Raw genomic sequence first — 144,179 nt, forward strand, 5'->3', positions numbered from 1 at the left:
CCCCCACCAACCCCGGAAGAACCCAGATAAGAAAAACAATGCTATATTTGAGGAAATATGCCATGTGTATTTGGGATATAAATAAAAGTGAACATACATTTTGAGCAGATTATACTGGAGAAAGTAAGGCAAGATCTTGGAGGTCTTATAACCACTTCAGAATGTTTGGATTTTATCTTAAGGAGGAGAGGAAACCACATGAAGTTTTTATAAGAGACATCAGTCTGATCAGAATTGTTTGAAGATGATAGCTCATAATATAATATGGGTAATATAATTGAGAATACTCAAATCAGAAGAAGGAAATCCATTTTGGAAGTAATCCTGGACTCAATTTGTGACAATAAGCTTGAGAGGAATTAAGTAAACATTGGGGAGTTTTTCTTAAAAACAAAGATGATAGGATTTGATAACTAGTAAGGAGAATAGAGTAAGAAAGATACATGAGACTGAGACTAAGTCTCCAACTCACTAGAGAGCATGGATGGGAGCAAAGAATAAAGAACTACAATATTATAATTCCGTGTGTGTGTATGTGCTTATCTATATTTTTCTTTGTTTCTATACTTTTATATAGATTCATACTTATAAAATTTTACTAAGAGGTTTTGTTTTGTTTTTTTAGATAAACATTAATGAAATAGTGAAGCTTAACACCAATTGAAATAAGGTCACTTGGGCCTGCCTGGGTGGCTCAGTCGGTTAACATCTGCCTTCATCTCAAGTCATAATTCTAGAATCTGGAGATTGAGCCCCAAAATGGGCCCCTGGCTCAGCAGAAAGTCTGCTTCTCCTTCTGCTTCTCACCCTACTCACTCTCATTCTCTTTTAAATAAAACCTCTAAAAAAAAATTTAAAAAGAGGGGACCCTGGGTGGCTCAGTCAGTTAAGCATCTGCCTTTGGCTCAAGTCATGTTCCAGGGTTATGGGATGGAATCCCACATCAGACTCCCTATTCAGCAGAGAGTCTGCTTCTCCTTCTGCCTACTGCTCCCCCTGCTTGTATACTCTCTTGCTCTTTCTCTCTCTGACAAATAAATAAAATATTTTTTAAAATGTCATTTAAGGTGGACAATTCTGACTGAGGGAAAAAATAGCAATTTAATCCTAGAAGTGACTCATTTATATTGGCCTCTTACAGACCAAATGTATCCTATAATTTCTAAAATCTACTTCACTTTCTTTTTTTATTGTTGAACCATATTCTAAAATGTATTATCAATTAGTCACTGAAACCTAAATTTTTTGTAAAATCTTTTTTTTTAAGATTTTATTTATTCATTTGAGAGAGAGACAAAGAGAAAGAGCATGAGAGGGGAGATGATCAGAGGGAGAAGCAGACTCCCCGTGGAGCTGGAGCCTAATGTGGGATCGATCCTTGGACTCCAGGATTGTGACCTGAGCTGAAGGCAGTGGCTTAACCAACTGAGCCACCCAGGTGCCCCTAAATACTTTCTATGTACACTCATCTTTAGTTATACAGGGATTTTTCAGGTAGAACTATGGAAGTTAGAGTAATAAAGACTAGCAATCATTTAGCTAACTGGGTAACTGCTGATCCAATATAAGTGATTCCTATGCCCAAGACTGAAATCTATGGTAATTCAACTTAATGAATAAGCTATCTGCAGTAGACTAGGTTACTGAATAATGATAAATATTCACTGTTACAATCATTCCTTAGGAATTTGTCATTTCATTTGTCCGGTTGAAATTCAATATTTTAAATTATATTTTAAGTAAATAATAGGGGCATCTGGGTGGCTCAGTGGGTTAAGCCTCTGCCTTCGGCTCAGGTCATGATCTCATGGTCCTGGGATCAAGCCCCACATTGGGCTCTCTGCTCAGCGGGGAGCCTGCTTCCCCCTCTCCCTCTACCTGCCTCTCTGTCTACTTGTGATCTCTGTCAAATAAATAAATAAAATCTTTAAAAAAAACGATAAACTAGTTTTTTTTAATTATTTTTATTTTTTATTATTTTTTTTTAGGTAGGGGAGAGGAGGAGGAAGAGGGAGAGAGAGAGAGAGAATCTTAACTAGGCTCCATGCCCAGTGTAAAGCCCAATGAGGTTTATGGGCTAAACCTCATAACTCTGAGTTCGTGACCTGAACAGAAATCAAGAGTCGGATGCTTAACCAACTGAGTCACCCAGGCACCCCTAGGGTTAAGTTTTTATAACAAATTAATCAAATAGCTAATGTCTTTAAGAGATAAAACTTTACAAATAGTACACTTACAAACAAAACAATGATAATACTAATGAACTTAATTTAAAAATGAACTAAGATTATGTCCTTTTTAAAAGATTAGATATAAATTGCTAATAAAGATCGCAGAATATAAAGCTCAGCAGCAAAAATATGCTGTACATTAAAAGAACAAACCCATTTTTCTTCAGTCAAAAAACATTTTTAAAAGGTAGAGCCCATTTAATGTACTTCTGTAGTTTTCAGGATATTTTCCCATTCTGCTGTTTTTAGTATATATTCTCTGAAAGCAATTTGGCAATGCACATCAATAGGCTTACATCCCTTTGAGACTCTAGACCTTCTAAGTAAATAATCAAAGTGTTGCACTTTTTATGTAAAAGGGTACTCAGAATTATTTCTACAGTAAGAAAGATAAAAACAACCTAATATCTATTAATTTTTGAGTGGTTAACTTACTGGCATATACATATGATGTAATAGACTATCATTAATACTTTCAAAACAAATTTGATAGTGTAAGAGAATCTGATTAAAAACACATTTTAGCCATGTCACTTTGATTTGTGTAATACTAAAGTAAATATGATTTTCTAAAATTATGTGAATTATAGAAGTAGCTAACCTGAAGTCCTGTTGCATATAAATAAATTCTGCTTAGAATGATTGCCTAAAAATAATCATCTGCCCAGATGCCCAGTCTCTACATAGTATAGGCTGACAACCTATAAGAAGAGTCCACTTTTAAGGCACTTTCTGATTTCTATGCATAGAACTTATCCATGATAATGTTCCTGAACAAGTCTGACATATTTCTGAATCAAGTTCTATGAACTTACATTGTTATAAAAACAAAACTGTACCTTCCTTACAATGATACTCAAAGCTCTGGTATAGTTTTACTAATTGAGATTTCTCTTAATTACCCTTAAATTACAATGACCACTTTCCTTTCCAAGTTCCCCCAACTCTTTTATATGCAAAATGAACTTCCCAATAAAGAATGGAAAAAGTGACAGACTTTATATTTGCCCAAACACTCATTTCATTCTACAAATGTTTATAGATTACTTTCTGTGATCTACTTACTATGATCTACTTTCTATGATAAAGAGTATTTGCCTTTCCTATAGAAAGACAAAAAAGTACAGACATTTAATAATTATGAAATTATAAATTGCCATTAATACATCATTATAATCATGATGATTTCAGTTATATATCAATAGCAATTCACAATAAACTGATGTATTAGTATTTCTAAGCCTCTGTTCTATGACTGCACAAATTTACTCTTCACCTCATCCTTTGATCTAAGAAAGAAAGAAAATTGTGTTAGTGGGTTTGTGTGTGTGTGTGTGTTTTAAAAAGATTCTTTTTTTTTTTTAAAGATTTTATTTATTTATTTGACAGAGAGAAGTCACAAGTAGGCAGAGAGAAAGGAGGAAGCAGGCTCCCTGCTGAGCAGAGAGCCCGATGAGGGGCTTGATCCCAGGACCCTGGGATCATGACCGGAGCTGAAGGCAGAGGCTTAACCCACTGAGCCACCCAGGCACCCCTAAAAACATTCTTAATAGGACAAATTTATTTCAACTTTCCAGATTCTATATAGCCAAATCCTGGTAACTGTTTAAGGATGGTCCAGCACAAATAGTACATGCCCCATGACACTCTTCCTGACTTTTCACCTGGAAAAATGTCTCTTTCTCAAAACCTTAACAGCACTAAATTTGGCATTTTTTTCTGAGATATATGGACATTTTTTTTAAATGATACAGTTGAATGCAACTATTCTTCCTAAAAGAGTAAGATTTTGAAATATTGGTCCATAATATTTGAGTGTGCAATCCTTCACTGATTTTTATATATAATGTAATCAGTAAATGTTGAATTAACAGATACATGGAATTAAAGTGAGTGTGGTGTATGTGACAGCAATATAGGTAGGCAAGAATTTTGTACTGATCCTGAAACTTGTTTCTAACAAGTCTCTAATGCAACATAACCCGTAATACAGCAGAAGTATTGAAATAAGACTTTCCTCCAACTCTGCTATTTATATCTCTAGCCCTGTGTTCATAGGTTTTCAGTTTATTTATTCTTTTTTTTTTTTTAATGTAGTGATCCAGTTTCCCATCCTGGAGACATGAGACTTGCTAGCAGCCTGAACTCTGGAACATCTAGTCTGGAGACTAAAGCATTACTAGGGCCTTAGGGGAAGCACATTCAGAGCACAATAGATGAAAAGTCCCAAGTTTTTTCTAACCTATGGTCATCGTAGTATAATTCAGCACTGATATAGGGAAGGTCAAGAAGATCACATTGAAACAAATCTTTAGGATGTGTAAGATTGAATAAGGTGAATAAAAGTAAAAATATGTTCCAAGCAGAGTCAATGTTCCATGCAAAAACATACAAATGAGAAAGACCGGTGTTTATAAGAAACACTATAATTCAGTATTACTAGAATGTAAAGTGCAGAGCAGGTAGTGATGGAAGCGGAATTTGGAAATTAAGAGATGAACCAAGTCATGAAAGGCTGTCTATAGGACATAAAGAAATTTAGGCTTTCCTCTGTTAATGACATGGAGGCACTGAGGGTTTGGTAACATGATCTAGCACTCTGACTATATGATGATACCATTATGAGATTAACTGAGAGACTAGAGCAATATATAAGACATCTATGTGAATGTGGAAGTTACCCTCACTGATTCACGTAGTGCAATAGATATTCTGCTCACATATCTGAACAATAAATAAGGAAAGGTATTATAAAGTCAGAGGATATCGGCAACCAAGATGGGGGAGAGGAGGGTTTTAAAAGATGCTAAATCTTAAGAAATAAGGTTATTTGTTGGTTGCTTGTGGGTTTGTTTTAAAGAATGTGGTTTTGTAATGGTCTGACAGCATTCATGAAGAATAATACCTTCAACAAATAATCAGCCATACTCTTGACAGATGAAATTTTTCTGGTCAAAAATAAGGAAATCCTGAAACAGAACAGTTTGAAGATTTGGGGAAGGGAAAATGGAATCTGTACTTATGTAGAAATTAAAATAATTAGCATTTATATTTTATTTGGTTGTGGGGAGTAAGACAGAGGGAGAAGTTGAAAATATGTCCTTAGTTTTGGGCCTAGTTTTGGATGCCTAGTTTCACCATAATGAGACCGCAATGTAGAGGGGATAACTGATCTGGTTTTGGAAACTGGCCTCATCTCCTATTAACTGCATTCCCTAAAATACATTACTTAGCCTTTTTGAAACAATATTCTTGATAGCAGAATAAATAAAATATTATTTACTTAATATGGTTGTGTATCAATATTAGTGTATCCATAAAGTACCAACCACACATTCTAGTGGACAGAATCAGATACTATAAAAATGAGCTCTTACACATTTGGTACCCTTATTTTCCCCAGCCCATATATAGAGAGATACTGTGTGGATAAGAGTTTGGTCTTTGAGTTAGACAAATGACCTCAAACCCTGGCTCTACCAAGCACTATTTGATGAGTTACTTGAATTTTCTAAGCTTCAGTATCCTAATCTGTAACATGGGGATAGAAATGCCAACATTTCAATATTGTCCTAGGGTTAAATGGGATAAAATACTAAAATTTCACTGCCAACCACATGGCATACTGTACATACACTGAAGAAAAAAATAATTATTCTTAGTGCTCTGAGAGAACATTTTAAGAGTACCCATAATATATCTAAAGCTTCTTTCTTTGACACTTGCATTATTTGTTGTGCTTAACTACTGAGCAGACATATTTAGTTACTGAGGATAGTAAATTTCAAATATGAATGACTAGGACCATGTATATCACCACTCATGATACATAAAGCAATGGAAATGTCATTTTATTAGATGATGATGATGATGATGATGATTTGGTTTAAACCCTAGAACCAAGAGCAATTAGTCTCAAACCAGGCTCCTGCCTTTGTCTGGAACACGATGTAGCAATCTGAATCATGTACATAGTCCATGTGACCACTGGTTCACATGCCATTTGGACTATAAAAAATATTCTGTTTGCTTCAAGTTATGACTAATGCTTTTAAGTTTTTGGAAAGCCTGATTAGCTAAAACAAGCCTGGCTGAAATGGAATACGGCAGGACTGCACAAATTCTGTCAGGATATATTTTTTTAGAGAATGTAGGAAAAACCTGCCAAGTGTGGTCCATCTGTTCACATATGAATTCTTCAATATTAATAGGCTGGGCAATTGGGAGATTTATTTAATTAATCTTCATGGCTAGTGCATCAGGTAACAACAATTATCTTTACTCTTACCCCAGCAGTGCTATTTAAAATGAGCTCAATTTCTGTTAAGAATATGATTTTAACTGATACAATACTGGCACGTAAACAATATTATAATGTTACCACTCACAGTGAAGCAAGTAAATCAAGAAAAGAGAAAATCAGAACTAGTCTGAGAGAACTGACTAGACCAACAAATATTTCTGACAACCTTGGTCCTGAGGCCATTGAAAGCAGATAGTTATGGGTTCTAACCATCTTTATTATTTCCTATCTATATCATATGGATAAAATATTATTAAATAAGGATAAAAACTACGAAAGGCCATTGAATATGGATATAAAATGTGCCTGGCACATAGTTTATAGTCAATAAATATTTTTTAAATTGTTAAATAAAATGATGTATGTTATATATGCCTTCTAACATAGTGCTTCATATATGGAATCAGTACTATATGAATGTAGGGTTTTTTTAAGGTAGAAAATAGATAAATACATAGATAAAGGGGGGAAAGACAATGAAAACATAAGATCCCTCTTTGTTGAAAGCATCCCTACTACTTACTGCCATTAAAAATTCTACCAATAGAAAGTTTCATTTGAGTTTTGAAATAATTTTGGCATCTGTATATACTTCAAGGGAAGGATAAGTTAGTATTTTATTGGATGCCTATATGTATGAGGCTTACTAAATTGGACATATTGTGTGACTTTTTTACTTAAATTTAAAAACTTTTTATGAGGTAGTTATTATTACACTGTTTTACAGGTTTTAAAACAACTGAAACTAAGGATTGCTATTGTGCCTAGAGTCTTACAGATGTGCTGTAAGTATTGAGAGAAACTAGAGTAGAAATGAGAACTGACCACAAATGTGCATGTGCCTTCTTAGCCCATCATGCTATCCCATGGAGAAAACAAAATCATTTGAAATGATAAGCCTTCGTTTACTTCAATGGATATTTTGGTAGCATTAACCAAAGATAAAGAGAGGGAGAGAGACTATGGTACCATTAACCAAAGAGAAGATTAAAAATAAGATATATAAGAAGATAAAAATAAGACATAAACATAAAAATAAGAGACTTCTAGAAAAATGGGCTATAGAAAGAAAATAAAATCAACCTGGCAAACACTTCACAATTTTCCTTTGAACTAAATAGTCACCATTTTTTCCTAGTCTTAATTGGAGCTTTTCAAAGTTCGAGCACTGTTTGGGTTTATATTTTGACACTACTACTTAGATATAATGGTTAATATTATCTGTCTGCTTGGCCAGACCACAGTACCTAGATGTTGCTGAAAAGGTAATTTTTAAATAAAATTGCTTTATTTTTAAAATTATTTTAGAAAGTACACATATTTGCGGAGGGGGCAGTGAAAGGAACAGAGGGAAAGAGAAGATCTTAAGTAGGCTCCATGTCCAGTGCAGAGCCAGAAGTGGGGGATCCATCTCAGGACCCTGAAATCATGACCTGAGCTGAAATCAAGTTGTTTGCTTTACCAGCTGAACCCCTAGGTTCCCCTTAAATGAAAATGTTTTAATTGGTAGACCTTGGGTAAAGCAAATTGCCCTCCATAATGTGGGTGAGCTTTATGCGGTCAGTTAAGGCTTTAGGAGAAAAAGACTGAAGTCCCCCAAGGAAGAGTGAATTCTGCTTCTGGATTGCCATTTGACTCAAGCTGCAATATCAAGCTCTTTCCTGGGTCTCCAGCATTTCAGGCTGCTTGGAGATTTTGGACTTGGCCGTCCCCATAACTGTATGAGTCAATTCCTTTAAATCTCTCTCTCTCTCTCTCTCTCTCTCTCTATATATATATATATATGATCTCTCTCTCTCTCTCTATATATATGTGTGTGTGTGTGTGTGTGTGTGTGTGTGTGTATACACACACATATATATATGTATACACACACACAACATACATATATACATATTTGCAATGTAATATGCATGCACATCCTACTGGCTTTGCTTTTGTGGCGAGTTCTGAAAAATACACTAGCTGTATGACCTTGGTCAAGTTATCAAATCACTCTTTGCCTAAATTCACTCATCTACTAAGTAGAAAAATCATATAGACTTCATTGGTATTAACGGTGTATATTTTTAGCTCATCCAGAATAGAGGAAGGCTTACAGTTAAGTGCTATATGTATGTTTGGTATTAGTTCAAAACACTTTAGAACATGCTTCCTAGGGGCGCCTGGGTGGCTCTCTGGATTAAGCCGCTGCCTTCGGCTCAGGTCATGATCTCAGGGTCCTGGGATCAAGCCCCGCATTCGGCTCTCTGCTCAGCAGGGAGCCTGCTTCCTCCTCTCTCTGCCTGCCTCTCTGACTGCTTGTGATCTCTCTGTCAAATAAATAAATAAAATCTTAAAAAAAAAAAAAAGAACATGCTTCCTATTCCAAACTGTCTGCTCAGCAATTTCCTCCAGAGAAATCCTATCACAGTAAAAGCCATTTTTTTTTCCTGAAAATATGAATCTTAAAATCTGAGGTCCTAGATGTTAAATACAAACTTATAAATCACATACATTTTTATACTTACCCCAGTCCCTTAAGCATTTTCTTTTTTTTAAAGATTTTATTTATTTATTTGACAGAGAGAAATCACAAGTAGGCAGAGAGGCAGGCAGAGAGAGAGGAGGAAGCAGGCTCCCTGCTGAGCAGAAAGCCCGATGTGGGGCTCGAACCCAGGACCTGGGATCATGACCTGAGCCGAAGGCATTGGCTTAACCCACTAAGCCACCCAGGCGCCCCTTAAGCATTTTCTTATTTGTTCTCCTGCCTGACATCTTCTAACATATAATTATGGATTCTCAACCCAAAATTAGGCTACCTAATAATTAAAAATCTGAATTTTTTTTTTTTTAACTTTTCCTTAGGTGTATTCAGGGCCCTTAGTAAAAATAATTTGCTTATTAAAATTAGATGCACATAGTGATTTTCTTACCAGACAAATAAGTATGACACAGTTTGAAGAACTTTAAAATGACTGGTGGTTTATTAGAGTGCTTAGCAAAAAGCATATATGTTTCCTGAACTAGTTTTCTAACTAAAACTTTCAAAAAACCAAATAAGGATCAGAAAGTGAAAAAAGAATAATCTCGGTTTTCATATGGCCCGAAAAGAGTTATATTATCTACTTCTTTTAAAATAAGAAAATTGATTGTATCCTTGATAATTAGTCCTTTATTTGCTGTTTTTCAGATCATTCCCTTTTTAAATCGTCTATCTTTGCCTGGTAACTTGTTGAACCTTTCCCCTGGAAATTTAGAGAAAGAAAAAATAGTTTTTAGTTATATTTTTCATCCTTCTGAACTTACACCTAAGTTATATGAATATGAGATTTTATGTGTGTATATATCTAATTACATATAAATCTAGGTTTGTACATGTTTTTAAAATAAAAATTGTATTTCAGATGTACAACATGGTTTGATATACATAGTGAAAAGACTACCATAGTCAAGCTAATTAATGTGTCTTCTTACATAATTACCCTTTTTAAAAAATTGTAGTTGAAATATATTATATTAGCTTTTCAAATACAATATCGTGAATCAACAACTCTATACATAAAGCTATTGCTCACTATGATGAGTGTAGTTACCTTCTGTCTCCATACAACATCAGTAAAATATTATTGACTATTTTCCACATGCTATAATTTTCATCCCAGTGACTTATTTATTTTATAACTGGAATTTTGTACTTCTTAATCATTTCACATATTTCACCCATTTGTGTATATGTGTGTGAGATAAGAACAACTAAAATCTACTCTCCTATTTCCAGTGTTTGATACAATATTAACTATAGCCAACATGTTATCCATTTTATTTCTAGACCTACTAATCCCACACAACTGCAACTTTGTACTCTTTGAACAACATTTTCCCACTTCCCCACATACCCAGTACCAGTATCATTCTACTGTCTGTTGCTTTGAGTTCAGCTTTTTTAGAGTCTACATATCACTGAGATCATGCAGTATTTGTCTCTCTGTGCCTGGTTTACTCTTAACAAAATGCCCTCCAGATTCATGTCTCAGATGACAGGATTCTATTTTTTTAAGCCTGAATAATGTTCTAGTTTATATATTTATTACTTTTTTGTCCTTTCATCCATTGATGGACCCTTAGTTGCCCAAGGTTTCCTTTTTCTCCATATACTAACCACTTATTATCATTATTATTATTACCTTTTAATAATAGTCATTCTAATAGATGTGAGGTGGTCTTTCATTGTGGTTTTGACTTACACTTCTATGCTGATTAGTGAGTTTCAGCATCTTCTTCTGTACCTGTTAACCATTTGCATGTCTTCTTTTGAGAAATATCCAGGTCCTTTCCTCAGTGTTTTAATTGGGTTTTGCTTGTCTTCTTACTATTTGTTCTCTTGAGTTCTTTGTGTTCCTTATATATTTTGGAAATTAACCCCTCAGATATATGGTTTGCAAATATATTCTACCACTCTTTAAGTTGTCATTTCACTCTGTTGATTGTTTTCTTTGCTGTGCAGAAGCTTTTTAGTTTGATGTAGTCCACATGTCTATTTTTGCTTTTGTTGCCTATCCTTTTTGGTTCATACCCATGAATCCATTGTCAAGACCAATATCATAAAGCTTTTCCCCTAAGTTTTACTATAGTAGGTTTACAGTTTTAGGTCTTACATTTAAGTCTTTAATTTGTTTTAAGTTGATTTTGGTGGGAATGAGTCACAGGTCCAATTTTATTCTTCTGCATGTGAATAATCAGTTTTTCCAACACTTACTGAAGTGATTGCCATTTCTCCATCATGTATTTTTGCCACATTTGTCAAAAATCAATTGACTATAAATGTGTGTATCTATTTCTGGATTCTCTATTCTATCCCACTGATCTGTATGTCTGTTTCTATGCCAATACCGTGATGTTTTCATTGCTATTGATTTGTAGTTTGTTTTGAAATTCAGTTTGTATGATGCCTCCAGCTTTGTACTTTTTGCTCAAGATTCTTTTGGCTTTTGATTTTTTTTGTGTTCTCATATGAATTTAATGTAATTTGTTCTAGTTCTGTGAAAAATGCCATTGGGATTTTGATAGGGATTGTATTAATCTGTTGATCTCTTTGGGTAGTATAGATCTTAACAATACTAATTTTTCTAATCCATGAACATGGGATATCTATGTGGATTCTTCAATATCTTTCATAAATGTCTCATAGTTTTCCATGTACAGGTCTTTCACATATTTGGTTATATTTATTCCTAGGTATTTCATTGTTTTTGATGGCATTATTAAATTATTTTCATAATTCCTTTTTTGGAGAATTCATTTTTAGTGTATAGAAATACAATTATTGTATGTTGATTTTATATCCTTGCAACGTTACTGAATTTATTAGTTCTAAAGGGTTTTTTTAGTGGAGTCTTTAGGGTTTTCTATTTAAAACAAGACAGAGGATCATAGAGGAAGGGAGGGAAAAATGAAACAAGGTGAAACCAGAGAGTGAGATGAACCATAAGAGATTCTTAATCTTACAAAATAAACTGAGGGTTGTTAGAGGGGAGGGGGTATGGAAGGGACGGGGTTGCTGGGGGATAGAGAGGGTATGTGCTATGGTGAGAAAAAAATTAATTAATTAATTTTAAAAAAGACTATGTCTTATCCAAAAGGAAGTAATTTTACACTTCCCTTTCTGTGATTTGGATGCACTTTATTTTCTTTCTTAATAGCTCTGGCTTATATTTCCAGCACTATATTCAACAGAAGTGGCCTGAATGAGCATTCTTGTATTTTTCTTGATCTAAAGGGACAGGATTCAGCTTTTCAACATTGAGTATCATGTTAGTTATGGATTTGTCTTACATGGCCTTTATTATGTTGAAGTCATCAATCTATACCTCTCTCATTGAGAGTTTTTATTATGAAAGAGTGTTGAATTTTGTTAAATTCTTTTTTTGCATCTATTGCAATGATCATATGATAATATACTTTCAATTAGTGAGATGTATCACAATTATGGTTTGCATAAATTTATCCATCCTTGCATCCTAGGGATAAATCACACTTGGTGATGGTGTATGATCTTTTTAATATACTATTGAATTTGGTTTGCTAAAATCTTATTGAGGATATTTAAATTCATATTCATCGAGCTTATTGGTGTGGAATTTTCTTTTCTGGCAGTGTACTTGTCCAGCTTTGGTATGAGAATAATCCTGGCCTTGTAAAATGAGTTTGAAAGTGTTTGTACTTCAACATTTTGGAAGAGTTTGAGTAAGATTGGCATTAACTCTTATTTAAATATTTGGTTGAATTCACCAATGAAACTATGAGGTTTGGGTATTTTATTATTGTTTTTGTTGGAAGGTTTTCCAATACTGCTCAGTCTTCTTACTTGATCCATACCTACCTCCTGGGGGTACATGGGTAGCTCAGTCAGTTAAGCATCTGCCTTCAGCTCAGGTCATGATCCCCAAGGTCCTGGAATTGAGCTATGCATGGGTGGGGGTGGGGATCCACACTTAGTGGGGAGTCTGTTTCTCTCTTTCATTTTGCTCTCCCCCTGACTTGTGTGCACTTTTTCTCTCACTCCCTCACTTTCTCTCAGATAAATAAAATATTAAAAAAAAAATAAACTTCCTACCTCCTCATGATTCCACCTTAGTACTTTATAGGCTTCTAGGAATTTATCCATTTGTTATAAATTATCCTATTTGTTGATGTGTAAATGTTCATGGTAATTGCTCATGATCATTTGCATATCTGTAGTACCTGTTGTAATGTCTCTTCTGTCATTTATAATTTATTTACAACTTTTTTCCTTAGTTTAGCTAAAAGTTTGTCAATTTTATTTTTGTTTTCAAAAATGAACTATCACTTTTACTGATCTTTCCTATTCTTTTTCTTGTCTCTATTTGTCTCTGCAATGATATTTATTATTACTTCCTTCTAATAATTTTAGTTTAGTGTGTTCTTTTTGTTATTGGGGTGTAAAGCTAGATTGTTTATTTGAGATCTTTCTCCCCCCCCCTTCATGTAGGCACTTCTTGCTATAAATTTCCCTTTGGAACTATTTTTGTTGCATCCCATAATATTTGGTCTGTTGTTCTTATATTAAATTTTTCTCCACATATTTTTTGATTTCCCTATTGATTTCATTTTTGACACCTTTGTTCAGAATTATGTTAAGTTCCATATATTTATGAACTTGTAAATTTCCCTCTGTTACTGATGTATACTTTCATACCACTGTGGCTAGAAAAGATAAATGATAGGCTTTCAGTCCTCTAAAATTTGTTAAGAGCTGTTTTTTTTGTTTTTTGGTTTTTTTCTTAACATTTACCCTATCTTGGAGAATATTCCATGTGTAGTGGAAAAGAATGTGCATCCTGTTCTACTGGATGCACCATTATGTATTCCGTTAGATCCACTTCATCCATAATGTAGTTCATGCTTGCTGTTTCATCTTCCGTATTTTGTCTGTATGATCTATTCATCATGAAAGTGAGGTATCAGAGTCCCCTACTATTATTGTGGTCTTTTTCTCTCCTCCATTCTGTAATATTTGCTTTATATATTTAGGTGCTCCAATTTAGGGTGTATCTCTATATAAGGTTGTTTATCTTCTTGATGAATTGACCCCTGTAGAATTACGTTGTGACTTTCCTTGTCTCTTGTGACCGTTTTTGACTTAAAGTTTGTCTGATACAAGTATACCCCTACTCTTTTTTGTTTACCCTTAATTTTCAATATCTTTTTCCATCCCTTCATTTACAGCACATGTGTTTCCTCAAAGCAGAAATGAGTCTCTTGTAGGCAACATATTATTGGAGCTTAATTTTTATTTTATCCATTCAGCCACTCTCTATATTTTGTTAATTGTTCTGTTTTGTACTTCCTTCCTTCCTTCCTTTCTCTATCCCTCCTTTCCTCCCTCCTCTCCTACCCTTCTCTTGCAATTTTGTTTGTTTGGTTTTGGTTTTTTCATATAGCATGCTTCCCTTTTTCATTATCTTTTGTAATGCACTGATAGTGCATTTACTATCAGTTTTTAGTTGTTTTTACCAGTTTTTTTTAATAGTCCTACAGAAAACATCTTATAAAATGATTATAAGCTGAGAAAAACTTAAGTTTGACCATATAGAAAAATTAATACTTCAACTTATCCTCCCAGTACAATTTATTATTTATTTTACAGTTTACATGTTTTATGTATTATGTATCCATTAAAAATTATTATAGTTATATTTTGATACTTTTTATCTTTTACTTTTACATCAAAGTTAAAGTGATTTGTCCACTACACTATAGTATTAGAGTATTCCAAATTTGACTATATTCTTACCTTTAGCGTGAGTTTTATATTTTCATATGTTATTACATTTTTGGTTAGTATCTTTTCATTTCAGTTTAAAGAACTCCTTTTAATATTTCTTGTAAGGTCTAGTGGTGATGAACTCATACAGCTTTTGTTTGCCTGGAATCATCTATCTCTTTAACTTCTCATGTTGTTCATGTGTTGTTTTACTGATTTTGTTGTAACTCACTGAACTCTTTTAAGGTAATTATTTTGAATTTTTTGTCACCAGTTCGTAGACATCTATTTATTTATTTATTTATTTTCTGTTTTTTGTGTGTGTGTGTTTTTTTTTTTTGCTTTTTAGAAAGAAGGGGCAAAGAGACAGGGAGAATCTTAATTAGGCTCCACACCCAGCTCAGCGCCTACCCTGGGGCTTAATCTCAATCCTGAGATCATGACCTGAACCAAAATCAAGAGTTGGACACTTAACTGACTGAGCCACCCAGGCACCCCTAGATCTGTATTTCTTTAGGGTCCGTTACTGGTGCTTCATTTTGTTACATTGATAGTGTCTTTCTTTGATTATTTGTTATACCTGTGGCCTTGCATTGGTGTCTGCACATTGAAGAAGTAGGCACCTCTAAATCTTTACTGACTGGCTTTGGCAGGGAAAGCCCTTCACCAGTCAGCCCATCAGAGATTCTGGAAAGACCATCTGGTGGGGTCTACAGGTAGGCTTATCTGGTATTTGCATCCATGGGAGTGGGTCTGGAGTCTTTGTCCACTGGGGCAAGTCTGATGCTTCCATATAAAGGGCTGGCTTGTCACTTGATTCTGTGGTGACAGACCTAATACATGAGTCCATAGGTGGGCTTGGATCTTGAGTCTGTGGGTGCCATCCTGCCACCAGGGACTACTGGTGTGAGCCCTTTACATGGGTTTGTGAGGTCAGGCCTAATGACTAGATCCAAAATGGTGGGCCTAGGCCTCGTGTTCATAGGGGCCAATCTGAATCCTATGTGTCCTGGTGCTGGAGAAGCTCTTGAGTGCGAGTCCATGGGGGCTGGCTTGCCACTGGCCTGGGTCTGGTCCAGGGTTTTGGGCTGGGTCCTCATCCTATGGGGGCTGGCCTAGGCATGAGGTTTACATCAAGCAGACTTGATGCTGGGGTCCATGTCAAAATCAAGTGCTCATTTCCTTCTCCAATGAGAATGTGTCTCTCTCGGCACTGGGCTGCCTAGACTTGAGGGAGGAGTGATATGAGTAATATAAGTTTGTCTTTCCCACCTTTTTCAATGCATTGGTTTTTTGTTGTTGTTGTTGTTGTTTTCTTATTTCTGTTCTCCACTGAGATGTTACAATCTCTCCCCTGGCATTTTTAACTCCTGTTAAGGTATTTTTGAATGTGGATTGTTGTTCAAGTTGATGTTTCTGTGAGGGGACAAGCATTATAAACTCCTATTCTACACCTCACTGTCCTTGCTTCTCTGATATGAGTCTTCAATAGAACTAACATACCATGCCATAGATAAATAGAAATTTCTTAAAGACGTGTCAGGTCTCTAAGCATGAGCAAACTCTATATGTTCTTCCTAATTTAGTGTGATGCCAAAATCAATTTATGTGTAAATAATATAGAAAAGTGAAAGTATAGGTTTCTAAAGATGAAGAAAACATTCAAGTCTCTTAGCATTGGTTAGTAGCTATATAATCCAGGTGTCTAACTATCATCCAGACATCTATATGTCCTACATACAGTCTTAAAATTAATATGTTCACAAGGTAAATTATCATCTTTTCCCCAGACTCACATTGTATTTTATTAATTTACCATACCCCAAATCTCAAACCATAAACTCCTATTTCTCTTTTCTCAAACCTAATAACTTTCAAATCATGTTAATTTTAATTTTCAAAAACTAAAATATTTTCCCAAACTTGCCATCCTTTTACATCTTTATTGCCATTATCTTAATAGATGAAAGTAAATAGTTACAAAAAATGTCTGGTACAGTGGAAAGTGAAAACTTGCCATCAAATATCATGTAGATATCATTAATCTATCTTATATTCTTTATTATTAAGAAAAATTTTCCCCAGATATCTACTTCTATTATTAAAATTTTGAACAAGATGACAGAGAGGCAATAATAAATAACCTCATTAATCCTGCTCAATTCTGGATGAATTGAGAGATGTACAAACTCAGAAGATGGAAATCAATTTGTGACTTCATTAATAATTAATGGTAGATAGGAGGAACGGGTTTAGATGTGTGCTAACAATGAACTTAATACTGAATCTCAGAATTAGACAGACTAGTATATTAGAAATCTATTTGTCAAACTTCTTATTGCAGTCAGCCCAATAACTTACAGCAAAAAGTAACAAAACTGTATGTTTGTTTCCTGCAAGAAGCTGTTTTTGAAGAGAAAGAAGGAAGAGAAAGTAAGTTGAGTTACTCTGTTTCTCTCCCAAGATGTTTAGGATATCTTATTCCACTTCCCTGGGGCATAGTTAGGGGTAGCACATAGAAGCTAGTATTACTTACAGGAATAGGGGAAGGAAGTGTTCCACTAATATCATGACTGAAGATGACTCAATTCTTAGTACAGGCTACCTAAGTTGGCCACACTGTGTAGTTAAGGGCAAAATCTTCCATACTGCTACGTTTATCTAAGACTTCTAACCCCATCTACAATTATGGTTAAACCACATAGAGGTTCACACAAGTTCATCCTCACTTCTGACACCAATTGCAAGTCTGAGCGTTTCTCAAAATCAACCTCAGGTTTGATAATTTGATAGGAAACCTTATAGAACTTACTGAAGATCTTATACTCATGGTTATAATGTGTATAGGAAAAGGATGTAGAAATGCACCAAATGAAAAAATACAGAGGACAAAGTCTAGGAGCATACCAGATGCAAGACTTCTGTTGTCCTCCAGATAAGTTACTCTATTAGCATCAATATGTGATAGTACACACAGAGCATTACCAACTCTGGAAACATACAGGTTTAGGTGAGCAGAGTTTTCGAGGCTTTATTATGTAGTCATCATTGATTACCCTTATTTTAACTTTAAAATATGCTTGTTTTTTAAATTGAACCCAGTCTCTAGGTTGACTAATAGTGCATGACCCAAAACTCTTATTCTAAATCATGTGGTTGGGCTTTCTGTTGTAGCTGGTGCAACCTGAGTCTTCTCTTTAGAATAAACTATCAGGTGTGGTCCAATGGGCCTGCCATGAAAAAACTGGAGAGGGAAAAAAAAAAAAAAGATACTACTATCACTCAGGAAATTCTAAGGATTTAGAAGTTACTCCTAAAAGCTGGGAACAGAAGCCAGATTTTCTTTGGACAAGGCCAAATTCCTTATTATATACATAAGGCCTACTACCACTTCTAAACTGCTCTATTGGTATTCTGATTTCCCAACCATCCAACCTTTCTCACTTTTAAGATCATTAACTACACTGTTTATAGAGTTATCCTTCTTGATCAGAGGAAGAGGAAAAAGGAAGGAAGGTGGAAGTAAATTAGAGTTGCTCATGTCATTCATTCTTTGTTTTAAAAACCTTCTGTCCCTGCTTTCCATTTCCTTCTTGGTATATAAAATCCTCTAAAATCCATCTAATTTACTATCCTATTTTCTGACATTCTTGCTCTGCATTTCCAGAGAATGACCTATTATTATTCACTGATAGTCACTCTTCCCTAGATAGTCGACTTTTTGTGACTCAGTCTGTTGGTATATGGTGTTGCTTATCCCTAGAATGTCCTTCATCTTTGTCTTTCTTTGTTCATTAAATTTTCAGTTTCTAACATATTAACAGCATATGATAAGGGTACATATTAGTAAAGGTGTTCTAATTGTTTTAACAAAGAGCCCCCAAAATATCATTGACTAAGCATAATACAAAAAATGTATTCACACCATTGATTATTTGGGAGGCTGCATTCCACATGGTAATTCAGGGATCCAGGCTCTTTTTATCTCAATACTGTGATTCTGAGAAAGCCCTCAGCCCTACACTAGATCTTCTATATTCAACCATGTGTTAAAAAAATAAAGATCATTTGAGAGATTTTTAGGAGCCCTTCCTGAGATGCTATATATCATTTTTGCTTCCATTGGTGAAAAGTAGTTACATATTGTCACCTAGAAACAAAGGCCCAGAAAATGCAGCTTGACTAAGGTTCAACAGAGAAACTACAGAAAAACTGGTAAACACTTAGAGAACTTGTGCCACAACAGGTTAAATAGTATGACTTTAGTGTGTCCTTCAAAATATTGTCTCAAGTAGGGTGTTTACAAAGGGTAGGGGTGGCTATTACATTCACTTCATAAAATGTGTCTCAGACAGAAACACTTACTTTGTTCTTGGTGATGGCACAGTTTTTGTCCCTATAGTGCTATAGGCTATATTGAATTGAAATTTATTTGCATATATACTTCGTTTGGGGAACTCTGACTTCTTAGAAGAAGCTGTGTTTCATTTATCTTTTTATCTCCAGCAATTAACTATCATATCTGACATATTGTAGGTGTATGATAAATACTTGTGGATAAGTGATGTATGAAATAATGTTATTCAAATATATCTCAGGTAATTATAGAAAATTCATCTGTCTCCCATTAGAATCACTAAGCATGGGGCGCCTGGGTGGCTCAGTGGGTTAAGGCCTCTGCCTTCGGCTCAGGTCATGATCCCAGGGTCCAGGGATCTAGCCCCACATCGGGCTCTCTGCTCAGCAGGGAGCCTGCTTCCTCCTCTCTTTCTGCCTGCTTCTCTGCCTGCTTGTGATCTCTGTCTGTCAAATAAATAAATAAAATCTTTAAAAAAAAAAAAAAAGAATCACTAAGCATGATGTGAAACAAGTTTTGTGACTTTGAATTTCAGAAACAGAGAAGGCCTCCATTGTCAAAGTAGGAAAAAGGAAGAAAAGGAGATGGTGATGCAGCATTATGGGAAGTAAATAGATTTTCAAAACATTATTTTTTTGCTTCTCGAATAATGCATATGAGTACTGCATGTCAGGGATTGAGCTTGAGTGATAGAAGGAAGAAAGGTCACCTTTGATTACAGAAAGCTTAACTATGAGCACTCTAATAAAGGCAGGTGAGAATCTATGTTTTAAGAACCAGCCAACAGGGGTGCCTGGGTGGCTCAGTGGGTTAAGCCGCTGCCTTTGGCTCAGGTCATGATCCCAGGTCCTGGGTTCGAGCCCCACATCGGGCTTTCTGCTCAGCAGGGAGCCTGCTTCCTCCTCTCTCTCTGCCTGCCTCTCTGCTTACTTGTGATTTCTCTCTGTCAAATAAATAAATAAAATCTTAAAAAAAAAAAAAAAAAAAAAAAAGAACCAGCCAACAATGATCCTAAAAGTAGTGTTTGACCAGAGATGTTTTAAAATTGGGAGCCATGGGTTAGGAATATACCCTTTTATCCAGGTGTCACTACTAACAAACATTCAAAATATTGATATATGGCAGAGTGTCTGGGTGGCTCAGTTGCTTAAGCATCTGCCTTGTGCACAGGTGTGATCCCAGGGTCCATGTCAGGCTCCTTGCTCAGTGGGGAGCCTGCTTCTCTCCCTCCACACTGGCTGCTCATGTTTTCTTTCGCTCACTCTCATTCTATCTCAAACAAACAAACAAACAAATAAATAAATAAATAAATAAATAAATTTTAAAAAATCTTTAAAAAAAATTGAGGGTGCCTGGGTGGCTCAGGTGGTTAAGCCACTGACTTTGGCTCAGTTCATGATTCGAGTCCTGGGATCGAGTCCCATATCGGGCCTCCCCTAGCTCTGCAAGAAGCCTGCTTCTCTCTCTCTCTCTGCCTGCCACTTCCCCTGCTTATGCTCTCTCTCTCTGTCAAGTAAATAAAATCTTTTAAAAAAATTGATATTTGGCTATATACTGTTACTGGGTATAATCTAAAAATCTACTCTGCCACATTTTTATTATAGCATGTAATTATTAATGTAAATATATATTCATGTAAAGAATGTACCAATAAAGTACCTCAATTAAAAAAAATCGACATCTGGGTGGCTCAGTGGATTAAGCCACTGCCTTCTGCTCAGGTCATGATCTCAGGGTCCTGGGATCAAGTCCCACATCAGGCTTTCTGCTCAGCAGGGAATTGGCTTCCCCCTCTCTCTCTCTCTGCCCGCTTCTTTGCCTATTTGTGATCTCTCTCTGTCAAATAAATAAATAAAATCTTTAAAAAAAATCCTAGGTACGTAAGATTGGGGCAATTCACTGAACAAAAAAGAAAGGAAAAGAAAAGAAAAAAAGAAAGAAATTAACCAAAATAGTTACCTGGACTGGACTTCTAGATAAGTATATCATCATTCCTGCTACATTGTTAGAATGGGGATTATGTGAGTAATTTTAGATGGATTTTACCATAACATTCTAAGTGAAAATAATCTTGTATTCGTTCCCTGGGGTTTGCTATAACAAAGAACCACAAGTTGCGTGGCTTAAAAAAATAAAAATGCATTCCCTCACAATTCTGGAGGCTAGAAAACTGAAATGAAATAAAAATGTCTATATGCCCACGATCCCTCTGAAGCCTTTAGGAAAGGATCGTTTCTTGCCTCATTAGCTTTCAGTTGTGCCCATCAATTCTTGGTGTTCCTTACCTTGTAGATGTATCCATCCAATCTCTAACTCTCTCGCCACATAGCATTCTACCTGTGTGTCTGTGTTCTGTTTTTCCTTTTATAGGATACCAGTCATATGGGATTAAGGCCTATCCTTATTATGTCCTCTTAACTTGATTAAATCTGTCAAGACTGTTTGCAAATAAGATTGTATTGAGAGGTACTTGGTGTTAAGATTTCAACATCTTTTTTTGGAGACATACTTTGTAACTATTTTTTTTTTAAGATTTTATTTATTTATTTGACAGAGATCACAAGTAGGCAGAGAGGCAGACAGATAGAGAGAGAGGTGGAAGCAGGCTCCCCACAGAGCAGAGAGCCCGATGTGGGGCTCGATCCCAGGACACTGGGACCATGACCTGAGCCGAAGGCAGAGGCTTTAACCCACTGAGCCACCCAGGTGCCCCCTTCGTAACTATTTTAAAGGAGAAACCACATCCAGACAGGTCATTTATCTTTCTCTTGTTTGTTTTTTATGCATTCCAGTTCTAGCTTTTATTGTTTATTATGCTTTATGTGTATAAAATAAAGACATTTTACATTTGAAAAGGGATTTGGTGTCATTTCATTCCTTCATCTTCTTGAAGGGCACTCACATTCCATGCTTGAAGATGCTACTAGTTCTATTTCTTCTCCTTGTACTCAGTGAGAGTAGCTGGTCTTCACACATTAAATTCCCAAGCACTGTTACCGTTCCAAAAATTACCAGTGATTTCCATAGCCTAATTGGTTATCACTTATAGGAGTTATTCTCTTAGGGTCAATTTTAGCAGTCATTGGCAGGTTGTTGAGATTTTTCTTCCATTACTAGAATAGTGGGCATATTTAGTGTATAAATCCACTGCATATACAGTTAAAGAAACTGAACTATAGCTCATAAACCTAGCTATCCCAAAATAGAGTGAATGTAACACAATCAAAGTCATCTCCCAAATACATTAGCATTAAAATAAAACATCAAAGTGGCCTTTTCTCTGCAAACCTCCTCTTTCAAAGACAATTTAAATGTGAATTTTGCCTTTTTTTTTTTTCCTGCTAAAATGTTGGAGAAGACATTCAAAGCTTTCTCTTGACTCTTTCTTTTGTTTCCTGCACTAAAATGAATCAAATAGTTCAATAAAAATCTTAACACCAAAAAGAGAAAAGAAGAAAGCTGTATATTGCCAGGAAATTAAACAATACTATACCTGGAAGGGATCACACTGGGATAGCTAATTAAACATTTGAAATCTTGGATGTATGAATTTATAATATTTGCTTCAAGCTTGGTCGCCTTTCTTGTTCTTTTTAATGTAATTCACCAGCATTAAGGTCATGTAAAGTTAATATATTAAACACACACACACACCATGGTTCCACAAGATAATAATATAGGCTATATTGAATTTGGAGAACAAGTGTTGAAGAGGTGTAGATTTTAAACTCCTGCAGACAAAAGGTTTTTTTTGTATATATATATATATATATATATATATATATATATATATATTTAATACACAGACTCTGGGAAAATGTAATTTATATGTAAGATATGTTTCCTGATGACAATTTATTCAACCAAATTTTTTAGCACTTACTATATGCAAAACTTCATGATAAGTGCTATCAGGGACAGAAGTATGGCATTAGAGAGGAAAAAATTATAATGTTTGAAAATGTGATGGAAACATCAAAGGTAAATGAAATTAGCTATGTAAATTGTGAAACATTAGTCCTCAGTACTCTTTAGCTTCAATGAAAGTATGAAAATTCTACCATCTCTCAAGATAGAAAACAAATTTTGTCCAAATAATTAGTCCCACTTAGCCTATTAACTCTTCTCCTGCCAATATACATAATATTTTTATCATACTGTGCTGTTAGGAGGAATTTAAAGACCAATTACATAATTTCTGCTCTTCAGCTCCCAAGCAAACCTGGAGTTTGTAGGAAATTTTAGTATCAAGGTTTTGTTTCGTTTGTTCTTACTTTAAGTTCATTTTTATACAATTCAACCAAGCAGTTCCCACACTCTGAAACACTAGAGTTAAATCTAAATCTGGATTAGTATTCCCATCTGGGATTTGTGGTAAGCAGTTCATTCGTGAAAAGAAAGATTGAATGGTATAGATGCCAATTAAAAATATTTTTTGGATATATCAAACTAAAATTCTTTAAATATTCCAAAGTTCCACTGAACTATATTTGCTTCTATAGCCCTTCCTCTTAATTGCCTATCCTAAATAATTAAGCAACTATCTTACTAAACCAGAACTTAAGTGTCTGATTACATTAGGAAACAATTTCTTTAGAAAATTACATTCTATTGGATATAACATTAAAGTATTTAATATAGGTTTGAAACATCTTTAAAACTCATTGTCAGCTGGGTTTACTATGTGTTTTAATATGTGTTTGGCTCCATATATTACTCCTTTCCCTTTATAAACTATCATAATCCCAATATACTATCAAGAATCATGGAAACAATGGATGGCAAAAGATGAACAAAAATAGAACATTCTCATGCTCACTTCTCAGTTCCTCCATCTACTGAATTATTTATTATTTTTGTTAATGTTTATAAGGAAGCAGACCCTGTCTTAAATGGCAGTATACAGAACTAACAAGAGAACAGAGGTTCCTGCCTTCAAATAACTTGCCTTCTGGGAAGAAGAAAGAGGTAATGAAAAAGAAAATATATAAACACAATACTTTCAGAAATTGAAAAGTGTTATGAACCTAATAACTCATAGAAATGCAAGAGAATGAGTAGTAACTATATGGAAGATCTCTCTTAGGAGATCTACTAAAAAGAAGAGGATTTGGCTATGCAAAGGATATTGAGACCTTAGCCAGAGGAACATTAAGTATCAAAGACCAAAGGCAGGAACAAGCTGTTCAAGGAACAGTAAAAAGGCCAGTAAGGTGGGGAGCCTGGGTGGCTCAGTGGGTTGAAGCCTCTGCCTTCGGCTCAGGTCATGGTCTCAGGGTCCTGGGATTGAGCCCCGCGTTGGGCTCTCTGCCTGCTTCTCTGCTTACTTGTAATCTCTGTCTATCAAATAAATAAATAAAATCTTAAAAAAAAAAAAAGGCCAGTAAGGAAAGCAGAAGAGCCTTGTGAGCTGTGGTTTAAAAAAAAGGGGGGGGGGTGGTATTTCAAATAAAATGCATTAGAAGCTACTGGAAGATTTTAAGGTAAATAAGTGATCTGAAAGGTATTTTAAAATTTATTCTCACCACTTTATGGTAAATGAATTAAAGGAAATGCATTCCTTAGGGTAGAGACTAATGTCTGTAATTGAGAGTCACCAAATTCAATAGAGCATGTAAGATGAAAATTTATTTCTCAGGTAGAGAGGGAAGTAGGTGTTGCCATTCTCCATTATCTACCATATCTCCTTTATCTCCATTGACACTATTCATATACATCAGGTCTATATTCCAGCCAATAAAAGATAAAAAGAAAGAAAATGGAGGGTAAGTGACAATGAAGAAATCACCTTAATATCCTCAGCATTCTCCATGATCTGCTACAGATTTATCCAGCCATAGAATTCAGTCCTTGTATTCAGTGCTCACCCACCCAGCTAAGAAATACCTCTCTACTTTTTTGTGTATCTCACCCTTTAATGAATGAACACTTTATATGCTGCTAATTTTGTGGGCTATGGGAGTCAAATCAATTCACTTCAATTCTTACTCCATATTTACCACCTGTGTGACATTAAGTAAATAACTTACACTTGCTGTTCATTTTCCCCACCTGTAAATATGACACAATTGACACTTATCTTTAAAAACTATTATGATGAAAGTTATTACAGATAGGTGCAATTTATAATTAGACATTCTATAAATATAATTGTGCTAGGCATGCAGTACATGTACCGTAAGTCTTGAGATACATCTTTGAGAGGTTTTGGAATTTATGCCTTAACAGAACAAAAACCCTAAAATGGAATATCAGTCATTCCTCTTTAATAATCCCTTGATCTCTTACAGAACTCAGGATCTAGCCACCCCTGTTTGGTAACTTGTTCTATCGCCTTTCTTATCTGCCTCTCCAGAGAAAGAGGTGCCAAAGAAAGGAAAAATGTCCTTCCATTTTGTTACACAAAAATGATGTAAAATTGAAAAGGTTTATATGCTCCTGGGGTTGCCAGTGAGATCTTTTTTGATGCTGTCACTGCTTGTTTATAGCATTTATCTTAGATATGTTTCTAACAGTCTGATATGTCTCATTGTTATATCGATCTGTGTTCTTTCACCTTGGAGTTAGAACTGTTTTAATAGGGTGACTGTGATAGCTGACTCATGCCTCCTGAATTATCTTCTGCAAGGAGGGAACTGTAGTTGGTAGGGAGTAACAAAGATCAAGAAAAATGTTACTATCCCATTCCCAGAGAGGAATGGAAGAGTTCTGTTTCTGTGGGTACCCAAACAAATTTTGCAGAATTCAGTATATTTAATGAGACTTGCTTGTCTTAGAAAGTTGAAAAAAAATGATAAAGCAGGATCAGCAATGGTCTGTAAGAAAATATTCAGGATCATGGAACATGAGGAAAGAGGAGTACAAAGAAGAACTGAATGCTTGACGAGGAAAGAAAACAGTAAGTAAAGCTGCATGAGGAAGCATCTTCAGACAGCATCTCCTGGACAATAAGCCAGGTTGGAGGCAGAGGGAGAAGAGAACTGAAATTCACAAAAATACAACTGAAATGTATGGATGGGGGTGGAGTTAGACATCCAAAAATGAATGTTAAAATATATTTTTGTTTGGAGATAAGGAGAATTGCTCAGGAATAATGTGATAAATACACATATGCATGAAGCTTACACCTGTTTTGTGAGAATCCTTGAAGAAAGCTCTCCCAAAGGCAGTAAGATAGAAGGAAGGCAGGCTTATTATTATGTTTGTTCTAAATGCCAATTTTATTATAGCTACTTAGAAAAAAAGGCTTGAATTTGCCCAAATTGAATTAATGGCTCGCTCTCTTGTTCGTCATTCTTGTGGAAGAAAAGAACTGGAGATTACATTAGGTAGAAAAGCATGATCTCAGGATATACTTCCCAGGAGAGCTGTGTACAAAATCAATTAGAAAAAGGGATTTGAACAGGAAGACAGGTTTTAATTACATGATTACAAGTGGCTATAAGTTATTCTTTGCAGAATGAGTAATTTAGCGTATACATTCAAATGGTAATATCCCAAATAAAATGAATCTTAGAAAAAAAATGTATAATATGTGAATGCCTTCTGGTGGGAATGTTTAAGGCAGAACAAAAAAACCTAAAAACCATAAAAAACTGATAGATTTGACAACATGCAAGTTAGAATGTCTGTATGACAATTGTACCCAAACAAAATAGAAAGACAAACAATAGATTGAGAAAAGTAGTTATGATAGTTATAGTAAATGCTCATTTAATATTTCTTTAATATTTGATAAGGTTCTATATTTGATTTAAAAGATAAACCTAGGAGAAAACAATATCAAAGATTATAAGTAGTCTATTCATAAAGAGGAAATAGGAATGGTCAATAATCAAATGAAAAGAAGCTTTAATTATGTGATAAGAAAGTATAATCAAAAAACAAGGGAATAGTCATCTACCTTTTAAATTTAAAATAAAACACATCCGAACCATTTATCATGGCACTAGGTCACTTTGGGAGCATGAGTTGGTACAACCTTGCTATAACCTTATAAAATTGTAAGGCTTATAATTTATATTCTTAAAAGTATTTTTAGAATCTTTCTTATAAACAACCCTCCTTTATAAAGATCCTTAAACAAGAAATTAAAAAAAAATAGGTGAGAATTATAAAACCCTGAATATCAGTATGGTACAAAGAATATCGTATTGGTTTTGGTATAAAAAGAAAATTCAAAAATATAGAAATTAAAAATAGCAAAGAGAGCAAAGATCGATATCATTATTACTGAAATCCAAGTATAGCTGCCTGTAGCTTGAAAGGTCAGTATTCAAGAGATGAGGTTTTATGTTTTTGTGTGTAGGTTTTTTGAGATGAGTTTTGATTGGAAAGGAATATGAGTATTATTTAAGAGGCTGGCTACCTGGGAAGAAGGTGGACTCCAAAAGTGAACTCTGAGGTTTCTGCCTGGCCCAAAGATTTTTAAAGGGGCTTAGGGCATTTAATCATTTAAAGGAGGGGCATCTGGGTGGCTCAGTGTGTGAACCATGGGACACTACAACTCAATGCAGGTCTTGATCTCAAGGTCATGAGTTCAAGCCATGTGTTGACTCCATGCTGGGCATGGAGCCTACCTAAAAAAATAAAATAAAAATCAGTTAAAGGAGTACAGTGGTTTGTGACAAGTCTCCTTGGTGCCAGCTACAGATGTCATCATGGTGCCTGGAGGTTGTGCAATGGGGTCTGGTTCCTTGGTGCTCAGGGTGAAGCAGGAGAGCCTGGTGACATAGAAGTGATCTTTCTAGGAAAGAATACATGATCTATAATTATACAAAGAAGGGTTTAATGAATCTCACTGGTGAAGCTTAGACTACTATTATTACTACTGCTTAGACTACTTAGACTACTACTACTTGGCTAGAGGAGCCAAGGTAGCTTCACCTTGACCAGCAAAGACACATGGTAACATTGTGCTCAGCTGGAGAATATTATCTAAGATATTAACAACAACAACAACAAAAATTATCTAGGAGTAAGTCAAGGAAGAAAATGAGAAGCAGCAAGCTGGAAATGGAAATTCAAGGATTTCTAGGTCAAGATACTAGATTTCAGAATTGAGCTCAACTCTTGATTTTCCTTTTTCTTATCTGAAAAATGGAGATAAAATACTAAAATCACAGGGCTGTTATGAGAATGAAAAACAGATAACTTTAAATCACTCACTATAGCTCTTGGTACAGCATAAGTGCTCAATTTAGGGAAAGAAGAATAATTACAGCTCTGAAGATTCCCTTACTCCCGGCTTTGGTAGGGCTGATCTCCATATTGAGATCACAGATTGGCACAGTATCAGGAGAGAAAGCCTGACCCATTGTTCATGCCAAACATGCAGATGAGAAGAGCTATTTTGAGTTTAGTTGCTTTGAAATATTGTTGTTATTTTTCAGATACTTCCTGAGCACATAAATATTCATGAGTGCAAATCAAATATTGTAGTTTCCCAAATTAAAAGATGCAGCACCCCTTAAGAGGAAAATATGTTTTTTAAAATACTTTTTAAAGTTTTAGTACCTTTGGTGTAAAATATAAAGCTTCAAAAGTATATTGAAACTTAGGAAGATTTTTTTTTTTAACAGTGAACAAAGAAACTAAGACTGTTTCTAAATATCCCTATTTCCTACAAAGAAATAAAAAGTGTTTTTGTCATCACTTTGGGAAGGATTTTTCACAAAAAAACCTCTCCCTCCCCCAACATAACCACTGCCAAAAAAAGCCTGGAGTTGAAATTTTATGCAAAGAGTTCATGAAACAAAATCACGAAAGATTCATACAAATAGGTTTCCTTTACATAAGAAGGGAGGGAGGCCTTGGCAACTTCCATGAGTTTTTTTTCATGCTTTTTCTATAGAAGCTAATGGATACATAGTGTTGAGTAATGGCTAGCTGCATGGCAAATGTAGAAAAATTCTTTATCCATTTTGGCTGTTTATTGTCACTTTTTTTTAATTCTGACTAATCACCTATAATAACCTTTTCATTGCAGATTTAGAATGTATTTTATAGTAGAGTTTCATTTTCAACTGAAATGCAATATTTTATTAGGTATATAAAGGTTTTGAGAGAGAAATTCCGACTTCTAAGAACAAATCCTAAGGCAGTAGTTAACTATATATGCATTAAATGACAAGGCTATTCATCGTAGCCTTTTTTAATAAGTGAAAATAAGGAATCAACGTAATTGTCCTATAATAGAAAATATGCTTAATAAATCACTGGACACCTACTCAACCTTCATGCTACTGAGTCACTAAGAAAAAATGTTGCAAATTAGTATTTATTAACTTAAGATATTTGCAATGCCTTGCTAAGTGAAAAAGACTCCTTAGTGTATGAAATGATTCATAAATGTCTTAAGTACATTTATATACAGGCCCAAACAAAAATATATTCGATAATGATCTTAATGAAGATAAATAGAAATATTTTTCATGGTAATTTTCTTAGGGAATATTTTAAAAATATGTTGCTAATGTACTTATTTTCATTGTTTCTAAAATCAATAAATACTGCTTTTTAGTCACAAACAGTAGGATTTTAAAAGTAATGGTAGCTAAGATTTATTGATTATTGTGTGCCAGGACCTATTCTAAGTTTATACTGTGCATTTTTTATTAATACTTTCAACAACCTTATCACATTAATACTACCATTTTTTAAAATTGATGTCTGAGAAAATTTGGACATAGAGCATGGGCATAGCAGAGGTAAGCAGGTAGCCTGATTTCAGATATAATTCTGAAACTTAGTTTAATTAAATATATAATGTATACCTCATTAATGGTCAGGTAACATGGTTGTCTGTGTGTGTGAGACAGGGCCTCTTGTTTAGATACTCCAAGCCATGTTTAGATGTTCCCTGCTGATCTCAGGGTTCCAATGATATACACAGAAAATCTCTGTCATAGCACCCAACATTCTTTATGCTGTTGGTTTATTTATATACTTTTTGCCTCTAGACTTGGTGAGTTACTTGAGTGCAAGATTGTATTCGGTATCCCCAGCATCCAGGAGAATGCTTGTCAAATCTAAGATCCTCAATAAATGTGTTGAATGTATGCATATAATTCAAACATATTCTTAACATGTATAAAATTACATTCTGCTTAACAGGATTCATGAATCTGTGTAGGTGGAATGTTTCAAAATAATTAGTTGCAAGCCCTTCGAATGAGAGAAGAAAGCATGTCTTTATTTCTCTGTATTCTCTTTCCTACTGAAAACAATTGCAAAGTAAAATCAGCAGGCACACACAGATCATTAATTTTAAGAAAGGGAGTCTTTCAAGATGAAGCATAAAAATTTTCTTGTCTGAGAGGTAAACTCAGGAGGCAGAACAAAAGAACTATATCTCTTCTATTCCTACCATAGAGGAATGACTACATTCAAAATCTTAAATTTTATTAAAAAGTGGGAAATATTATAAAATAAAGGGGAAGTACAGATGAAGTGAGAATGGATCACACTAATTTGAGGAAGCCTCATATTGCAAAGTCATTTGTGGGTTTCAGTCAGGTGATATTTCAATCATGATGAAATTTTACTTTTGTTTTCATTGTTGTCCAGGTTCGTTGCATAGGTAAAGAAAGATACTAAGTAAAAATAGAAGATTTATCATGAATTTATAGTAATAACACCCCACTTCCCAGCCCTGTCTGACTTTTGCCAACAAATCCCAGTTGAAGAGTAGTAGGCACAGAAAAGCAAATATTTTAGTTCATCAAAGGTAAGAAGAAAAATAAGTGTTCAAGTTCAGAATGTTGTTGAAATTAAACTAGTGTTAATAGAGATGAAGAATCATAATTATTAGATTTCAGATGATCAAACTTTTACTTGAAAAATTAGGGAAATTTCACACTGATGGTGATGTTTTTAATTCCTATTTGAGTGAATGCATGGATTTAATCAAGTTCTTTATAACAGACAAATTTGAAAATAGGCATCTGCAATACAGGCATACCTCATTTTTTTGTACTTCCCTTTATCATGTTTCTCTGAGACCATGTTTTCTACAAATTGAAGGTTTGTGGCAACCCTACATTAAGTAAGTCTGCTTGTACCATTTTTCCAGCAGCATTTGCTCACTTTGTCACATTTTGGTAATTCTCACAGTATTTCAAATATTTCATTACTTTGTCATGGTGATCTGTTATTGTGATCTTTAATGTTTCTAATGTAATCATTATGGGGCACCGTGAACTGCAACCATATAGGATGGTGAACATAGTAAATGCTCTGTGTGTTCTGTTCCACCAACCCACCTTTACCCTTTCTCTATCCCTCTCTTCCATCCTCTGAGTCACAACGACATTGAAAATAAGCCAGTTAATACTACAATGACCTCTAACTGTTCAAGTGAAAGGAAGAGTCACACATTTCTCACTTTAAGTTAAAAGCTAGAAATGATCTAGCTTAGTGAGGAAGGCATGTCAAAAACCAAGATAGGCCAAAAGCTAGGCCTCTTGTGCCAAACAGTTAGACAAGTTGTGAATGCAAAGGAAAAGTTACTGAAGGAAATTGAAAGTACTACTCCAGTACATGAATGATGATAAAGTGAAACTGCCTTATTGCTGATATGAAGAAAGTTTTAGTGGTCTGGATAGATCACACCAGCTCTAATAGTCCCTTAAGCTAAAGCACTCTAATCAAATCTATGAAGTCTGGGAGAGGTGAGGAAGTTGCGGAAGAAAACTTGGAAGCTAGCAGAGGTTGGCTCATGAAGTTGGTATAATTTTTTTTTTTAAGTGGTTTCCATAACCAAAAGTGCAAGGTGAAGCAGCAAGTGCTGCTGGAGAAGCTGCCACAAGTTTTTCAAAAGATCTAGCTAAGATCACTAAGGAACACAGTTTCACTAAATAATAGCTTTTCAGTGTAGACAAACAGCTTTCTTTTTTTTTTAAAGATTTTATTTATTTATTTGACAGAGGGAGAGATAAATAGAGAGTCAGGCAAAGAGAGAGGGGGAAGCAGGCTCCCCGCTGAGCACGGAGCCCGATGAGGGGCTCAATCTCAGGACCCTGGGATCATGACCTAAGCCGAAGGCAGAGGCTTACCCCACTGAGCCACCCAGCCACCCCGACAAACAGCTTTCTATTTGAAGAAGACACCATCTAGGACTTTCATACCTGAAGAGGAGAAGTCAGTGCCTGGCTTTAGAGCTTCAAAGGACAGGCTAAATCTCTTATTGGAGGGTAATGCAGCCTATAATTTTAAGCTGAAACCAATGCTTATTTACCATTCTGAAAATGTGAGGGCCCTTGAGAATTATGCTAAATCTACTTTATCTATGCTTTATCAATGAAACAACAAAGCTGGAAATGACAGCACATCTATTTACAGTGAGATTTACTGAATATTTTAAGCTGATGGTTGAGACCTACTGCTCAGAAAACAAAAACAAAAACAAAAACAAAAATTTTTAAAATAATACTTCTTATCAACAATGCACTGATCACCTGAGAGAACTGATGGAAATCTGTAACAGTCCTGTTTCATGCTTGTTAATACAATATCCATTCTGTAGCCCATGGATCGAGGAATCATTTTGACCTGTCTACCAACATTGTTTACAGGGACTGTTTTAGGATCTGTTTCAGCATTCCATTAAGTGATGACTCTTCCCACTTGGTCTACAGTTCTTCTGTCTAAACACAGCAACTCCATAAGTATCCATGGTATTTATTGTTGGCCCTTCTATTCCTAAGGAGTGAAGGTCAGTTGAGGTTAGTACATGGGGGCATGTTGTAGTTATTCCTTTAGTTTTAGTGCTAGCCACTTGAAGCAGACATCTTAAGCAAAAGCTATCTGAAAAAAAGAAAAAGCTATCTGAACATGTTGGTTAAATAAGGATCATACATAAAAATAAATACTAGTAAAACTGATAATGACATGTTTTTGTTACATTTCCCAAGTTTGCTTTAATCAATTACACAGTGCAGTAGGATTTATTAGAGGACTGCCAGCTCCAACATGATGCCTTAAAACAAAACAAAACAAAAATACAACAATTTTGGAAGAGTAGAATGAAGAAGGAATTGTTTAGACAGAGCCTCGGATCTATCAAGTAAAGGCCAACATTGAGGTTTTATATATAATCTCTGAGATTTTAAAGTTTGAGATTTTAAAGTTTGAAAGAAGTATAGGTCTGGGTCTATAGCCAGACTGGCTGGCTCAGTTGGTTAAAGGCTCTGCCTTCAGCTCAGGTTGTGCTACCAGGGTCCTGGGATCGAGCCCCGCATCGGGCTCTCTGCTCGGTGGGGAGCCTGCTTCCCCCTCTCTCTCTGCCTGCCTCCCTGCCTATTTGTGATCTCTCTCTGTCAAATAAATAAATAAAATCTTTTAAAAAAAAGTATACGTCTGTATAGACCCTGAGTAAAAGCAAAAGAGATGCAAGCATACCCACACACACAATGTGAGAACAAAACACCTTAACACAATCTCTGTCAGTGGTGTCCAAGGATATCCTCTTCTCGTGAAAAGAAAAGCACAATGCTATCCTTCAGTGAACTGGAACAGCAGTGTTAGTTTGCCATCTCCAGCAGGAATTTCTGAGCATGGTATATATCAGATATAAAGTGTTTGCCTAAATCATAACTTATTTATGTTATAAAGCCTAACTAAAAGTTTATGCCATGGCTATCCTCTAAGTGGCTCAAGCAAGTGGTTGAATATCTTAGTCCTCTTCTGTATCTGATACTCAGTGTTTCCTTTTCCAGTTCTCACTGCTGCAGTATAAAATAAATGAGACTAAAACATTTTTGTGGTTAGCTGAAAGATGTCCTTGATTTTTTAAAATAATTCAAATGCTAAATAGAACATTAAAATTCCTCTAAAGTTGCTATGAAAATCCTTTACAAATATACCATAATCTCCATTATCTTTAGTAGTATTCCAGGTCATAATCTTTACAATTTAGGTTTAGAGCATTATTTATTTACAGTGACTATTCAGGAGATATGGGGGGGGAGATATTTATAATACAGGTAATAATATTTTCCTTTTTTGAATTTTCCACCAACATGTGCCTTTCTATACAATATGCCTAGCTGATGGAGTCTTGAGGGATTTAGTTTCATGGATAGAAGAAGAATGAATGAAGTCTGCCATGTGGATAATTTATTTGATTTTACTATACTGCATGTTTTTATAAGAAAAACTTAAAAGAAAATTAAACTCATTTAGAAAGCACATAAATTGTTTTTGCAACAAAGCAATTAAGGAAACCTGCCTATCCAAAGTGATGGGTAATATTCTAAGCACAAAAAGGGCTAAATTGCTTTCTGTTTGGAAATTGTATGCTCTCTCTCAAGGTTTAATAAAAAAGGGATGTTTGAGATTAATGTGAAGATTCAGTGTTTTCTGTTATTTATGAGTTATTAAGAATTTGCTGCAAATTTTAAAGTTAAAATCCATTCAAATACATTGATTTATGAATGATTTTCCTTCAGTTTGTTCCTGAAACTTAGCAAAAATATTTTAAACTAAACCTCAACAATTAAAATTCAGTGATTACCTTCTATTACTCATACAGATATAAGCAGAATAGGATATATATCTCAATTGACTTTAATAAAAATCTTCATCACAAATTAAACATAAATGGTTTTAGAAAGTCTTTTTAATGTCTCCACACATTGTATCAGGCAAACACAATTTTTTGTTTGTTTTTTATTTTTTTTCATAAAAAATAAGATTCATGTATGTGAAGGATGGCATACAATCAAGACGGAGTATGGCATGTGTAATTATGTGAAGGTTTTTGTTAAATTTACACTGTGAAGAATGAAGAGGTAATGCAACAGAAGTCAATAATAAATACAGGGGCCAGGTAATGAGAACTCTAACCTGTTATGTTAAAACATTTATATACATCCATTATGGGCAATATCGTTCCAGTGAAGAATTTTAAATATAAAATTGATACAGTCAAATTAGCATGGATTGTTTTCATATACATTAGGAGGATAGATTTGAGGAAAATAAGAGGTGTACTAGAGCTAAGGAGACCAGTTAGGAGACTATTATGGTAATAAAGAATCCTACTGAGTATAGCCTGACCTAGGACAGTAGTAATATGGATAAAAGGGTGACAGAAATTAAAAATATACATAAAAAGTAAAATTGGACATGGTCATGCTTAGGTGGTTCCGCTTAGGTTCTGCTTACGTGGTGATCTCAGTGTTGTGAGATTGAGTCCTGTCTCAGGCTCTACCCTCAGTAAAGAGTTGGTTTGAGATTCTCCCTCTGCCCCTCCCACTTGTGCTTGCATGCTCACTCACTCTATCTCTCTCTTTCTCCAATAACTAAATCTTTTTAAAAAAGCAAATAAGATATGACATACTCTATGAATATTTTTTTAATTTTTAATTTTTCCCCAAATACTTAGTGTAGTTCTAGAAATGGAAAACTATATATATTAAGAATTTTCATTATAGACAGATAATTAATTTTCCTGAGTGTTTGTAATATTGTGTTTGAGGTACTGAACACTATTATATATATAGGCAGTATTACATATACTGGAATAGACACTATTATATAATATAAACATAGTGTTTATATAGTATAATATATATATATATATATATATATATATATATATATATATAGTGAGATATAAATGTATATTTCTACCATGATTCCACCGATTTGGTATTATGTTTTCTGATTAATAGAAAGGTACTAATGTTCAAATATGTGAAATAATTAGTCAAAGTTCAAGCATTTAGAACACGTCCATGATGGGACTGTTACAGAGACTAACTCAAAAAATTACTGCATTAGAATAATGTTTTGAGTCATTATAATTTTCCTTCTCATAATTGCTTTTTACCCTGGGATGAGTAGATATCCAAGGTTACTTACAGCTCTGGTCTGCTTTTCTCCCAGGACCTATCAACCATAAAACTCCATGCAGAGTATTTTTAGAGCTGCTCCTAGGATTTTATTTTACAGATAAAGGCTACTGCTTCTGGCTATGTAGTGTGTTAGGAATAGATAAATGAGAAAGAGTGAAGGTGCCTGGGTGGCTCAGTTGGTTAAGCACCTGCCTTCAGTTCAGGTCATGATCCCAGAATCCTGGAAATGAGTCATGTGTCAGGCTCCCTGCTTAAAGGTGAGCCTGCTTCCCGCTCTCCCTGCTTGTGCTCTCTTGCTATCTCTGTCTCTCTCTCTCAACTAAATAAAGTCTTTTTTTTTCTTTTTAATGAGAAAGAGTAAATTGAAAGAGAGGGAGTGTAGTAGGGTAAAGGGTGAAAAGAAAGAGAGACAGACATTGGTTGTCTACCAAAGAGCAAATTTCTCCTGAGTTGCAGAATTGCAATATGTATGGGAGAGAAATTTTACCTTCAAGAGAGAGGGGTACCTTCATGTAAGCACTCAGCATGAATCATAAATATTTTAATCCATTTATGGTAATTCCACTTCTCTTTTTCAATTTTGTGATGCAGAGCCCAAAACCATCTCTGAGAATGAAGGATTTATTCTCCCAGCTGTTGAATGTGCTGTCAGGTGATACCCCACAACTAACAGCACTTTTTGAGGATTGCTTTGGTTCAAGACAGATGACTCACCAAAGGTAAGTTTTTGTTGTTGTTGTTGTTGTTGTTGTTTTCTGACAGCAGGCTATATTGATGCTTAAGTAGTTTGAATGTAAGAAAGCCCAGAAACTTCACTCTAACATGTGGAACTCTGAAAAGGCTGTCTCATTTCCAAATCTTCCTATGGGTCAGAAGAGGCCTTCATGCTCCAGACTGAAATCCAACTTCACCCTCTGTCTAATCCTTTTTCTTCTCACTGCCTTTTCATAGGTATTCATCTCAAGAGGATTCCCTAGTGAAGGTCCTACATACTAATGTCTATCTGAGCAACTACTCTCTGGGGGTTCAACCTGCAAAGGCTCATGATTACTTTAAATCAAGAAGGCATATGAACCAGTTCAATGAATGAGATGCAAAGGACAATATACTAGGAAAAAAATATTTTCTTTTTCAATACAAATAGAGAATACTGAGAAGAGAAGCCCCCTTCTCTAACTCCCATCCTTCTTAAATGACTGGCAGCTCTCCTTTGACCATAAGGATCACCCAAAAAATATGTATGTGTGTGTGTGTGTGTGTGTATGTATGTACATATATACACACACACACCCCCCAGGTTGTCAATGAACAACTAGATATTCTTGCCTTTTGAAACCTTGTTATATGGAAAAAAATCAATTTTATATAGGTAAAGCCATTAGGCTATTAGGTTATTTTCTATTTCTGTTCTTTATTTAAAAATATACTAACTAAAATGGAAGGTTAGTTGTTTAAATACAGTTATCATATCCAAATGACACTGAGCCCACAGATAACATTTGATAGTGCTGAAGCCCTCCTTTTGTTAAGGGACAAATCCAAAGAGATTCTCCCAACCCAGTGCCTGGTGGTGTCAGTTAACCCTAAGAGGAAAACTATGATTTAATTGTTTATTTGTTTTTTAACTGAGGTATAGTGGGAACACAATATTACATTAGCATCAGGTACTCAACATAGTGATTTAAATAAACAGTATGTTATACTGTTCTCACTACAAGTATAGTTGCATCTCTCACCATATAACGCTATTACAATACTATTGATTGTGTGACATATTCTATAACTGGAGGCTTATACTTCCCACTGCTCTTCACCTGTTTTGCCCATTGCCCTACTCCTTTCTCTCTTGCAATTACCAGTTAATTCTCTGTATTTATGAGCCTGTTTCTGCTTTTTGTGTTTGCCTATTTCTTTGTTTTGTTTTTTCAGATTCCATATATAAGTGAAATCATATAGTATTTGTCTTTTTATGTTGGGCTTATTTCACTTAGCCTAATGCCCTCTATGTCCATCCATGTTGTTGCAAATGGCAAGATCTCTATCTCTCTCTCTTTTTTCTTTCTTTCTTTTTCTTTTCTTTTTCTTTTTTTTTTTTTTTTTTGTGGTTGTGGCTGAGTAAAATTCCATTGAGTATATGTATACCATATCTGTATCTATCCATCTGTTGATAGACACTTGGGTTGCTTCCATTTCTTGGCTATTATAAATAATGCTGAATAAACAAAGGAGGACATGTATCTTTTTGAATCAGTGTTTTTGTTTTCTTTGTATAAATACTCAGTAGGAGAATTATTGGATTATATGATATTTCTACCATTATTATTATTATTTTTTTTTTGGAGGAAATTCCATACTGTTCTCCACAGTGACTACACCAATTTACATTCTTACCAACAATGAATTGAGGGTTTCTTTTTGGTGTAATTATAAATAGGACTGTTTTCTTAATTTCTGTCTCTACTACCTCCTTATTAGTGATGGAGTTTGGGAAAATAGGTCAGTCTCAATGGGGTAGAGTTCAGAGCCAATGACCAAGAAAGAATTCTTGAGACTTCTTTGGTGCAAAATGGTGGTTTATTAAAGCTTGGGAACAGGATCAGTGGCAGCAAGAGCTGCAACCTCAGGGTTGTGAGATGTGGCTGCTTATATACTATGGGCTTGGGGGAATGTAAGGAAAAAGGGAGGTTTTAAAAGAACTTTCATATGCTAAAGAAGACTCACAGGATACCTGAGGGCTTGACATTATCAAGTTAAGGTTGTTACCCCTCTAGTAAGGCATTAACATTTAGATAGTTGGGAACTTCCTGGAGGAGCATTACACTCTGCCCACTTCAAGTATCTGTTGATGGGCTGCAGGTTATAAAGACATTTAATTGTATTTAATTCCCTTCTGGAAGCTCTGGCAAAGGCTTTCATAAATAAACTGAGGAAGACTCAGGTCTTGAAGGATTGTGGTCTAAGTCAACTATTTGTTTTTCCTTTAGAGCAGCCAGGAGTGCCTGGGGAATGTCACATACATCAATGGGAGTGGAGTGAGATGTTACAGGGTGTCAGTTTCTGCTTTGTCCTCAGCTTGCCTTCTGTTCCCTCATCATTAGTATATAGAAACACAGATATTTCTGTATATTAATTTTGTATCCAACTTTATTGAATTTTTGCACCTATGTTTATCAAGGATATTAACTTGCAGTTTTCTTGCTTGCTTGCTTTTTTGGGGGGGGGGGAGGTATTTGTTTATGTTATCAGGATAACTGGTGACCTTGTAAAAGACATTTGAAAATTTTGCTTCCTCTTCTATTTTTTGGAATAGTTTGAGAAGAGTAAGTATGAACTCTTTTTTCAATATTTGGTAGAATTCACCTGGAAAACCATTTAGTCCTGCACTTTTGCTTGTTAGGAATTTTTTGTTGTTTTGTTTTGTTTTTGATTATGTATTCAAATTTGTTACTAGTTACCCAAGTGTTAAAACTTTCTATTTCTTCCTGTTTCCGTTTTTGAAGATTGTTTCTAAGAATTTATCCATTTTTTCTTTGTTATTCAATTGTTTGGCATATTATTTTTTGTAGTAGTCTTCTCCAATTCTTTGTAGTTCTGTGGTGCACTGTTATTTCTCCTCCTTTATATCTGATTATATTCATTTGGTTCTTCTCTTTTTCTTGATGAGTCTTATTAAAGTTTTATCAATTTCCTTTGTTCATTTACTCCCAAAGAAGTATCTATTAATTTCATTGATATTTATTTATCTTAATTAATTAATTAGTTAATTAATTTTACTTCTCTAGTTCATTTATTTCTGTTCTGATCTTTCTTCTCTAACTTTGGAATTTGTTCCATTCCAGCTTCTTAAGGTGTGGGGTTATTTATTTGAGGTTTTGTTTGTTGAGCTATAAATTTCCTTCTTAGAACTGCTTTCACTGTATCTCAAAGATTTTGGACTATTGTTTTTTCACTTCATTTGTTTCCATGTTTTTTTTTTAATTTCCTCTTTGATTTCTTCATTGATACATTCGTTCTTCAGCAGCATGTTGTTTAGTTTCCATGTTTCCATGTATTTTTTTTTTTTAATTTATTTGACAGACAGAGATCACAAGCAGGCAGAGAGGCAGACAGAGAGAGAGGAGGAAGCAGGTTCCCCGCTGAGCAGAGAGCCCGACGCGGGACTCGATCCCAGGACCCTGAGATCATGACCTGAGCCGAAAGCAGCGGCCCAACCCACTGAGCCACCCAGGCGCCCCTCCATGTATTTTTTATCTTGTTTTTCCTTGTAATAGATATCTAGTTTCAAAGCATTGTGGTTGGAAAAGATGTTTGATGATTTCTATCTTCTTAAATTTATTGAAACTTGCTTTATAGCCTAATATGTTTTTTTGTGAGTCCCCTTAACTATTTTTTTAGATACATTATACTACTTTTGTCTTTTAAACTTTATAGTACCTTTATAAGTAATAGTTCTACTATCTTTACTGCATGTTTGCTTTTATTCATGAAATTATTTCCTTTTATAATTTTCTCCCTTCTGTTTATGGCCTATTGTTTTCTACTGAAAGGTGTCCATTTAACATTGTTTATTAGGCTAGTTGAGTGGTGATGAACTCATTTAATTCTTGTTTGACTTGTTTATCTCTTGTTCGGTTCTTAATAACCTTGCCAGATAAAGTATTAGTGGTTGCAAGGTTTTTGTTTTGTTTTTTTCTCTTTTAGCACTATTGAATATTTTATGCCACTTTCTTCTGACCTGCCAAGTTTTTGCTGGAAAATCAGGTGCTTGCTTAGGGGGATTTCCTTGCCTTGTATAAATCTAGTTGCTTCCCACTTGCTGTTTTTAAAATTCTCTCTTTATCTATAATCTTTGACATTTTAATTTTTATGCAGTGTGATATGGACCTTCTTGGGTTCATCTTGTTTGGAACTTTCCATGCTTCCTCAGCCTGGATGTCCCAGGTTAGGGAAGTGTTCAGCTACTATTTCTTCAAATATTTTCTGCCTCTTTCGTTCTCTCTTCTCCTTCTGGAATCCCTATATTGTCAACATTTGTTTTGTTGATACTATCCATGAGATCCCTTAACATATCTTCTTTTTTTTTTTTTTTTTTTTTTTTTTAAAGATTTTATTTATTTATTTGACAGAGAGAAATCACAAGTAGGCAGAGAGGCAGGCAGAGAGAGAGGAGGAAGCAGGCTCCCTGCTGAGCAGAGAGCCCGATGCGGGGCTTGAACCCAGGACCTGGGATCATGACCTGAGCCGAAGGCAGCGGCTTAACCCACTGAGCCACCCAGGCGCCCCCATATCTTCTTTTTTTATTCTCTTTTCTTTTTGCTGTTCAGCTTTGGTACTTTCGATCAACTTGACTTCCAGATCTTTTTCTCTATATATATTCTATTGATTGTGTTCTTCTGGAGAACACTTATGCAGTCTTCCATTTGAAACCATCAATGTTATGGTCATTTGATTCTTATATTCAATAATTTTATGTAGGTGATGGTACTCTGTACTTTTTTTATTAAGTACTCTTGGATTTATAATTTGTTTAAAGATTTTTATTTATTTATTTGACAGATCACAAGTAGGCAGAGAGGCAGGCAGAGAGAGAGAGGAGGAAGCAGGCTCCCAACTGAGCAGAGAGCCTGATGCGGGGCTCAATCCCAGGACCCTGGGATCATGACCTGAGCCTAAAGCAGAGGTTTTAACCCACTGAGCCACCCAGGTGCCCCGGATTTATAATTTAAGTGTATTGTTCTGCCATTTAAGATGACACATAAAAAGAACGAAAGGGAGAATACGTACCACATGATTTTTTTTTCCTATTCTTATCATAAATGGATAGAGTTTAAGACTGCATGATTTTAACCTATGGATTAAAAATAATAAAACTACAGACTAGAAAGCTCATAAATAGATCCACATATAAATGTTATTTTATTTTCAATATAACTGGTCATGTAATTCAATGAGAGAAATCTTTTAGTCATATGTTGGAAAATTCGCACATAAAATCTCAAAAGGAAATAATGAACCTTAACTTTTACCTTAAATCATATATAACAACTAACCAAAAATGAATGATACCCACGAATGGAAAAAACTAAAATGAGCAAGTATTAGGAATAAATCATATGTTAAATGTTTATGACCTTGGGTTAGGTATCAATTTATTAGAATAAAACACAAAACATACTAAGAAAAAAATAGATTGGATGGACATCATCAAAATTAAACCTTCTGCTCTTAAACAAACAAAAACTAAGAAGATAAGCCATACAATTTAAGTTGCAAAACACATGCCTGTGAAAGTACTTGTTTTCTCCAGAATATATAAAGAATCCTTACAAGTCAATGATAAGACAGGACACTCAGTAATAGTGAGCAAGAATGAAATTGGGCAAAAAGTTGTTCAAATAAGATATAGAGCTAATAAATAATGACATGCATAGATGTTCCATATCATTAATCATTAAGGAAATGCAAATGAACACAACAATGCAATTTCACTATATCCCTTTTAGAATGGTTTTAAATTAAAAAGGATTAAGATACCAAAATATTGTTGAGGATGTGGAATAATTGGAACTCTCACCCATTTCTAATGGCAATGCAAAATGATGTAGCAACTTTGAAAACAGTTCAGAAGTTTCTTATGAAGTTAAATATATAACTTACCATTCATCTCACCATGTCCACTTCTCATTTTTATCTAAAAAAGTGAAAAACTATGTCTACAGAAAGGTGTTTATGTAATGCTCATGGTAGCTTTATTCATTAGAAGCAAAACTGAAAGCAATTTAAATGAATATGAATGGAATATTTGATAAATATATATTCAGAAATCTCAAAAACATTATGTTAAAGCTTTACTTTGTATAACTCTATATAAGTCCATATAAAAAGCACAAGACAACAACAACAATGAAATCCTAGGGGCAAGGACTATGGGGATGGAGAAAGGACTGACCATACAAACAGACACAAGTTAGCTTTTGGAGGTGATCAAAATATTTTATGCTTTAATGTGATATAAACTGATAACTGGATGCATTTGCCTAAACTCACCGAGCTGTATATTTTGAGATCACACTCACTGTGATGCATATTGATATATAATTTTTAAATTACGTATTTTCCTTAAGTTATAAATTGATTTTATAGCATGACTATTTAGTAGTAAGTACTTAATATTTTTCTCAGGGATCAAGAAGAGAAAATGGAATTTTTTTTTTCCTTAAATTCTTCTGTGGGAAGAAAATTATATAGCTTAATCAATCTTAAATAACAACTTCTTATCAGCCATTTTATTTTGTATTTTTAAAATACATTTTTACTGAAATATTCAGAAGTATCAGAAAGTAAGAACAATGTATATACAAATTTGCATTGGCAATACATATGAAGTTTAGTCTTGTATTAGATTAAATATGCTTACAAAATATGTCAGGTTGCAGGCCTATGCATTCCTAAACACTCAGCCAAAGTAGGAAGCCCCTGTACCCAGCAAAGGAATAAAGTACACTTCAATTTCATTCTTACTCGAGATAGAATTTTCAAAGTGCAAGTCTTAAACCCCATGTGTCAATTTCCTAATTAAGTGAAAACCGTCTATTACAGGATTTGTGATAGAGAATCAAGGCATAATGAGCAAAACAAAACAAAAATACTCATATTGTTAAAATTCAAGAAATTGCAATGCCTAAATTAATGCAAATAAATTAAAATGATACATAAATATAAATAAACATTTTGGAAGATATAAACTGTTTTTATTTTGGATTCGCAATTGATTTTGTCTGCATCCATTCTCTAAAACATATGCAACTGCCTCTTCTACAAATATTTACATTGCCATATGGACTATTTTTAACCTAGCTTCTAGACCATTGATTGGAAAGGACTGGTCCTACTAGAGATTATATTGCAAAGTCACTATGTTTAAACTTAATTAAATAGGAGTTTTAACATATAGAATTTTTTTTCCATTTATAAAAAACCTAAAGTTGATTTACAAAACGTAAAAAGTGGGAATACTGGTTAAAAGTTATATCAAATAAAGATTATTTACAAAATTACCTTCAGAGAGTTTGAATACACATGTCTACTATCTTATATTTGATAAACAGGGCAAATAATACCATATTAAAATTAAGAGTGGGATTAAAAGGAAGACATTTGGGAAGTTGAGGAGGCTGAAGAATATGATAAAAACATATTTTTAAAGACTTCTCATTTTATTGAAAATTAGTTTGGATTCCTCATCAGTATAGTCAGAGAAAAAAATTTATTCTGTCTATAGCTCTGAGATTAAAAAGATCTGTTAGAGAAATAATGAATTTATTGACCACATTCATTTTGTGGTATAGAAGACACATCACATTATGCTTATATTAGACTTAAATAAATTTCATTATGAAAATAAGATTAGAAGAGAGCTTTGTAATTTAAAAACATACATTACTTATATGAATTTTTATAATAAAACACTTTCAGAATGATAATGTTCCTATGCTTTTAGATAATTAAATATCAAAGTACATAGAGGTAGTTTTTAGTTTGATTTTTATAAGTTTAAATCAAGCAAATTTAGAATTCAATCCCCCAAACATCCACAATTTATTCTGCTATTTATAATACTTGGAACTGATTGCTCTACTTAGAGTAGGTGTGTAAATGTTTGTTGAGTGTGAAAAAGAATGACAAGTGTGCACCTTTGCAGCTTGGAGTAGTGAGCATTCTGATTTCACGTTAACTGGTAGGATATAACTTTATCAAATCAAAGACCATAAGAAAAATATTAAAAGAAACACAATTTTTACTGGATTAATTTTTCTTTCAGTACATAAAGAAACAACCCATTTATTTAAATGTAGTAGTTTCCTGCAATCCTTTTTTTTTGCCAACTAGTATGATAATGTATAACTTCATAAAGTCATGTGAGTCAAACCAATATGGATATTTCTCTTTCTGCACATTACTCTTTGATTGTAGAATTACATTGACATAAATATAGTAAACCTTCTCTTCATTTTCCTTATAGCTCTCTAGAGTAAAAGTAATGCATTCTTCTAGATCCAATTCCAATTTAATACCAAAGTGGAATTATTTCCTGCTTCAAAATGCTACCTTGAATCATGTGAGCCAATCAATTTCTTAAGTAATTCCATAGAGTAATTTTCTATTAAGACTATTAGTTAATCCAGATGGGCAACTAAGAGGTACTTCAAAAAATGTTTTTGTAGAATTCTAGACCATTGAGAAGCTATGTGAAAAGAAAAAAAGATTACATGGTAAAATATGGTATCCTTCTGACTATTCATTAGAAGCTTCAGAATAATTTGATAAAATTTAAGGGTTTCATAAAGTCACAAAAGTAATTATGTACATATATAGGACACAATTGAAAAACCTATTTCAAAAAATAACATTTATATATAGAAATGTGTAAGTCTAATACAGAGGAAAAATGCACATCTTTTTTCTGTATATAATTTGATAATCCTAGTGATGTACTAAACAATATAATTTATATTTATTTTTATAGTTATAAGAATTCAATGTTTGAAAATGATTTGGCAGAAAATCAAATTAGATTACCTAATTTTGTTTTTATTTCAATCAAAGTTACACATACATATGGTCTAAAACAACTAAGATTCTGAATCTGATCAAGCTTAAATAAGTCTACTAGAGCCTATTTTTTCCACTGATTGCAACTAAAAATTCTGAACAAAATACAAAAAGCAGGGGATTCCAGGAAGATGGTAGAATGGAAGTCGCCAGGAATCTGTCTTTCCATCTAAACAATTACACTAACAGAATCCTCTAACTATTTTGTAAATCTGGAGTCTACTGAAAGCTTTTGCTTCTCAGGGGGAGGCTTGAAGGGTAAATCAAAGTTGAGTTCTCTCCATTTCAGCTCTTAGCCTAGCAGACCTATAGTAGGCAGCTGGGCACTTGTTCTCAAGCAACTAACACATAGCTGACAGAAAAAAGACTTGAGTTTAAAAAGATTCTATATTCCAAACAACTAGGATGTGGGCTCTTATTGCTGTCTCTGATCACAAAGGTACAGAGAAGGGGAGGGGGGCGTCAGCGACCAATGTTGTTGCACTCCTTCCTTCCATCATTGCAAGCCCCTCGTTTTCTGCCTGAAGTAACTTCTACAGCATTTAATGGACTAGTGCCCTTCCTCCCCATTTCCTACCTTTTTTTTTTTTCTTTTCTGTTTTATCCTCTTTGGGAATCAGACATTAAAGATTAGGATATTCAAATGTCTCTTTGGTTAGATTTATTCCTAGGTATCTTATGGTTTTGACTGCAATTGTAAAGAGGATTGACTCCTTAATTTCTCTTTCTTCTGTCTTATTAGTATATAAAAATACAACTAATTTCTATGCATGGATTTTATATCCTGCCACATTACTGAATTCTGGTATGAGTTCTAGCAGAGAATCTGTACTCAGAAAACTATAGAATATTCCATGAAAGAAACAGAGAAAGACACAAAGAAATGGAAAAACATTGCATGCTCATGGATTGGAAGAAAAAAATATTGTGAAAATGTCCATGCTACCTGGAGCTATCTACACATTTAAATGCAATCCCTATCAAAATGCCATCAACTTTTTTTTCAAAGAAATGAAACAAATAATCCTAAAATTTGTATGGAACCAGAAAAGACCCCAAATAGCTATAGGAATGTTGAAAAAGAAGACCAAAGCTGGTGGTATCACAAGTCCAGACTTCAAGCTCTGTTACAAAGCTGTAATCATCAAGACAGTATGGTACTGGCACAAAAACAGACACATAGATCAATGGAACAGAATAGAGAGCCAAGAAATGGACCCTTGACTCTATGGTCAACTCACTAATCTTTGACAAACCAAGAAAGAATGTCCATTGGAAAAAAGATAGTCTCTTCAACAAATGGTGTTGGGAAAATTGGACAGCCACATGCAGAATAAAACTGGACCGTTTTCTTACATCACACACAAAAATATACTCAAAAACGGATGAAAGATCTAAATGTGAGAGAGGAATCCATCAAAGTCCTTGAGGAGAACACAGGCAGCAACGGTTTTAACCTCAGCTGCAGCAACTTCTTGCTAGACACGTCTCCACAGGCAAGGGAAACAAAAGCAAAAATCAACTCTTAGGACTTCATCAAGATAAAAGTCTTCTGCACAGCAAAGGAAATAGTCAACAAAACCAAAAGGCAACTGACAGAATGGGAGAAGATATTTGTAAATGACATATCAGATAAAGGACTAGTATCAATAAAGAACTTCTCAAACTCAACACTCAAAGAATAAATAATCCAATCAAGAAATGGGCAGAAGACATGAACAGACATTTCTGCAAAGAAGACCTCCAAATGGCCAACAGACACATGAAGAAGTGCTCAACGTTACTCAGCATCAGGGAGTTACAAATCAAACCACAGTGAGATACTACCTCACACCAGTCAGAAAGGCTGAACTTAACAAATTTAGAAATGAGAGATGTTGGTGAGGATGTAGAGAAAGGGGAACACTCCTACACTGTTGGTGGGAATATAAGCTGATACAGCCACTCTGGAAAGTAGTATGGAGGTTCCTCAAAAAGTTGAAAATAGAGTTATCATATGACCCAGCAATTACACTACTGGATCTTTACCCCAAAGATACAAATGTAGTGATCTGAAGGGGCATGCACACTCGAATGTTTATAGCAGCAATGTCCACAATACCCAAACTATGGAAAGAGCCTAGACATCTATCGGGAGATGAATGGATAAAGAAGATGTGGTACATACATATACAGTGGAATATTATGCAGCAATCAAAAAAAGAAACCTTACCATTTGCAATGATGTGGATGGAAGTAGAAGGTAATATGCTAAGCAAAATAAGTCAATCAGAGAAAGACAATTATCATATGATTTCATTGATATATGGAATTCAATAAACATGGCAAAGGATCATAGGGGAAGAGAGGAAAAAATGAAACAAGATGAAACCAGAGAGGGAGACAAACCATAAGAGACCCTTAATCTCACAAAACAAACTGTTGCTGGAGTGGAGGGGTGTGAGAGGGATGGGTTGGCTGGGTGGTGGACTTTGGGGAGGGCATGTGTTAAGGTGAGTGCTGTGAATTGTGTAAGACTGATGAATCACAGTCTTGTACACCTGAAACAAATTTTACATTATATGTTAATTTTTTAAAATGAGGTAGGATATTCAAAAGACAGAAAATTAGAAAGTCACCAGGCATGTCCAGGGAAAGGTGCAGGCTTAGAGAAGATCTAAGATTACCTTACATTTACATCTCAGCTTGTGTTTAGTCTAGAGACAGCCTACAAAAATAAAAACATACAAATAGTAACAAACTACAGCAAAACTTTTTGAAGGGAAAGAGAATGATTTTCAGAAGTAACACATTTCAGATAGAAATTCTAGTTTTCAATAAATTTTAAGGTATGCAAAGAAATAGGAAAATAAGAACCATTCAAAGGAAAAACAAAAAAAAAAATTGTCCTTGAAAAAGACTTAATGGAAGACCTATGATATAAAGACTTTAAAGCAACCACCCTAAGGATGCTCAAAGAATTAAATGAAGATGTACAAAAAGGCAAGAAAGTGATCTATTTAAAAAGTAAATATCAATAAAAGCTAGAGAACCTAAAAAAAAATCTGGGCCTGAAAAGTACAACCAGTGAAATGAAAAAAAAAAAAAATATGCAGAGTTCAAAAGCAGATTGTCCATGTAAAAGAAATAATTATGACACTTGAATATAGGACAATGAAAATTATTTAGTATAAGAAACACAAAGAAAAAAAAAAGATTGAAAAATAATCAGAGCCTAAGGAGCTTGTGGGACAACATCAAATGAATAAATAAGCATGTAGGAGTCCCAAAGGAAAAGAGAACAAAAGGGGTCAACAAAATATTTGAAGAAATAGTGGCTGAAAACATCCCAGATTTGATGGAAGACATGAATGTAAATATCAAAGAAGGGGCGCCTGGCTGGCTCAGTGGGTTAAAGCCTCTGCCTTCAGCTCAGATCATGGTCTCAGGGTCCTGGAAATAGAGCCCCACATTGGGCTTTCTGTTCAGTGAAGAGCCTGCTTCCTCCTCTCTCCCTGCCTGCCTCTCTGACTACTTGTAATCTCTATCTGTCAAATAAATAAAATTTAAATAAATAAATAAATATCAAAGAAATTCAATTCTAAATAGGATAAACTCAGAGACCCACACCTAGACATATTTTAATCAAACTTTAAAAACTCAGAATCTTGAAATCAGCAAGAGAGAAGTGACTCATCACATATAAGAAATCTTCAAACATGGACACCATATGTCTCACCAAAAATATTGGAGGTCAGAGAGCAATGAACTAATATATTTCAAATGTTAAAAGGAGAAAAAAAAATGTTGACCAAAAATCCCGTGTCCAACAAAAATATCCATTTAGAGCAAGGGAGAACGTAAGATTCCCAGAAAAACAGAAGCTGAGAGGTTGTTACCAGTAGATATGCTATATAAAAAATGCTCAAAAAATTCCTGCAGGGTGATATGAGAGGACACCAGACTATAACTTGAAGTTATTTAAAGAAGTAAAGATCTCAAAAATTTAAGTACATGGACAAGACCTGAAATTCATAAAACACCTAAAGCTAGTAATCTTATAACAATACTTTTTTTTTTCTCAACTATCTGTACATGATTTCAGGGACTAATTCAGATAGATAATTAGTTTAGATAGATAAATATCTATCTCTTTATAGAATACAATAATGTTACAGGTTTGTTTTATAACGATATTTTATTATCTTTATTATTTAATTTAAAATCATGTTTTTAAAAATATTACTTTATTTTACGTCACACAATGTCTAAAGACATGATTTTGTGATTCAACAACCAAAAAAGGTGTGGACACAGCTTTAAATGAGTAGTGTTTTTGTACATTATTGAAGATAAGATGGTAATAATTCATATTAGTGTATTTTAACTTTACAATGTTAAATGTAATCTTCATGGAAAGCTCCTAAAATAGTTGATAGAATATATACAAAAGGAAACAAAAAAGGTATTCACTTTAAAAAACCAAAAGCAAAAGACTGTAATATGGGAAATAAGGTAAAAAAAATATGTAAGGTGACAAAAGGTTGATATGTAGGATCTATAAAGAACTTCTCAAACTCAACACACACAAAACAGATAATCATATCAAAAAATGGGCAGAAGATATGAACAGACACTTCTCCAATGAGGACATACAAATGGCTATCAGACACATGAAAAATGTTCATCATCACTAGCCATCAGGGAGATTCAAATTAAAACCACATTGATATATCACCTTACACCAGCTAGAATGGCCAAAATTAGCAAGACAGGAAACAACATGTGTTAGAGAGGATGAGGAGAAAGGGGAACCCTCTTATACTGTTGGTGGGAATGCAAGTTGGTGCAGCCACTTTGGAGAACAGTGTAGAGATTCCTCAAGAAATTAAAAATAGAGCTTCCCTATGACCCTGCAATTGCACTACTGGGTATTTACCCCAAAGATACAGATGTAGTGTAAAGAAGGGCCATCTGTACCCCAATGTTTATAGCAGCAATGGTCGCCAAACTGTGGAAAGAACCAAGTTGCCCTTCAATGGACAAATGGATAAGGAAGATGTGGTCCTTTTACACTATGGAGTATTATGCCTCCATCAGAAAGGATGAATACCCAACTTTTGTAGCAACATGGACGGGACTGGAAGAGATTATGCTGAGTGAAATAAGTCAAGAAGAGAGAGTCAATTATCATATGGTTTCACTTATTTGTGGAGCATAAGAAATAACATGGAGGACATGGGGAGATGGAGAGGAGAAGGGAGTTGAGGGAAATTGGAAGGGGAGGTGAACCATGAGAGACTATATACTCTGAAAACAACCTGAGGGTTTTGAAAGGGTGGGGGATGGGAGGTTGGGGGAGCCAGGTGGTGGGTATTAAGGAGGGCACATATTGCATGGAGCACTGGGTGTGGTACAAAAACAATGAATACTGTTACACTAAAAAGAAATTAAAAAAAAATATGTAAGGCATACAGAAAATACATAGCAAAATGGCATCAGTAAGCTACCACTTATTGATGATTATTTTAAATGCAAATGGATTAAACTCCCCAGTCAAAAGACAGAGATTAGCAAAATGGATAAAAATGATTCAATTGTCTACTATATACAGGAGACTTAATTTAGATCCAACACAAATAGACTGAAAGCAAAAGGATAGAAGTTTTTTCTATGCTAATGTAACCAAGAGATATCCCTAGGGACTATACTAATTTCAGACAAAATAGATCTTAAATAATAAAAGAGTCAAGGATAATAAATAATAATAAAAGATTAACACAGCCAGAAGATTTAAGAGTTATGAACATTTATATACCTAATATCAGGCCATCAAAATATATCTAGCGAAAATTGACAGAACTTAAGGGAGAAGTAGATAATGCTACAAAAAATAGTTTAAGACTTTAATAACCCACTTTCAATAATCTATAGAACCAGGTTAGGAGGTAAATAAGGAAATAGCAGAATTAAATAATACAATAAATCAATTAGAGCTAGTAAACATCTACAGAACACTCTACATAGTAACAAAAGTACACATTATTCTCAAGTGCACATGAGACATTTTCCAGGAAAGACTGTATGTTGGGCTACAAATTAAGTCTGGAGATCTAAAAATATATCATACAAAGATCTTCCCAATTATAATGGGATAAAGTAAGAAATCAATAATAGAAAACTGGAAAATCCAAAAATTTGAGAAAACTACACATACTCTTAAATAATCAATGAGTAGAAAAGAAAAATCTCAAGAGGAATTAGAAAATACAAGGAGGTGAATGAAAATGAAAACAACACAAAAAAACTTTTTGAAGCACAGTGAAAGAATGCTAAGGGGGAAATTATAGCTAGAAATGCTTTTATTAAACAAGAAGAAAGATCTCAAACTGCACCTAACTGTACAAATTAAGGAAGTAAGAAAAGAAGTAGACAGTAAATCCAAAGATAATAGAAGATACGAGTAATGAACATTAGAGCAGAGTTAGAGAATAAAGAACAAACAAACAAAAATCAGGGATACCTGGGTGGCATAGTCAGTTAAGCATCTGTCTTTGGCTCAGGTCATGATTCTAGGGTCCTGGAAACAAGTCCTCCAACCAGTTCCTTGCTCAGCAGGGAGCCTCCACCTCCTTCTGTCTGCCACTCCCTGTGCTTGTGCTTGTGCACGCGCTCTCTCTCTCTCTGACAAAAAGAATCCTAAAAAATAATAAAGCTAAAATTTGATTCTTGGAAAAGATTATGTGGTAACAAATTTTTAGTTACATGGACTAAGATTCAAAGTATAAAATAAGAAATGGAAGTGGTGGGACGCCTGGGTGGCTCAGTTGGTTAAGCAGCTGCCTTCGGCTCAGGTCATGATCCCAGCATCCTGGGATCGAGTCCCACATCGGGCTCCTTGCTCATCGGGGAGCCTGCTTCTCCCTCTGCCTCTGCCTGCCATTCTATCTGCCCGTGCTTGCTCTCTCTCCCTCTCTCTCTCTCTCTGACAAATAAATAAATAAAATCTTAAAAATAAAAAAAAAAAAGAAATGGAAGTGGAACCATTACTATTGATTATGTAGAAATAAAAAGGATTACAACAGAGTATGTGAATAATTATACACCAACATGTTGGATGACTTACAGAAATTGAACAAGGTTGTGAGAGCACAAACCCGCCAAGACTAAAGCATAACGAACTAGGAAAAAATCTGGATCTACAACTAGTTGATCTATAACTATTAAGGAGTTTGAATCAGTAATCAAAAATCTCCCAACAAAAAACAACCTGGACATGATGGCTTCATTGGTGAATTCTACCAAACATTTAAAAGAGGTAACACCAGTCCTTTTCAAACTTTTCCAAAATATTTAAGAGGGGGAAACACTTGTAAATTCATTCCAGGAGGCCAGCAGTATTCTGATAACAAAGCCGGACCAAGACACTCTAAGAAAAGAATACAACAGACCAATATCCCTTGCTCTGAAATTATTCAATAAAATACCAACAAACAAAATTCAGTAGCATATTTAAAAAATTAGACGCCAAAACCAAGTTGGATTTATTCCTGGGAAGCACAAGTGGTGTTTCAATATATAAATATTGATCAGTGTAATATACTACATAATCAAATGAAGGTGGTGGGGGGGAAACACCAGTATCTCAATTGATGAAAAAAAAGGCATTTGACAAAATTCATCAGGCTTTCATGATAAACCATTCCAATAAACTAGGAGTAGAAGTAGAAGTAATGAAAACCATATAAGGAACATCCACCATAAACATCATAGTAAATGGTGAAAGACTGAAAGCTTTTTCTTTAATATTGGGAATAAGGCGGGGATACCTACTTTCACCACTTTTTTGTTACAATAGGTTATAACATGGAACATTGAGAATATTATGTCAAGTGAAAATATCTAGTCACAAAAATGCAAGTACTGTGTGATTCCAGTTTTCTGAGGTACTTAGTCAAAATCATAGAGACAAAGAGGAATGGTGGTTGCCATGTGATGGGTATTGGGGAGAATAGAATATTATTTTATGGGTATAGAACTTTAGTTTTGCAAGATGAAAAAGTTTGGAGTGGATGATGATGAGTGCACAATATATTAAATATTTTTATTACTTAAAAATGTGTTCTTAAAATTGTTAAGATGCTAAATTTTATGGTACATGTATTTTACTAATATTTAAAAAAAAGAACAATTACCTGAGGACTCTTAAAATTAATAAAAAACATGCAAAATGTGAAGGGTTTTCAAAACTTGGGAGAAGCGATTTTCACAAAACTCAATTTCTTTTTGTTGCCTATACTCCTCCTTTTTTTTTTCTTTTGGCTTTGCCCCTAGGCCAGCCCCTTGACATGTTGCTTCTTGGTGAAGCAGCTTTGTGTGGGGACAAACTCTAATCCAAACAGAAAGATAAGAAAAAAAAAAGGCCTCCGCAGAGAAGCGAGTGTGGCAGAATTCCAAGGGAGAATGCTGAAAAGGAGATCTTTTAATTGTGTATATAAATCTAAACATGTCTCTTCTTGGATTTACATCTGAAATACACCTGTGACCCAAAATATCCTAGGAAAGACTTTAAGAAATGAACTAAGATTTATGTCTCTGTCTGAGTCAGACTAACACTTAAACAGTGCATGAATTGAATGTAACCAAAGCAGTGTATCAAGCCTTCCAAGACTGAACTGAGATTAAAACTAGTTCTCAGAGAAGGTGAGAGAAAACTTGCAAAATGGACCTAATCATGCTGTTTTACTGCTAAAATAAATAAACCAAAATCATCATCATAGTTCATAAGAGTATAATAATATTGAGAATCTAAAAAAAAAATATGTTATTTAAAATATCTAGAATACAATCCAAGTATATATTACACAAAAAACCTGGGAAAACGTGATCAGTTTTCAGGTAAAATAACAGCAGCTGTTAACCCTGAAATGATTCAGATGTAGGAATTATCACACAAATACCTTAAAGCATTTATTATAACTACTACTCATTAGGTAAAAGTTAAATACTTGAAACAAATGGAACAATACAATTTTTCAGTAATAAAATAAAAAATGTTAAAATATCTAACATGAATTGTTAACAGTAAAAAATTCAATGCAAAAATTCTTTTAATTTCTGTTGGTTTCAATATTAGAATGGATATGACAGAAGAATAAATCAGTGAACCTGAGGATAAATTGATGGAAATTTTCTTATTTGAAAAACATTTTAAAAATATGAATGAAGCTTCAGTGATTTTTCACACATTATCATTTGAGTCTCAAGAGGAGAAGAGAAAGAGAGGAGTGAAGAAAATTGTTTGAATTATAACTGAAAACTCCCCAAGTTTAACAAACATTATAACCAAAAATTTAAGAAATTCAGGAAACTCCCAATACTGTAAATTTAAAGACAATTACAGCTAAGCACATCTTAATTGTTAAAAACTAAATAATAAGTAATCCGCTTGGGTTTGCAAAAAAGAAAGGATGAATACCCAAGTTTTGTAGCAACATGGACGGGACTGGAAGAGATTATGCTGAGTGAAATAAGTCAAGCAGAGAGAGTCAATTATCATATGGTTTCACTTATTTGTGGAGCATAACAAATAGCATGGAGGACAAGGGGAGATGGAGAGGAGAAGGGAGTTGAGGGAAATTGGAAGGGGAGGTGAACCATGAGAGACTATGGACTCTGAAAAACGATCTGAGAATTTTGAAGGGGTGGGGGGTGGGAGGTTGGGGGCACCAGGTGGTGGGTATTGTAGAGGGCACGGATTGCATGGAGCACTGGGTGTGGTGCAAAAATAATGAATACTGTTATGCTGAAAAAATAAAAAAATTAAAAAAAAACTAAATAATAATAATGTAATAATAATAAAATTCTTGAAATTTGCTAGAAAAATTATTATATTACATAGAAGCTAACAAAAAAATTCAGTGACCAGCTATTTCTTATCAAAAATGAAGGCCAGGAATGAAGGCTTAATAAAGGCTCAAATAAAAGAAACTATGAAAACTATCTTCTAGTACCATCTTTCTTCATGAAAAAATAAAGTCATTTATGATGAAGAATCAAAATATCACAAGGAAATATGGATGATTGAAGAGCAACAGAAATAGTAAATTTTTCAGTAACTATAAAATATTTTTAAATGTTTATATATGATTCTTGAAATTTAAATTATAATGAAGTTCTGAAGGCACATTATAAGAGAGCAACATCATACATTTTTGTAAGAAAGGATAAGGGCATCTACCAATGTGATTACAAGGCTACAATAAGTTTACTTAGAGTATTACAATATTTACTCTAAGTTGACTAGGAAATGTTGGATTGGCAGATAGTAATCTCTAGGGAAGCTCTGTAAAAAATAATGAGAAGACATAGCTAAAAATCCAATGGATATACAAAATGCAATATTCTATATAAATATATATGTAATTGAAAATATGGCACAAATACAGAACCAAAGGAAAAACAAAACAGAGTAGACAAGGAAAAAAAGTACAATGGTAGTACTAAATCCCACCATATCAAAAATTAAATTAAACCAAATGGTCTAAAAAGGCAATTAAGAGAGATGGTTAGTTGTGATTAAAAAAACAAAAACAAAAAATAAATAAATAAAAACAAAAGAAAGCACCACACCCAACTACAGACATCTATACTATAGATGTCTATACCATAGATATACATACCCAACTATAGACATCTATAATGTCTATAATGTTGATGTCTATGATGTCCACTTAAAATAGAAGGTTAAAAATAAAAAGAAAACTATAAAAAATAAAGCTATCAGGCAATATCAGGAAATATAGCATTAGTTTAAAAAAAAACAAATAAAGATGGTATTAATAATTCTAAATGTGTGTGCAGCAAACAGAGCTTCAAAGTGTATAATACCAAACTGACAATTTACTGAAGGTGAAGTAGAGAAATCCACAAGTATAGTTGAAGACTTCAACAATTTTCTCAGTAATAAAACAAGTTATCAGAAAATCTGTGAAGATATCTAAAACACTATTAATCAAATTTATATAATTGATAGCTAGAGACCACCCAACTGTATAATAAAATACATATTTTTTCAAGTGCATATGAAACACACTACAAAAGATAACCCATAATCTAGAAAATAATATGCATCTTAACAGACTTAAGATGATTAAAATAATTAAAAAAGAGAATTTTATCTGATTATAATGGAATTAAAATAACATGTTTTTAAAAAGCCATGTTTGATGAATTATGCAGTGAGTGGGAAGAAATTGGAGACAGTAATTTCCTAGAATTTTTTCTCAATGTATTTTTCTGCTAAGTGTAAGAGATAGGGAACATTCAGAACATGATATTAAGAAAAAGTATTTCCTTCCTTCCTTATTTACTTACTGTGTGTTTATTTACTTTTAAAAATGAAAGATATTTAGCCATGTCCTCCTGTGTCCCAACTGAACTCTGTATACATAGCATGCTAATTATCCAGGCTGAGGAGATGGAAAAAATAAACATATACCATTTCACATGTAACTTCTCAGGAAGACTCTTACCAGAATGGAGAGCATCTGCTTTAATCAAGCTTTGATTTTCTAAGGTTAGATGCACATAATTTTCTCAAATTTTAGGTATAAAGTTTCAAGAATTTTGAAAAATGCACAGAGTTATGCAAGTACCACCACATCAAGATACAGAACATTTTGGTAAGCCAAAAAAAAGTTCCCTTGGATTCCTTTGCAATCAGTTCTCTCTTCCCACTACTGCCCCTGGCAACCACTGATCTGTTTTATGTATAGGGACAGATAGCATTTGTTTTTAAAAACAGACTGCATTATTCAAACAAAATCTCTTGCAAAGCCCCAGTATAAATCAGACAAAAGCAGAATTGCTTTGGTGAAGTGAATTTAAGGGGCCTGGAGGATTAGAAAATTAACCTTGCCTATTTCAAATAAACTAATCTCTGGCAGTGGTATGAATAAGGCTTCAGGAAACCCTAGCTATCTCCGGAAAATACTTAAAATAATGATTATTATGCCTTCTTCTACTCTTCTAAATGTGGATGTTTGGAAGCGAGAGAATATTTTTATTAGTGTTTTAATATGTTGCACCTTCGTAAAATATCTATTTAATGGGAATGAGAGATGGGGTATCTGGGGGCACAAATTTTGAAAAATACGTGCAACTATGCAAGCAACACTGTAATGAAGTGCATAGGCAGTGAAAATACGGATTTGGGGAATATTGAAATCCATTAATAGTAGATGATAAACTGACTGCTGAAACTCTACTGATAGAGCTCATAATTTCTTTACTTTGCCTAAGGATTTATTTGTACCCAACACCTTTAATCATATTAGCACTTATTTTTTTTTTTAAAGATTTTATTTATTTATTTGACAGAGAGAGATCACAAGTAGACGGAGAGGCAGGCAGAGAGAGAGAGAGAGGGAAGCAGGCTCCCCGCTGAGCAGAGAGCCCGATGCGGGCCTCGATCCCAGGACCCTGAGATCATGACCTGAGCCGAAGGCAGCGGCTTAACCCACTGAGCCACCCAGGCGCCCAGCACTTATTTTTTTAAGTGGAAATATTGCCAACCTCTATTCTAATACTCATGGAGAAATTTGTTTCTATATTTTTTCAATAAACTAATTTTTTTAGTTTTTCTGTGTCTTTTTATTATTGAAGTATCTTTTGTATAAGTAAAATGCAGACATTTTAACTGTACAGTAATATTAGTTTTGAGAAGAATTCCCTTTACCCTAGAAAGTGTTTTGTGTTTCTTTTATTGTCAATCCCTGACTCCTGCAAAATGGCAACTACTTCTAATTTCTATCACCAAAGTTTCATTTTGCTTACTTTAGAAATTCATATAAATGAAATTATACAGTTGGTACAAGAGGTCGATTGTATACATACAGCATGTTTTTAAATTTATCAATATTACTGTATGTTCCTTTTTATTGTTGAATAAATATATCATAACATGCTGATTCCTTGACTTAGGGATGGGTTAGGTTAAACTAAAGTTAAGTTAAACTCTATTTGGTTTCCATGAGAAAAGCTGATATGAACATTTGTGTACGAGTGATTTGTGGGCATAAATTTCCATATATCTTTGATAAATATCATAGTAGTGACATAGGGTAGATTATATTTAACTTTATAGGATTTGGCTAACATGTTTTTCAAAGTGGTTGTATTAGAGTGCCAGTTGCTTCACATTCTCAACACTTGACATTGTAGGATTTAAAATTGCTCAAAATTTTAACATGAATTTCCTTTATCATTAATGATTTTGAAGATTTTGTGCATATTCTCTTGTGTCATGAGTCATTTATATATCCACTTTTTGAAGTATCCCCATTGCATTACCTTTGCACCTATGTAAAATCTATTGGATATATACTGTGAATCTATTTCTGCACCATCTCTGTATATCACACTGTCCTGATTAGTGTAGCTTTATACTAGTAAGACTTAGTAATTAGTGAATTAGTAATTACTTAGTACTTAGTAAAGAATTAAATCCTCCAAATCTTTTTCAAGATTGCTGTGGTTATTCTAGATACATTGAAATTCCATATAAATTTTAGGGTCAGTTTGTCAACTTCTATAAAATAGTGTACCATATTTTGATTGGAATGAAATTGATTTTATAGGATTGATTTGGTTATAATGGCTATCTTAATAATGATTTTCCAATCCATAATCATCTGTATTCTTAGACTATTGATTTTAAATAAGCATTTAAAGATATACATTTACTCTTAAACACTATTCTGGCTGAGTTCCACAAATATTGATGGATTTTTTAAAGTTTTATTCCTATAAATCACACATGCACACACACACATACACTCACACATATTGTTATTTTTGTATTATTTTTCTATTTTTTAGAATTACAGTGATTACTTTCTAAGTATTTAGGATTTTTCTTGCTATCCTAATGGTATTTATTTCTACTTTAATACCATTGTGGCTACAGAGTATACTCAGTAAAGTTTCAAATGTTAAAGTACTTTGAGACTTCTATGACCTAAAGTGAGATGTCTATGAAGGATTCATGTGCACTGTCATAGTAAGAGATACAGTGTTCTCTTAATGTCTACTAGATCACATTGGATAATAATATGGTTCATATCTTCTGTATACTTACTAATTTGTTGGCGATCTCCTACTAAAAGAGACATTAAAAAATTGTAACTATGAGTGTGGAATTGTCTTTCTCTCTGTATTTTTTAAAATTTTTGTTCCATATGTTTTAAATCTCAATTATAGTTGCTGTACATTTAAGTTTTTTGAATTTCCTTTATCAAAATGTTATTTCATTATTAGGAAATGTCCCTCCGTTACTGATGATACTTGTTTCCTAGAAGCCTATTTTATTTAACATTGTTATAACCCCACAACCTTCTTACATTTAGTGATTGAATCTTTTCCTATCCTTTGATTTTCCATCAATTATCTGTCTTCCACTTCCCAGTAGCTTGAAAATACCTGCCTTTAAGTTTTGAGTATTTAACCCATTTACACTTATAGCATAAATTTGTTATGTATGGTTTAAAAATCTTTTTGTCTCTTCTGTTCTTTTTTCTCTTTTCTGTCTTCATTTGTGTCATTCCAGTCTTTTTATTTTAATGTCATCCTTTCTGTCCTATAGACTTACTGTTCACAATATTTTGGTTGTCATTGATTTTTGTTTGCTGATCTAGCAATTAGAATATGCATTTTTGAATTATTGCAAGCTACTTAAAATTATGTTTAATTGTGATTGTTATTGTAATCACCAATTCTCAGTATTTGCTAGCTTTCTAGATCTGTGAGTTGGTTATTTTGTTCAAATTTCAGTTATGCCTTTATTTATACTGTGAACTCCTTAGTTCATTGATATGACTTTTTCTTCTTACATGTGATCTTCTGGAATTACAATTGATGGTCTAAGGTCTTATAAGCCTCTCTAATTTGGTGGGACTCAAACTCCAAACTCTTTTCAATAATATGCACCTGCTGATAGCTGTGCTTGGATTTTTAGCCTCCTTTTTGTGGTCTCCTCATTGATTTCTTGGACTTTTGCCTAAAATAAGCAGTTTTGTGTTCTGTGACAGAATTTAGGGGAGTTTTTATGGATATTTTAGCACTCTTAATATATTATTTCTATCATTCTGATATTTTCTCTATCGATTTCCAACTCTTGTTAGAGGAACAAATTATATCTCTTGTTTTAAAAAAGATTTTATTTATTTATTTGACAGAGAGATCACAAATAGGCAGAGCAGCAGGCAGAGAGAAAGGGGGAAACAGGGTCCCTGCTGAGCAGAGAGCCTGATGAGGGGCTCTATCCCAGGACCCTGAGATCATGACGAAGGCAGAGGCTTAACTCACTGAGCCACCCAGCAGCCCCAAATTATATCTCTTAACACCTTAAGAAGTAAGTCTTCATCTTCCCATTTGAGTTCCTTCTGCTGGCCACATGGAAGAGAAGATGTTTTCAGGGGAAAATTGTATAATTGTGTATTTCATCCTCTGTATTTTCCTGTTTCAAAGACTGACTATCCAAAAATCTGCCTGCTTTTGCTCATTCTGCAAAGCATTCAGTTAATTACTTTTCATATTTTGTCCAGAGATGTTAATGTTTATCAGCAAGACGGTTAGTCTGATATAACTACTTTGCCATTAATGAATGCCAGAAACCTGCTTTTAGGTTTTTTTTTTTTTGAAAATAGTTTATTATTTTCTGATCAGAGAAGTAATGAAGAGTCATTATAAAATATTTTTTGAAATACATAAATAAGAGGAACATAAAAATAATTCTGTCATTACACTAATTAGAAACACTTACTATTTTTTTTGCATTTTCCATATTTTGCTATGTACCCAAACACAAGTTTATAGATAAAATCTGAAATAGTGCATATATATTAGTATACACTTAAAATCAAATTTTGATAAGTATGCATTTTACTTTGAATGATATTAATTTCTACTTTCATAAATAACCTTTTAAAACATAGTTTTATTTTTTAAGATTTTATTTATTCATTTGACAGAGAGACAGCAAGAGGGAACATAAGCAGGGAGAGTGGAGGAGGGAGAAGCAGGCTTCCCACCAAGCAGAGAGCCTGATGTGGAACTTAATCCTAAGACCCTGGGATCATGATCTGAGCCAAAAGCAATCGTTTAATGATTGAGCCACCCAGAGGTCCCCAAAAATAACTTTGCATTGCATCATAACATTACCCACAATTTATTTAAATGTTCTAATAATTCATTTATAAGTTTCTCATAAATAACAATGTTAAGGGGCACTTGGATGGCTCAGTGGGTTAAACCTCTGCCATCAGCTCAGGTCATGATCCCAGGGTCCTGGGATGGAGCCCCGTATCAGACTCTCTGCTCAGCAGGGAGCCTGCTCCGCTGCACCCCCCCTCACCTACTTGTGATCTCTCTCTCTCTGTCAAATAAATAAATAAAAATCTTTAAAAAAAATAACAATGTTAAGTATCCATGCAAGATGTTGACATTTCTGATTATTTCTTTTGGCTAGAATTTCTTTTGGCTAGAAATTATTACTAAAAAAAAAAAAAAGAATATAAACATTTTAAAGATTCCTGATATAATTTCCTAAATTATTTCTAAATACTTTCCCAAAATATTTTCTATAAGCAGTGTGTAATGCCATCTCTTTTACAACACTTCCATTCAGTATTTCTTGATACTTGACTTTGTATTTACCTAAGTGGGAGAATTTGCATGTTTTTGTGCATGGTGTTGACCACTTGTATTATCTAAATTTATATACCGTCTATATATTTTTATCCATTTTATTGATTGTATGGGATCACTTTTTAATCTGTATTACTCACAATTTAGACTTTCCAGTGGGGTTGTTTTAATTTGATGTTGAATTTAAATATTCTTCTATAGTGAATTCTATAATAACAGATTTTGTTTGTTTTGTTTTGAGGTAAAATTCACATATTATGTAATTAACCTTTTAATTGTATTTTTATTGATTAATTGATTAATTTTATTTTTTTCAGTGTTCCAAGATTCAATTTTTATGCACCACAACCAGTGCTTCATGGAATACGTACCCTTAATTAACATGCATAATTAACCTTTTTAAAAGGTATAATTCAGTAGCACTTCAGTCATAACGTTTTGTAACCACCACTTCTTTCTAGTTTCAAAACTATCTTATCATCCAAAAAGGACGTTTGGTATTCTTTACCTCATCGAGAATTTTTAGGTCAGTTAATTTAAGATCTTTCTCTATTAAGTTCAATGTCTGGGCTTCTTTAGGGATGGTTCCTATGATTCTTTTTCTTCTTCTGATGAAATGGTCACACGCTCCTGTTTCTTTATATTCACTGTAATTTTAGTTTATAATGAGACATTTTAAATATGGTAATGTGGAACTCTGGGGAGCAGAATTCTCACAGGCTCCCAGGGATTATTGTTTTTTCATGTTAAGGGCTGCAGTTATTCATTTGTTTAGTGACTTTTCCAAATTTTTTTGTTGTTGTTGGTGGTGGTGGTTTTGTTTTTTGTTTTGTTTTTTTTGTTTTGTTTTGTTCCCCCCTCAAAAAGACTATATTCCTCGTCATGTGTGGTCACTGAATTCTCTGTTCCACTGTCACCGTGATAGCCAGAGACTTGACAGAGCTTTCCTTGAGTATCAGAATCCAATTAAAAAAAAAATGTTCTGGTTTCCTGGGTGGTTCAGTAGGTTAAGCATCAGACTCTTGGTTTTGGTTCAGGTCATGATCTTAGGGTTGTGAGATTGAGCCCCATGTCAGGCACCACACTCAGCAGGGAGTCTTCTTGATTTTTTCCTTTCCCTCTCTCCCTTTGCCCCTCTTCCCACTTGCTCTCTCTCTAAAATAAGTAAATAAAATCTTATAAAAAAGAAAAAAGAAAGAAAATGTTCTGTCTCCTGAAATTCCTTTGATAGATGCCACCTGAAAACTGCTTCAGTGTAATGACATTGAAAAAATTATTAGCCTCTATGCCAGTCTCTCAGCAATCAACTGGGAAGACCAAAACATGCACCTCATTTTTTTGGAGGACACTGTCTTAACTGCCCACCCTGGCAACAGCAAGTTGCAAGAGAAAAGCAGCTATTTCCCATGACTGCCTTCTCTGAATTTGGGGAATAATAGCTGCCATTCAAAACACCAGAATTCAATGACTATTACCAGCCTCTTTCTTCATCAAGTGTTCTCCTGGACGATACAAATGTTTTTGTAAAATGCCAAGTTCCAAATATTTCCAATAGTTCTTTCCAGCCCAATAGCTTTTTGGGGGAGGGACCAATTTCTAAAGCATCACGCTCTATCATCTTCCATGATATCACTTGGATACTATGTTTTTGACCCTGAGCCAAAATAATGTTCATTTTTAACCACTGAATTTTCCAGTGAAAGCCTAAGTGAGCTTGCCCAAATTTCCCACTCAGAATTGCCTCTTTCCTTAAAAAATAATAATTCTTAAATATGTACTTTTCAAATTCATTAATCAATAGAGTTTTTATAGGATAATATCACTGGAAGCAGTTTTACATTATAGGAAATTAAAATTTGCAAAGTTTGGGATAATTACTCCAAGAGTGTATTAAGGAAAATAACCCATGTTTTGATATCTTGGTATCCTTTCTTTATGGTGCCACAAACAGTTTGCTAATGTTAGGAGTGGGGTTTGAACCCAAAGGCTAGAAAAAGTGCCAAGAAGACCACAAAGAAGAATTAAAATGCATTTGATCCATTCAAAAAGAATGAGGAAGGGTTCAAAGAGAATTCAAAGAGAATGCAAAGAGAATGAGGAAGGGTTGAAAATAAGGCTGTGAAAAATCTGTATTCTTTAAAATATTATATACAATATTTAATATGAGTATTTTCATTTTGGCATTTTTAATCTGATAGTATCTAATATAACAGAATAAAAGAACATAAAACTGCTCCTACAATTTAATTCAGAAAAGTAGTCTTTTCATAATACTATAACCACATTCTTTATTTCTTAAAGGTCTCTCCATGGAATATTAATACATATTCTTTTTATGCAAACTCATTTTGACAGCAATAGTACAAGCATATGATTCATTTCCATTTAGATTTCTTACTTATTAAAAATAATTTAAGAAAAAAGTTTAGCTAGTATAATTTATTAGGCAGTACAAAGACATTTGTATGATGCTTATAGTTCAAACTTGATTTAACATTTAAAAATAATTTATAACAGAAAAGAAAAATACATTCATACTGACACATGTCTTGAAATTCAAAATATATGCTAGATGTGAATAGATATCATACATTTTTCTCTATAATGATTTGTTCATACTTGGAGACAGCACATTTGAGGAATTTTCATTTGAATAAGAATGAAAATTCTGAGCATTAAAATATACTAAATTGATTTCAATTAAAGGATGTTAATGTTATGTTAGTGTCTCCATCCCACCCCTTCTATATCCATTGTCCAGGAATTGTAGTTATTTCAATGCATTATCATGACTTTTATTTCTAAGTAGAAAAATGTATGTGGGAAGATGGATAGAACCTAAAAAGAATTTCTGGGCTCAGGCATTATTAAAGGCAACAATGTGGAATTACTAGCTAATTGGAAGAATAACATTGGCATTGAGACAGTAAAGTCATTTAACAAAACGAATTATTTTGTTGTTTCATTCCATATATAGCAGTCTGGTTTCAGTTAACTTGATAATTTGAAGAAAATGTATTAGGAAAATTATCCCTCTTCTCTATTTTACTTTGGGTAAATCTGAATGGTACGAACATTGGAAAAAGAGGTAAATAATTTTATGAGTTAATTAGTTAATCTTTATTGATAGCTTCTGGGTAGCTAGTACTGTGCTCTGGAGTTTCAGAAGAATGATTCATGTCTATTTCATGGATCTCACAGTATAGTGGTAGAGGCAGACAGAGTAATAGATACCTAGTGAGCAGTGTGGTTGGAGCTACAATATGGACTGGATCTTTGATAAATTACAGGGCAATTTAGGAGAATGGGAGGTCACTTTACACACATACAGGGAAGATTCTGCCTGTATCTAAAAGGAAGTATTTTTGCTGAAAACTCCTTGAATTATTTCATTGAGTAACTCTTCAATTTTCATGGAACACTTTTTATTTTCATTTTTTTGTAAACTTAAAAAACACATTCCCAGTAATATGTTTCTTTGAGTTTAATAATTATATGTTCATTTAGGGTAGATATGATTCAAATTTATATTGGATTAAGTAACATGAATTTTTGTTTCATATAAAGTTCAATACATAGGCTTCATTCCCAAAGTCACTTCATAGTCTGAGATGGATGCATCAGCTATCACCTCTAAATGTTTGAGAGGAGGAAGCACATGATGCTCACTTCCTTGTGGGGATACCTCAGCCACCTTTTAAGGTTGCTTTCCAGAAGCTGATGGAGGGCCTACATATCCAGGCCATACCATAGTTCCTTAGGAATAATCTCCAAGGAAAAAGTGAGCATATATATATTCCCAAATACCTCAGCTCTGTTCTCCCCTTTTCACTACTTAAAAAAAAAAAAAATTACCTGTATTCCATATATTTGCCAATAAACACAATGTTAAATAGGTGATGAGGATTAAGGAGTGCACTTGTGATGAGTCCTTGCTATTTTCTGAAGTACTGAATCACTGTATTGTACACTAAAAACTAACATAACACTGTATGTTAACTAACTGGAATTTAAACAAACATTTAAATGAATAAATAAATAACCAAACTTAAAATTATTTTTTACCCTCATTCTTCCTCAACACAAGGCAGAAGCATTTGGATCTAGAGGACTGGAGCCATGGTATGACAAAAAAATCAGGAGATAATTGCTTTATATTATGTCTCCAGTATTCTTTTTACTAAAAACAAGTTATTGATATTTCTCTGATGAGATGGTATAAGGTATAACTTAGAAATGCAAAGGTGAGGGGCGCCTGGGTGGCTCAGTTGGTTAAGAAATGCAAAGGTGAGTGTATGGCAGCCTAATACTTAAGGATAAAACTAGTTTTGTCACTTGCTGGCCATGTGACCATGGGCAAATCTAAGACGTTTAATCCTCAACTGAATTTGTAAAATGTAGGTAATAAAATACAGGGTTGGAACTAGAGTTTACTTGTATGCCAAAGATGGTACCTCCAGATGCATTAATCTAGATAACAAATATTTAACATAAATTTTAAAAATCAAAATTATTACAAAGTATAAATGATGAAAATATTGAAATTTATAGTAATATAAGACCCTTTATGTAAATGAATTATGTATATCATCTCATTTATGTATATCAATTATATATATCATCTCAATTACCTCACCTTAATCCTGGCTCTGATAAAATACCTCACAAAGTTATTGTAAGAATTAAATAAACACATACAAAACAAGAACTCAATCAAACAAGGTCATATCCACTATATGATTTGAATTTGACAATTACTTTTTAATATTTATAATTGAAATATAGTATTTATAATATTTACTATATAAAGTATCCAATGTTATATTAATTTCAGTGTGCAATGGAGTGATTCAACAATTCTCTATGTTACTCAAAGCTCACCACAACAATTCTCTACATTACTCAAAGCACACCATATGTCACCATACAACATCACTACAATATTATGGACTATATTCCCTATGCAGTACTTTTTATCTCTATGACTTAATTATTTTATAACTGTAACTTTACACTTATTAATCCCCAATACCTATTTTGCCCTTCCCCTCACTCCCTTCTTCTCTGAACCACTGGTTCTCTGCATTTATGGGTCTGAATTGTTTGTTTTGTTTTTTTTTAGAGTATATGTCTTTCTCTGACTTATTTCACTTAACATAATACCCTTTAGGTTCATCCATATTGTTGAAAATGACAAAATTTCATTCTTTTTGTAGTTGAGTAATATTCTATTGTGTGTGTGTATATTTTGTGTATATATATATGTGTACATACCTATATGTGTATATATATATATATATACACACACACACACACACACATATACTAGATTTTCTTTATCCATTCATCTATTAATAGACAGTTGGGTGATTCCCCACCTGGGCTATTGTAAATAATGCTGCAATAAACATGGGAACATAAACATTTTCAAATTAGTGTTTTAATTTGCTTTGGGAAAATACCCAACAGTGAATTACTGGATCTAAGGTATCTCTGTTTTTAACTTTTTGAGTAAACTCCATACTGTTTCCCACAGTGGTGGCATCAACTTACATTCTTACCAACAGTTCATGAGCATTCCCTTGTCTTCACATCCCCACTAACAATTATCTCTTGTCTTTTTGATACTAGCTATCCTGACTGGTGTGAGGTGATATGTGGTTTTGATTTACATTCCCCTGATGGTTAGTAATGTTCAGCATTCTTTCATGTGTCCATTGGCCACCTATATGTCTTTGGGAAAATGTCTACTGAGGATATCTGCCAATATTTTAATTGGATTGTGTTCTTTTTGGTGTTCAGCTATATAAGTTCTTTATATATTTTTGATATTAACCCTTATCAGATATATCATTTGCAAATATCTTCTCTCATTTAATAGGTACATTTTTGGTTTGTTGATTCCTTTGCTGTGCAAAACCTTTTTATTTTCATGTGATCCCAGTAGATTATTTTTGCTTTTGTTTCTCTTGCCCGAGGACACATACCCATAAATATGTTTCTAAGGTTAATATTCAAGAGATTACTGACTAGGTTTTCTTTTCAGAGTTTTATGGTTTCAGGTCTCACATTTAGTATTTAATCCATTTTGAATTTATTTTTGTATATAGTATAAGAAAGTGATCCAGTTTCATTCTTTTTCATGTAGCTATCTAGTTTTCCCAGCAATGTTTATCGAAAAGACTGTCTTATCCCCCATTATATAGTATCATCTCCTTTGTCACAGATTACTTGACATTGTAAGTGTGGTTTATCTCTAGGGTCCCTATTCTGTTCATTGATCTATGTGTCTATTCTTAGGACAGTAACATAATGTTTTGATTAGTATAGCTTTGTAGCATATCTTGAAATCTGGGATTGTGATACCACCAGCTCTGTTCTTCTTTCTCAAGATTGCTTTGACTATTTGAGGTCTTTTGTAGTTCCATACAAATTTTAGGATTATCTGTTCTAGTTCTGTGAAAAATGCTATTGATATTTTGATAGGAATTGTAGATTGCCTTAGATAGTATGGACACTTTAACAATATTAATTATTCCAATCCATAAACATGCTATATCTTTTTCTTTGTGTGATCTTTAATTTCTTTCATCAATATCTTGTAGTTTTTTATAGTATAGGTTTTTCACTTCCTTGGTTAAATTTATCTTGAGGTATTTTATTCTTTTTGGTACAATTATAAACATAAATATATATTTATATTATATTTATATTATAAATATAAATAGGATTGTTGTATTAATTTCTCTTTTATTTGGGATTAGAAACACAAGATAATTCAGGATATTAATTTTGTATCCTGCAACTTTACTGGATTTATTTAATTGTTCTTAAAAGTTTTGCTAGAGCCTATAGGGTTTTTTTTTTTTTTTTGTAGTGTTGTGTCATCTGCCAATAGTGACGATTTTTAATTTTCCCTTAAAAATTTGGATGCCTTTTGTTTCTTTGTTATATGTGTGTGATTGCTACAGCTAGGATGTCCAATAATCTTTTGAATAAAAGTGGTAATAGAGGGCATCCTTCCTTGTTCCTGATATTAGGGGGAAATTGTTTAGCTTTTCATCATTTTTATGTTAGCTATGGATTTTTTATATATGGCTTTTATTATGTTGAGGTATATTCCCCCTAAATCTACTGTATTGAGAGTTTTTCCATGAACAAATGTTATATTTTGTGAAGTGCCTTTTCTGACTCTATTGAGATAAATACTGAATTTTATCTTTTCTTTTGTTAATATGTATCATACTGATTGATTTATGAATACTTAACCATCCTTGCAACCTTGGAATAAGTCCCACTTGATCATGGGAATGATTCTTTTAATGTATTGTTGAATGTGGATTGCTAATATTTTGCTGAGGATTTTTGCATACCTGTTCATCAGAAATACTGACCTATACTTTTTGGAATATCTTTTTTGTTCTTTGGTTTTATTTTTTGGTATCATGGTAATGCTGGCTCCTTAAAATAAATTTAGAAGTTTTTCTCCCTCTTCTATCTTTTGGAACACTTAAAAATTTGTTTGTTGAGAATTCAATTTTGCTACTAGTAATTGGACTGTTCAGTTTCTCCATTTCTTCCTGATTGAGTTTTAGAAGATCGTGTTCCTAAGAATTCATCCATTTCTTTTAGGTTGCCCAATTTGTTGGTATATAATTTTTCATAGTATTCTCTTATAGTTTTTTTTTCTACAGTATCAGTTTTTATTTGTTCTTCATCACTTCTGACTTCATTTATTTGAGTCCACTCTTTTTTTTTTCCTTTTTTTTTTTTTGTAAGAGTCTGGGTAAAGTTTTAACAATTTGTTTATTCTCAAAGAAACAGTTCTTTGTTTCATTGATCTCTTTTGGTGGTGTTTTTTGTTTTGTTTTGTTTTGTTGTCTCTATTTTATTTTTTTATTTATTTTTTCAGTGTTCCAAGATTCATTGTTTATGCACCACAACCAGTGCTCCATGCAATACGTGCCCTTAATACCCACCACCAGGCTCACCTAACCCTCCACCTCCTTCCCCTCCAAAACCCTGTTTGTTTCTCAGAGTCCACAGTCTCTCATGGTTCATCTTCCCCTCTGATTTCCCTCAACTCACTTTTTCTTTCCTTCTCCTAATGTCCTCTCTGTTATTCACTATACTCCACAAGTAACTGAAACCATCTGATAATTTACTCTCTCTGTTTGACTTATTTCACTCAGCATAATCTCCTCCAGTCCCCTCCATTTTGATACAAAAGTTGGGTATTCATCCTTTCTGATGGAGGCATAATACTCCATTGTACATATGGACCATATCTTCTTTATCCATTCATCTATTGAAGGGCATCTGGGCTCTTTCCACAGTTTGGTGACCGTGGCCATTGTTGCAATGAACATTGGGGTACAGATGACCCTTCTCACTTCATCTGTATCTTTGGGGTAAAGACCCAGTATTGCAATTGCAGGGTCATAGGGTAGTTCTATTTTTAATTTCTTAAGGAATTTCCACACTGTTTTCCAAAGTGGTTGCACCAACTTGCATTCCCACCAACAGTGTAAGAGGGTTCCTCTTTCTCCACATCCTCTGCAACACTTGTTGTTGACTGTCCTGTTGATTTTGGCCATTCTAACTGGTGTAAGGTGGTATCTCAATGTGGTTTTGATTTGAATATCCCTGATGCCTAATGATGATGAATATTTTTTCATGTGTCTATTAGCCATTTGTATGTCTTCATTGGAGAACTGTCTCTTCATGTCTTCTGTCCATTTTTTGATGTGATTATCTGTTTTTTTGAGTGTTGAATTTGAGGAGTTCTTCTCTATTTTATTTCTGCTCTAATCTTTATTATTTACATCCTTTTACTAACTTTAGGCTTTGATCTTTTTTTGTAGTTTCTTTTTGTGTGAGATTAGTTTGCTTATTTGAGATTTTTCTTGTTTCTTCAGGTAGGCATCTATCACTGTACATTTCATATGTAACATCCTATGTGTACAGAAATCTATATTAAATTGATGGTCTCTTAAATTTGAACACACTCTAAATGCACTAAATTTTTACTCGCCATTCCACATTTATGTATATAACATATTTTGCATCTTTTTAAAAATTTTTTGTGTCTTTTGACTAATTTTTGTGGATATAATTGGTTTTACTACTTTTGTATTTTAATATCCATACTAGTTTTATAAGTGATTAATCTACTAACTTTATTATATGTTTGCTTTTACCATGACTTTTTTTCTCTTCATAGTTTTCTTTTACTTATGGTCTTCTCTTTCCACTTAGAGAATTCCTTTCAACATTTCTTACAAGGATGGTTTAGTGGTGATGAACTTCTTTAACTTTCATTCATCTGGGAAATTCTCTACATTCAATTCTGAATAATATCTTGCTTTGTTGAGTCTTCTTGGTTATAGAGGTTTTTATTTTTGTTTTTCCTTTTCAGCACTTTGAATTTATCATTGCCACATTCTATGGATTGCACACTTTCTGCTGAAAAATCAGCCTTAAGTGGTTTCCCTTAATATAATTCTTTTCTTTTTCTTTCTCTCTCTCTCTCTCAATTCCCTTGCTGCTTTTAAGATTCTCTTTTGGTCATTACTTGTTGCCATTTTAATTATTATACAACTCGGTGCAGACATCCTTGAGTTCATTTTGTTAGGTGCTCTCTGTGCTTTCTGGACTTGGATTTCTTTTATTTACCAGATTAGGGAAGTTTTCAGTTATTAGTCCTTCAAATAGGTTTTCAGATCCCTTCTCTCTCTCTCTCTCTTCGCCTTCTGAGAACTCTATAGTATTAATGTTTCCTTAACATGTGCCAATTTTTTATCCTGCTTTCTTTTTGTTATTTGGCTTAGTTGCTTTCCATTAGCCTGTCTTCCAGATCACTGATATGTTCTTCTGCATCCTCTCGTCTGTCGATTGCATCTAGTGTATTTTTCATTTATTACTGTATTCTTCAGGTCTGAGTAGTTCTTTTTATATTTTACATGTGTTTGTTGTCATTATTACTGAGTTCATCTACTCTTTTCTCAAGTCTAATGATTATCTTTATGACCATTACTTCAAATTCTGTATCAGACATATTGCTTATGTCTGTTTCATTTTTGTGTCATATGGCTTTATTCTTTAATTTGGATTTGTTTCTCTTACCTCTCATTTTTTTTTTAACTCTTTGTGTTTGTTTCTATGTATTTGATAGGGTGTCTATGTCTACTGGTCATGGAATATTTGGCTTCATGTAGAAGAGGTCCTATGTTTCCCTACAGCACAACCCCCCCCCCCATCATCATAACCATATGCTCCAGGACTCTCCTCTATGTGTATTACGTGTACTCTCCTATTGTGACAAGCTGTAATTGCTAAGGAAACACGTTGTGGGGCTGACCTTCTGCCCAGCTGACTATACTGATTCACTTTGCCTGCTGTGGGTGCACTGGGCAAGATTTTCTCTCTGTTTTATTGAGAGCCTTTCTGCACCTGTCACAGGGGCTAGTACTCAGCCTTGCTGTCTGCAATTAGCCTCTGCCACAGCTGCAGAGGAACCCAAAGACAGGACTTATTCCCCAAATAGCCATCTAAGAGGCCCATCTGTAGGAACCTGAGGTTGTGCTGGTATTTGGATTTCCCTCTCCTTCCTCCCCAGGACAAGGTCAGTTTGGATTGGTGCTGAGCAATGTTGGGGCTGCCTGACAAGTATGGCAGGGTAGGATCTACTCTGGAGGGATGCCTGCAAAAGTGAGTGTTGGATGGGGTGTGTCTGCAAGGAAATGCTGGGGTGAGCACTTCATGCTTGCAAGGTAAAGACTGTTATAACTGGCTCCTGGAAGCATCTGGCTCTCTATGCTGGAAGAAGGCAGGAAAAAACTAACACTTTTGTTCCTGGAGATTTCTTTTGCATATCCCTGTCCCTCTGGCAAATGTCCTAAAATTAGTCAGTAAATCTCTTTCAGATATATCACAAGCACTTTCAAAATGCTGCTTCTTGCTGTGTCTCAGGCTCTTCCTTAGCTTACTGGATCTTTAAGGGCAGGAATTTTGTTTCTTATCAGTCCCAGAGTCAAGCCCTACTGATTTTTAAAGCTCCTAAAGTTATTCCCTACTGATTTTCAAAGCCAAATGTTAGGGGGACTCATCTAACTAGTACAGGTCCTCAGCCTGAGATGCCCAGAATGGGGTGCGATACCCTTGCTCCACTGCACTTGTAATGTTTCCCATGTGTGGTTAGTTGCACTGGGGTTTGGTTTCTGATTGCTTTTCTGTCCTTCGTACCCTTTTCAGTTTGGCTTTCTCTCTTTGACCAGCTGTGGATGATCTTTTCTGCCCTTCTTTACGCTGTTTCCAGAGCTAGTAAATTTAGCTGTTGCTTTTATGTGTCTATCTGCTCAGGATCCACCTACTTCTCCAATTTCCCCCTACAGCCAATTAGTTACTTTCCTGAAAAGCACTAACACTTGGCCATAGATGTGTAATTCAGTATCTTATTTCAGAAGTGGAAACATCACAATATAAACCTCAAAATAATTAGTGATACTAAGTGTAATGCCTACTACATGAATAGAACTAAAATTTTTGTATCAAAATGCAAGTGCTCAATTATGATCTTATTACATATCAATTCATCATTCCAGTGCTATTTACTTCTTGGTATAGTTGCTTTAACAGATTAATGGGGCTTTCTCATTTTTATTATTTATTACCATCAACAAATTCTCATAAAAATTTCTAATATAGAAGTTAGTGGAAGGTATAGTATAAGTGAAGAGAAGAATTGTTATTTATCACTAAATGAAATGATTATTTTTATTTCTTTTAACAATAATTTGACACAGTTTTTGAACTTAAATTAATAGCTTGTATAAAAAATGTCCTAGAAGTTAGCACTGGAGATATACTCTTCTACATGCCAAAGATTGAGAAGATCTTAAAATGTATTCCTTAAACAAAGGTAATTTTTACTAAAATGTATAGGTAAGACCTGTGAGGGACACTTGGGTGGCTCAGTCATTAAGTGTCTGTCTTCAGCTCAGGTCATGATCCCAGGGTCCTGGGATCAAGCCCCATGTCCAGCTCCATGTTCTGTGGGAAGCCTGCTTCTCCCTCTCCCACTACCGCAACTCCTGTTCTTTCTCTGGCGCTTGCTCTCTCTGTCTCTCTGTAAAATAAAATAATTTTTAAAAAGACCTGTGACTCTTGAAATTGTCATAATAGTGTAATCATGTTTCATAAGTAGCAATATAAAAACCAAGAAATAATTCCATATTTGACAAAGCTTTTATTTAAAAAAAATAGTTATTGGGGCACCTGGATGGCTCAGTTAGTTAAGCATCTGCCTTTGGCTCAGGTCATAATTCCAGGATCCTAGGATAGAGCCCTGAATCGGGTCTCTGCTCAGTGGGAAGCCTGATTCTCCCTCTCCCTCTGCCTGCTGCTCTGCCTGCTTGTGCTCTCTTTCTCTCTCTGTGTCAAATAAATAAAACTTAAAAAAAAAAAAAGTTATCATCCAATTTAGGACAGATTGAGAAATATCTGTACAAATACTTAATCTTAGTAACTCTTATATAGGAAAAGTTCGTAAATATGTATTGAGGAGTCTGGTTAAAAAATCATGTGTCTCATCTGTAGTTTAAATTGCTGTGTGATGTTGGGTAACTTGCTTCATCTCTGTGTGTTGAATTTTTTTATCTGCTAAATGGGAATAGCAATATAACAGTTACTATGTAAGCAGCACTAATTAAAAAGCATGTTTCAAAGTGTGACATAAATGTTAGTTTTGATAATTTTTGAACATTCGTTCATCCATAAGCCTAGCAAATATTTTTGATAGCATAACATGTCTATGACATATGACCCCTTTTATTCTATAATATTTACTTCTTTGCTGTTAATTTGCTCTTAGTTGATTTCTGATTACTTATCCATTAGGTACATATCACATATTTGGGATGTTCTCATTCGCCCCTAATAAGAAAGAATTAACACTATAGCTAAAATATCACCTGCTTTATGAGGGATACACTAAGCTTCATTTGACCTCTGTGCACTCATATAATTTTATTTGAAAGAGCATGTTATAACTAATTGTTTGTATTATTCTGTATCTACTGTTGTTTAAGGACAGTGGATGTCTCATCTCCCTCATTATATGCAGAGTCCTGAGGATACAGTGTTGGGAACAGAGATCCACAGGAATCATCATTTGAATTGATGTCTCAAAAATCACGTGCATTAGCTTGAACTATTAGGCAACTGCAATTTGTTCTATTAAAATGGAGGAAGGATGGAAGATCTATTACAAATTGTTTGGATTATCTAATAAGTGTGACTGTCAAATGCAGAAGGGAAGATTATAATAATGAAGATCTCAAAGTTCATCATGGATCAGATATTCCTAATGATAAGCACTCATTAATATCCAACATTAGGAAAGAACCATTATGCAAGAATTAGAGTTCTGTTGGGAAAGGTTAATAATTTAAGTGACAGAATATGATCCTCTATTTTAATAAGATGTGAGCATTTGCATATGGTGATTCTTCAGCTATAAATTTTGACAAACCCCATCTAATGCATAAAACAAAAGTATTTTCTTTTTTTCAACCAAGCTATTACTTTATGTGATGGAAAAATGTTCACACTTGGTGGGTTATTTTGTATTGACTCTTAAATAGGACTTGTTCATATTCTTCCTTTTGTGGACATTAGCCACTATTTCTCTTTAGCCCTGGCTGAGACATTTGGGTATATTTTGTAGCAAAAATAATTATAATATGTTTGACTTCCCTTTCGATTTTCACTTTAATTTCCAACTTAATTACAGATACATCAGGTGATAGCTCTATCACTCAAACATTTCATCTGGGACAATATTTTTCTCATGTCAGTACTCTGACAGATCATGTATGTCCCATGTTCTATTTAAATATAACACATAGGCTAATTCATCCATTGAACCTTATCTTCTCCCCTCTCTCAACTTCCTTTGAAAAAAAAAAAAAAAAAAGGCACTTGGGCACCTGGGTGGCTCAGTGGGTTAAAGCCTCTGCCTTCGGCTCAGGTCCTGATCTCAGGGTTCTGGGATTGAGTCCTGTATCGGGCTCTCTGTTCAGCAGGGAGCCTGCTTCTCCTCTGTCTCTGCCTGCTGCTCTGCCTACTTGTGATCTCTCTCTGTGTGTCAAATAAATAAATAAAAATCTAAAAAAAAAAAAAGGCAAAATAGGGGATGAGATTTGTTTTCTGATAAATATTGAATGATATTATGGAAAACGTTCAGTGTTAAGATAGGTGGTGACAAATTAAGTGAGGAGTATATTTGCAAAAGCAAGATTAAGAGACTGAGAAACATAGAATTGCCTTTATAGCTTTTACTCTGGACAAAAGGGGTACATCATGCAGCCCATATTCCAGAATCTTTTTACACCATTTCACAAACCCTACAGCCGCTACTTCTGTTGTGATTACTGTATCACCTCCTGTCATTGCCCACTTGAAAGTGAAGAAATGGCTCTAAGGAAATGAACAAACTGACACTTGTGATTTACTTTGCTTTTGTTCTTTGGCTGAAATAACACAAATCACAGATCTCCTTCTTTCCCTTCAGAAATGTACTTCTCCTAGATCTCTAATTATGTGAGAGTGTGATTTGGTCCAGAAGATTTAACATGCACTGTATGTTGAAAAGCAAGCACAGTCCATATTCAATTTGACTTCTTCATAAATTTTTAAATATTAAAATGATTAGGTCAGATTTAGGACCAATTTCCTGAGAAAGTTCATGATTAAAAGGTTCAATCAGTCCCTGACCATGAAACCATCAAGCAGTCAACACACCTTTAGAATTTATGAAGGAGGAGGAAAGAGGTTACTGATCTCTGCTTTCTATATTGCCAAACTGATGTGTACATGGAATTTAAGTAATATAATACATATTCATGCTGACAGCTAATTTTCAGGCTAATGCAATTCAAAACAGAAAAGATAATGAACCCTAAAAAAACAGAGTTTGTAAATGGAAATGCTGACAGACTCTTAACTCTAATAGCTGTGCTATTGGGCACCACAAAAATAACAAAGCTAATTTTAATGAAGATTTGAAAGTAGATGAGGCATTTATCTTCGGTAATTATGGTTCTTCTGTAGGACTAATATCTAAATGGAATTTAAACCATTTAAATGACCCAAGGGAGGGGACAATTGTAGGAATAATTCTTGCTCAGTGTGACTGCATATAGTTTATATGTATGGTTATATTTCAAGAGCATTTTTTTCCATGTGGAACCAGATACATTCCAATTATAAATATACTATTTTTTCTAAGTATGATATGAGAAAATCTGCTTCCAAAACAAATCTAGTATCATTTTCTTAAATGATGCTTTTTAGAATTAATTCATTTAGAAAACTGTTGATATCATCCCATTATCAACAATTTCAAGCCTTGTTATCCACCTGTTTAGCCCCTTTCTATCTTTTATTAACCTTAGCATCTTGGTTGATGCCCTTGTCAGACCTGCTTTCTGACAGACTTGTTCCCCCTGACTCTGGGGGTCAGTTATATTCATTTATGCTACAAATAACTATTAAGAACCGTTCATATGCTAGGCAATATATTTAATCCTCCAGAGAATATATGTAACATATTCAAATACAAATACAGTTCTTCTGTAGGAAACTGCAACCTAATCACAGAGACAGAATCCTGCAAAAAGGGAAAAAGTATCCCTAGTGAACACTCTAGATACAGTTTTAAGCTATTGGCTTCACATGCATTATTCCCTATTATCTTCCCCAAACTCCTCAAAAATAAGTATTATGTTTAGTTCTCGAAGACCTTTTATTCTGCTGAACATTTGGTCATTTTTCTTTTCCATTAATGAAACCATTTGCTAAAGTAAAAACTCTACTTAGTCTTTACCACTTCGACAATGGGAATCTAACTTATAGATTATAAAATATTTTCTCATGGATTATTTCTTTTGAACTCCACAAAAAATGAATTAAACACCTGAGTTCTTATTTATTTTCTTAAATATATGTGAAGTAAATGAAGCATAGTGGATGGACAAATGCTGAAATTATGCAATGGCTAAGAAAATTGGGCTTTATTTTTTACATTTTAAAATAAAAATTGTTATTTTTGGACAAGTTCAGATTTGTAGAAAAATTGTAAAGATAGTATGGAGAGTTCCCATATCTAATTTCCCTACATCTAAGTTCCCTACATCTAATTTCCTTTATTATCAATATCCTATATTAATATGGTACATTTATGACAACAAATAAATAATATAGAAACACCATTACTAATCAAAGTTTATATTCAGGTTTTGGTTTTTACCAAATGTCCCTTTTTGTTTAGGAATCCCATTACAGGTATGCCATTACATTTGTCATGAGTCTTTAGGCTCTTCTTGGCTGTGGCAGCTCCTTGGACTTTCCTTGTTTTAGATGAACTTGACAGCTAAGGAGTACTATTCAGATAATATGTACACTGTCTTAGTTGTGATTTTTCTAGTGTTCTTCATAATTAGATTAAGGTTATGGGTTTTGGGGGAGACACCAAGGAGGTGAAATATGATTTCATCATATCACATAGAAGATACATACTATAGTTATAGCATATTACTATTGATGTTGACCTTGGTCATCAGACTCAAGTATTTTTTATCAAGTTTCTCCATTGTAAATTTCCCTTTATCCCTCTGTTTCATACTGTACCTTTTGAAAGAAAGTCTCTATGCACAGGTCACACCTAAGGAGTGGGAGTTACGCTCTACCTTCTTGAAAGGAGAGTATATAAACTCTTTGGAATTCTTCTGCATAGAAGAAGAATTCTTCTCCCTGGTTATTTGTTTATTCAATCACATGTTTATATCAGTATGGATTCAGGAATATGTATTGTATACTTTAGGGTAGAATCCAATTCTACTTTATTTTGTTGCTCAAAGTGATCCAACTTTGGCCATTGGCAATAATTTCAGTTGGTTCTGGAGTCCTTTCAATAAACCATTATCGATGTAGTGTGTTGTTTTATTGTTTTTACTTTGTTTTGTTCAAACAGACGCTTATTTTCTGGCACTTACAAGATGTTCTAGGCCTATACTTCCTGCCCCTTCTTAGAATTATCCTTTTTTTTCAAGAAGACTTGTTTTTAGAAGCCAACATCTAGTTGCTAGGTATGTTTCTTGCTATATTCTTGTTCTTCATAAGTTCACTTTCCACCAAACTGCATTTTGCATACCCTGAGCATAACGTATGAGGGGTGAGAGATATTCTGTTCTGACTGAGTTCCTCTGAAGGATGAGAGTCTGCTATTTTGTCTTTTGAAACTATAGCTGAGACTAGCATTCTATTTTGCTTGCTATCCTTGATGTGGTTTTTACACTATTATATGAGGTTACATTTTGTATACCTGTTTTACACATGAGGAAAAAAGAGCTCAATGTTCTCAAGTGATACATGTTTTCAAAGTTTATATGTGTGTGTGTGTGTGTGTGTGTGTGTGTATACACATTGATTAGACATGAATTTGAAATTATATGTTACTATCCCATAATGTTAAAAGCCTGCCATAAATTACCTCTGTGCTGGTCATTGAAGCCATGGTGCTTCGACTGCAATAACTATTGATCTAAGAAATAGGTCTGGTTATAGTCTGCCTTGGTTTCTGATCTTAGTCACAAGGTCAGTGAATGCATTTCAGAGGAATGAATTTACATTCCTAAGAGACAATTAAATAAGAGTCTAAATTTCTCTCTTTTGTTGAAAGCATTGAATGGCTAAGCTTGTTTAATAAAGATAATTTGGTAGAATGCATTTGATACATTCAGTAAGTAGTTATTAAGTACAATGTGCCAGCAATGCATTAAAAAGTGGTGATAAAGGACTTCAATATTTTTGGCACATCTAAAGGGATTTATCCATAAAAAGGAAGAAAAACATTTAAGCAAATAAATAAAGGAAAAGAAATAGAGACTTAAGTGTGTAGAATTGAATGATACTTCTCAGACTTCAGTGTGTCTAATTTCATTGGAGAATTCCATTAAAACACATATTTTGATTCAGTAAATCCGGGGTGGCAACAGTGTTTGTGTATTCCATAAAAATGTGTCAGGTCACTATATTCAGAAATAATGTTGTCAAGAAGAGTAAGGCACAAAGGAATGAATAATTTTATAAGGAGAAAAGTCAGAAAGAGTGCATAAGTGAAAAAGTACAGATTAGAGATAAAATGAGTAGGTTAAAGAAAAAGGGGATCAGTATTTGGTAAATAAAACATTTAAAGGTAAAATATTAATTATAAAAATGGTCCGCATTTCATTTTGTGACACAAGGCTTTGTTAGGGAATATATATTTTCATTATATCCTCTATTAAGTCTGATTTTATGGCTATATTTCTCTTAATTTATAGCCAGATTTTTTTAACACAAAAATTCCTTAGAATTGAAATGTCGAGTATTTTTCCCCATGATTTCACAAAGGGGTATAGTGTGTGTGTGTGTGTGTGTGTGTGCGTGCGTGTGTGTGTGTGTCTTGGGCTGTAGAAATTTCAGAATGTGTTCCTCTTCTGAGTTAAGTTATGCCTCAGTTCCTCAAGTTTATTTGATTGTATGTACATGAGTAGAGATTTGAAAGATCAAATTACTTTTTGATGACAGATACACTATCTTTCTACAGCATGATAATATGTACTCTTAATTATATTTTTAATTTCCTGAATTCTAGAAATAGTTTCCTGACTTATTTCCACAGCTCATTAATTAAAAATGTACAAGAATTGGGCAAGAGGTTTTTTTTTTCTTTTTTTTTTTTTAAAGGAGAGAAATGTTCTAGTTCTTGGCAGCTAGATTCTATTAACCTTTTATCTTTTAACTGTTCTTCAATGTGTGTTCTATAAAGCAAGTCAAATATTCCTTTTGAGATGAATTATTCAGTCAAAACAGTTCTGTTACCATATTCTGTGATAAAACAGCAAGCTATTGATTTGGCATTGCAAGTGAACTAGTTTATTTCTTTTTCACATTGTCATTTATCTTATTCTATTTGTATCTATACATGGATCTTGTAAGCCAATAAACATTTTATTCACTTGAGCTAGAATTCAGTTGAAATGTATTAACTCAGAAAATTGAAAAGAAATATATCAGATAGGTTTAAATACATTAGAATTCCATAACATACAAATGAAGTGTCTCTAGGAGAGACTCCAGTCTTCCAGCTGTGATAGAAGATGATCAAGATACCTACAAACATATTTTTTTAAAAAACCTAACTTAATTAAGTGAAAACTCATGCAGCACTCTGCTGGAAGAGTATCATCAAATCAAAAGAATGAGGAGCTGGATAAAGGTACCTTCATTGTTCAATCAGCTATACATACCTATTGATACTTAAAAGGAGATTGGCACTGATTCTCACTGCATGTAAATCTTTATAAATTCACCCAGCTAAAAATCTATCCAATTTTTTAAAAGCCCTTAAAATAACCCTGAAAAAAAAAACATAATGAATGCATTTCATAATATGGCTTCATGATAGCTATTCACATTTATTAGAATTACACAAAAGAATATCTTTTGTAATGCTGAAGTTTACATAATACTTAAAGTATGAGATCCCAGACTCTAGAATCATAATTTATCAGCTAAAAATAAACTCTACCAATATTATCAGACAAGGTACATGATTTAGTTTTGCATTACTTTCATCCTCATTAAATTAGAGAAATGAATACCTTCTTATAGAATAATTGCATGAGATAGTATATACTGAGCTGTTAATACAATGCCTGGAATATAGAATTATTATTGGTTTTATACATTGCTAGATGCATTAGCTAAATTTTTTTTTTTAAAGATTTTATTTATTTGTCAGAGAGAGAGGGAGAGAGAGCAAGCACAGGCAGACAGAATGGCAGGCAGAGGCAGAGGGAGAAGCAGGCTCCTGCCGAGCAAGGAGCCTGATGCGGGACTCGATTCCAGGACGCTGGAATCATGACCTGAGCCGAAGGCAGCTGCTTAACCAACTGAGCCACCCAGGTGTCCCAACATTAGCTAAATTTTTGAGCTAAATATCATCTGCTGATACTTTAGTTTTTTTTTTTTTAAGTTTTTATTTAAGTTTCAGTTAACACACAATGCAATATTAGTTTCAGGTATACAAAATAGTGATTCAACACTTCCATACAACACCTGGTGCTCATCAAAAGTGCAATGACAAGGGGAGTTAGAGAGGAGAAGGGAGTTGGCAGAAATTGGAAGGGGAGGTGAACCATGAGAGACTATGGACTCTGAAAAACAATCTGAGGGGTTTGAAGCGGCGGGGGCGGAAGGTTGGGGGAACCAGGTGGTGGGTATTAGAGAGGGCACAGATTGCATGGAGCACTGGGTGTGGTGCAAAAAAAAGGAATACTGTTATGCTGAAGATAAAAAAAATAATAAAATAAAAAAGTGCAATCCTAATCCTCATAACTAATATTTTACCCATTCCCCACACCACCTCCCCTTGTAACCATCAGTTCTCTATAGGTAAGAGTCTGTTTCTTGGTTCATCTCTCTTTGTTTTTTTTTCCCTTTGTTCATTTGTTTTGTTTCTTAAATTACACATATGAGTGAAATCATATGGTATTTGTCTTTTCCTGACTGACTTATTTAGCAAAACACTATCTAGCTCCAACCACATCATTACAAATGACAACAGTTCATTATCTTTATGGCTGAGTAATATTCCATTGTGTGAATATGTGCATGTTTGTGTGCATGTGTTTATGTCACATCTTCTTTATTCATTTATCAGTCGATGGATACTCAGACTAGTTCTGTCCTAAAGCTGCTTCAAGGGGAATGAAATGTGGCTTCCAGTATCTCAGAACATATTACATTTTCCATGTTGATTACTTCATACTAGGAAGAATAGAATCTAAAATTTCCTCTCACCTCTTGGAAAACCCTCTTTTGCCCCTCCTTCCCATACTTCTCCATTCTTGTTTCTATTGTTACACAACTAGTTTTTTTTTTTTTTTTGGTCACTCTATATTAGTTATTATTTCTGAGTATTTTAAATGGTAAGAATTGGCATAAGTTTCTGAAATTTATATAAATGGAAGCATACAGTGAATACTTTGCTTTTCTGATTTCTTTTACTTGGCATAACTATTTTGAGTTTCCTCCATGTTTTAACATATATTAATAATATATTCTATTTTGATGGACTTTTGGATTGCTTTCAGTTTGGGGCTATTATTGGAGAGTTGGTATGTACATTGATACTCAAGTCTTTGTATGGATCTACTTTTCATTTCTTTTGGGAAAACACCTAGAAGTAGATGGCTGGATCATATTGTACACATTTAAATTTTTAATAAATTGCCAGATTGTTTCCCAAAATATTAGGTTGATGAAATTATCAATTAGTTCTACTTTCCTGAAAGTGTATGCCAAGAATGAATAGTGAAATTTGTTTCCAAAAAACAAGAGAAGTAACAGCACAAGGAGTGAAATCCTAGGACTGAAATCCTAGGATTAAAATCCTAGGATGGCACTGTGCAACAGACCTAGGGAATAATCTATTAAAATAGTGTAAGAGAATGAAAGACCCTAAAATAGAGTTATGTGGAAAATATTTTTATATGGGAGAAGTTACAGACATATATGTCTGTGTATGTATGTGTGTATTGTGTGTGTGTGTGTGTATAGCAATTATAAACCCAGATAAATAAGTGGTAAAAGAAAAAAAAATAACATTACTACCTCTACAGTGAACAGTGTTTGCATATCATGATATAAAGCAATATTTACTGTATTAAATTTCATAGATAATATACATAAAACACATTAAATTTAAATTAAAAATTATGGTTTAAGAAAAATATAGTCTTCACAGTGCAGAAAATGAAAGTGTGGTTGAACAGAGATTGGGAGGGGAATTTAGATAGGTGAGCTAAAGGGAAGGTCATCTTACAAAGTAGGAAAGTTAAGAGATATTGACTATGGTTGTTAAAACAGTTAAAAAAAATAACTGTCTCTCTACCTCTTACAAAACTACAAAGACTAGCAATAGCAGAAATGATATTTGAAAGACTTGATTAGGGGTGATATATCTTTCTACATAATTTGTTTATATTCCTTATTAAGTAGAACCTCATGTAAGGATTAAGTGCTATTTCTTTAGTGGGGTGTGTAATCTCATAACAGCAGAGATAGAGGAAAATGGCAGAGGAGTTCTAAAACAGAAAGTTATGTAATACTTTGCTTCCTACTTTGTTTTACATTGAACAGAGAAATAAGAGCGATTGCTTAGGAAGTAAAATTTCTTGGACTTGGAGGAATTATCTGTGGTTACTGATACTAGAAACCATACTTTGGAACAGTCTATCCAAGCTGTAAAGGGAGAGGATGTTTATCCTCCATTAACTGTCTCTCCAATTTTCCCCCAGGCAAGCTAACTTCTGTGAGTACAGGTTTACTCACCTGGTCCCATTAGTAGCTGCTCCAGAAGTCAGATCCTAAAGTACTTGGTATGGGATTTTTCTGATAGCAGATGTTGTGAAGGACTCAGAGCTGGGACTTTTGACCAGTTACATTCATTCGACAAAATTCCACAGGCCCCTACAAAGTAGGTTGGCAATGGTATTAGTGATTGGGGAGTAAGCAGCTAATGATCTAAAAGGAAGGTCTTACAAGAGAATCTCTGTAGTCAACCTATGGAGATCCAGCAGAAATAGTAAGGATAGTGTTTATCCAGACACTCTGTTTCCTACAGTGACTCTTCTTTGGATACACTCAGATGGACATCAGGGATTGAGGAAGCCCATTTATACAGTCCTGTGGCATAAACCTGCCCACAGAGTGGTGGGCATGGAGAGCCTCTTGGGGCACAGAGCAAGGATGAGGAAAGAAGGAGAAATGTGGACAGTACATCTGATGAGGCAAAGGAAAACATTTAGTGTAGTCCTCCCCTGTTTACTCACTGTTTCTCTTTGATTCTTACACTCTGTTCATTTATTATGAGGATGTTTGCAAAGGTGCTGTTGTTAACTTTGAGAGCTTCAGAAATTGTCATTGTTTGTTCTTCCTCCAACCTTCTTTTTGTAACAAACAATATATACTGACTATGCTTCACTTACAAAGTGAAGTATCTTCACTATCTTTTTTGTGTGTGTGTCTGCGTTTCTAAGACTTTTTATTTATTTATTTATTTATTTTAAATCATTTTTTTTAATTTATTTTCAGCATAACAGTATTCATTGTTTTTGTACCACATCCAGTGCTCCATGCAGTCCGTGCCCTAATACCCACCACCTGGTTCCCTCAACCTCCCAACCCCCCACCTCTTCAAACCCTTCAGATTGTTTTTCAGAGTCCATAGTCTCTCATTGTTCATCTCCCCTTCCATTTTTCCCCAACTGCCTTCTCCTAACTCCCCATGTCCTCCATGCTATTTGTTATGCTCCACAAATAAGTGAAGCCATATGATAATTGACTCTCTCTGCTTGACTTATTTCACTCAGCATAATCTCTTCACTATCTTGACCTTTCATTTTTAACGAAGCATAAACAAGGTCAAAATGCATTTGTTTAATGTATACAAAATAATTTTAAGGAAAAAAATGACAATATATTACCCTGGAGTAGAGAATTCTGCAACTTAGAGAAAAGTGTTTTTTTGTTTATTTGTTTGTTTGTTTTCCCCATAGATTACAGCCTCGACTGGGGGGAAATCATGGACTATGGAAGGACCATGTTCCAATTGAAATGGCGCTCCACAATTTGTAACTGATTTCTCTATCTATTTAATTACAACATTTTAATAAGCTTAATAGCTAATTTTTAGATTCCATTGGTGGTGAAATATAACTTCAATTAATGCATTATATTAATGACACACTCATATAATGTAAATGTCATGGAATTCATAGACAGATGGTTTAAATTCTGAACCAGTTGTATGGTGTGGGACAAGCAATTAATTTTTCTGAATCTTATCTTCTTCTGCAATGGGTAATATCTACCTCACACAGCTGTAGGCTGATCATCTTTCTGCAGCCACTACTCTAAGAAATGAAAATACAAATATTAAGAGTGAACACATCATTCAAATACAATATGGTAACGGTGATATCATTCAATATAGAGAGTAGTATGTGTAAAATAAAAGTCAAAGAGGATAACGTGGATATTTGGAGGACCGATATTCATACTTGCACATAAGATGTTAAAAAATTATGAGAATATGAGATATAAATATTTAATTTAGGCAGTCATGTAATTTGTGCACAGCTACTTTTATCTTATGTGAACATGTAGCATAATACAACCCCTGACAAATTTATTTTCTTCATTAGTTCTCATGCTATTAAAACAGTTCCGAACTCTATGTTTTGTGCATAGTTCATTATTTTTTTAAAGATTTTATTTATTTATTTGATAGAGAGAGATCACAAGTAGGCAGAGAGGCAGGCAGAGAGAGAGGGGGAAGCAGGCTCCTTGCTGAGCAGAGAGCCCGATGTGGGGCTCGATCCCAGGACCCTGAGATCATGACCTGAGCTGAAAGCAGAGGCTTTAACCCACTGAGCCACCCAGGCACCCCTGCATAGTTCATTATAATAACTTCATGGGATAATTTTTTTTAATAAGAAAAAAGATGTAGGAAAAACAAAGATACATGAGAGAACTATTGACCTGGATCAGAAATTAGTTTTAAAATACGTGAGGCATGGGCAAAGATTTCACATAAACTTGACTTTGGGTTTCTACAGTGAATTCTATTACAAAAAATAAATTTGTGAACTGTATGATTTTAATAATATTTACTTGCTCCTAGGTTATGGCATATATCTCCTCTTTAAGATTTAAATTCAGATCAAATACAACATATATACTTCTTAATCAGATGGTAATATTGGAAAAAGTCAAACACATAAATAAAAAAAAGCAAGAGGATACTTCATTTGTAGTAAGAGAGACTGCTCATTGATTTAAGGAACAAGCTTGCTTTTCATTATTAAGTGGTGAATTTTAAGTCCTGGTGTGGAGCAGCCAAGAACTTTTTAAAAGCAGTATCTTTTGTAACTGAAAAGAGAACAAAGGAAACAGGACAAAATTTTGATGTAGCTGAGAGAAGCTTACATTGAAAATAGCAATAGCGGCAGTAACAACAACTATTAAAGCAAAAATCAGATGGTAAATATTTTTATCTATTTATTTATTTGTTTGTTTGTTTGTTTATTTATTTATTTATTTATGATTTAAAGTTAAATAGCCAACATATAGCACATCATTAGTTTCAGATGTAAGTTCAATCATTAAAAAGAAACAAAGTCCTATTTTCAAGGCATCTAAGAAACAGCTTAACTTAATGGTAACTTTTACATTAAATTGTTTTGTTTATCATAGAAAATGAAAAAGGCAAACCATAAATTAAGAGAAAATATTGACAATGCATATATCTTGCTAAGAACTTGTATCTAGAATATATAACTCCATTAAAATAAATAAATAAGTAAATATGTGCAAAAGATTAAAGACAGTTTAAAATGGATAAGCATGACAAATAAGCACATGGAAAAGTGATGAAGTCCATTTAACTATCAAGGAACTACTAAAATCACAATAATACAACTACAGACCCACAGTAATGGATAAATATAAAGACTGATGATATCAATTGTTGGCAAGGATGTGGAGCAACAGACTTGCATACATCACGGTATTAGTTAAAAAGGTCAAATGGTAAATGTACTTTACAAGCCTGATAATTTCTTATGACGTTAAAAATGGATTAACCTGGAGGAGGAGTCAAGATGGCGGAGAAGTAGCAGGCTGAGACTACTTCGGGTAGCGGGAGATCAGCTAAATAGCTTATCTAAAGATTGCAAACACCTACAAATCCAACGGGAGATTGAAGAGAAGAAGAACAGCAATTCCAGAAACAGAAAATCAACCACTTTCTGCAAGGTAGGACTGGCGGAGAAGTGAATCCAAAGCGACGGGAAGATAGACCGTGGGGGGAGGGGCCGGCTCCCGGCGAGCGGCGGAGCAACGGAGCACAAAATTGGGACTTTTAAAAGTCTGTTCCGCTGAGGGACATCGCTCCAGAGGCTTAACTGGGGTGAAGCCCAGGCGGGGTCAGCGCGGCCTCAGCTCCCGCAGGGTCTCAGAAGGATCGGGGGTGTCTGAGTGTCGCAGAACTTACCGGTATTAGAACGGGGAAGCCGGCTGCAGAGACAGAGCCTAGGAGTGACTCTCAGCTTGGGGTTGCCTTGGACCGGTCGCAGGCTCGGTCAGCTCGGAGCGCGGCCAGAGGCCAGGGTGGCGGGAGTCATTGGGCGTGTTCTCTGAGGGCGCACTGAGGAGTGGGGCCCCGGGCTCTCGGCTCCTCCGGGCCGGAGACCGGGAGGCCGCCATCTTTATTCCCGTCCTCCGGACTCTACGGAAAGCGCTCAGGGAACAAAAGCTCCCGAAAGCAAACCCAGCAAACCCGAGCAGATTACTCAGCGCGGCCCCGGGTAAGGGCGGTGCAACTCCGCCTGGGGCAAAGACGCTTGAGAATCACTACAACAGGCCCCTCCCCCAGAAGATCAACGGGAAACCCAGCCAGGACCAAGTTCACCTACCAAGGAGAGCGGCGGAATTCCAGAGGAGAAGAAAGCAAAGCACGGAACTCATGGCTTTCTCCCCATGATTTTTTAGCCTTGCAGTTAATTTAATTTTTTTTTTCTTTTTCAATTTTTTTTTTCTTTTTCTCTTCTTCTGCTAAATTTTTTTTAACTTTTACCGTTTTCTTTTTTTAACGTTTTTTAAATAGTTTATCTAATATATATTTTATTTTTCCTCTTTTTATATTTTTTCTTTATCGGCTTTCTTTTTTTTAATAGATTAATAGTTTAATAGTTTAATAGTTTTAATAGTTTTTTAAATAGTTTTTAATAGTTTTTTAATAGTTTTTTAATAGTTTAATAGTCTTTAATAGTTTTAATAGTTTAATAGTTTAATAGTTTTTTTTTTTCTTTCTTTCTGAACCCCTTTTTATCCCCTTTCTCCCCCCTCACAATTCGGGATCTCTTCTGATTTGGCTAAAGCATATTTTCCTGGGGTTGTTGCCACCCTTTTAGTATTTTACTTGCTCCTTCATAAACTCTTATCTGGACAAAATGACAAGGCGGAAAAATTCACAACAAAAAAAAGAACAAGAGGCAGTACCAAAGGCTAGGGACCTAATCAATACAGACATTGGTAATATGTCAGATCTAGAGTTCAGAATGATGATTCTCAAGGTTCTAGCCGGGCTTGAAAAAGGCATGGAAGATATTAAAGCAACCCTCTCGGGAGATATAAAAGCCCTTTCTGGAGAAATAAAAGAACTAAAATCTAACCAAGTTGAAATCAAAAAAGCTATTAATGAGGTGCAATCAAAAATGGAGGCTCTCACTGCTAGGATAAATGAGGCAGAAGAAAGAATTAGCGATATAGAAGACCAAATGACCGAGAATAAAGAAGCTGAACAAAAGAGGGACAAACAGCTACTGGACCACGAGGGGAGAATTCGAGAGATAAGTGACACCATAAGACGAAACAACATTAGAATAATTGGGATTCCAGAAGAAGAGGAAACAGAGAGGGGAGCAGAAGGTATATTGGAGAGAATTATTGGAGAGAATTTCCCCAATATGGCAAAGGGAACAAGCATCAAAATCCAGGAGGTTCAGAGAACCCCCCTCAAAATCAATAAGAATAGGTCCACACCCCGTCACCTAATAGTAAAATTTACAAGTCTTAGTGACAAAGAAAAGATCCTGAAAGCAGCCCGGGAAAAGAAGTCTGTAACGTACAATGGTAAAAATATTAGATTGGCAGCAGACTTATCCACAGAGACCTGGCAGGCCAGAAAGAGCTGGCATGATATATTCAGAGTACTAAATGAGAAAAACATGCAGCCAAGAATACTATATCCAGCTAGGCTATCATTGAAAATAGAAGGAGAGATTAAAAGCTTCCAGGACAAACAGAAACTGAAAGAATTTGCAAATACCAAACCAGCTCTACAGGAAATATTGAAAGGGGTCCTCTAAGCAAAGAGAGACCCTAAAAGTAGTAGATCAGAAAGAAACAGAGACAATATACAATAACAGTCACCTTACAGGCAATACAATGACACTAAATTCATATCTCTCAATACTTACCCTGAATGTTAACGGGCTAAATGCCCCAATCAAAAGACACAGGGTATCAGAATGGATCAAAAAACAAAACCCATCTATATGTTGCCTACAAGAAACTCATCTTAAAACCGAAGACACCTCCAGGTTTAAAGTGAGGGGGTGGAAAAGAATTTACCATGCTAATGGACATCAGAAGAAAGCAGGAGTGGCAATCCTTATATCAGATCAATTAGATTTTAAGCCAAAGACTATAATAAGAGATGAGGAAGGACACTATATCATACTCAAAGGAACTGTCCAACAAGAAGATCTAACAATTTTAAATATCTATGCCCCTAACGTGGGAGCAGCCAACTATATAAACCAATTAATAACAAAATCAAAGAAACACATCGACAAGAATACAATCATAGTAGGGGATTTTAACACTCCCCTCACTGAAATGGACAGATCATCCAAGCAAAAGATCAACAAGGAAATCAAGGCCTTAAATGACACACTGGACCAGATGGACATCACAGATATATTCAGAACATTTCATCCCAAAGCAACAGAATACACATTCTTCTCTAGTGCACATGGAACATTCTCCAGAATAGATCACATTCTTGGTCCTAAATCAAGTCTCAACCGGTATCAAAAGATTGGGATCATTCCCTGCATATTTTCAGACCACAATGCTTTAAAGCTAGAACTCAATAACAAGAGGAAGTTTGGAAAGAACCCAAATACATGGAGACTAAACAGCATCCTTCTAAAGAATGAATGGGTCAACCAGGAAATCAAAGAAGAATTGAAAAAATTTATGGAAACAAATGATAATGAAAACACAACAGTTCAGAATCTGTGGGACACAACAAAGGCAGTCCTGAGAGGAAAATATATAGCGGTACAAGCCTTTCTCAAGAAACAAGAAAGGTCTCAGGTACACAACCTAACCCTACACCTAAAGGAGCTGGAGAAAGAACAAGAAAGAAACCCTAAACCCAGCAGGAGAAGAGAAATCATAAAGATCAGAGCAGAAATCAATGAAATAGAAACCAAAAAAACAATAGAACAAATCAACGAAACTAGGAGCTGGTTCTTTGAAAGAATTAATAAGATTGATAAACCCCTGGCCAGACTTATCAAAAAGAAAAGAGAAAGGACCCAAATAAATAAAATCATGAATGAAAGAGGAGAGATCACAACGAACACCAAAGAAATACAGACAATTATAAGAACATACTATGAGCAACTCTACGCCAACAAATTTGACAATCTGGAAGAAATGGATGCATTCCTAGAGACATATAAACTACCACAACTGAACCAGGAAGAAATAGAAAGCCTGAACAGACCCATAACCAGTAAGGAGATTGAAACAGTCATCAAAAATCTCCAAACAAACAAAAGCCCAGGGCCAGACGGCTTCCCGGGGGAATTCTACCAAACATTTAAAGAAGAACTAATTCCTATTCTCCTGAAACTGTTCCAAAAAATAGCAATAGAAGGAAAACTTCCAAACTCATTTTATGAGGCCAGCATCACCTTGATCCCAAAACCAGACAAGGATCCCAACAAAAAAGAGAACTACAGACCAATATCCTTGATGAACACAGATGCAAAAATTCTCGCCAAAATACTAGCCAATAGGATTCAACAGTACATTAAAAGGATTATTCACCACGACCAAGTGGGATTTATTCCAGGGCTGCAAGGCTAGTTCAACATCCGCAAATCAATCAATGTGATACAACACATTAATAAAAGAAAGAACAAGAACCATATGATACTCTCCATAGATGCTGAAAAAGCATTTGACAAAGTACAGCATCCCTTCCTGATCAAAACTCTTCAAAGTGTAGGGATAGACGGCACATACCTCAATATTATCAAAGCCATCTATGAAAAACCCACCGCAAATATCATTCTCAATGGAGAAAAACTGAAAGCTTTTCCGCTAAGGTCAGGAACACGGCAGGGATGTCCGTTATCACCACTGCTATTCAACATAGTACTAGAAGTCCTAGCCTCAGCAATCAGACAACAAAAGGAAATTAAAGGCATCCAAATCGGCAAAGAAGAAGTCAAACTATCACTCTTCGCAGATGATATGATACTCTATGTGGAAAACCCAAAAGACTCCACTCCAAAACTGCTAGAACTTGTACAGGAATTCAGTAAAGTGTCAGGATATAAAATCAATGCACAGAAATCAGTTGCATTTCTCTACACCAACAACAAGACAGAAGAAAGAGAAATTAAGGAGTCCATCCCATTTACAATTGCACCCAAAACTATAAGATACCTAGGAATAAACCTAACCAAAGAGACTAAGAATCTATACTCAGAAAACTATAAAGTACTCATGAAAGAAATTGAGGAAGACACAAAGAAATGGAAAAATGTTCCATGCTCCTGGATTGGAAGAATAAATATTGTGAAAATGTCTATGCTACCTAAAGCAATCTACATATTTAATGCAATTCCTATCAAAGTACCATCCATTTTTTTCAAAGAAATGGAACAAATAATCCTCAAATTTATATGGAACCAGAAAAGACCTCGAATAGCCAAAGGAATATTGAAAAAGAAAGCCAAAGTTGGTGGCATCACAATTCCGGACTTCAAGCTCTATTACAAAGCTATCATCATCAAGACAGCATGGTACTGGCACAAAAACAGACACATAGATCAATGGAACAGAATAGAGAGCCCAGAAATAGACCCTCAACTCTATGGTCAACTCATCTTCGACAAAGCAGGAAAGAATGTCCAATGGAACAAAGACAGCCTCTTCAATAAATGGTGTTGGGAAAATTGGACAGCCACATGCAGAAAAATGAAATTGGATCATTTCCTTACACCACACACGAAAATAGACTCAAAATGGATGAAGGATCTCAATGTGAGAAAGGAATCCATCAAAATCCTCGAGGAGAACACAGGCAGCAACCTCTTCGACCTCAGCCGCAGCAACATCTTCCTAGGAACATCACCAAAGGCAAGGGAAGCAAGGGCAAAAATGAACTTTTGGGATTTTATCAAGATCAAAAGCTTTTGCACAGCAAAGGAAACAGTGAACAAAACCAAAAGACAACTGACAGAATGGGAGAAGATATTTGCAAATGACATATCGGATAAAGGGCTAGTGTCCAAAATCTATAAAGAACTTAGCAAACTCAACACCCAAAGAACAAATAATCCAATCAAGAAATGGGCAGAGGACATGAACAGACATTTCTGCAAAGAAGACATCCAGATGGCCAACAGACACATGAAAAAGTGCTCCATATCACTCGGCATCAGGGAAATACAAATCAAAACCACCATGAGATATCACCTCACACCAGTCAGAATGGCTAAAATTAACAAGTCCGGAAATGACAGATGCTGGCGAGGATGCGGAGAAAGGGGAACCCTCCTACACTGTTGGTGGGAATGCAAGCTGGTACAACCACTCTGGAAAACAGCATGGAGGTTCCTCAAAATGTTGAAAATAGAACTACCCTATGACCCTGCAATTGCACTGCTGGGTATTTACCCTAAAGATACAAACATAGTGATCCGAAGGGGCACATGCACCCGAATGTTTATAGCAGCAATGTCTACAATAGCCAAACTATGGAAAGAACCTAGATGTCCATCAACAGACGAATGGATAAAGAAGATGTGGTATATATACACAATGGAATACTATGCAGCCATCAAAAGAAATGAAATCTTGCCATTTGCGACGACGTGGATGGAACTAGAGGGTATCATGCTTAGCGAAATAAGTCAATCGGAGAAAGACAACTATCATATGATCTCCCTGATATGAGGGAGAGGAGATGCAACATGGGGGGTTGAGGGGGTAGGAGAAGAGTAATTGAAACAAGATGGGATTGGGAGGGAGACAAACCATAAGTGACTCTTAATCTCACAAAACAAACTGAGGGTTGATGGGGGGAGGGGGTTGAGAGAGGGGGTGGGGTTATGGATATTGGGGAGGGTATGTGCTATGGTGAGTGTTGTGAAGTGTGTAAACCTGGCGATTCGCAGACCTGTACCCCTGGGGATAAAAATATATGTTTATAAAGCTGTAAAAAAAAAGAAAGAAAGAAAGGATGAATACCCAAGTTTTGTAGCAACATGGACGGGACTGGAAGAGATTATGCTGAGTGAAATAAGTCAAGCAGAAAGAGTCAATTATCATATGGTTTCACTTATTTGAGGGAAATTGGAAGGGGAGGTGAACCATGAGAGACTATGGACTCTGAAAAACGATCTGAGAATTTTGTTAAGGGGTGGGGGGGTGGGAAGTTGGGGGCACCAGGTGGTGGGTATTGTAGAGGGCACGGATTGCATGGAGCACTGGGTGTGGTGCAAAAATAATGAATACTGTTATGCTGAAAAAAATAAAAATTAAGTTCAATAAATAGACTTTAAAGAGAAAAAAAAAATGGATTAACCTATGACTCAGCAATTCTTTGTATAGGTGTCTACTGAAGAGAGAGAAAAAAAATCTGTAAAATGACTTGTACTCTATTGCTTATAGCTCTGCTATTAATAATGAACAAAAACAAATTACAGGCAATGTCTTTAACAGAAGAGTATATAAATTGGGGCATATTTATACAACTGTGTATTTATTAGTCAGAAAAAAGTAAACTACTAACTATTAACACTGAGTAAGTAAATGCTGAGTTTTTCAAATGTTTTGTCACCTAACAAAATGTTTATATTATTTTTTTCTCTTTGATATTCTAATATATGTCAACATAGGAAATGGTTTTTATAAGTTAAAAATGATCATATACTGACCATTTCATATCTTTACTTTCCTGGAATTAACCTTATATGTTAAAGTTTTATTTTCTTTTTAATACTTTGGAAGTTTCCTTAGTCTAGTTTAGTAGTCTATGAAGACCCTGTTTACTAAAAGTTTTAAATAGCTCACCTGTAAGAGTGCCTAGGTTTACTGCTAGTTATGTGTTAGTATTTCTTATTTTTTACATGGTTTCTTTATTCTGCAGATTTCATTATACATTTTCTTACAACAACATTTATTTTATCCAGACCTTTACATTTAATAATCACACAAAGAAAAAAATCTCAAATTTCTAATGTGTTTAGTATCTCACATATCTTCTATTTAAAAGTATGCTTTATTTTCAATAATAGCCATATTCTGGGAAGAGCCAAATTGTCCACAGACTGATGATGGATAAAGACAATGTGGTACACACACACACACACACACACACACACATACACACAGGAATATTACTCAGCTATCAAAAAAGAGAAATCTTATCATTTGCAAGGATAGAATGGAGCTAGAGTGTATTATGCTAAGCAAAATAAGTCAGAAAAAGAAATGCTATATGATTTCATTCATATATAGAATTTAAGGAATAAAACAGATGACACAAGGGAAGGGAATAAAAGACAAAAAGAGAGAGAAGCAAACTAAAAGAGACTCTTCTAGATTGAGAATAAATTGAGGGTTGATGGAGGGAGGTGGTGAAGGATAAGGAGGACAGTTGTGATTGAGCACTGGGTGTTATATGTAAGTGATGAATCACTGAATTCTAGTCTTGAAACCAATATTACAGTATATGTTAACTAACTAGAATTTAAATAAAATTTTGAAAAAATATAAAAATATTGCTTTATTTCACTTAGTAGGAATAAGTGATGTTTTTCAATGAAACATAACATCAAAAATTTTAGATGATCTAGTCTCTTTTTGTTGCTAACTACTTGGTCACTTTACAGTCCTACTTCTTTCCTCCCATATTCTCTCTAAATTAGCATTCTTATTATAAGAAACTCATGTATTATAATGTTGCTCTACTCCAAGCTTGGAACATGTAGTAAGAGACCATCTAGTACTTGCTAAATGAATTTGATTCTTGTCTGACCTCCTTCTTAGGCTGGGTTTTTCAAGCCATAGGTTGTCTTTTTCTTTCTTATACCCCTAGTCATTATCACAGAATCTGTGAAATGGTGGATATTAAATTAATTTTTATTGAATAAATGCCACAACACAACTTACCTCATAAAATTAATTTCAAATTAGCAGTAGAAAAGAATGAACAGAAAAGGCTATTTGAAACCTTATTCTAGAGGATGCCTTATTCTATGCAATGTCTTTCTTGCATTTTTCAATATAATTCATTCTTCCTAAGTTTATGAGATTGCATATATCACATTTGCTTACAATTATGTATTAAATTTATCTTCCTTATTAGATTTCGGATCATCTGGGACAAGAATTATGTGTTTTTAATCTTTGTATAGAAGTATAACATCTTTCAGTGTCTTTTAAGAAAGGGAAGTTAAAAGAAAAATGATTCATAAACAGGTGCCTCTTGAAGTTTTCCTAATTCATTGAAGGAAAGGTGTACTTTTCATTAAAGAAAATGGTTTCCTAAGGGATACAGAAAACTATGTAATCATATGATTACATATGATTAATAAGATAATATTATCTTAATGGTAGAGGAAATTTAAATTAGCTAGCTAGAATGACTAGATTTAACGTATACTTCTCACGAGATTGAGGACTTCTATATGTGTTATTTCATTTCTCCGTATTTCAGGATCTCAGTTGTTTTCTTAATATTAGATAGTTGTATTTCAAGGGGCATTACTATTTTCTGGAAAGAGCTCTTTCTTGGACTCTGTAACCTTTATGAAAACATGGATTTTATTTTGTTCATCATCGTATTGCTTGTATTTAGTAAATACTTGATGGGTAGATGAATGAATTAACAAATAGCGTGTCACCTCGAGCAACTTATGTTTTCATTTTATTGTAATTTGTTAACTTCTGTAAATCATTTTCTTACTTATGGTTCATTCTTTAACACTTTATATTTTACCATTAATTAATTCTTTAACCCTGTATCAACAAAACTACTTTCTAAATCATATAATCATGTCATCTAATTAAGGTTGTGTGAATATTCATATATTATCATCTGCCAAGGAAGAATACATTTAACTTTGTAATATATATTTTTCTAAAGTAATTTCTTCTATATAATCTTACTTAACCTTTAAAATATTATAAGCTAGGGACGCCTGGGTGGCTCAGTTGGTTAAGCAGCTGCCTTCGGCTCAGGTCATGATCCCAGCGTCCTGGGATCGAGTCCCACATCGGGCTCCTTGCTCGGCAGGGAGCCTGCTTCTCCCTCTGCCTCTGCCTGCCATTCTGTCTGCCTGTGCTCGCTCTCTCTCCCTCTCTCTCTGACAAAAAAAAAAAAAAATATTATAAGCTAAATATTGTATCCATTATATATGAAGATAGAGTCAGATAGGCTAATTTCCTAGAAAGAATTTCTATGCTGGTTGTTTAAGCTTGTTAAAATGGAAGGATTTCTTGTGAAGTGTAAGAGATAAATCTGGAGATGTGAGTAATGACAAAAAAAGTAAGGGAATCGTTAATGGAGCTCAGACTCAATGAAAATATTCAATTGAGGGTAAATGTCAAATTGAAGATGGATTTAACATAGCAATAATTGAATTTCTCATTCTGCTTGTCAAGTGCTCAGAGCCTCTCCCAGAGGATGCAGAATCAGTCAAGAAGCTAATCCAAATCAAAAGAAGTCAAATTAAGTGGAAAGATACATAAACAATTTGGATCATGTGGTCTTAATAATGGAATTCAAAACAAGACACTTCATACTTCACATTCACATTTTTAAGATTTTTATTTGGGCAGATGAACTAAACTCTCTGCTATTTATCCCAAACTTTAAATATTCTTATAGGTTAGTGATAAGTTCATGTGCCTATTGATGTGTGTTAATAATTCTACAGTAATTGTTTGGAATCAAATAGCCTTGGTGATGGTAGAATTGGGGGCATCCGAGATTAATCAAGACTCTTACAATCTGATGCTTTTTAGTCCTCATTAGAAAGAGTATGAGTGTAAATGAGACTGAGACTTTGGTGGATCAGTCAACTTTTCTCTGTTTTATCCTATTACTACATGATCCTAAAATCATCTAGAAAAATATATGTCACACATTAGAAAAATAATAAGTATATTTAAATCAAGTTTAACCCAATTGGTGACCTTATATATATTCAACCCACTCTGTAACAGGATCATCAAAAACATAGTTGTGCTATCAAATAAATTTAAAGTCCTTGTCCTATATATGACCAAGGTACACATAATATCATCATCTAAAGGGAAGTATATTTTTAAAAATTTTATAACCATTTTTCAGTCAACCACAATTATAAGAATAAAGAGTTTGGAAACTAGATCTAGCCCTAAGCACAGGTTTATTAATTTTCTTATAAAAAATCAATATACCTGGAATATAAATCACAGAGAGAAATATAAATATAAAATATAAATATATTTAACATAAATATATTTATATTTATAAATCTACAGAGAGAAATATAAATCTACAGAAAGAAAAGTGACAATCTACTAAGCATGTGACACAAATTTAGAATACATTTTAGAATTATTCTGGTCCTATAGTAATTTTATTTATGAGATATTTCCTACTACAAATCTAATAACATAGATGTTAAGCCATTCAAAGTGAATATTTATGGAAGGAAAGACCTTACAAACAAGGCTCAAGGCACGCATCTCAGAATATGAATCCACTGTATTACTATAAGAGCAGATGTTGAGGTTAAGACCTGAAAACCCAGAGAACAATGTTTTCAAATTCACAAAGTTTTACTATCTCAATGTTACAAAGAATCAGAGTTCTTTTCTTTTAAATTTCAAAGTTTTATCTTATACTCTGGTGTATTATGAGAATTTCAAGATCCATAACCATAGTATTTAGCTTTTATGTCAATGAAACAGTCCTGAAGCTAACATTAAATTATGCTGTAAAATTACCAGAAAAATATTAAACTATTTGAATTCAATCCATATCTAAGCATGATATAAAAAAAGGATTTAGAGTTTGACCAAAAAATGATTTTAGTGTGAAGCCCAAACTTGGGTTCTCTCACACGGGTGCATGAGCATTCCATCACATTTGCTCCCTCTCTAGAAAGAGAGTGAGAGTGAGACTATAAATATATATATATATATATAGATATCTATATATATATATATATATGAAATATATATATGTTATATATATAATAAAATTTGAAAAAGATATATCTTTTTCAAATTTTTTTTCAGTGTTCCAAAATCCATTGTTTATGCACCACATCCAGTGCTCCATGCAATACGTGCCCTCCATAATACCCACCACCAGGATCACCCAACCACCCACCCCCATGCCTTCCAAAACCCAAGTTTGTTTCTCAGAGTCCACAGTCTTTCATGGTTTGTCTCCCCATCCAAATTCACCCAACTCACTTCCCCTCTCCATCTCTAAATGTCTTCCATGTTATTCCTTATGCTCCACAAGTAAGTGAAACCGTATGATAATTGACTCTCTCTGCTTGACTTATTTCACTCAGCATAATCTCTTCCAGTCTCCTCCATGTTGATATAAAAGTTGGGTATTCATCCTTTCTGATGGAAGCATATTACTCCATTGTATATATGGACCATATCTTCTTTATTCATTCATCTGTTGAAGGGCATCTTGGTTCTTTCCACAGTTTGATGACTGTGGCCATTGCTGCTATGAACATTGGGGTACAGGTGACCCTTCTTCTCACTACATCTGTATCTTTGGGGTAAATACCCAGCAGTACAATTGCAGAGTCATAAGGTAGCTCTATTTTTAATTTCTTAAAGAATCTCCACACTGTTTTCCAAAGTGGCTGCACCAACTTGCATTCCTACCAACAGTGTCAGAGGGTTCCCCTTTCTCCACATCCTCTCCAACACACATTGTTTACTGTCTTGTTGATTTTGGCCATTCTAACTGGTGTAAGGTGGTATCTCAATGTGGTTTTGATTTGAATCTCCCTGATGGCCAGTGATGATGAACATTTTTTCATGTGTCTGTTAGCCTTGTATGTCTTCATTGGAGAACTGTCTGTTCATGTCTTCTGCCCATTTTTTGATGTGATTATCAGTTTTGTGTGTGTTGAGTTTGAGGAGTTCTTTATAGATCTTGGATATCAGCCCTTTGTCTGTAGAGTCATTTGAGAAAATCTTCTCCCATTCCGTGGGTTGCCTCTTTGTTTTGTTGACTGTTTCCTTTGCTGTGCAGGAGCTTTTGATCTTGATGAAGTCCCAAAAGTTCATTTTTGCTTTTGTTTCCTTTGCCTTTGAAGACATATTTTGAAAGAAGCTGCTGTGGCTGATGTCAAAGAGGCTACTGCCCATGTTCTCCTCTAGGATTTTGATAGATTCCTGCCTCACAATGAGATCTTTTATCAATTTTGAGTTTATCTTTGTGTATGGTGTAAGAGAATGTTTGAGTTTCACTCTTCTACACATGGCTGTCCAATTTTCCCAGCACCATTTATTGAAGAGACTGTCTTTTTTCCACTGTATGTTCTTCCCTGCTTTGTTGAAGATTATTTAACCATAGAGTTGGGGGTCCATATCTGGGCTCTCTACTCTGTTCCACTGGTCTATGTGTCTGTTTTTGTGACAGTACCATGCTGTCTTGGTTATTACAACTTTGTAGTCAATCTTGAAATCAGGCAATGTGATGCCCCCAGTTTTGTTTTTCTTTTTCAACATTTCCTCAGCAGTTTGGGGTCTCTTCTGGTTCCATACAAATTTTAGGATTGTTTGTTCCAGCTCTTTGAAAACTGCCAGTGGAATTTTGATCAGGATGGCATTGAAAGTATAGATTGCTCTAGGCAATATAGACATTTTGACAATGTTTATTCTTCTGATCCATGAGCATGAGATGCTTTTGCATCTTTTTGTGTCTTCTTCAGTTTCTTTCATGAATTTTCTGTAGTTCCTCGAGTACAGATATTTTACCTGTTTAGTTAGGTTTATTCCCAGGTATCTTCTGGTTCTTGGTGATACAGTAAATGGAATCAATTCTCTAATTTCCCTTTCTGTATTTTCATTGTTAGTGTATAAGAAAGCAACTGATTTCTGTACATTGATTTTGTATCCTGCCACATTACTGAATTGCTGTATGAGTTTTAGTAATTTGGGGGTGGGGTCTCTTGGGTTTTTCATATAAAGTATCATTTCATCTGTGAAGAAAGAGAGTTTGACTTCTTCATTGCCAATTTGAATACATTTTATTTCTTTTTGTTGTCTGATTACTGTTGCTAGGACCTCTAGTACTATGTTGAACAACAGTGGCAAGAGTGGACATCCTTGTCATGTTCCTGATCTCAAAGGGAAGGATGTTAGCTTTTTCCCATTGAGGATGTATTTGCTGTGGGTTTTTCATAGATAGATTTTATGACATTGAGGAATGTTCCCTCTGTCCCTATACTTCGAATCGTTTTAATCAGTAATAGAATCTGTATCTTGTCAAATGCTTTTTCTGCATCAATTGAGAGAATGATGTGGTGCTTCTCTCTTCTCTTATATCTTATAGTCTTATATCATATATATGTATATATATGTATATGTATATGTATATGTATATGTATATATAGTGGAGCCTTGAGCACAGTCCTTCAGTTCTAAACTTCTCAATTTGTTTCTTTAACATTGAGCTAATAATAATATCACAATGTTCTAATTTTAGAGAAACTATATAGAGAAAAAGCATTGACTGCATGATATAGCAATCAACATTCATTAATTTATATATTTAGCAAAGAGGTCAAGGAGTATCTGTTTGAAGGGAGGGAAGACTTCTCAGATAAGATATTTCAACAGAGACATTAAGGATTTGAAGGAGTGAGATAATTTTTTTTAAGATTTTATTTATTTATCTGACAGAGAGAGAGATCACAAGTAGGCAGAGAGTCAGGCAGAGAGAGAGGGGAAGCAGGCTTCCCACTAAGCAGAGAGCCTGATGTGGGGCTCGATGTGGGGCTCGATCCCAGGACCCTGGGATCATGACCTGAGCCAAAGGCAGCGGCTTAATCCACTGAGCCACTCAGGCGCCCCGGAGTGAGATAATTTGAGTGAAGGATGTTTCCTGGCAGAATAGCAAATGCCAAACCCTTGGGAGAGAAGCAGGCATACCTGGTGTGTTTAAGAAACAGTGGAGAGTCCATTGGGGGTGAAAACCAGCAAGCACCATGCAGTGAAAGAGGAGATCAGAGAACCAACATGACTGGACCACATAATGCCTTTTAAACCACTTTAAGAGACTTGGTTCTTACTCTGAGATAAAACAGTATTGGAGGGTATAGGAAGAGTGACATTATCAGCTTGAACTTTAAAAGAATAATCCTAAAAAAATAAAATAAAATAAATAAATAAAAGAAAAGAATAATCTTGGTGTGCCTAGGTGGTGCACTCTGTTGAGCATCTCACTGTTGGTTTTGGCTCACATCACAATCTCAGAGTCATGAGATTGAGCCCTGCTTTCAGCTCCATGCTCAGCATAGAGTCTGCTTGAGAGTCTCTCCTCCGCTTGAGATTCTTTCTCTCCCCTCTCCCTCTTTCTCAGCCACCCCCTGCTCATTCTCTCTACTCTTTCAAATATGTGTGTGTGTATAAAATATTATATATAATTATATATAATCTTTAAAAAATTAAAAAGAGGGTAGGTGGGGGGAATGGGTAACGGTGACAGGCATTAAGGAGGGCACATGATGTGAAGAGCACTGGGTGTGATATGCAACTGTTGAATTGCTGAATTCTACATCTGAAACCAATGATGTTCTATATGTTGGCTAATTGAATTTAAATTAAAAATAGATAAAATAGGGGTGCCTCGGTGGCTCAGTGGGTTAAAGCCTCTGCCTTCGGCCCAGGTCATGATCCCAGGGTCCTGGGATCAAGCCCCACATCGGGCTGTCTGCTCTGCAGGGAGCCTGCTTCATCTTCTTTCTCTCTCTCTGCCTGCCTCTCTGCCTACTTGTGATCTCTGTCTGTCAAATAAATAAATAAAATCTTTAAAAAAAATAGATAAAATAAAAGAATAATCCTGGCTGCTATAGTGAAAAGTGAATATAGGGAGATTAAGACAAAAGCAAGTAGAATGGTCACCGGATACATGTACACAAAGCACATCTCCTTCTGTAGTGTAGTCACTTGCCAACATCCATTTGATTCAGCAATAGTTTATTGAATGTCAGCTTTTGAACTATATTTCTATATTAGGCAATATAGCCAAAGAATCAACTATCCCAGAAAGCTTTCTACTTAAAATATCTGTGCTCTCATTCAAGTTAACAAACATAACTGAATGCCTAGTGAGAGTAGGTATCTGTATTTAACAGCAGGGGAAATGCAAAGGGCATACTCTCTGCTCTCAAGCAACCATCTAAAATGTTTATTAAAAGGAGGTAACACGTACAATACTCCTTAATAAAATATTAATTTAGAAATTGTGTATGGAACATAACAACTTGAAAAATATCTTTTAAAAAAACTGGGAGGGATGGGACGCCTGGGTGGCTCAGTGGGTTATCCCTCTGCCTTCAGCTTAGGTCATGGTCTCAAGGTCCTGGGACCGAGCCCCACATTGGGCTCTCTGCTTTCCCCTCTCACTCTGACTGCCTGTCTGCCTACTTGTGATCTCTCTCTCTGTCAAATAAAGAAATAAAATATTTTTAAAAATAAATAAATGGGGGCACCTGGGTGGCTCAGTGGGTTAAAGCCTCTCCTTTCGGCTCAGGTCATGATCTCAGGGTCCTGGGATCGAGCCCCGCATCGGGCTCTCTGCTCAGCAGGGAGCCTGCCTTCCCCCTCTCTCTCTGCCTGACTCTCTGCCTACTTGTGATTTCTGTCAAATAAATTAAAAAAAAATTTAAAAAAATAAAAATAAAAAATAAATAAATAAAAGAAACTGGGAGGGAAAAAAATGCCAACATAATGCTATATTTGAATAATGGGGAATTGAAAATAAGATTTATTTTTTTCTTTATTTTCATTTATTTTTGGAAATTTTTTAGAAAATGTCACTGACCAAAAGTATTATTTTAAAGATATGTATGAAGATACATACAATGTGAGGAATAGAGTAGATTAGGCTATTCAGAACAAATTTTCTTATTTAAAAAAGTCTAGTACACATTATAAAATTATCTCTTAAGAACTTCTAAATATACTTTCAAAAAATCTGATGAAAGGGCGCCTGGGTGGCTCAGTGGGTTAAGCCGCTGCCTTCGGCTCAGGTCATGATCCCAGGTCCTGGGTTCGAGCCCCACATCGGGCTTTGGGCTCAGCAGGGAGCCTGCTTCCTCCTCTCTCTCTGCCTGCCTCTCTGCTTACTTGTGATTTCTCTCTGTCAAATAAATAAATAAAATCTTTAAAAAAAAAATCTGATGAAAAGTGGAACAATAATGGATTATTCAAAAAAAGCAAAAATATTGGGGCACATGAGTGGCTCAGTTTGTTAAGCAGCTGCCTTCAGCTCAGGTCATGATCCTGGACACCTGGGATTAAGCCAGTGTTGGGCTCCCTGCTCAGTGGAAAGCCTACTTCTCCCTCTGCTTGCTGCTCCCTGTCCTTGTGCTCTCTCACTCTCATTCTATCTCAAATAAATAAAATCTTTAAAAAGTAATAACAAATAACATAAAAGCAAAAATTATGTATATATGTATGAATGTATGTATGTATTTATTTATTTATTTTGCCATAGGGAATTTTTAATTGTGGAAAACTTCACATTCAATTTTGAAGACCTATCAGGAAGAGAAGGATAGAATTCAAAGGTCCACAACTCTTAACATAGGGGAAAGGAAGGAAATATAAGATAAAAACAGAAGAATGGAAACCATGAGACTCTTAACTATAAGAACCAACTGAGGATTCCTGGATGGGAAGTAGGTGGGGAGTTGGGGTAATTGCATCATGGGCATTAAGGTGGATAGTTGATGGAATGAGGACTGGGGGTTATATGCAACTGATGAGTCACTAAATTCTACCCCCCCCCAAAGTTAATAATACACTATATATTAACTAAATTGAATTTAAATAAAAAAAATTTTAAATGATAAGGGTTTAATGTCTAACAGGAGATCCTCCCCACATTTATTTCAAAGTGGGATGTGCCTGATAAAGATGCCCTTAACTCACTCGAAGGGTAAAATAATGAAGGTTGTTGTGATAATAAACAATAATAGGGAAAAAAGTACTATGCATTTCAGATATTAGAAATCAACTTAAAATGTGTATGTTCATTATAGTTAAAGAAAAATATCTTGGCAATATACACAGGCAGAGGTGAATTTTCTGTGAAGTTAATAAAGCTTAAAATTCATTTCTACATGAGTATCTTCAAAATCTTAACTGATTTTTTGTTTCATTTTTTCATTGCAGTTTTCATAGGTGTGAATTACATATAAAATTTACCACTTAAGCTTCATTAAGTATACAGTTATGTGGAATTAACTATATTGACATTGTTGTGAAAGCTCTGAACCTAATTTAGTAACTATAATTTTGTATTATTCTTTTGGAAAGGTGTTCCTATAAATTATATAGATTTTGATCCCCAAACACTTGATTTGCTTTTATAAGCAAAATGTTGTTTGATTTCCTTTCTATTCCTATACATGGAAGAAGAAATTAGAAAAAAAAAAAAAGATTAGAAGATTTGAAAATAGAGCACATAGACTATCAGATAATGCTGAAAGAAAATAAAAGTCCTCCATCTAGAATTCTATACACAATAAAGATACTATTAAAAAATGATGGCAGTTGCCTGGGTGGCTTAGTGGGTTAAAGCCTCTGCATTCGGCTCAGGTCATGATCTCAGGGTCCTGGGATTGAGTCCCACACTGGGCTCTCTGCTCAGCAGGGAGCCTGTTTCCTTCTCCCTCTCTGCCTGCCTCTCTGCCTACTTGTGATCTCTCTTTCTGTCAAATAAATAAATAAATTCTTTAAAAAAATGATGGCTATGAAATGATGGAACTATTTTGTATCTGGATTGTGGTGCTGTTTACACAAATCTATACCTCTATTAAAACTCCTAGGGTGGGGCACCTGGGTGGCTCAGTGGGTTAAGCCGCTGCCTTTGGCTCAGGTCATGATCTCAGGGTCCTGGGATCGAGCCCCGCATCGGGCTCTCTGCTCAGCGGGGAGCCTGCTTCTCTCTCTCTCTCTCTCTCTCTCCTCTCTCTGCCTGCCTCTCTGTCTACTTGTGATCTCTCTCTGTCAAATAAATAAATAAAATCTTAAAACAAAACAAAACAAAACAAAACAAAAAACTCCTAGGGCTATCCACCAAAAGTAAAAAAAAAAAATTCTATTTTATTGTAGATTAGTTTAAAATATTCAATTCAGTAAAATATGTGAAGAAAATGTATATCAAAATAAATAATTTTTATACATATAAATGCTGAAAATGTTCATCCCCAGAATACCTGGATTATAATAAATATAAAATCACTGAGGCAGAAGATAAAGCTGCTAGATAAAAATATGGATAAAAATAAAGAAATGAAGACACTCCTAAATGGAGTATTACTCACCACTAAAAAGAAATTAGTTTTATGCCATGGAAAGGTATAGGGAAACTGTAAATACATATTACTAAATGAAAGAAACCAACCTTAAAAGTCTACATGTAGTATGATTCCAACCAATATGACATTCTGGAAAAGACAAAACTGTGGGGATAATAAAATAGCAGTGTTTCCAGAAACTGGGGATGGGGAGAGATGGTTTGGCAGAGGAGAAAGGATTTTTAGGATAAATGATTCTATATGATATCACAATGATTATATCACCATATATTATATGCTTATCAAATTATACATTCTTCAAAACCTATCAAATGTACATCAAGAGTGTAGTGTTATATAAATTGTGAAGGGGCACCTGCGTGGCTCAATGGGTTAAAGCCTCTCTCTGCTCAGCGGGGAGCCTGCTTCTTCCTCTCTCTCTGCCTGCCTCTCTGCCTGTTTGTGGTCTCTGTCTGTCAAATAAATAAATAAAATCTTTAAATATATATATATATATATATATATATATATACACACACACATACAGAGAGAGAGAGAGAGAGAATGAAATCTGGATGATAATGATGTGTAAATGTGGGCTCATGAATTATAATAAAAATACCAGTGTGGTGCAGGATAAAAATAGTTGGGGAGCTTGTGCCAAAACAACTTATATCCTCTATATCTATATATTTACTTATATAAGATATATAAATATATATAAAATAAAGTATATAATACATATATATTTTATAAGTTCATAATATAAAATATATACCTATATATTATAGAACATATAAATATATAAATGTTTTATAATATAAATGTAATATACATTTTGTGTACAGATGTAATGTATTTAATAAGTATGTAAATGTAATATAAAATATATATTATATACACACTGTATATAGATATAGATACAAATAGATGCATACCCATTTTCTAGGAATGGCCTTTTATAATGTTTTATAATGCCAACCCCATGCACAATTGTGAATGAAGTTTAAGTGTGACCAATTTCAATTATAGTATGTAAATCTTATTACAGAGATCTCTCTGCTTGCAGTACCTTCTTCGGAGACTATATTCAAGTTGTATTTACATGTATAAAGTCTTTCTTCTTGTACTGACATCATCAGTGAAGCACTGGTATACAAGTTTTTTTCTATAGACCCCTTTTTAAAGTAGCTGCTGCCAGCTTTATTAAAGGGATTTAAGAATTCTAAGCAAGATATGTCTATGTTTGGACAAAATTGCATTGAATAATGGAATATAAAACAATAAAATGGTGGAATCTAGGGTTTTCTAACCTGTAAGATCATAACATCTGCAAACAATAAAAATTTTACTTTTTTCTTTCCACTTTGGATGCCTTTTATTTCTTTATCTTGCCTGATTATTCTGGCTAAGATTTCTAGAATTACTCTGAGTAAAGGTAGTGGGACTGGTTGTCCTTGTTTTGTTCCTGATCTTAGAAGAAAAGTTTTTCAACATTAAATATGGCTTTTGCTATGGACTATATGTATACAGGCCCTACTAAGTAAAATTATATTCCTTTAATGCTCAATTTGTTGAGAATTTTTACCATAAAAGGATGTTGTATTTTGTCAAATGCTTTTTCTGCATTTATTGAGATGATCATATGATTTTTAGCTTTAATGTGGTATATCTCATATAGTAATTTGCATGCATTGAACTATCCTTGCATTACCTGACTTGGTTTTAGTGTCTATTTCTTTAAGGTATTATGGAATTTGGTTTGTTGATATTTTCCTGAGATTTTCTGCATTCATCAAAGATATTGGTCTGTAGTTTTCTCTTCTTTTAAGGCTCTCATCTGGCTTTGGTATCAGAGTAATGCTGGTCTTACAAAAGAAGTCTGGGTGTGTTACCTCCTCTGCTATTTTTTAAAAGAGTTTGGGAAGGATTGACACTAATTCTGTAAATGTCTGCTAGAATTCACCAATGATACTATTTGGTCTTCTGCTCTTTTTTTATTGGACAGTTTTTGATTACTGACTCAGTCATTTCTGTTTACTTTACATTGATCTGTTCATATTTTCCAGATCTTTGTGATAACTCTTGATAAGATGTATGTTTCAAGGAATTTATCACTTTCTTCTAGGTTTTCTAATTTGTTGGCATATAATTGTTCCTGGAAATTATTTATGATTCTGTGTTTACTTTTATAATATCTGTTGTACTATCTCCTTTTTCATTTCTGATTTTTATTCTATTATCTATATAATTATTATTTTATTATCAAATCTTCTCTCTCTTATTTTCTTAGTCAAGTTAAAAAGTTTGTCACTTTGGTCATCTTTTAAAAAAAAAAGGCTCAAAATTATTGATCTTTTTTTGTTGTTTCTCTGGTCTCTATTTCTTTTGATATTCTGCCTGGATGATATATCCATTGTTGAAGATAAGGTGTTGAAGTCTCCTACTATTATTGGTTAGATCTGCTAGTATTTGCTTAATATGTTCAGGTATTGTAACTTGGAGTGCATATATTTACAATATTTAAAACTGATAATTTAACCACTTTGCTATTATATAATCTTCTTTGTCTCATGTTCATATTTTTGCTTCAGAGTCTCTTGTCTCTTATAAATGTAGGTGTCCATCCTTTTAGGTTCCACTTGGATGGATTTTCTTTTTTTTTCTTTTTTTTTTTTTTTTTTGCATTCCTTTACTTTGAGCAATGTGTGTCCTTAAAGCTGAAATGACTCTCTCATAGGAAACATATAGTTGGATCTTCTTTTATCCATCCAGCCTCTCTTGGCTTTTTTATTAAAGAATTCAATTCATTTATATTTAGAGTCATTATTGATAGGTAGGGACTTACTAATGCCATGTTACTAATTGTTATTAATCTTACTACTTTTTTTTTTTTTTTTTTTTTTTTTTTTGGCTGTGCCATTTTCCCCTTCCTCCTATCTGTTGCATTCCCTTGTAAATTGGTATTTTTCCATGGTGGTTTGCTCTGATTCTCTTCTCTTCCTATTTTGTGAATCCATTATAGGCATTGCTCTATAGTTACCATGAAACTTACATAAAACATCTTATATATTTAAAATTCTATTTTATGCTTATGTTGCCTTATATGGCCCAATAGCATTTTTCTAAGTAACACATAAAATTATTTCTAATTAAATAGTCTCAGATTTCAGAGGATAATTAACGATATCTTGGTGAATAAGAGTGGGTATAATGGACAGTAATTCCCAAAAGACAGTCATGAAGCTTTGGAAATGTGCAAATCTTAGAGCATTAAAAGTAATAGATTATAAAGCTTACCAAGATATTAAAAATAAGGAAAATTTTTGACATTAAATGAATGAAGGGGCACCTGGGTGGCTCAGTGGTTAAAGCCTCTGCCTTCGGCTTGGGTCATGATCTCAGGGTCCTGGGATCGAGCCCCGAATAGGGCTCTCTGCTCTGCAGGGAGCCGCTTCCCTTCCTCTCTCTCTGCCTGCCTCTCTGCCTACTTGTGATCTCTGTCAAATAAATAAATAAAATCTTAAAAAAAAAAAGAATGAAGACATCCATTTCTACTTGTTTTCCTTTTCTGTGGTATGGGTCATTATTAGGAAGTTTTTGGAACATTTGCTATTAAAGAGTACATTTAAGAATTTAAGGGGTTTCAGGGGCACCTGGGTGGCTCAGTGGTTAGGCCTCTGCCTTCAGCTCAGGTCATGATCTCAGGGTCCTGGGATCGAGTCCCGCATCGGGCTCTCTGGTCTGCAGGGAGCCTGCTTCCTCCTCTCTCTCTCTCTGCTTGCCTCTCTGCCCACTTGAGATCTCTCTCTGTCAAAAAAAAATAAAATCATAAAAAAAAAAAGAATTTAAGGGGTTTCAGCTCAGAATGTGCTGTTAGGCTGTTATTTTGGATTTCAAAACATTTAAGATTTTATAATGTCTTCATTATGACATTGACATCTGACAGCTATGTTTATTTTATTTTGAGATAAGGATGAAGGGCAAATGGGGCATTGGGGTAAGGATGGGCAGACTGGAAAGAAAATAAGTTAAATGGATCATATCTACCATGTTCATATTTAATACTTTTTTATTCCAAAAAATGTATAATAGAGACATCTTATTAAATTATACATGCACGTGTCCCATGAATTTTGAAAGTTCGTGTTGTATTTTACTTGTTATTTTAATATAGACAAGTAGTATTATTCCTCCAAGTTGACAATTGGACTTCAGTGAAGTATAGTTTTCATTATATTTCAAAAGATAGAATATTATTGCCTTTACCCTTAGATCTCAACACTTTGGCATGTTAAGTTCTATTTCTCAGTTTTCATAAGCAAATTTTACATGATATCACAGAATACTAGTATTCAGGATATCAGGCATCTCACTGCTTAGAGGATCCTATTACTACATCTTCACTTGCTTTACCATATCATTTTAAAACATTTTTATAAATTCAAATTATACTTTGCAGGAGAATTTATTATAATACTATGGGACTGTAGGGATGCCTGGGTGGCTTAGTTGGTTAGGCAGCTGCCTTCCGCTCAGGTCATGATCCCAGCATCCTGGCATCGAGTCCCACATCGGGCTCCTTGCTTGGCAGGGAGCCTGCTTCTCCCTCTGCCTCTGCCTGCCACTGTCTACCTGTGCTCACTCTCGCTCCTCTCTGACAAATAAATGAATAAAATCTTAAAAAAAAAATACTATGGGACTGTAAGGAACTTTAAAGGGACATACTTCCAATTCTTTCACTCTCAGATGGTAGAATACCTCAGTAATCTTTCTTACTTGAGGCATTCTTATATTATGGATTTAAATTTCTTCCAGCATGTTCTTAAAATATTCACTGTACCATGGAAGAGCTATGTTTCACTAATCTATGCATGAATTTGTTCAAAACTTTATTAACTAGGGTCAAAAAACCCCATCATGCTATTTTGATAAATTTATGATACAAGTTTGATACAATTGTTTTGAAATTTTTGTTTTTAAATATGTCTGGAAAGTATTTTTTAAAATCACCACAACATTCTGGATCACCAGAGTTGTTAAATATTTTCAGTATTAACAGTATGTTAATAATATAATTATAATGTTGGCATAGTCACTTCCTTTTTATATATTAAACCAAGCCAAATTCAAACAACTGTTTAGAAATCTGCAGTTTTCTAAAAGCATTGTAATAAACATAGGATGATCATAAAATCTATCATTCAAACTAGGATGGTTTTGAGAAACACTATTAAAGTGCCCTGGATTGGATGATAATAAGTAGGCTTAAACAGGACAAGTATAAAATAGAACACTGTATGGTTACCATAAAGAGATAGCATTTCACGACAATCTTTGTGGAGCTGTTAGGGATTCCACTTCCCAGACCCCATTCTGGGTCTTTTGAAATCATCTGACTGCTTTTCAGAAATGAAATGAGAACTTAAGTGATTAATGTCACATTTGTTATGATAGTTAAGAAGAATATGAGTTTTTTCTGTTTCTTATTTCTTTCTGTTAACTGGATGCATAGGACAAAAGGCCCTAGAGAATGACAGAGACACATGATGGAAGCTGCCAGTAGGCCTTAATCCCCCAGGTGGAAGTCTATCAGTATTTGTCAGTTTAGGTAAGCTGCAAACCAGTGTTAAATGTGTTAAAACATAGTGCTTGTGAGTTGACTTGCAGAAGTGACATACTTATCCTAACTGATCCACTCACAGAATTGAAAAGCCTACTATTGGACATCAATTCATGGGTTTTGATCTAAACTTTGACAACTAGACTAGAACAAGTCATTTTAATATTCTGAGGTTGTAGTGCTTGGTTTGGCTTGGTTTGGTTTGGTTAAATGTGGCAATTGTCCCTTATTAGAGCTTCCTAAATACAGATTCTTGAGATTCACTTTTACATGTATTCATAGATAAATTGGCCTACACCTTTTTTACACCATAATGATTAGGTGTTTACATCAATTTTCACCTCTCAAAACAAAGACAGTTGAATTCTCTTTTCCTAATATCTGGAAATTTTTATGAATGATTATAATTAATTTTTCCATTTATTATTTGATAAAACAGAAGAAGCATTCTGGCTCTGACTTTTAAATAACCTAAATAAAACACTGACCTCAATTTATTGAATTTATATTTAATATAACAGATTTTATTGCACATAGAATGAAAATTACAAAATCATCTCTTAATAGATGTTCTAACATTATCATTCATGTTACTATTTGGACACATTAACAAAAGCAAAATATATAGGTAATTATTTACAGCCATAAGATACTGATCAAGTCTGTTTTTTACAGCATGTGTAATGAACATTTTTTTTTCCTTCATAAAACTAAAATGAATAAATGAAAGTTGGATGAATATGCACAGGGCTGGCCTATGTTTCCCATATTTATGAACATAAATACACCACTCATTTGTAGGAAGAAAATACCCATCTGTTGAGGACTGCAGGGGTAAGATAAGAAATCACTAGAAATGGGACTGTATTACTATCCACAATCTCTAAACTGCTTGAACAAGGGAATACCTTGGGTTATGTTAGATTTCAACTGGTCATAGTAATGAATCCCATTATTCATCTCCTGAGCAAATCATTTCCACCCTCAAGGGCACTCCAAAGCTAAAATGTACTTTAGGTTAAATTTTACAGGTTTCAAAATATATCTCTGTGTATTCAGGTTCCTTCATGTAACTACCACTGCTGCTGACAGCAGAAACCCTTGAGATGACAAACAGAGGCAAACTTTAAAAATAGAATAAAAAGGAATGTTTTTACCTTTTGATGATCTCAGCACTTTTAGAAATAAGAATAAAAGATTCTTTCTTTAAACTTCTTCATAATTCTTTGATATTGCCTTGTTTCAATAGAATTCTTATCTTCAATATATACCTTTTCCCTTAACTGCCAAAGCTCAACTCTACTCTACTCTCTTCTACCATGTTTTGTTATTCTCCAAGGACTATACCTTCTCCCCACACTGGTCCCAGGCACTTTCTAATTTTCTCTTTCTCAAATCCTTGTTAACTTGAGCTCCAAATCACAAGAGCTAGAAAATGTTTTCAGTATTTCCCCACCAGGAATGAGCTCTACTTGACATTTACTGTGTGCCTCCCTTACTAGCACTCACAGCCCTCTTCTTTCTTTGTGAAATTCCTGCCTCATTCTAGGGTCTGGTGTGGACTGCAGAGTTTTTCTGCCAGTCTTGGATTTTTACTTTCCTATTTCTACATCTCTTATTATGTGTGAATTCTATATTATTTTTATTACTTGTTTCTCTGAAAAAAATTTTTTTTACTCTGTGTAAGGAGGTTCATATTTCAACAATTAGCATTATCTTATGGGGACCTCATGTAGGTGGGAGGTGGAGGGAATTCAAGAATACAAAGCATGGCAAGTTTTATCATGTGGAGAGAATCATACTATTAGAGGCTTATAATCTTATTTTGGTCTGGTCATTGCTCATGTGGAGTTGCTAGGGGATTTATGCACACAAGCAAATGATAAATAAATTACTACTATGACTTGTCTTTTTATCCTAGTGCAGGACTTTTTATAATGTACCATGACAACTTGTAAATTGAGCTCAAGGCTCAAGCAAAACCTCTTCTTCCCTGTTTTCTTCCAATTTTTCTATAGGTTTATAACTTGGTGTGTCATTTGGTACAAATGAGTGAAAAAGGAAAAAAAAAATACAGTTCAGTGGTTATCCAGAAGGCATAGTTATGAATTATCTTTTTGGAACACGATTACACATGTGCCTCAATCAGTGCCATAATATCTGAGTAACAGTGTTAATTGATCCTCTAATCTGAAGGGAAGTACATAGAAATGAATGAAGTGTTAGGTTAAGAATCTCTGTGAATGGTAAATGGTCATCCTTTCTGATGGCTAATACACACACACACACACACACACACACACACACACACACACATATATATGTATATACATATATATTTTCCCCCCTCACATCTTTATTCATTCATTTGTTGATGGACGTCTTGGCTGTTTCCACAATTTGGTTGTTGTGGAAATTGCTGCTTTAAAATTTGGGGTGCAGATGCCCTTTCAGATCAATGCATTTTTATCCTTGGGGTAGATACCTAGTAGTACAATTGCCAGGTCATAGGGTAGCTCTATTTTTAATTTCTTGAGGAAACTCCATACCATTTTCCAAAGCAGCTGTACCAGCTTGCATTCCCACCAATAGTCGAAACGGGTTCCCCTTTCTCTGCATCCTCACAAACATTTGCTGTTTCCTGTCTTGTTAATTTTAGCCATTCTGAAAGGTGTGAGGTGGTATTTCATTGTGGTTTTGATTTCTATTTCCCTGATGCCAGGTGATGTAGAGCATATTTTCCTGTGTCTGTTGGCCACTTGTATGTCTTCTTTGGAGAAATGTCTGTTCATGTCTTCTGCCATTTCTTGACTGGATTCTTTGTTTTTTGGGTGTTGAGTCTGATAAGTATTTTATAGATTTCTGATACTAGTCCTTTATCTGGTATGTCATTTGCAAAAATCATCAACCATTCCATACATTGCCTTTTAGTTTTGTTGACTGTTTCCTTTCCTGTGCAGAAGACTTTTATCTTGATGAGGTCCCAATAGTAGATTTTTACTTTTGTTTCTTTTGCTTTTGGAGACATGTCTTGCAAGAAGTTGCTGCAGTCGAGGTAGAAGAGGTTGCTGCATCTGTTCTTGTCTAGGATTTTGATGGATTCTTGTCTCATGGTCTTTCATCCATTTTGAGTTTATTTTTGTGTATAGTATAATATCGTGGTCCAGTTTCATTCTACTCCATGTGGCTGTCCAATTTTCCCAGCACAATTTATTGAAAAGACAGTCTTTTTTACATTGGATATTCTTTTCTGCTTTGCCAAAGATTAGTTAATCATAAAGTTGAGGGTCCATTTCTGGGTTCTCTATTCTATACCACTGAGCTATGTGTCAGGTTTTGTTTTGTTTTTTGTTTTTTTGTTGTTGTTGTTGTTGTTTTTGCTAGTACCATACATTCTTGATGATTATAACCTTGTAATAGAGCTTGAAGTCTGGCATTGGGATGCCACCAGCTTTGGTTTTCTTTTTCAACATTCCTCTGGCTATTTGGGGTTTTATCCAGTTCTATACAGATTTTAGAATTATTTGTGCCATCTCTGTGAGAAAAGTTGATAGTATTTTGATATAGATTGCATTGAATGCATAGATTGCTCTAGGTAGCATAGACATTTTAACAATATTTATTCTTCCAATCCATGAGAATGGAATATTTTTCCACTTCTTTACATCTTCCTCAATTTCTTTCATAAGTGTTCTATAGTTTTTAGAGTACAGATATTTTACCTCTTTGGTTAGGTTTATTTCATGTGTCCTTAAGAAGAATGTACATTTTGCTGCTTTTGGATGGAATATTTTGCAAGCTTCTGGTGGAGCCTTTAAGAGGTAGTAAGATCATGAAGGTGGAACCTTTTTAAGAATAAACAAAAGGAGATAATCTTTCTCTATGCCATGTGAGGATACAGCAAGAAGGAGGCTATATGCAAATCTCACCAGAAATCATATTGTCTGGTACCTGGAACTTGACCTTCTCAGCCTCTAGAACTATGACAAATAAATGTTTATTGTTTAAGTCTCCCAGTGTATAGAATTTCATTGTTGCAGCTTAAACTGACTAGAACAGCTTAGAAAAAAATGACAAAGCCTTTGAAAAACAATGAATAAAAGACAAGAAAACAACTTATAAAATGAACTTTAAAATGTGAACAGTAGTCTAGTTATTAAAGATATTGAGTTTTAACCTAAATTCTTAAACAAAAAATGGTTTAAGAAAATTCTGGATCCAAGAGACTAAATTGGTATATTCCATCAATCTTATATAAATTATTTAGAAAACAGAAAGAGGAAATGGAGATACTACCCATATGAGTACAGGAAGCCTGCCTTAGCATGATTCAAAAAGACATTACAAAAAATGTAAAATAAGTAGTAGTATACCTCATAAATATCAATGCAAAAAATTCATAGCCAAATATTAACAAATTAAATATAGCTATATACACACATAAATATATGCTATGTCTGTGTATATATGTATACATGTATATATATGTGTGCATATATGTATATGAGTGTGTGTGTGTGTGTGTGTGTGTGTGTGTACACACACACATACCCACTACCATGACCATGACTAGGATTTAGCTCAATAATGCTTTTGGTTTGATATTTGATAACCATTCAATGTAATTTCACAAACTAAAAAGAAAAATCCTATATCAGTAGATATCAAAAAAGTACTTAAATTTGACAAAATTCAACACCTATCATGAGAAAAATTTTCATCTAACTAAAAATAGAAATTCCCTCAGCATGATAAAGGACATTATGAGAAATCTACAACTACTGTTTTATTCAATGGTGAAAGACTGAAGAATTTTCCTCTAAGATTAGGAACTCAGAAATAATATGTTTTCATTGTATATGATGTCCTTACTATTGTAGTAACACTAGGTTAAAAAATACATATCAGGGGCGCCTGGGTGGCTCAGTGGGTTAAGCCGCTGTCTTCAGCTCGGGTCATGATCTCGGAGTCCTGGGATCGAGTTCCACATCGGGCTCTCTGCTCGGCAGGGAGCCTGCTTCCTCCTGTCTCTCTGCCTGCCTCTCTGCCTGCTTGTGATCTCTCTCTGTCAAATAAATAAATAAAATCTTTTAAAAAAAAATACATATCAGAGAGAAAAAGTAAAAGCTCTTATTTGTGGACTACAGGAATATGTACATGGAAAATCCTACATATTCTACAAAATAATACTAAAACTAACTAATCTTATAATACAGGGTATAAGGTCAATATGAAAATCAATTTTATACTATATATATCAATGAAAATTGGAAAATAAAATGTTATAATAGCATACAAAACCAAAATAATTTGAAATAATCATTTAAAAATTGTTGTAAGATTCTACATTAAAAAACAGTGCTAAGAGTGCCTGGATGGTATAGTTGGTTAAGAGTCTGACTCTTGGTTTTGGGTCAAGTAGTAATCTCAGGATTGTGAGATCGAGCTCCATGTTACACTCTGCACTCAGCGTGGAAACTACTTGATTCTACTTGATTCCAGAATCCACTTGATTCTCTCTCCCTTTCCTTCTGTTCTTCCTGCTTGTGCTCTTTCTTTAAGGTAAATAAATCTTTTTTAAAAAGACCTTAAAAATTAATATGCCTCCAATCTTTAAGTTTTGATTCTAGTTCTTTTGATAGTTGATGTATTTTCAATTATTCTATGACTGCACTGAAATTACAAAAAAAAAACAACTATAGAATAAAATGCATTCTATTTCAGTAATGTTAGAATGTAAAAAAAGGGCGCCTGGGTGGCTCAGTGGGTTAAGCCGCTGCCTTCGGCTCAGGTCATGATCTCGGAGTCCTGGGATCGAGTCCCGCATCGGGTTCTCTGCTCAGCAGAGATCCTGCTTCCCCCTCTCTCTCTCTGCCTGCCTCTCCATCTACTTGTGATCTCTCTCTGTCAAATAAATAAATAAAATCTTTAAAAAAAAAAAAGAATGTAAGAAAAATGCACCTTAAAGTCAATTAAACATTGTGATATCTAATGTTTTTGAGCATTTATGAAGTATCAGAAATTATGAGTATTAACTATATCACATTTTCTCACTAAGACACAGTCCTTATCTGATTTTACATAATGAAATTGAGACCTGTGGTCATATAATTGGAAATAGCCAACTTGAACATAGATAATCTAGCCAGAGCTAGCATTATAAACCACCATATTATACTCCCTCAGTCTAACAATCTGGATTTTCAGGAAGAAGAAATTATCCCATTATATTATTTCCATTATAATATTCCCAAGTTATGGTCCCAGCTTTATAAAACATATGGAAATTACTAAAAACTATATATAAATTACCAAGAGGTCACAGTGTTCTCAAGCCTGAAGAAACACTAAGCTTGTGGGTAGTGTACCTTAAAACTTTGTATTCTCCCAGTTAGATATAGTTCTCCAAATCATAAAGAGATTGTTAGAAGGCTGTACACGTTTATACTTAGACTTGGATTATGTATCATATTGATTGTAGAATATAGCAATTCCTATTGAATTTATTTGTATGTAAATGGGAAATAAGTGCCAATAATAATAAACAGAAAACACTGACAGGCAAAAATGAATCTTAAAAGCATATGATTCTTATTCAGAGAGCTTTTGCTTTTTATAATTTGAGCTGAGCAAACACATGTTATATTTTTAGTGCCCATTATAACCAAGTATTAGCATCATCCAGCAAATACTGTGAGAAAATTTCTACTTCCTACAGCTATAACTACAGATAGGAATGGAGACAATATATTTTGGGGAAGCTTTTCAGCACAGATTGCAACAGCAGGAGTATTTTTGCTCATTGTCATTTTATGTAACAGGATATGATAATAATATAAATTATAAGAAATGGAAAATTATTTGCATTTTATCATAAAAATTTAATCCAAAGGAAACAAGCTGTTCTTTAATACATAGGAGAAGGCAATCTATTTATCATCAAAGATATTTATCAAAGTGAATTTCAATTAGTCTCAAAAAATTGACAGTTTAAGAACTTGTAATTGAGACAATAATCTTCTGATGTTATTTTAAAAAGTTAAGCAATTTGGAATCTCTAGAATGGACTCTAAAAGAAAGGTGGTATTTAGTATATTTATGATACACAAGAATGATTATCAAATATTACAAAAATGCATTCAGATTACTATGTTACTTAGGTAAACTTTGAGATTTGTGGAATATGGTTAAAAACAATGAAAAAAATATCTCTAGTGAGAAAGCTGCATAACTGTAGTTACTCCAACTACTCCACCATTAATGCCCACATACACTAAACAAATCCAAAGCATTTGGCAGAAGAAAGTATCAGCAGTCGAAGAAGTTATGGGTTTAATCCTGGAAGTTAGTGTTTCTGTCATTATTAGTGACAGCTTACTTACCATCTGATTGATTTTGGACTGAACTCAATTTCTTTCACACCTGGAAGCTGTAGGTCTCTACTAATCTGCATTGCTGATTATCAGCCCTTTCAATTTCAGTAGGGCATCATTACTGCTTAACATTTATTACTCGTTAAAATTTCTACCAGATCTGTGATACTTTTCCCTATGAAAGAGTTATTGTGCAAATGCCATTTGAGTTGGGATGGAGGTGAGAAAGACTGAGCAGGAAGGTGTGAAAGAGAGAAATAAAAGAGAAAGAAGAAAAAAAGGATTGGAAGGAAATGGTAAGAAAAACAGTATGACTTCAGGTAGAGGAAATCTATTAATTCATTACAATGGAAAGATGAAAATTACTCAGTATCCCATGTTAGAGAATGTTGAGTTCATCAGGCAGATGTTTCCTCAATAATGATAACTTCCACTAATTTAACAGTTAATTTGAATCAGAGCTTCAACTATTATGAATCAATCATTCTTTATGTTAGGGAATTCTTACACATAAAGGAAAACTATTAAAAATAGTAGAACGTCAGATGATCTCAAATTTGTGATTTTAAGGTTATTTTGCAATATCCACATTGGATGGTTGGAAAGCAATGGTAACCTGGAGTGACCTTGAAAATTGCTGTCACTAATAATGAATACCTAACAAAGAAGAAGATATGATAAATAATAAGGATAGAGGTAGCAGGAGTTTAGTTATGCATTCAAAAGCCAGAAAAGAGACCAAATAACTGAAGCAAAGCTGAAGACTGGAAAATATAAGAATAAATGCAAGCAGGCCATCGGGGGGAAATGTAGACCATTATAAGGACTTTGGTCTTGATTCTGACATGAATTGTGATTGATAGTTTTGTCTAGAGGAGTATAATGATCTGACATGCACTCAAAGATTACTTTTGGTGATGTATGGTTAAAAGACAGTAATGTTAGAAAAAAAAGAAAAAGCCCCTTAGGAAGCTGTTGTCCTTAAAAGTGGAAGAGGAACACTTTCCCTGAGCACCCTTCTCACCCTTTACTCAGTGAGAAATCAATGGAGCAAAGAGAGTATCTCTAACTCCCACAACAGCATGCATATCTCTCCTTCCCATTCTCTAGGCATCTATAACCTGGAAATCATGATCTATCATGACTATTTTCCCTTTGCCTTTCCAAGAACAAAACATTCCACTGCTATATGCAAGTCTAGCCTCATTGTCATACAGCCTGTGTGTGCAGTGGCACAGGACCCCACACTCAGAAGACTTTGGTTTAATGCTGTGCTGTCACTGCTCTAAAAATCTTAAAATTTGTATCTTTGAACTTGTGCTTTGCAAGTGAAGTCCAATCAAATTTCGGATAAGCAGAGGAGGTACACACAAGCTGCACGCCATTCATTCCTTGCCACCCTATTCACATGTAGAGTTCATGATGCCACATGAACACAGAATTCCAGCAGACCCACAACACTCAGGATTTCAAGTTGGCAAGTAGGAATAAGGAAAGTGTTATATTTATGTCTGAATTATGGTGGGATAATAACCTCTCTGATAGCCACAGAGGTCATTCATATCCTTAGTTTGATTCAGAACTTGTTTTGCTTGCAGAAAGAACAAAATGACATTCTAAGAAAAACAAGGAACTCTATCGTATTTTTTTTGACTTGTTCCTTTTTGTTTCAGCCAACCATGTACACAGAAAAATGATAACAAAAAAGGGAATAGAAAGAAAGGGCAACTCATAGTTCCTTTTCCTTTCATTCTTTTCTTACTTATCAAGATGTGAAAAAACAACAGTTTATTTGGTATATGTTGCATTTCTACTGTTTTGATAAGAACAAAAAGCATATGTATATATAAGCCAAAATCACAACTGTCTAATTACTATGATTCTGCATACAAGTTAAGTGTTCTATTTGCATTAAAAACTGGCATTGTACAATATACAGATGAATGGGAAAATGTATGCTGATATACATTAAATTTTCTTTATTTAGAATGACATTAAGTTTCACAACACCATGAGCAAATAACAACAATAAAAGCAAAATAACAATAAAAACATCATAGCACGTTAAGAAAGAGACCACAGAAGAAAGAACAAGCTTTATATTTAATAACTTTAATGTTTCACACACCTACCCCCTGACTCTTTGAACAAAGTAGTCTGTGTTTTGGTAGTGCCTGGACTACACAAATATTTAACCACCCCTGGGTATACGCAGCCCAAGTCAGAGGGGTGGCTTTCCGAGATTGTGGATTAAATTTGAATGTTCAAGATTAATTCTCTTTGTATGACAGATCCCATGTACAGGATATAGAAGGGTAGGAGGTGGTAAAAAGAGAAGGACTCAGGCTAAAAACTGGCAGCTATGGACCAAGGGTAGCAACTTGGTTCTTTCTTTGCTGTCTTAATTTATTTAACCATATTTAGAATATTTTAAACTTCTAAATATTTAAATATATGGCAGGTGAGCTTCTATTCTACACTTACCTTAAACCCACAAATGTTCCAGACAGGATAGATTGCTGTAGTCTAGATGAGAGATGATGGTAGCATAAACTAGAAATAATGAGAAAAGCTTGGATATGTTTTGAAAGTAAAACATTTGTGGTAGGAATTCAATGTACAGTGTCCAAGAAAATCAGGCATCAACAGACTCCAGGGACTTTAGTCTGGTACAGAAGCATAGAGGTGTATGGATATACTAGTTTGCTTAAAGACATTGGGCTTTTTCCAGTTGTTGGTAATTATGAATAAAACTGTTATAAATATTCACTCACAGGATTTTGTGTGAACAAAAGTTTTCATTTCTCCTAGATAAATACCAAGGAATAAGATTGTTGATAATATTTTTAATTGCCAAATTTTCAAAGGAGCCTTACTATTTTACATTCCCACCAGCATATTGTAAGAGTTCTAGTTGTTCAACAATATTGCCAACATTTAGTAATGTTGGCTTTTTATTCTTATTTATTTTTTATTACTCCCATAGGTGTGTAGTGATATCATATAATGATTATAGCATGCTTTTCCTTAATGACTAATGAAATTGAATATCTTTTTATTCCATTATCATTTGTGATTATTCATCCGTCTTCTTTGATGAAATATCTGTTTATAATTTTGCTTAGCTTTTGTTGCTTTGTTTTATAATATTGAGTTTTATTAGAGGTTCTTTATATATTTAGAATACAAATTCATTTCAGTTGTGTGATTTTTGAAACACCCTTTGTGACTTGTTTTTTTATTCCCCTAAATTCCTCTATCACAGAATAAAATTCCTCTAAATTCCTCTATCACAGAACAAAAGATTTAAATTTAGATAAGGTCCAATATATCAATTTGTTCATGCATAGTATTTTGGGGTTTGTATCAAATGTTAGAACTAACAATATTTGGGAGGGAAGAGTATGATTGTTCTAAAGGTATAATACTGAGTGAAATTATTTAGAAATAAAAATATAGAAGGGTATAAATTTGAATACTATTCCCTAAAGTATTCCAAATTTTACATGTGAGAAAGATGAGAGATAATCAGCACAGAAATAAGATGAATCAACCTGTGAGATAAGAACACAGAGACTGGGATAAAAACCAACTGATGATATTGTTTCAGAAAAGAAAGAATGATCAGCAATGTGAAGTCTCCCCAAAAGTCAAGAGAGGTGGGGTCTAAGAGCTGATGTTGGAATAATAGCAGTGAATTTCAACAAAAGTAAGTTTGTGGATTGGTACAAACAAAATTCTGATTGTTAATTCAGGAATACATCCACAAGAAGGAAAGTGTAGTCAACATATTTTTTTCTCTTATATTACTGAGAAAAATGTTTAAGATTTCAGGGGTGGAATTATAAGGATTTTTTTTAAAGTCAAGATGGAAGATATATCATGCTCTTATGTTAATGACAATATTACAGTAGAAAGAGAGAAAGCTAATAATTTAGAAAAGAGGAAATATTGAGGAGTTTCTTCAAAAGAGTAACAAGCAGTAGGATTTATATTCATGGAGGATTGATCTTAGAAATGAGATGACTAGTTTGTTATTAAAATGTGAGGGAAGGCAAATAATGGGGGCACAGAACTATAGGTGGGATGGTAGATTTGTTTGTAGAAACACATAGACATATTTTGATATTCTTTTAATTAAAATAAGCAAAATATTGAATCAAATTATGTCCTTTTTTTAAGATTTTATTTATTTATTTGACAGACAGAGATCACAAGTAGGCAGAGAGGCAGGCAGAGAGAGAGAGAGAGGAGGAAGCAGGCTCCCTGCGGAGCAGAGAACCCGATGTGGGGCTCGATCCCAGGACCCTGGGATCATGACCTGAGCTGAGGGCAGAGGCTTTAACCCATTGAGCCACCCAGGTGCCCCAAATTATGTCCTTTTATTATGATTTTTATGTGACCATTATTGCCACATCATTATGGATCCATATAGATAATTTCTCTTTTTGCAATATTCTTTCTTGAAATGTTCACCTGGTTGAATGTTTCAGTTTCAAATATTTTGAGGCTTAGAAAAGTATCAATCATTTCTATTCATGGTTTTAAGCTCTGAAACATACCTGATGCTAACTCAGAGATTACCTAGTTCTAAATGTGCTTATTTAAAAGTAAGATAACTTAATTTGCCTAGTCCCTTCTTACCCTTCTAGTAGCTTTATCACATAGAACTAATCAAATTTCTCCTCCCAGCTTATATCACTGTTCCAGTTCTGACAACAAAATTGTCAGTTTCCATGAGTCATAAGCAATAGAAAATAACAGTGCCAATCTTCAGTGCCATCATTCTGGACTAGTTTTGTCATTGTTCTGACATTGCAGTGTACAGAAATAAATCACTGCCAGTAGGATACATGTAAACCAAATCTGGAATTTCCAGATGGGATTAATTTTCTATTCCCTAGACCACACCTTTTCAGTTGCCTTGGAACAGTAGTGACTAATATAGAGGCTCTTCTATTTGCCTGGATATAATTAAGTTAAGGAAACTTTTATAAAAATTTGTCAAAAAGACAAAAGTGTGACTGTGAGAACAAAATAATAGTACTAAAGAACTTGAGATATTTGCCATGCAAATTATTTGATAACTGCACAGAATGTTCTTGGTACTTAAATGTATGTTCAATAAAATGAACTCAGTAACAAAGAAGATAAGTTATTAATCCAAAAACCCAAATTTTAATTCAATCGATCCAAAACCCCAAACACCTACATAAGAACTTCGTCTTTTGCATTTGTTCTATCTAGGACCATATTAGCATAATGAATTCTACACAAGATATAGAAAACTCAAAAAAAAAAAAGGTTTAAGAAATTCTAGGTTATTTTGGATTTGCTTCATTCTATTTCCTTATCTTGGAATTTCATAAGTCTGAAAAATTTATTAGAGTTTCTGATATGCCATTTAGTAAATAAATGCACTTGATTTTGGTAACTAAGTATTGTTAACATTTATTAGACTTATTTTTCATGTCTATATGTATATATCTACTTCAAAAAGAATATGAGTTTCTTAGAATATACATTAATGTTGACATTCTATAAATATTACAAATACTGTAGGACCAAACATTTAAGATGAGTAGTTTCTATTTCAGCAATATTTTTAGAAATTTAAATGGTCTATAGTGGAGGTAGAACAAACAATATTCATTTAGACACAATACACAGAATTTAAGTTGTCTAACTTAGAGTGTTATCTAAATATATAGTTACGGAGTAAGAAATGTGAAAATACTGTTTGTGAGGTGGTGTAGTATTAGAAGTATCCTTAAAGATTAAATGGAATGAGAATAATAACTTGAATAAAATCCTATCATTTATTGATGAAAATAAACAAATTGAATTATTAAAATCTAGAAATTGTCAAAGATAAAATATTAGGAGTTTGAAGAACACAAAGATGATATTGGTGTTTTCATAAGGTACAGTGTCATGTGGTATATTGGGAAACGGGGGGTGGAAGAAGACTCATTTCCCACCCTAACAACATAAAGTTTCCCTAGAATGCAGGGAATGTTTTCATGGACACATACAGTATTGTCTTGCCCTCATTTTCTTCTTAATATCTTGATTGTTGGACATTGTTAGTGAGTAAATGCATTCATATTAGATTAGGCTCTGTCATATTTTCTGGGACAAATTAATGCTTCCTGGGACACACATACATAAATGCACCACAGTATTCAAATAACAATAGAATTATAGTCTGTAAAGGGTTCCTTATGAAATAGAGCTAACCATAATCAAAATATTTGGAATTCTGAAATTACAAGAGCAAAATGAAAGCACTGATTGCTTGTCTATGTTGAATGGGCACTGGACACTTAAATAGAAAAATGAAAGAAGGTAAAGCAGCAGATAATGAACTTTTCTTATTCAGAATGTTATCTGAGTCTGGTAGTCCCTATATCTCTACCATATGTATTCCATTAAATATTAAGCATTATTCAATCTGAAATAAAACCATAAACTAATATAACTAAAGACATCTAAAATACAATTGAGAAATGGAGACTGTCTTAAGCTTTTTAAAGATCCTTTCTGAGTTAGTCTTTGAATTTTATTCACATTGACACTGGCTCTGTCATGCCCAAAAGACAATATTAAGAGGAAAAAAAGAAATATTGACTTATGTCATCAGAGGAGTAATGTTTCAATCTACATAAAAGTAGTATAGAACATGATAAAGTCCCCCCCACCAATGAAAATAGATTGTCATGAGCAAGAAAAATCTTATAAGATCTGAGGACCCAATATAGTGTTCAGATAAAATCCTTCTAACTACAGATTTTTTTTTTCCAAATTGGATAAATAGGCTCAAGATACTTTTTGTGGTTACTGTTTTTTTTTTGTGTTTTTTATGTTTTGTTTTGTTTTGTTTTGTTTCTTTGGATAGATAAAAGATAAATTGATAGGCACTACTGAGAACTGTAGTATCAGTAGAAAACCCAACTTTGTAATAGTGAGCCTTCTACAACAGAAGGTAATGCCTTCAAACAGATGTTAGATCTCTCCTGGCAGTGAGAACTTCAAAGCTGAATAAAACTCACAAAGAGTGGAATGTGGCATCAGCAAAGTCATTCAACTGCTAGGCATACCGTATATTTACTCACAAAATAGAGATTATATATCAGGCAATACAGCACAAAACCTTGAAGGGCTTCATTATTGCTTTTGATTTTGCTGATTGCTTATTAACTGACTCTCTTCAGCCACCTGGTTGTTCTAAATGAAAAGAATCCACTTGTATTCTGATTATTGGCACAGTGATTGAAAGAGGGAATTATTCCAAAAATGTGTTTAGTATGCCCTTGACCATGTGAAAGCAACCAATAAGGAGGATATCTTGCTGAATAGAGCCCATTACACTTGATACATCTGCAAATAACTGCAAATTGAAAGATTGCAAACTAATACAATGACTACAAGGACACTCTAATGAAGCATTTCTTATATTTAACTTCTCAATGGGCACAAATATGGAGATAATGCTGTATTTGACATGTGTACCTCTCCTGGAATTCTGCTTAAAATAATTTCAATTCTAACCACCAGAAAATAATATTACTTTTACTTTAGCTAATATACCTAAACTTTAACTAGCATGCCTTACTTAAGGCATTCTTAGATATCCTAATGATTCTGATAAACTACATCCTTTTAATGTTTAAATACTTTTCAGACAAAAGCTTGAATACAATGAATAGCCCTGAGTGATTTCTTATATATCTTTATTCTAGTAGTACTCTGTGTCCCTAATATACGCTTTTCTTGCTATTTAATTATATGCCTGGGTTGTTAAAGTTTTCTCATATCCATACCTAAACTTTCTTTCTGTGAGGAAATATAGTCAAATTATTGCTGGAGCATTGTCAAGGACATGTATCTTAAAACCATTCCCATGTTTTGCTTCCTACCAACACTTTTCATATACAGTGATGGAGGACAAGGAGGAAAGCACTGAGATAGGAGTTTTGTATGGTAATTAATTGTATGGTAATCTCCACATAACCCAGTTTTAATGGTCCTAATCTCTTCCCAGTGAAACAGGCACTCCATTTATGTGTAGGTCCTCAATTCTTTTTTCTAAGCCCATGGTCCCTGGTAATTGTTCAAAGTTAATAGTCTCATTGTAGAAAATTATCTCAATGAATCATCTCAATTCTAATAGATCAACTATGACTAGATACTGTTGCATTTTCTACAAATGCAGATTTAATGTTGCCAAAATGGCAGTCTTCCCACTAGAGTACCCTCTGCCAGCAGAGGGACATGTCAAGTCATTGACTCAAATATCATTCTTATATAACCTGTACTTTTAAGCTTTAGTCATCCTTCTTTCTGTTGAGAAATTAGCCTTAAAAATGAAAAAAAAAAAAAAGAGGTTTAAAAAAGGACAAACATATTTTAGATCCTTCTTATTTTGTGTTTCTCTACAGGGTTTCCAAGTTTTCAAAAATTGTCAGAGCTAACACATAAGTTCTAGTGTAAAATAAAATCTCCTTAAGAGAAGAATATAAGGTACATTTTAACCATATATCTTTCAGAAAGCCCATGTTTAAAATACAAATAGCATTCTAAAAGTATAGTAATTGTATAGGCTTGGGAATAAAAGGCTATATGAGAATGTCAAACTGCAGGTCTCAAAGTGTCATTGAAGGGAACTATGATGGATTATTCCTGTCAGGATACTAGAATCTATATTCTTCTTTTAGTGAATGCATACTCTCAAAGTCCAGCAATCAGGTTTCCATGAACTTCTTCAGTGTTTAAAGGTGGACACAGTTCAACTGAGAGCAACAATTTTGCATTATTGGCCTTTAGATACAAGAAATTTCACAGTGTTCTTCTGTTAACTGACTATACAACTGTGAGAGAGATGGCCTGGAAACTAGATATTAGGTATTAGATAAATAAAACTAGATATTAGATGTATCTTTTTTTCCATGCTTATAATTGATGTGTTAGAGGAGGTTTAGTTATGTGACATCTTAGTTTTCCTCCAGAAGTTCTTATTTCTTATCAAGGATTATAATTGCATCACCACTTAGCATTTGTAAGATTATTTTTTTCAAAGTTAGTTTAAAACAGAAAGTTGACTCCCCCCCCCCTTATTTTCAGTTATCATTTCCTAAAGTTTCAGTGGAGAAAAAAAGTAATTACATATGAGTGTTTTACACAAAATAATGGATTGAGGAGATAGGCTAAGGAACCAATCAGCTTTCCAAGTTTTTTGATAAAGAAAAGAAAGGGTTATAAATACACAAACTAAAACTTTTGTAGGCAGGGAATGAATCTGTTTTACTATAGAAATTTATCTATGCTCTGCTTCAACCTTTAATTGCCTGCATTGTTCATTCATTCATTCATTCATAAAGTCAACAAATATTTATTTAGTGAGCACTATGTGACAGGAACTGGGCTATGCTAATGAAGAGACCAGAGAGTATTCTTGCCCTGATAGACCTTCTAATTGAGAAATCAGATTCATCCCAAGAAGGAAGGCTTCTCATATATTCTACATGTCCAATATGGGTTGCATCGTCTCTCTCTCTTTACCACTACAAAGTGTTTGAAGATTCAGCACACTAAAACCCAAACCTGTTTTTTTCAATTGTTGATGTTTGAGAGTTTGGTTTCTTTTTTTTTTTTTTTAAGATTTTTATTTATTTATTTGACAGATCACAAGTAGGCAGAGAGGCAGGCAGAGAGAGAGAGAGGAGGAAGCAGGCTCCTCACTGAGCAGAGAACCTGATGTGGGGCTCGATCCCAGGACCCTGGAATCATGACCTGAGCCGAAGGCAGAGGCTTTAACCCACTGAACCACCCAGGTGCCCCGAGAGTTTGGTTTCTAATGCATACATGTCTACTGTAAAAGAAGATAAGAATAGGATCTCTGAGAGTATGAAAAGAAAGCTAGGATGAAACAGTACAAGGGAGAAGAACACATGAGAGGTTTAGCAAATGGGGTCTGAGAAATCAGGGTCAAAAAAGATTCCAGTATGTGATGTTGGCTGCAGATCCTCATCAGCTAAGAACCTGGGAGGAGTCATCTATACCCATCTCTGCCCACGACTTAATTTTCAGCTTTCCTCTAAGAATGCTGATAAGAACAGTCTTTTTTTTTTTTTTTTTTTTTTTTTTTTTTTTGAAAAAGAGAGAATGTGGCAGGGAGAGGCAGAGGGAGAGAGGGAGAGAAAGTTTTAAGCAGACTCTGCACTGAACATAGAGCCTGACACAGGGCTCTGCTGACCTTGAGATCATGATGTATTTTTTTTTAAAGATTTTATTTATTTGACAGAAAGAGATCACAAGTAGGCAGAGAGGCAAGCAGAGAAAGAGAGAGAGAGAGAGAGGGAGGAGGAAACAGGCTCCCTGCCTAGCAGAGAGCCCGATGTGGGACTCGATCCCAGGACCCTGAGATCATGACCTGAGCTGAAGGCAGAGACTTAACCCATTGAGCCACCCAGACAGCCCCCATGATGCATTTATTTTTATTTTCAGCATAACAGTATTCCTTGTTTTTGCACCACACCAAGTGCCCCATGATGCATTTTTTAAATCTCTTCTCTCCTCTCCCTCTCCCCACCTACCCCCTTTTCTCTGTTTCCCCATCTCCTCTCTTTCCCTCTTATGTACACACAAATATTTTTCTCAGAAGGACTTTTCAAATTGTTTAGTTTAGGGAGCACCTGGATAGCTGATCACTGTAATAGGAGATGATCTCTAGTAGTGACATTATCACAAGACAAGCAGTTAATTCTCAGTAAATACTTGCAATAACAAAGCTATAATTAAACTGTAAACTACGTTTGACTGTATTTTTACTTGGACTAAGTGTTAAGGTAGGCATTTTTACTATGTGGTCCTTAACATTTGGCAGCCACAACTATGAACCAATCTGGTGGTAAGCAGTGATTTCAAATAACAATTACTTTGCATAAGAATCTTCTTCTGAATATCAAATTATGTGTCAAAACAGGGATAATTCTTTTTTTCCTTTCTTTCATAGACTATATAGGTATAATTGATAAAACGCACATGTGTAAAGTATAAAATGGATATGTTTTAAAATAGTACATACTCACGTAACTATCACCAAATCCAAAATCAAGATAAGCCTATATCCATCACTCCCAAAAGTTTCCTTGTGTCTTTTTGTAACTGCATGCTCCATTCTGTCAACTCCTCATCCTTAGGTAAACTCTGATTTGTTTTTCTGTCATTATAGTTATTTCTGTAACTAAAGACTTAGTTTCCATTATTTTTAGAATTTTATGTGAGAGAAGTAACACAGAATGTACTTTTTATTAGCTTTCTTTTTCTCAAAATAATTAAGATTCATCTATGTTGTTGCTCATGTCAAGAGTTCAGTTTTACTCCCGGGCAGCTTTCCATTATATGTATATGCCACCATTTATTTATCCATTCACCTTTTGATGGATATTTGAGTTGTTTCTAGATTTGTGCTATTGCAATAAACTTGTGATGAATATTTATGCACACGTCTTTGTATGATTATATATTTCCAATTCCCTTGTGTAAATATGTAGGCGCAGAATATCTAGGTCATATGTTAATTACATCTCTAATTTTTAAAGAAAATAACCAAGGGTTTACGAAGTATTGTAGCATTTTACATTCCCACCGTTAGTTGTTTGACAACCTTACCAACATTTGGTATTGTTTTTTTTTTTTAATTTTAGGTATATTAATAAATATGTAGTTGTATCTCATTGTAGTTACTATTGGCACTTTCCTAATGATTACTGATATTTGGCATCTTCTCATATGCTTACTTGGCATCCACATATCTTCTATGGTGAATTGTCAAAGTATTTTGTCTGTTTTTAAATTGGGGTGTTTTCTATTATTGATTCTTGAATAATCTTTATATATTCTAAATACAAATCCTTTATCAAATATATGATTTTCAATATTTTGCCAGACTTGTGGCCTATCTTTTCATTTTTTAAAAAATCTTTTGCATAACATGCAAATTAATTTTAAGGAAATCCAATTTATCATTTAAATTTATTTTGCTTATTGTGTCATATCAAAGAGATTTTTTTGAGATTATAACCTCAGGTTATAAAGAATTTGTCCTTTATTTTTTTTTTCTCCAGAAGTTTTTATAATTTTAGGTTTTACATTTAGGTCTATGAGATATATATAATATTGGTGTATAGTACAAAGTATAGATTAAACATTTTATTGGTCATTTAATTTTTCTAGCATTGTCTACCAAAAAATTACTCTTTCTCTACTGAATTGTCTTGGTACCTTTACTAGGCTTTCTAGACAAAAAGAACCAAGGATGAATTTCAGGTGTACAGTATAGTGACTGAACAATTCCATACATCACCAAGGGCTCATCATGACAAGCGCATTTTTTAATCCCATCTTCTGTTTTAACCATCTCCCCTACCCACCTCCCCTTTGATAACCATCAGTTTGTTCTCAGTAGCTAAGAATCTTTCTTGGTTTGTTTCTTTTTTCCTTTTGGTCATTTGTTCTGTTTCTTAAATTCCGCATGCAAGTGAAATCCTATTGTATTTGTCTTTTTCTGACTAATTCATTTCATTTAGCATTATACACTCTAGCTCCATCTATGTTGTTGCAAATGGCAAGGTTCCATTCTTTTTGTAAGGCTGAGTAGTATTCCATTTTATGTATATGTCATATCATCTTCATCCATTCATCTTTGGATAGATACTAGCACTGTTTCTATAATGTGGCTATTGTAGATAATGTGCTATAAACATAGTGGTGCATGTATCTCAAATTGATATTTTTGCATCCTTATGGTCAATACTTAGTAGGGCAGATACTTGATGGTAGAGTAGTTCTATTTTTAACTCTTTGAGGAACTTCCATACTGTTTTCCAGAGTGGTTACACCAGTTTACATTCCCACCAACAGTGTAAGAGGGTGACTTTTTCTCATCTAACATGTTTTTCTTCTGTTTTTGATTTTAGTCACTCTGGTGTGTGTATTCTTGTATTTTTGATATGAATTTCCCTGACAATGAGTGATATTTGAACATCTTTTCATATGTCTGTTGGTCATCTGGATGTCTCCTCTGGAGAAATGTCTGTCCATGTCTTCAAGTCCATTCTGGAGAAATGTCTATTCTGTCTTCTATTTTTTTAATTGGATTATTTGATTTTGGGTGTTGAGTTGTATATGTTCTTTATATGTTTTGGACACTAACCCCTTCTTTGATCTGTCATTTGCAAATATCCTCCCATTCAATAGGTTGACTTTTAGTTTTGTTGATTGTTTCCTTCTCTGTGAAGTAGCTTTTTATTTTGATGAAGTCCCAATAGTTTATTTTTGCTTTTGTTCTCTCATATCAGGAGACACATCTAGAAAATGTTGCTATAACTATTATCAGAGACATTATTGCCTGTGTTCTCTTCTAAGAGTTTTATGGTTTCAAGTCTCACATCTAGGTCTTTAATCCATTTTGAGTTTATTTTGTGTATAAGAAGGTGGTTCAGTTTCATTCTTTTCCATATAGCTGAATGACTTCCCCAATACCATTTATTGAAGAGACTGTCCTTTTCCCATTGGATATTCTTTTCTGTTTTCTTAAAGATTACTGACTACATAATTGTGGGTTTATTTATGGGTTTTCTATTCCTTTCCATTGATCTATGTGTCTATTTTTGTATTGGTACCATACTGTTTTGGTCACTACAGCTTTGTAATGTAACAGGTACTCTGTAATTGTGATTCCTTCAGTTTTGTTTTTCTTTTTCAAGATTGCTTTGGCTATTCAGGGTCTTTCATGGTTGGGTTTAAATTTCAGGATTATTTGTTCTAATTCTGTGAAATATGCTGTTCATATTTTGATAGGGATTGCATTGAATGCATAGATTACTTTGGGTAGTATAGACACTTTAACAGTATTGTTTCTTCCAATCCATGAGAATGGAATATCTTTTCATTTCTTTGTGGCATCTTCAATTTCTTTCACCCTGTTTTGTAGTTTTTAGAGTACAGGTCTTTCACCTCTTTGGTTAGGTTTATTCCTAGGTATTTTATTATTTGTGGTGTGTGTATAAATGTGAGTGATTTTTTAAAATTTCTCTTTCTGCTGTTTCATTAATAGTGTATAGAAATGCAACAGATTTCTGTACATTATTTTGAATCCTGAACTCATTTATCAGCTCTAGTAGTTTTTTGATAGAGGTTTTTGATGGAGTCCTTCAGGTTATTTATATAATACTTAGTATTATATCATCTGTAAAGAGTGAAAGCTTTATTTCTTCCTTATCAATTTAGATAAATTTTATTTCCTTTTGTTGTCTGATTCTGTGGTTAGGATATTCCTGTGAATATATTTCAGTGTTTTGGGGAAATAGTTTATTAGAAACAGTTTGATACCTTTAGTTCTTGTTTATATCTTTTCTCAGGAGAGTCTGGAGCAGCCTTTAATGTATGACTAATTATTTTTTTTTCCTCACTACTGAGGCAAAACACTACTGAGTTCTTGACCCAATGTTCCATGAGTTAAGTGATTTTTCAATCTGACCCTGTGTGAGCTCTAAGAATTGTATCTATAATCTTTCTTAGTAGTTCTTTTCCCAGAAGTGGTAGTTTCTCTCATTTACACTTTGTACACTCTGCTGGCCTCTGGATCTTCACCTATTCCCTTTCTTTCTTTCAGAAAAACAATCTGATTTTAAAAAATGGACAGAGGACCTGAATATATATTTTCCAAAGAAGATACACAGATGGCCAACAGACACATGAAAAGATGCTCAATATCATCATCAAGGAAATGCAAATCAAACCACAATGCAATATCACATTACACCAGTCTGAATAGCTAAAATGAAAATAACAAGAAATAATGAATGTTGGGTAAGATATGGATAAAAAAGAACATTGTGCACTGTGGGTAGGAATGTAAATTAGTACATCCACTGTGGAAAAGAGTATGGAGGTTTCCCAAAAAACTAAAAATAGAAAAATATATTAATAAATATTTCCATTACTGGGTATTTATCCAAAGAAAACAAAAATGCTAATTTTAAAATATATGTGTACCCCTATCTTCATGACATTACTTACAATAGCCAAGATATAGAAGTAGCCTAAGTATCCATCAATGGGCAGATGGATAAGGAAGATATGTATACCACAATGGAATATTACACAACTATAAAGCAGGATGAGATTGTGTCATTTGAGACAACATGAATGCACCTAGAAGGTATTCTAAGTGATTTAAGTTAAAATGAGAAAATAAAGTGCCATATAATTCCACTCATAAAAGGAAGCTAAAAAGAAAATAAAAACAGAATGAAACCTATAATGAGAAATGATGCTTGACAGCAGGGTGGGGATAGGGATTTGGGCAAAATTTGTTAAGAGAGGGAGATAGAGGGGTGCCTGGGTGGCTCAGTTGGTTAAGGGACTGCCTTCAGCTCAGGTCATGATCCTGGAGTCCCAGGATTGAGTCCCACATCAGGCTCCCAGCTCCATGGGGAGTCTGCTTCTCCCTCTGACCTTCTCCTCACTCATGCTCTCTCTCACTGTCTCTCTCTCAAATAAATAAATAAAATATTAAAAAAAGAAGGGAGATAGAGGCTTGCAGTTATAGAATGAATAAGTCATGGTAATAAAAAGCATAGCATAGCATAAAGAATATAGTCAGTGATATTATAACAGTGATGTAACAAGATAGATGATAGCATAATGTATAAGCTTGTCAAATCACTAAGTTGTACACTGATAACTAATACACATTGTGTATCAACATTACTCAGATAAAAAACAATAACAAAAAAAGAGGTCTCGGTTAAAAAAAATTAAAATCAATCCTCTTTGGCAAATTGGTTGTGCCAATTTACATTCCCATGAACAATAGCTGATAGTTCAATTATTCCATCTCTTCATGAATACTTTGACATTGCAAATCTTTTTAAATTTTAGCCATTATAATGGATATATGTTATACCCATTATATAATGGGTTTTACTTAGATTTTCCCTAATGACTAATGATTTTAAACATCTTTTAATGTGCTTTTTCACCATTTGTATAATTCCTTGTGAAGTGTTTGCTTAAATCTCCTGTCCTTTTTATTTTACAGTGTTATATTTTTTAGATAACAAAATGTGTCTTTTGCTCAGCTGTGGTTTATTCACTTTTTTTTTAATTTGACAGAGAGAGAGAGATCAGAAGCAGGCAAAGAGGCAGGCAGAGGGAGAGGGAGAAGCAGGCTCCCCGCTGAGTAGAGAACCCAATGTGGGGCTTCGATCCCAGGACCCTGAGATCATGAACCGAGCCAAAGGCAGAGGCTTAACCCGCTGAGCCACCCAGGTGCCCCGTTTATTCACTTTTTTTACCTACATTCTGTAAAGTTTACTTTCTTGGTGTACAATTTAGGAATTCTATCAAATGTACAGTCATGTGACTACAACCACAATCAAGGTACAGTATAGTTCCACTATATTACTTTGCTAAGACTACTGTAACAAAATAACACCAACTGGATAGCTTACATAACAGAAATTTATCATCTCATGGTTCTTAAGGCTAGCAGTCTAAAATCAAGATGTAGGCAAGGTGGGTTCCTTCAGGGTTATATGATCAGAATCTATTCCAGGCCATTCTCCTTGACTTGCAGATGGTTATCTTCTCCCTACATCTCTTCACACTGTCTTTTCTCTATGACTATCTGTGTCCAAATTTAAGTTTTTGTTAGGTAGTCATATTAGATTAGGGCCCACACTACTGCCTTTATTTTAACTTGATTTTCCCAGTAAATTCCCTGTCTCTGAAAAAGGTCACATTCAGAGGCACCAAGAGTTAGGAATTTGTGTGGAACACAACATAACATCCACTAAATCCAAAAGTTCTTTTATATTGCCACTATGTAATCTATACCCTTTGTAGCCACTGATCTCTTCTTTTCCTATAGTTTTGTCTTTTCCAGAAGATAATTATTTTAATGACATTTTGATATATAAATGGAATTATGTAGCATGTAATTATTTGTCACTTTCCACTTAATGTTTCGAACATTTTTTTTATGTATCAGTACTTTGTCCTTTCTTTGTTGCTGAGTAGTGCTCTACTGTATAGATATACCATAGTTTATCCATTCACCAGTTGAAGAGCATTTGGTTTCTTTCAGGGTTTTTGATACTAATGAATTAAGGCACTAAGTTATTAGTAAATTTTGGTACTGGATACCTTCTTTAAAAAAAAAAGATTTTATTTATTTATTTGAGAAAGAGAGAATGAGAGCTTAAAGGGGGGAGGGTCAGAGGGAGAAGAAGACTCCCCACTGAGCAGGGATCCCAATGTGGGACTTGATCCTGGGACTCCAGGATCATCCTGAGTCAAAGGCAGTCACTTAACCAACTGAGCCACCCAGGGGCCCCAACATACCTTATTCTTATATTACTTTGTATTTTCTCAATGAGGTTGTTATTTAATATGTTAAAACACCTTAAGAAACACCACAGATATGGAACCTAAACTTTTAAAATCTATTTACACTACTTTTGTGGCCCTCTATTATTCTATGCCTTTGCCTCTTATAGTTAAATGTAACTACTATCCTAAGATGACCATTCCCTGGAGTAACCAGCATTCTGAAATTATCACCCCATTTATGAGATTTACATCCCAAAATACAGCATGTGTCAAATGTCATAAATGTATGATCACTGCAAAATGAAGATCGTCAATTTTCCACACTACAATGACAAAATCCTCACTTCTAAATATATCCTACCTCTTACACTTAGCCAATTTCACATTTTAGGTTCACCAGAATTCCACTTCCATATGCTACACACTGTATGCATTAACAATACACTTTGGCTACAAATAACAGACATCCTAAAAATATTTTAAACAACTAATATTTTTTATTTATCTTGTGTAATAAAATGTATAGTGGTAGGATAGGATCTTTGTATCATTTGTCTTTTTCATTCGCTGAATAAAATCTTGGTACCAAGATGCCCACTTCACTTCCAGGACTTTCAGTTTGTATAGTAAGCATGAAACAAGAAAATGAGCAGTTGACACTTGTAGATTTCTGTGAAGTGATCATTGGCTAGAATTATGTAGTATGTACAATATTGTCTACAAGGGCAATTGATGTGTTCAGCTTTATAGCTTCTATGCTTCATGGAGGATAATGTGAATGGTGTTGTGAATGACTTTTGTGTAGCTACCTTAATGATTTTTCTAATGGGAAATAACTGATAACCATTCTCTGAATCTTAGGTATCCCCAAATATCTTTCTTTTACTCTAGTAAGAAGATTTCTTGACTGAGTGTAGGATTCTTGTATGGCAGCTCATTTCTTTCAATGTTTTATAAATGACACTCCACCACCTTCTAGTTTCCAGGGTCACAATTGAAAAGTCTGGTTCCAATTTGATTATAATCTAAAAGATAACTAGTTCTTTTTTCCCTGGGAACATGTAAGGGGTTTTTTGTTTTTTCTGAAGAGCTTAAGAATTCATCACTTTGTGAGTGAAAGAGTTTTATTTCATACAACAAGTGATAACTTGGACAGTTATTCCTTTCCAACTGCATGCTTTGATCTTTCTCCAACCCAAGAAAATACTTTTGATCCTTTGTTTAAATATTAACCACTTTTCCTTCTGTTCTTTTTCCTCAGAACCCATTATTCATAAAAAAGTTCTTCTTTCAAATCTTCTCTTGCTTTTCTGAGTCTCCTGTCTTAATGTTACTATGTAATTTAATTACCACTTGTGATTCTCTAGTCTATAATACTAAACCTCAGTAGTGACTGTTTCTTCTTTAAAATCCATTATGTTTTTTGAAAAAAAATCCGAAAACCAGAAATTAGTTATATTATTAGATTGCTTGTTCAAGATTATATTTTTCTTCCTCTGAAGCTTTATTTCATAGCCATATCTCTTAATTTTCTTTATCTTCTCTTCCTTTACCTCTGAGTGTTAAATACTTTTTTCTGTTTGGATCAAGATTTATTATTAAAATACATTAAATTATGACAGGCATGCAGTATCTGCCATCATATATTGGGACCTAGTACACCTGAAACAAGCATCCCTGATCCAACTTTGTTTTATATTTATTGACCTTCTGCAGCAGGGGAGATTCAATCTTGTTCCTAGAGATCTTTCTTAGACTAGAATACAAGGAAAAACAGCTCATTCACATATTTCAGTGCTCCACATGTCTCTCAGTGCCAAACCTTCTAAAGATATATGATATTTTGGGGTCATTTCTCAGGCTTCCAGTACCCCCTGCAGTGGGAAAGAGGAGGACCTGGAAAAAAACACATTTTGATTAATATCTCTACTGGAAAACTATCAGAAGCCAGCATCCCTCTTTAGCTTAGATAGCCATGGTTTCATTTGCTACTTGGTTAATAGAAACTGTTTTCTTGGAGTTGAGATTGGAAGAATGGAAACTGTGTTTGGATTGCCATGTTCCCAGAGTACCATTTTTCTACAGTATTCTTATTTTAAAGTCATATATTTTTCTTCTATTGTTTTTGTTGGGTTGGAATAAGTTAACATTTTAATTACTGATTTTTTTGTTGTTGTCTTAGTTTTGCTTTTTCCTTTGCATTTTGGATTATAATCTCTAGGTTGTGAATGGAAGCTTGTCTTATATTTTCATGTGTTCCCTCTTGTTCTCTTTTCTAAAATTTCCCATCCTACTCTCACAGTGAATTTTCTTTCTAGGTTCTCCTGGATCTCAAATACCAGGTACAAGAAAACTATGAGGTCTTAGTTTTATCCTACAGTGATAATACTGACATTATAGATCTCTCTGCTAAGAAGTAAGTTGGGCTTTCTGTATTTGCTACAAACTTTTTCTGCTTAAATCTATTATTGTTGATAGAAAAGAAAACTAAAAAAAAAATCAGTTTACACTTTGACCTGGTGCACAATTATACATGTATATATGTGTATGTCATGAAGATAAACTTCACAAATCATACACAGATGTACTGGATACTATATAGTAATTTATTTTGAAAAATACTGATTTTGCCATAATAAAGTGATTTCAAATTCATACTGGGTTGCAACTTGCTGTTTGAGGAATGGTGATCCAGCTTCTCTGAGTGTGAAGCTTTATTAAACCATGTCTCTGGGGCACCTGGGTGGCTCAGTGGGTTAAGCCTCTGCCATCGGCTCAGGTCATGATCTCAGGGTCCTGGGATCAAGTCCTGCATCATGTTCTCTGCTCAGCCCGGAGCCTGCTTCCTCCTCTCTCTCTCTCTCTGCCTGCCTCTCTGCCTTCTTGTGATCTCTCTGTGTCAAATAAATAAATAAAATCTTTTAAAAAATAAATGAAAAATAAAACATGTCTCTGAAGGGTGTATCTCTAGTTTTTATCCAGTCATTTTTATGGGTAGTGGAACTTTCTACACTATCAGATGTCAAGCAATGGATCTGGTTCAAGTTGTTTCTAAAGGGTTATGTGGCCATGCAGCAGATATTTCTGGAGTTTAGAAAGCTTGAGGTGCCTTACCCCCACCCACTGCTACATTTTACTATTCCGTAATGATCCATAAAAATATTTGTCTTATTTTTAATGCAAAGGATTATCTATTTTTGCTATATGTTTATAGACCAGAGGGATATTCATGAATTTAATTTAGGACATTAACCTTAATAGAATTAATGAAATTGATCAATTTATAGAGACTTAAGAATTTCAAATATCAAAGTAGTATGAAGTATATATGGATATAAAATATAAAATAATATTTAAGAGCAATTTATTCATGAAAAAACTCATATAATAAAGTGAGTGATGTATGAATAAAAAACAGTTCAAGTAAGTGGTAGGAAAAATAAATACTTGCCATCTTAAATTTATAAAATATTTCTATGCACTTCTTTATGTTTCTAAAAATAACAGATTTTAGCACTTTTTCTTCTCTAATGATCATTTGTGCTGTTCTCTAGTCTATACTTTGTATCCATGACTGAGCTCCATGTACTGCTTACCTCATAAGAATGTCATCAAAAGAAAAATTAGATCAATGTTGTGAAAGTACTCCCAGTACAGCAAAAGAAATATATTATGTAAATGCAGCATACGATTACTGTTAGCAATATTATTATCCATAAGAAGGCCAAATAAGCTTTATCTAAGAGCTATGTAAGTGAATGACTCTAAAAAAGTGTTGTTTAATGTTCCACTTAGGTAAGCATTAAATAAAGTTGCCAGTACATATTTTCCTTTAATTATGAAATATGAGAGCAATGCAGAATTTTACTTGCCTTTTCTTGTCATATAATATTTACATGCTCATTTTCCTCCTTCTCTGTAATGACTTTAATATGTGTTTACATAGTGATTTCCATTTACTAAAAGCTTCACAATCATTTATTAGTCAATATTTTCTTCAACATACACAATAATTTACTCAATAAATTTCAATAAGCTTTATATACAAGATGATAAGACTACTGGGTCCTTTACTTACTAATAAGTAAGCTTACTTATAAATATAAAAAATTGCAAGAAAACCAAGCTATTTCAGGTTGCACAGTCAGTGGCAGAGCTAAAATTAGAACTCAAATTCTACCTTTCATCGTCTATACTAGTTCTTCTTAATTTGGGGATTTGAAAACACTGCTGGGCAAATTTTTTTTTTTTCTTTAAAATCTTAGCTTCTGTGGTAATAGTGAGACATAGCCTAAGATGACGAATCAGATATAAATTAAATACAGTGATCATACTTTCCTCCCTGGAAACTAAAGAAATGCCTTATAACATACAAGAAATGTCTATTCTTTTTTTTTTTTTAACTAAAGAAAGTCACATAGCATATGATATGCTTATTTGCAATAGTAATATTTTAAAGATAGATTAAGTTTGTGAAACATCTTCCAAATATTTGGCCATTGAATCCTTTTATTAAAAACTTTAATATCAATGGTTCTCTGGTATGGATTGTTTGTATCCCCCCAAAATTCATGTTGAATCCTAATCTTCAAGGTAATGGTGTTTGCAGGTATGGTGTTTAAGAGGTTATTAAATCATGAGGGTTCAGCTCTCATAAATGGTATTAAAGCCTTTAAAATAAGACATGGGAGAGAGAATCTCTGTTGGCCACATGAGGATATAGTAAGAAGGCAACTATCAACAAGCCAGGAAGTGGGCTCAAACCAGAACTTGACCATGCTCTGACCCTGATCTCAAACTACTAGTCTAAAGAGTTGTGGGAAGTAAATTTTGCTGTTGAAACCACTCAGTCTAAGATATCTAAAAGCCTTAACTAAGACATCTTCAAAACGTAATTAAAACTAAATATTGATATTTAGACTCTGTGCTCCATTTATAAGGTGTGAGGATATATATTCCATTTACAGTTGACTACTGTAAAGTTGAACTTGTCAGTCTGCATTTATTATTTCAAAAGTTGGACATTCAAGTCCTACATTTTTAGAACAGTAGTACATTTAGAAGTATGATGGTTCCAGAAGTATGATGGTTCCTGATATTCATGTCCATAATCCACTTGACTGACACTGATTAACAATGATTCAAAGAGAACTATCATTTTACATAACATTTACTATCATAATTGACCATTTGTTCCCAAACATAGACAGTGAACTAGAACAAACTATAGAATATTAATAAGAACTTCTGCTCTAGTATGTTCAGGATAGAACCTAGAAATCAGGGTGCCAAGGTGGCTCAGTTGTTATTAAGCATCTGCCTTCTGCTGGAGTCATGATCCCAGGGTCCTGCAATCAAGCCCTGCATTAGACTCCCTGATCAGTGGGAAGCCTGCTTCTCCCTCTCCCACTCCCCATGCTTGTGTTCCCTCTTTCACTCCCTGACAAATAAATAAAATCATTTCAAAATACAAAAAAAAAAAAAACACAAAAAAAACAACAACAAAAAAACAACAACCTAGGGGCGCCTGGGTGGCTCAGTGGGTTAAAGCCTCTGCCTTCGGCTCAGGTCATGATCCCAGGATCCTGGGATCGAGCCCCACATCCGGCTCTCTGCTCCACAGGGAGCCTGCTTCTTCTCTCTCTGCCTGCCTCTGCCTACTTGTGATCTGTCAAATAAATAGATAAAATCTTAAAAAAAAAAAAAAGAAAAAAAACCCCTAGAAACCATTATTTTTTACAAATGTCTAATTCTGTTGAATTTAGAAACCATAAAATCTAATTTTTTTAATGCTGCTTTGCAAAAATTATGAAATGGGAAGTGAGGCAAAGGTTCAATACTTGTCTCTCACTCTTCATTACTTGTTAAGTTTGAAGGGTTGATATACAGTCACGCAAATGAGAACTGCATCACTTTGTTTCCCCAGCCATCTCTTCTTCCCACAATTTCTCATCAATCAGAAAGGCTTCTTTTAAGTGTCTAAAAAGACTCTGGTTAGGTCAACTCTTTTGTGATTTGTTGTTTGCCTTCCTATCTCTTCCTAGGGTCATAATGTAAGAATAGCTCCCTAAAATATTATTTTTGCTGGAGAAATGTGAACCCTTATTCAGCATTTTCAAGGTATCATGACTTTGGAATCTCCATTATTTCATAAATATTCATTGAACATCTACTAGGTACCAAACAACACCAGATTCAACAAAAACAATGGTATCTTGTATTAATTAAGTTAGGTCCCATGAAAATAATTATAAACACATTCTAAATTCTAAAAAGGAATTCACTTGTAGTAAGAGTTTATTTCAGTGGATAAAATTAATTGTATATCTTCACTAAAGTAGATTTTTAAAGATATTCATTCATTGGGGATAGGGGGAGAGGCAGAGGGAAAGGGAGAAGCAGACTTCCTGATGAGCAGGGAGCCCAAAATGGGGCTCCATTCCAGGACCTGGAGATCATGACCTGAGCCAAACACAGATGTTCAATCATCTGAGCCATCCAGGTGCCCCTAAAGTAGATTTTTTAAAAAGGAGATTTCAAAGACACTAACAATATTTCATTCCAATTTTTAGTTATTCCATCTAATACACAAGAATACACAAGGTCTTTTGGTTTTAGATGAGGGAATTGATTCCGATCAGAGTAATACCTACAATTACTTCATTTTTTTAAGAACAAAGCTAAACTGGTGTCATTCAATTCTCATAGGTATTCATAGTTTGAAATGTAGTTATTTTGTGTGTGTGTATATATCAACCTTAATTTTAATAAGCTATTTTATTGGGGATTCAGGACTGTATCCTCTTAAATTTCTATTTACATTATGTTCTGCCCACACTGCTCATTTAGCATGGAATATTAGTACCCAAATAATAATACAAACATTAAGCAATGTATTAATAGGAAAAGATAGGCTTTTTCTCTTG

Source organism: Lutra lutra, chromosome 4 (assembly GCF_902655055.1).
Source record: "Lutra lutra chromosome 4, mLutLut1.2, whole genome shotgun sequence".
Classification (NCBI taxonomy): domain Eukaryota; kingdom Metazoa; phylum Chordata; class Mammalia; order Carnivora; family Mustelidae; genus Lutra; species Lutra lutra.